The sequence below is a fragment of the Leuciscus leuciscus genome (genome assembly GCF_965113295.1).
Source record: "Leuciscus leuciscus genome assembly, chromosome: 13".
Lineage (NCBI taxonomy): Eukaryota > Metazoa > Chordata > Actinopteri > Cypriniformes > Leuciscidae > Leuciscus > Leuciscus leuciscus.
Genome location: NC_138737.1, coordinates 6,645,892 through 6,789,572, shown reverse-complemented (window position 1 = coordinate 6,789,572; position 143,681 = coordinate 6,645,892). Strand labels below are relative to the sequence as shown.

Here is a 143,681-nt window from a genome sequence, read left to right as displayed (position 1 = left end):
CTTTTACCAATTTCTGTCATATAGTGCCATTTACTCTAGAATTTCACCTTGTTCTTTTATTCTCTTTGCTCTCAGATGTTAATTGTATATTTTGACATATAATACAGAATGATTAGAACGATTTAGCCTAGATACAGAGACGTCAATCAGATTTTAAGCATGAGGTGTGATGGATTTTACTTAAAGGGCCTTTTGAATCATGGTGCTGCTGGTGTACACGCCAAATCTATGTGCCGCCTTCTGTGTCCTATATAGCATGACATATTTTAGCCCATGTTAAATAATGTCTTAAACCTTCCAGTGAAAGCTGTAAAAAAACATTTTTTTTTTTTTTTGGGGGGGGGTTGTAAGAGATCAGAGTAAGGTTTGTTGCTATGTTTATTTTCCATGCCTGAAGTCTCTTCTTGAGAGCCAATGAAGGTTTATCAAGAAGTTAAAACGATTCTTCGTGTTGACTATCATGTTATTTATATGGCATTTGTCTGAATCTGTGCCTGATTTCATCATCGGTGAAATCTGCAGTATTCGTACTGCCGTTGCGTCTGGCCTTCTGTCCTCACTTTAACAGAGGCAAAATACAAACTTAAGTTTGCCTTTACATTAACAATCCTTTCTTTTCCAACTATATCAAGACTTGATTGATGATGTATTTTGCAGTTTTAGCACAATTTATTAGTATCACAGACTTTCCTTAATCAGAAAATCATGTGAAAATGAACATTTCATGTCTTTTTTTGGGGGGGGCAGGGGGGAATATTCATGTGTAACAGATGTTTAATGTGCCTACCATATTACAACACGTTTTACCAGTAAATGAATTGGAAACTGAGCATATTGTGTGTAATTCTCCTACATGTGCATGGATGTTCGTGTGTGTGTGTACTTACATAATATCCTATTTTTCATGTGTGAGCTTGTCACTTGAATCTGTCTGTCTGTTAAAACTTAAAATAGAGTTGAACACACAGAACCTGGAGCGTCAAGCCCCTCATATCCAGTGCGGGTACACGGCTCTGGTTACACTGGGCAACCACTGCTTAATATTGCACGGTTGCTGTGTCCAACTGCACACTTCCCCGCAACCGAGGAGCAGTGTCGGACCGACCAGCTTTCTGCAGGAAGAGAGATAGTGTAAGAAACCTAAAGCCAACATGCCCAAAGTCGCTGTGCCCGGTGAGTGTCCATTCACCACCTGAATCCAACACACAAAGAGAAGATTTGGTTTGAACATTGCATTAATCTATTCAATTTGTTTTACACCACAGAAAACATTCAAATGAGCATATAATTGCTTAATAGATGTGTATGCAAAGTTAATTGAAGAATATTAAAATGTTGCAAAAGTTTGGACACCAACTGTGGTCTCTTGCAGAAACTGTAATCTAGGAATGGGAGTGTCTGAATAGTTATTTTTGCAGATCAAATCTTAGAAGTTTGTACAACAAATACAGTAGGCAAGAACAACTGCATTTGTTTTTTGATCAGGCAGTGGTGGTACATGGGAGTATTTTAGGAACTTTAATTCAAAGACAGCAACTGTAAGGCATTGCATTCTTCAGCTGTGTCAACACCCCTGACATTTTAATAAATGGAAGCAGAATTAAAATAGAGGTGTTAGTGTTTGATACTGCCTCATTAACTCCTGTGATGGATTGATCCACACGTTTAGATATAGACTGAAGTGCAATCTACATGCACTCTTGAAAATGGTGTCAGATAGGCCGTCTTATGTATGCATGCAGGAGTTCACACTGATTTTTTTTTTTTTTTTTTTTTTGCAGCTGTGGAAGACTCCATTAACGAGGTTGAGAACGCTTATGAGTTATGATTTACTAGTCACAACACATGGAGGCTTGCTTAAAAATGCAGGATAACCTTTTTCTAGTCAGCGGATTCTAGTGGCTCAAATGTCATACTGGTGCTTGACTCGCCATCACTCACCTGAAATGTATTTTTACATCATAAATGTTTGTCCACTGGGTCTTAGCGAGTTCAGTTGTGCTCATATATTTTCATACACCTGGCAGAATCTGCAAAATGTTAATAATTTTAGCTGAAGAGGTATCGTAAAAACAGCATGTTTTTACTCATATAGTACTCAATAGTAGCTACTCTTATTTTGTTACAATTATTTCCTTAAAAACAGATTCTGCAAGGTGTATATAAACTTATAACCACAAGTGTATGTGCACTGATTATGGGGGATAGTCCTGATTCTTTTCTTCTCAGTAAGATATTGGGTTGATTGGAGAGTTACATTTCTAGACATGTTGCTTTCCATGTGTAGGAATAATCTGAATTTGAATTTGCAGACTGTTATAGGATATCAGTCACTGATATCACCAAGTTTAAAAATAGAAACACTATCATTTCATGGCAGCAGGGAAGGCCACAAACTGGCTGAGCTTCAGAGAGAGAGAGTCTTCGAGCAGGCTGTTATAACACTCTGCTGATGAGTTCACACCCAAGTAAAAGACCATTGAGTCTAATACTCTGTTGAAGATTGTTTCTGATATTAAAATACTTATGTCTCTGCATATTAAGCTGGACAGGAGAAAGTCATTTGTAGTTGATGGTGTGAGTTTTGGCGGGACTATCTGTTTGCCCGACCAATGGCAGATAAGGGGGTGTTTCTGAAACCTTTCGCTATTCAGTTTAGTGACATATTCAAATAATTCAGAGTAAAATCCTCTTCCTGTCTTCATGTGATGATCTACTGTTTCTGTTGTGGTCAATGTGCGTTATTGTCCTTGAGAGTGACCGTAACTCTTGTTTGCCCCCTCACATGAATCCTGTCCCATGATGGGTACATATTACTAACCCAGCAGAGGAGAAGCGTAAGTATTGGAAGGAATCATAGGCGGATGATTGTTTGTGTGTTTGGAAAGAGGGGTGAGCATGACCTGGTAGATATGCGAATCTCAAAACCAAGGGATTTGCCATGAAACTCCAGGTGGATACAAGGTGTGATTTTTTTTTATTTTTTTTTAAGAACGTTTTAGAGTGTAGGAATGTGAATTAGGGGATGTTGAATATTATTTAGTATAAATAAGTTGTTTATTTGTCTAGTGTTCACGATCCATGACATTGACATTGGCTGCATCCGAAATCACATACTTCTACAGTAGGGGAAAAACATGTGACACAAATTCTCAGTTCTCATAGAGTAGGCTAAAAGTACCAAGATGACCTATTACTTCCGGCGAGATTCTGAAGTGAGCATACGATGGACACTTTCCCATAAGGCCATGGAAGAGGATTTGTGAAGTGAAGCGACGCAACTGACACTGGTAGGCCACGTGATCATGACAACATGGTGATCCAGATTATATTCATACTATAACATATACCTTTCAGTGGTCACAAAGTAATTATTTATTCAAAATAAGTGCCAACTAGTCTGCGCCAATAGCCTCGTGGGCAAGTGTGCTGACATGTAGCGCCGTTGTGCTTCGGGCGACCCGAGTTCGAATCCCGGCTCGTGGGCCTTTCCCGAGCCCGTCCCCCCTCTCTCTCTTACCTCACTTCCTGTCTAGCTACTGTCCTATCCTAATAAAAGGCAAAAATGACAAAAATAAATCTTAAAAAAAACAACAATTAAGTACCAACTTAAGAGAGTATATGATTTCGGACGCAACCCTTGTGGATTGTGGTCTGGGCCAATGGTGTGGGTGCTTGGGGCCTCTAACTGAGCTTTAGTTATTAAATATATGATGAAACAGGTATTGAAATTGTATTTGAATTAAACCAGTTTTAAATAAAAAAAAGTATGATCATGGAAAGTGAACAATAACAAATAAAAGTTTGCCTCTATGTGAAGAGAACAGATTGTGATACACTATTTGTGAAATGTCAAGCCTTGTTTGAGTTCTTTTGAAGGTGTCTGCAAACTTGGGATTGTGAAAAAAGTCATTGTGATATGACAATGAGCATGACTTGATGTTTTTTTACATAATTTTGCACTTTTCACTCTACCATCAGTCACTGCGATTTATATACAAAGGTTCATGTTGACACCTAAGTTTATTGTAAAATTCGGTTGCCTGCAATACAGAGAGATTGTATTTAATACTACAGAATTGTTTGTTATTCCGGTGGCACGTGTGATCCCTCAAATGTGAATAAAATGACAGTTCCAATGTGTTGCTTACTAACTCAGTCTAACCTCTAACCTCCTTTTTCTTTCCAATGTTTTGGATCTTCCTCACCCACTCTGGGGAAATGAATAATCAGCAGTCAGTAAGTATAAAGGAACCCGTCCGAGATCGACATGTTAAAAGCGCTTCAGTGCAACAAAATAATGGCAAAACGTCCATCTGGATATTTTATTCACTTGTTTGTTTAGGTGAAAATATACATTGGGGTCCAAAAGTCTGAGACTGTATTGAAAATCTGCCATTGATATAACACTTTATTTTATAGAGTCCTTGTTACACGTTACATGTAGTTATAGTAATTACTATAAATTGTGCATAATTACATGCAACTAACCCGAACTCTATATTAACTACATGTAATTAATTATTGTTAGTCATTACTCATTATAATACTAAATGTATTATTGCACTGTAACATGGACACCTGAAAATAAAGTGCAACCCTGTTTTGTTTTAGTAACATTTAAAACGTTATGCTATAATGTAAAACAAATAAGAAATATTTAAATTTGCATCACTGATGTTAACTTTTGAGCAGACGGACAGATTTTCTTGCTGGAGTGTCAGAGCAAAAAGGTATTTACTATATAATTTGTAATTAAAATGTGTATTCAGCTGAAAAAAATGTGCACCCCATTGTAGTTCATAAGCAAACAAATGACTAAATTGTGTAGCCTACGATTTCTGCGCATGTTTAATGTGATTCTTAAAAGCTTTTAGGATGAAGGCCTCATGTTTTCTTGTCTGTTTTCAATTAGACATTTCTAAGTTATGATTTGGGTTCTGCTGAATTGTGTGTTGTCTCAATGAATTTGTCATACTAGTTTTATCTCTGCATGGGAGATTTTGCTCATTCACTGCTAGCGATCACAGTGACTCAGTAGTTGAATCATTCTGAATTTTTTTTCCTTGTGCCAAAAGCATGCTCTGGTTTAAAAATTCAACAAAAGTTGATATTCTTATAGTTAAAAATATATAAAGGACAACCAGTCAGATGCTTTATATAAGTACTACAAGTTGGTTGTTCACTTATTGTGCCTTTATGGCGTTTACCATAGGCTAATCATTATTTTTATACTTAAGTTATGTCAAGACCATGACATCTCACTTGATGCATCTTAACCACTTTGGGGCTTTTTACTCTCGCTCGCTCCCTCTTTCTCTCTTTTTTTTTTTTTAAATGGTAGACCGCCGTCTCCTTAAATAATTATTTTACATTAAAACCAGTGTTGTGCTGCTTCTTCTTTTCTACCAGAAACGGACGATCGTGTGCGTGCGATCGCAGAGCGTGTGTTTGCATCAGAAACCAAAGAAGAAGATGTCCGTGAGGAGATCTCTCTGTTTGATGTGGCTGACGATTGCCCTATCCTCAACCAGGAGCTGGCCTATCATGTAGCCGAGGATGATGACATAGAGAAGCGGTCAGTGCCGTTACACAATTATACAACTCCTTTTTTAAATGAAGTAGCCTACATTGAAGTCGCAATGAAATGAATGTGGCGACAGATTTTTTTGAAGTGCAACTGAGTTGAACAGATTACTGAAAAAGAGGAAAATATGGTGACTTGGTTCTGTGCATTGGTTGTTGATATTGAGATGTGGGCGTTGCAGTCAAAATGAACACGAGGTTGAAGCAGATTGATTGGAGAAGTCCTGCATGCATCACCAAGGAGAAAAGTCAACTGTTTTCAAGATCAAACATTTTGATGGGGAAAAACATAAAAAAAAAAAAAGAGAAAATAATCTTAATCTGGAATGAAACATATACATGCATTTAGAAAATGATATCTTATTGAACATGTCTATCTCTTAAGTCTCATTTTCATTTGCAAAAAGACAAAAAAGTATGCCGTCTACTATGCCGTTTATAATATTTACATGTGGTCTCAACATGGCCGCCACCACCACCACCATGAAGGAGGGGAAGGGGGCTTTTCAGTAGAATAAACTTATTCTCATGTTACTGTGAGTGTACATCATGTAAACATATTTGTCAGAAGCACTATTTATTTGTTTGATTGCAAGCCATTTCTTAAATTTTATTTTAAAGGTTATTTATAAAGCAGCAGCAGTGATGGTGGCAAATAGCAACTTTTGTTGCAGCTTGAGTTGTTTAATATAGAAGAACAGATAATGTGTAGTCCGCAAGCCGAAATGGGTATGAGGAAATGCAACTCTATTTTTATTTTATTTTACCTGAGGGGGAGGGGTTCTAGCAGACCAATCACAGCACAGCGATTGCGGTCTGCGTAGAATTGACGCGTTGTTACATTTTACGGCGTAGTTACGATATAGGCTATGTGTAGCACGTGTAGCCTTTGAAAACTGCCTCCTAGTGGTCTGCATGTGTAATTGCACATTGACGCAGAAGTATAAATGAAAACCGACACGTAGCCTACGGCGTAGGTTCAACGCAGAAGTATAAATCAGCCTTAAGCTGTCGACTGTTTAAAATACGTTTTAAACAAAACATGTTGACAAACAAATACACAAAAATTTGATTTTGTGATATGTAATGATAATAGACGGACAAATAATGACAGTACTTGCGTTTTGTCGACTTGAGACATACCCATAATACTTGCTTTTCGAGTGCTGTCGGATCAGTATCGGACGCTACATCACATGAAAACGCGGCATACGCGACTTAATTTTGCGAGTGTCTTTTATTAATGCTTTGACAGAATTTTGAGGTTACTGAAATCTTTGTTGGAAAACGCTATCGAAGCTTTCATTATATACAATTATTTTTGTATATATTATATATTTAACAAGTTTTTTTTCTTGTAGCAGGCTATATCCTGCAAAAATCTTCTTTTTTTTCGAAAAAAGAAAGAGGGGCTTTCTTTGGTGGGTTCAGTCCTTAACTATTTGCACCCGGAAGTCGTGATTTAGTACAAAATGTACTCAAAACTAACCAACCTCATCTTTAACCAATCTCCACACAGAAAGAAGCTTCACAGCCGCACTCACCATGAGCTAGAGGATCAACCAACCTACTTGGAAGTGCCTCACTTTCAGAGAGTGTCCATCACTGGTGACTATGCTGCTGGGGTATGTTCCAATTTATAACTTCCTGTTACATCCAGGAACTGACTTGGACATTCCCATGTTATGTAAGTTTTGATTTTATATATTGCCGTTTACCAAGACCAGCAGAAATAGATCAGCCAAGGGGTCTCTCTATCTAAGCAGATGGAGCCCAGCCCTGGATTTGGTTTCTGAAATCTATATCTGACATTTAGAAGGGGGTTTTAAGTGGGGGTTTTAAGGAATTAATTTTCACCTGCAGTCATCAGTTCTTGCCTACCAAGAATCAAACTTAACTGCCCTGGCATTACATCAGGGACATGATCGCTTTTAAATATAGTTTCACTTAGTCACTGTAATGCTTTCTATGACTGTTCATAATACATTTGCTTGTATGTTAACTTATTGCTTTTTCATATTAAAAATATAGGCATTTCAAACATTACAATCAGGGCAAGCACTTGGCATTTCACACAATCCAAACTGTATTGCAGGTCACCATGGATGACTTTGAGTTGTCCTGTAAGGGTCTGTACCGTGCCCTGAACATCAGAGAGAAGTACATGAAGCTAGCTTTCCAGAGATTCCCCACCACTCCATCTCAGTTCTTACGCAAAATTGAAGGAGAGCAGTGGAAACTAGACGAAAGTGTGCTTCCAGGTAATAACTGTATACTAGAATACTATGATAAAAAATAAATTACAATAAGGTTCCATTTGTTAAAGTCGGCATGAAACAGAAGTTGCGATAGTCTTTTCTTTCCTATAGTGACATATATCCGAGCGAAACGGCTTCTCGAACAAGAAAAAAATGTTGGGTGGGACTTGTTTTTCTCCATTGGGAATTGATTGAATTGATGTGATTTGCTATTGCTGTAATCTCATGGGAGTGACAGGTTTTCCCTTCCTCACACTGAGAAACACTTATATTAATTAATTAAATATTAGTTCTGACATGACAACTCTCTGAGGGTTTGGCATAGTAATGAATAGGACAATGTTAATGTGTTAGTTTGGTCTTGCCGGAATAATTCTGCTACGCTGCTGCTGCTGTTGAGCAAGTATGGAACTTGCCACTGCCAATACACACATGACTATAGAATTTACGCGTTGTTACATTTTATGCCGTAGTTACGACATAGGCTGTGTGTAGCACGTGTAGCCTATGGACACTGCCTACTAGCGGTCTGCATGTGTAATTGCACGTCGACGCAGAAGTGTAAATGAGCCTTAAGCTGACTGTTCAAAATATGTTTTAAACATAACATGTTGACAAACAAATACACAAAAATGTTATTTTGTGATATGTAATGATAATAGACGGACAAATAATGACAGTACTTACGATTTGTCGACTTGAGACATAACCATAATGCTTGCTTTTCGAGCGCTGTCGGATCAGTATCGGACGGTACATCACTTGAAAACGCGTCATACGCGACTTAATTTTGCGAGTGTCTTTTATTAATATTTTGACAGAATTTTGAGATTACTGAAATCTTTGTTGGAAAACGCTATCGAAGCGTTCATTATATACAATTAGTTTAGTATATATTAAATATTGAACAAGTTTTTTTTTTTTTTCTTGTAGTATATCCTGCTTGTTTTGGCTTTCTTTGGTGGGTTCAGTCCTTAACTATTTGCACCCGGAAGTCGTGATTTAGTACAAAGTTTACTCAAAACTAACCAACCTCATCTTTAACCAATTTCCACACAGTAAGAAGCTTCTCAGCCGCACTCACCATGAGCTAGAGGATCAACCAACCTACTTGGAAGTACGGAACTTGCCACTGCCAATACACACATGACACACTGCCGTGAGCAAGCAAGACATACTGCTGCTGTACAATCACCCCGTAGCAGATCTATACAGGTGGAGCTGGGGAAGGTGAAGGGTTTCTGAACAGTGTTGCCAGATTGTGTCGACGATTTCCAGCCCTAGCGCTCAGCGAAACCTGCCCGCTCCAAGAAAAACCCACCCAAAACATTAACTGCCAAAATAATGAGATAGACATTTTATTGCCATGTCAATCAAGGTTGATGAGGCTCATTTTCATTCCCTGGAAAACTAATCAAAACAGGGCAAATACATTTAACATGTTAAAACGGCAGTGAATCAAGGAATTAACAGATGACTTTAATCCTCGGAAACTAACATAATATAATGATACATAATGATAACAGTCTCTGTTGTGTTGCAGTCTTTACCTCTCCTCCTAAGGATGGTGAGGATCCTTTCTGCACTAAGGACTTCCCACCTAGCCTCAGCTACGTTGCTCGCATGAAGGATGGTGTTATCTTTGTCTACAAAGACGCAGCATCTGCTGATAAACACCAGCCTCTGAACCACCCCGGTCCAGAACTTGCCACTTTCATCGATGACATGAACTTCCTCATCGCCTTGATTTCTCAGGGCCCAACGTACGCGTGCACGAAAGCCCTGCTTGATGCTTAATAACTGACCTCAACTTGTCTGTAATATATTCTCTCATTTTCCATTTCATGATTGGGCAAAAAACACAAAGAATTCAATGTGATAAAATGTCAATTGAAATCAGTGTTACATATTTCACTATTTGTTTATGATATACACTACTGTTCAAAACTTTGGGATCAGAAAGATTTTTTAAATGTTTTTGAAAAAAGTCTCATGCTCACCAAGGCTGGATTTATTTGATCAGAATTACAGTAAAAACAGTAATATATTATTATTTAAAATAACTATTTTAATTTATTGTAAAATGCAATGTATTCCTGTGATCAAAGCTGAATTTTCAGTGTCACATGATCCTTCAGAAATCATTCTAATATGCTGATTTGCTGCTCAAGAAACATTTTATTATGAATTAAATTATTTTATTTTATATAAAATTAAATTGATTCTTTTTAATAGAAATTATAATTGTTTTACAACTAAAAACAGTTGTGCTGCTTAATAATTTTGTGGAAACCGGTATACATTTTTTTTTTTTTAGGTTTCTTTGATGAAACTTCATTAGAACAGCGTTCATTTAAAATAGATTTCTTTTGTAACAATTTAAAAGTCTTTATTGTCACTTTATTGATCAATTTAATGCATGCTGGCTGATTAAAAATATAAATTTCCTTAAAGCAAATTAAAGTCTATTTCTAAATGGATGCTTGCGTTTTGTCCCTCAGAAAGACATACACTCATCGTCGTCTGAAGTTCCTCATGTCAAAATTCAATGTACATGAGATGTTAAATGAGATGGAGGAAATGAAAGAGCTGAAGAAAAATCCCCACAGAGACTTTTATAACTGTAGAAAGGTATGACTCAAAACAGCCAAATGTAATTTATACTTTAAAAAAAACGTATGTTATAACAGTTATGTTGTTGTTCCCTTCTCGCTGGTGTAGGTTGATACTCACATCCACGCTGCCGCCTGCATGAACCAGAAGCATCTCCTGCGCTTCATCAAGAGGTCCTACCGTGTGGATTCAGATCGGGTGGTTGCTGTTTTGAAGGGCAAGGAAGTGACCATGAAGGAGCTTTTTGCATCTCTTAACCTGCATCCCTATGATCTGACTGTAGATTCCCTGGATGTGCATGCTGTAGGTATCACACAACACATCATGCAAATCCTTCCATGCCTGCTTACCCAAACTTGGGAAGAATATGTATAGAGAATCACCACAGATGTTCAGGACTAAAAAAAACAATATGTCAAAGTATCCTTACAGCACTATGCACTGCTCCTTATGCAGTTGTCATGTGCTGTGTTTACTTTTAGATGATTACATGGGTTACAAAATCTTCCCGGTGTATCCTCAGCTGTTATGACAGTATTTTTAGCACTCCTAACTGCTTACGAAAACTGTTGTTTGTGATGACTGTGAAGTTATTTACAGTTATTCCTTGCTCGACTTCATGCAGGGCAGACAAACCTTCCAGCGTTTTGATAAATTCAATGCCAAGTACAACCCTGTGGGTGCCAGTGAGCTGCGTGATCTGTATATGAAGACTGAGAACCACATATCTGGAGAGTATTTTGCCACCATTATCAAGGTAAGACTTGGGTGAACCATGGCATTATTCATTTACACTTACGGGGAAACCAATCAAATCAGCCATAATCTCTGGAATCTCACAGGAAGTTGCCAGTGACCTGGAGGATGCCAGATACCAGTACGCGGAGCCCCGTCTGTCCATCTATGGCTGTAACCCTAATGAGTGGACTAAGCTTTCCAGCTGGTTCAACAAGCACAGGGTCTTTTCTCCTCACCTCAAGTGGATGATTCAAGTGCCCAGAATCTAGTACGTGAATCTGTTTCACTTCTCGCACTTAAGTCTCTTTGTGAAAACTGTACTAACAGTATAACTTTTATTTCTCCCTGTAGTGACATTTTCAGAGCCAAGAACTTTGTGCCACACTTTGGAAAGATGCTGGAAAACATCTTCCTACCTGTTTTCCAGGCCACCATTGACCCTAACTCTAACCCAGAGCTTAGTGTCTTCTTGAAGCATGTGAGTGAATCTGGCAAATATAATATTAGTGAATACATATGCAAAGAGACAAGTTCTATCTCATAAATACAGTATCCTAGTAATGTTCAAAAGTTTGGGGTCAGTAATACTTAATTCAGCAAGGATGCATTGAATTGATCTAAAGGGAAAAAATACATACAAAATACATTTATAATTTTACGAAAGATTTCTATTTTAAATAAATGCTGTTCTTTTGAACTATTCATAGTTTTAGTTTTTTAATTGTATCATGGTTTCCACATTAAGCAACACAACTGTTTTCAACATTGATAATAATAAGAAATGTTTCTTTAGCAGCAAATTGTAATACATGCTTTATTGACTCCAGCATCCTTTTGCTTGTTCTGAATCAGATCCGAAGTAACTATAACTCACTACTTGAGTAGTCTTTTCATTGGATACTTGATTACACTTACTATTTTAATAATAACATTATTAATTTTACTTCTACTTGAGTAATTATTTCTATAAGATTTTGGTTACTCTACCCACGTCTGCAAATCATCATATTAGAATGATTTCTGACACTGAAGACTGGAGAATTTAGCTTCGCTATTACTGCAATAAATTACATTTTAAAATACTATAAAACAGAACAATCATTTTAAATTGTAATAATATTTCACAATATTACTGTAGTCTGTTAACCCCTCCATCCGTGTGTTTTGTCCCTCTGCAGGTGACGGGCTTTGACAGTGTGGATGATGAATCCAAACACAGCGGTCACATGTTCTCCACAAAGAGCCCCAAGCCTGAGGAGTGGGACATTGTGAAGAGCCCCTCATACACTTACTGGATTTACTACATGTATGCAAACATCGCCCGACTCAACCAGCTGCGCAAGTGAGTATCTCAATAACACAAAAAGAAAAAAACTAGCTATAGGACATTTATAGACTGGATATATTTGTTGTACTTGATACTATTATGATTGCTTATAATTGAAGTTAGGGGTTTGTTTTAATCCCTGACCCTAAATAATTCAACTTTGGTGTATAGACCTTATTCACAGCTGCGCCATTTTTGATTTTTCTGTAAAGCCCAATTTATACTTCTGCATCGAACTCCTGCTGTAGCTACGTCGTAGGCTGTGTGTAGAAATTTCAGTAGACAAACAAACTCCAGACAATATGAGCTGTGGAAAATTATAAGTGACCTAGGAGCTTTATACAGCTTTTTACAGCAGATGCCATCAAAAACACAGCAAGTCTATCCCTCACAGCCTCACTTTCATACCTGTCATGGTGCTGCTCTGAATAAGGTCTATAATACATCCCACACTGTTTGTCCCATGGACATGAATAATACTTCAAGTTGTACAGCTTGCAAGAAGTGTGCTATAATTTTTTTTACTTGGGGACACTTAATATTCAGTAATTTACAGTTTCTGAACTGAATCAAAACTGAACTGACTTCAACTGAATAATGACACTATTGACTTTTTAGAGCTGCTTTTTTGTTTGTTTGCTTTCTGCTTGCATCATTGATCATTATTTTAAGCTGTTAAGCTGCTTTGAAACAATCTGTATTGTATTAAGCTCTTTATGCTGTAAATAAAGGCCAAAAAGAGTAAAAGAATTGAGCTAAAAATAATTATTTTGGACAATAATATTGGCACCAAAAAAATCATAGATTTACTTTTTTCTATGTAAAGTACTTAGTTTCTACTAAGTATCTTATGCCCACCTAGGCTGCATTTATTGGTTAAATATACAATAAATCTAAAAGTAATATTGTGAAATATTAATATTAATACAATTTTAACTGTTTTTTTATGTTAATATATTTTTAAATGTAATTTATTCCTGTGATGCAAAACTGAATTTTCAGCATCATCACTCCAGTCTTCACGATCCTTCAGAAATCATTCTAATATTCTGATTTGCTGCTCAAAAATCATTTCTTATTATCAATGTTGAAAACAGTTAAGCTGCTTAAAATTTTTGTGGAAACAAAAAGGACTCTTTGATGAATGAAAGTTAAAAAAGAATTTGTCTTTACAGTCACATTTGATTATTGTAATGCATACTTGCAGAATAAAAGCATTACTTATATTAAAGGTGTGTTTATATAGCCCAGAGTAACTGTATCTTGTGTTTTTGTGGCATCCAGGGAAAGAGGAATGAACACATTCCAGTTCAGACCTCACTGTGGGGAGGCTGGAGCTGTCACTCACTTGCTGGCCTGCTTTATGACTGCAGACAACATCTCTCACGGCCTCAACCTCAAGAAGGTTAATACACCATTTACCCTGACATTAGGGGGCATCCTTCACCTTACCACTTCATCTTACCCTCATGCTCTCTCTCGGTCTTCGAAAGAATCACAACTGTCTCCTCATGTTCCACAGAGCCCTGTCCTGCAGTACCTGTATTACCTGGCCCAGGTTCCCATTGCTATGTCTCCTCTCAGCAACAACAGTCTGTTCCTAGAGTACAACAAGAACCCTCTGCCGGAGTTCCACAAGAAGGGACTGGTGGTCTCCCTGTCCACCGACGACCCCATGCAGTTCCACTACACCAAGGTGTGAGGCTTCGCCCCTCTCCATATGTGCAAACTGCAAATCTTCTCTCTATTTCCTTTGATTTGATCATGTTTTTGAATTCATCTGAATTCCTGCATCAATAGGAGCCCCTGATGGAGGAGTATGCCATTGCAGCCCAGGTGTTCAAGCTCAGCACCTGTGACATGTGCGAGATTTCCAGGAACAGTGTCCTCCAGAGCGGCCTGTCTAATGAGGTGAGGTCACCTGATTAACACATCTCGCTTGGACTACAAAGCGATTTTTCCGGATCACAATGTTCCTCATTTAAATAATCCCCGCCCACGGAATACGCATAAAAAGGGGACGAGGCCTGGTTGAGCTGCATTAGAGAAGGCAGTGGTGTCGCTAAGTCATAGAGACACTGTTTCCAGAACTTATTTGTTTGACCTTCCTAAAACACTGATCCTGAACATTATAACCCCAACTTTTATCTGTGCACTGCACATTTTACGGAGAACAGCTTGTTTTCTGTTGCTTTTATAGGCTTTCGGTTCTGTAAGGCAGTTCACCGCTCCTTAGGAAAATTAACCATGTTTAGTGATCGATTACTGTTTGTATTACCTCAGTTTTCAGACAAATATCACGATTAAATGGTGGATAACATCGTATCTCTAATGTATAAGAAAATTACAAAAACATACCACTCAGAAACGTCCTGTGAAATTCGTGCTTGCAAAGTCCACGCATGAAATCCGTTCTACACGATCTTCTTGTTTGTTAACATTGTCAGGGTCTGAATCGGGCTCAAATTGGTTTGAAATTGACGCTATCCTCAATATTTACACTAGAGAAGAACTCACTTATTAAGGAGCGTGACATTCCCCAAACACGGGGCTAAGTCTGCCAATCACAACACACTGGGCCAGTGAAAACATAAACATAAACATAAATCAAGCATGAAAACATTAACGTAAAAGGGAATAATAGGACCCCTTTAACAGTAACAACACTGATTTTTTTAAACTTCAAAACAATTATTCTATATCTAATAATATGGAATTAACAATTCAAAATATTCACTCATATATTACATATCGTTAGCCTCATAGCATAATTGCCTAAGTCATTTTGTGTTTTTTCTTGGTTTCCAAAGACATTGAAATATGACTTAGGCAATTATGCTATATATATATTATATGTTATATATATTACACATCTGTAGTGGTCACCACCAGGGTTAAGCAATGTTTTTGTTGAAATTTGATGCCTAATAATTTATACCTTTCAGTTTTAATAATCACTCTGCAACATACATTTTTTCTGACACAAACAGGAAAAGGTTCATTTCCTTGGTGCCAACTACTTGAAGGACGGTCCAGAGGGCAACGACATCCGCAAAACCAACGTGGCTCAGATTCGCATGGCCTACCGCTACGAGACCCATTGCTATGAGCTGAACCTTATTAAAGAGGGCGTGATGGCTGACTAAAAAAACACACAGTGTGAAATTGACAATTTAAATTGAAAAACATGAAAGTGTAAATTGTCACTGACAACAGGATTTCGGCTAATATTATTGTGAAGCCCATGAGATAATTCCCATGAGACAGAGCTTATATCTTAAAGAGAAATAACACTCCAGAACCGAGTCTTCTTGTACACAGGTGTTTGTTGGCTTATGAAGTTTGTCTTATGTCTGATCTTAAGGTCTTACTGCTGTTTACAGTTTGCAGTTTACTAAGTTTACATCCCCTTTGTGCCTTATTGTATCTTTATCCTTATTGTTTAGTTTATTGTATCCTTGTTATGTTTTTTAGTGGTCATGCTTCGGAAAAAAAAGCCTGTTACAGTTGACTCAGTAAACAAAATCTATATTTAAAATATTTACTGTTTCGATTTTTGTTTTTATAGTTAACACAAAAGTGACAAATCTGCCATTATTTACTTCACTTTGTTTTTCCAAACCTGGTTAACTTTTTTTTCGGTGGAACACACACACACACAAAAATGTTTATACAGATGGTCATGCTGCCCATCTTCCATACATTGAGACCAAAGGCTGTCAAGTCTAAAAAGGACATCACAACCACCAACTTCTGTAATAACAATTCCAAGTCTTCTCATGTCATACAAAAGCAACAATTCACCTTCTCCTCCCCCTTTGAACCTCTCAAATGTCATTTGGACATCTGCATATTAAAACTTTTAGGAACCTGACATGGGTACATAATAGCAAGTGCTATTTGTTGGCATTAGTGCCAAACCAGGCACAACAACAGGTCATGCATCTTGATGTATGAAGTTTGGGGTACAGTTTGAGAGCTTCTCTGTATGGAAAGATTGTCGAATATCATTTAAATTAAAAATGTTGTTTCTCAAACCTATTGTATGACTACATAATGTGTATTATGAAATTGAATTAGCTATTTTAAACATGAATATATTATTATTATATAAAATCACACGATGGATTACAATACAATGTCATATTTTCTCTTCTTATGCATAATGCCCATAATTCATAATAATCAATAGTTCAATTCTTCAATGCTTTGTGGGCAAAACTGTTCCTGAAAATTTTTTGCCAATGCATTTTAACATACACTAAAGCACTTGTGCTAACATATATGTCCCTCAAGTTACTAAGCAGTTAAAACAATAGAATCAAAGTAGCATTTCCGTTTCAAGTAAGTCTTGCCTGAACGAGTCGCTTGTAGTAACCAGGAAGACACATTGGTCATTTTATGAAGACACTTTTATTGCAGCACCAGTTCGTGAGCTGATTCATCCACTCAGAGGAACCGAAGCTCAGAGGGGGAACTGACAGCACAGGAGGAGCAGGATTACACGAACACATCCATACACTCTTTAAGGAACACCGATAACAGTTTCTTTCGGGAATATAAACAACACTAGGCATTACATTGTTGGCAGGAATTATCTGTTACTTTGTGACCCGTTGTTTACTCGCTGTGAAAGTGAATGGATACAAAGTTTCTCTCGAGGAAGTATTTAGCCGACTGGCTAACCAGCCGTGAAATATGAAGACTTATGCTCCACAACAGAGTTACAGACTCAGTATTTACTCGAAATGAGCTCTCATGAGAACATTTATTTCGGTTTATTTCAGTCGAACATATGTGTTGTGCGGACAAGTTTGCGTAAGTAAGTTAATGTTTCTTCATAACAAAAGATCTGAACTGGCTGACAAGAAAGAGCTGGGTCGCTGCTTTTATTTAGGATATTTGTTTTATTATATTAAATTTAATACAATTTTAAAAAGTATTTATTGTTTTTATTTAATTTGAAACTTTATTTTCATTAATACATTTTATTTTACTTTATTATTTTCTTGTATTTTTATATTTTATTTTTCGTACCTGATTTTAGAGCCTTTAATAATAAATTCTGTTTTTTTCTTCCTTTGTTTAATTGATTATTTAAATGTACTTATAGACACCTTTTATTTACATTTATGCCGAAGTCTACCTTTCACGTAAATATGCTTATCAAAATTGTATTTATTCATGTTGGACAAAGTCGAAATCTTCTGCCTTTCTCTTTTCGCTTGGGTGAAAATATCTATAGTATTGACACCATAGTTGAGTTATTTATGAACTTCTATAACTCAATGAGTTGGGCAGTATTTGACAGAATGTTTTGTATTATAGACATGATTATGTTTAGTTTTGACAGTGATCTCGCTCACTTTCTCACCCTCTTAATAAACCCCACCCAGAAGCATGTCCCCTCATGCACAAGCACCTGGGGTGGTTGGACCACCTGTCAAAAGTAATATTATAGTTTATTTATGTCTTGATTGCCTACCATTTGAGGGCTGGGGTAATACTAGTGTCTGGTTGATGTTGGCATTGTAGGGGTGTTTTGTGTATGTCTGCGGTTGTTGATGACTCTTTTGATCACCAAACCCCAAATGCGGAGCTTCGTTGGCGTGCGGTGGCATATATGGAAGCAGGTGGCTTGGAAAAAAAGAGACTTTGTTGTTGTGGGTTTGGTGCTGGGAATGTCATGAGAAGTTCCTCCTAACATGCAGTCGGGAAGTTTTAAGTCTGGATGATTGGAGTTAAACTCCGCAAGTTGTAATTAACCATTAATGTAGGCCGTCCAAACCTACACAGACCATCTGCACCATTTCAGACTATGCGTCTGTGAACTTTGCCAGGTTATGTTTCATACCAGACCTCTTGAGTCACAAAAAAACTAGCATGGAAATACTACACCAGATTAAATGAGTAAAATCATCGTTATGGACATTCTGCTGATCCGATCTTCCTGTTAATCAGGAAACACGGGCCTTCCTGCACACGCTTGCAGACACAAGTGGGTCAGTAGATGTGATGATCCTGTAAGGGGGATGGGATCTGGCTCGAATCATGGAGAGATTCCAGTTCGTACGTTAGATGTAGGTCATCCAGAACAAAGGCATAATTTTTGGGCCCGGCTGATCAAATGTGGTCAATATACCAAATTATTATGTCGTTCAGTCCCAGTGCCAAGGAATTTCAGCATGTCCTCACTCTCAGCGTAATGTGCAACGTGTCCAAAACACTTTGGCCGCAGATGAGGGCTTGTGTTAAAGCTGCCAGATCCATCCCGGCTACAGTAGACGCAGGAAAGAGGAATTTCAAGTGGCCTCTTTTTATTGTCAATTTGGTGCATAGACACCAGCGTTTATTAACGTGCATGAAATTGTGCATATTTTCCTCATTGATGTGTTGACCACTTGTTCTTGTACCACAAAGAAGGCCCTTCTATTATGTGCACATGGATGTGGAAATACTTGGAATGCCTGTCCTTTTCGTGCCGTGGCTGAAAGAAGCTTTTGGAGAGGAGTGAAATTGAATTGCATTATGCTCAAGTGTGTTAATGCATGGCAGTGCTTTGGACGGGCCCAGCTGGAGAGGGTGGGAGTGGGGGTGGTGGGTGTTCCTGGGGATAGAGGCCTCTACAATGCTTTGTCTTCTCCCATGTTCCTGTCGTTGTCAGTCTCCTCTTTGTTAGGGTTTTTATTTTTGGTTTCAGTGCTGACCTTGACAGTGACTATCTTTGGTTTCCTGCATTTATGCAGCATGCAGAGACCATCACTTTTTGTGTTTGCAAAATGTGCTTGTCAGTTGAACTCACTTGTGTTTCCCCCCCCCCCCTTTGCAGTCTCTTAAGTGAAGGAAGAATGGCAGAGGAACTGAAGACATAGCTGTGCTACAGGAAAGAGGTTCTTCTGTGAACTTTATTAACTTATTTGCACCGCAAAGGAAGGGGTTCTTCCTTGATAGGCTTGCTGTTGCAATGCCAGACAGCCCTTCATTGTGACGGCATCCTCGTCGTCATGCTGGCTCCTAGAGTGGACCTTAGAAAAAGAGGGGGGAATGTCACCACAGGAGGACCAGGAGGGAAGACGGCGGCAACAGCAGCATGGCCACTCTCGCGAGAGCCTGGAGTCAACATCAAGCAGAAAATCTCCCAATGGGAGGGACTCAGTCAGCAGGAGGACGTCCGGAGTGGAAAAGTTCAGACCCAGCGGACTCTTGCTTCTCGTAGGCTTTCAGGGGACCTTCTTGGAAATGGACTTGAATGCAATGAAGGAGGTCGTAACAAAGTGACTGTATCAAAAAGCCTGGGTTTGGATTTCAGAGAAAACCATATGACTTTAAGACCGGTTACAAGTGAAATCCAGTCAGATTTCCCAAGAAATCACACGCATTTGGATAAATTTGTAACATCAACTCCTGCAACTAAGTCTTTAAGCACTGTAACCCAAGTTCAAGTGACTAAACCGAATGTTAAAAGCAATAATTTTAAGTCAAACCATTTCCCAGATGTCGAAATTTCATCTCTACCTCAGTGTGCAGATGATCCAGAGGCGTTGCTGCCTCCAGGGAACTTTTACACCTCCAGGGGTTTCTGGAAACGACTGGATGCAGATGAATCTTTCTGGGAGAGAGAGAAAGATTCCTCAATGGTGACTAAGTGTCTTGGTGAAATTGGACCTTCTTCCCCTCCACCTAAACCACAGCGCACATTCCAATACAAGGGTGCGAGCAGTCCACCCGGCCAATGGATTCAATTGGAGAACCAGACTCCAACAGTCGGCAAATCGGATCAAGTCCGGAAACATGACATCATATTAAAGCCACCCAGCTGTCCACCACCTCCTTGTCCAGTCAACACTTTCAACGGGTTTTCCAGAAACAGAAAGAACAGGTGAATATTTTTCCCGCAGTGCGGATCACATTACACAGTTAATCCCAAACATAAAAAAGGAAATGGAGTTTTTTATGTGCAGCACCCAACAATTGACAGTACTTTTAACTCAATTTCTTATTCATGAATATATCTTGTCAGATGTTGCATTTAATATATTTAGGTAATCACTTAGAAAAACATTACAATATTTAGAATATGTTCTAACTTCTAACAGTTCTTTTCATTGATGCTTTTATTGTTGTTTTTTGGGAAGGTTACTTGCAGGCATGTATACAACAAAGTAATCATAGAGGTTACAAGTTCCTAGTCACAGTTCCTTGCATATTACGTAAAGTATAAAGAAGAGGGAGGGAGGGTGACAAAAATGAAATACAAAAAAAGTGTAAGATCAAAATCATTGTTATGTGCATCCAGAACTCATCCCAAAGTCTCTAACACCATTTATTCTAACTGAGCATAGATTCATATGATTCTAATTCCAAACCAAGTCTAACTGAAGAATCATTTTTGAGTTTTGGTTTAGAAATTTCAGTTTTGGACAAGTATTTTAATTTTCGCTGTCATACCATCCAATGATTTGTTAAATAATTGGGTTAATAAAAAGTCAAATGCCAGAAACTAGATGACTGAACAACCCCCTTATGTAATTATATTGTACAAAACAGGTCGATAACCCCTTTATAAATAGCGTTTGGCTGGTTATCAAAACCTGTTAAACCTGGTCGCAAATGATATATCCTAACGAACAATAGGTGTTGGCCCAAACGTTCTCATACTGACATGCCTCAGTTTGATTGATAGCTCAAATCATGTGGAATGTTGAGAGAGGTGTGCTGTTTCTTTTCCAAGTAACCAGATTAAAAAAATCCCATAGATTTATATTGAAGGTCCCAAGCCAAAACGAAGCAACCACATAGCAACATGCTAAAAACCAGCAAAGTCCCTTTCGAGAAAATATTTGCAATGCCTCTTGGCAGCTATTTCGGTCATCTATTTGAATGGGCAAATCCTAAAATCTCAAAAAACACTTGCAATAGTCATATTTAAATAACTGACTTTAAAATCTGACATGAACTGTCACATAAATGTCGTTTCTTACGCTCAAATAGCATTAAACAATCTATTTCTGGCTGGACCAGCCAATGCGCATGTGCAGTCCTAAGCGTGAGTCTCAGAACACTGGCTGTTTCTATGGCAACTGGAGCGTCTGAAGGCAGCTGCAGTGAATTTACCGATTGGCTCTTTTATTAAGATGGTGGACTTACTCTACCTTATTGTCCATTGCGCTTTCTCCCATTCATAGTAATATGAGTGCACCATCTTGGTATATATAAAGTCTTTTGCTGCATCCCAATTCGTCTACTTATACTATGCCTTAAAAATATGTACTGTTTTTGTGAAGAAAAAGTTCATACTTTTTAGACTAGGCAAGCTTTGGGACAAACTACTGCGTCATCATGGCATCTTTAATGGACAGCACTGTTGCTTAGTTACATCCATCCTGTCACCATTTAAATTGTCCTGTCAATCATCTCGTCACAGTTAAAATCCTCAACATTCAATTTAATTTAATTTCCTACCTTTGCGAAGTGAAATATAGTAGCACGTTGATCTGCCAGTCGTGGGTCTTTCATGCAGAGACTCTATCTCATGTGTTTACAATTTGCATAATGATGCATTCGAAATAATGTGGATAATATTGAATAAATATATTTTCGTCCAATTAGATACTGATTATTAATCACTCAAAACCCCTTTATCTAATCCTCTTTACATAACCGTCTGACTCGCACATCCACCGTGTTTGTAGTTTTAATCGAATCTAACCGGAAAATGTAGACCACTGGGTTTCTTTGGAATACTCATTTCAACATATTATGATTTGGAACACACTTATTTTAATTTTGAATACTTTTTAGAACAGATAGAATGCGACTTGGGACACAGCATTTGAAACCATTTAGAACACATTAGCAATTGCATAGCAATGACATGGTAACCACTTACAACACTCTAGAATTATTCATGTGTAATCACTGCACAATTTCTAAAGAAAATGTAAAATTCTACTTCTTGTAATTGTTTATTTCATACTTTGAGTTGGACAGCTTTGTGTCAGAGGACAGTGAGGAGAGTTTAACTGTGAGTGGGTGATAGTTTAGCTGTCTGGCCTCGTCCCCAGCTGTGATGTCAGCTGTACTTTGGCAGAATCGCAGCCCATTGTCCACATTTGGCCTACTTCTGTTTCTGCAAAGATTGCAGTGGTCACGCAAGGGTTTTCTGAACACTCCTATGGTCATACTGTTGAGTTGACTCCTTCCTCTAATTGTTTTTTCTTCTTGATCATTTAGAACCATTCAAGCCATAATATATCACATCTATATCATGTCTATTTTAACTGTGATGTGCATTCTAGTGCATTCCTTTTTTGATTACTGGTTACCCTTTATGAAAGACCCAAAACCTGTTGTTAGATTACAGTACAGGGACTGTTCCTATCTTGATCCTCTTCTCCACAGGAAGTCGTTTGAGTTTGAGGATGTGGTACGGCTGTCAGCCCAACAGGCCTCTAGAGTGAAGGAGGGCCGCCGTTCGGGTCTTTTCCACGCCCTGTCTGAAGACAGCATCTATGAGGACATCATCTGTGAGTGATTCTGAGAATCCCAAGACACATGTCATTGATCAGATATTATTGTGAAGTACGATTGAAAAATATGTCTGCATGAAATGAAAATCTCATCTTGATATAGCCTAATAATTTTTTTCTCATACACTATTATTGGAAAGTTTGGGGTCTTTGGGGATGTTTTCTTTTGAAAGAAATTACATTGTATTCAGCTTTGCATCACAGGAAAAAAATTAATTTTAAAAGGTATAGAAAACAATTATATTCAATTGTAATAATTTTTCAATATATTACTGTTGTTACTGTATTTTTGATCAAATAAATGCAGCATTGTTGAGCATATAAGACTTCTTTCAGTTTAAAATAAAATAAAAATCTTACTGATCCCAAACTATAAAATGGAAGTGATATTGGTATTGTTCTATTTTTAGTGGTGAATCCCCTCTCAAAACTCTTGCAGCTTAAATTAATTTCCTTGAAAGCATCGCCACTACAGCCATACACAGTCAGTGGTCTTTTGCATCCCAGACAGCTGCATTGTCTTTGAAAGCAAGAAGGCTTCTTATGTATAGTAAACACCCCCTAAGAAACAAGCCTAATTATAGAGGGCTTCCTTAAGACAGACAACCCACAACTAGTTGATTTTAAAAACATGTTTGGCACATTCCTAATTGTATTGGAGCCAGCGTAGAGAACACAAAATGTTTTTTGCATTTTTTAAAATTATAATAGTAGTGTCTTTGGTTACACTTTATTTTGATGGTCCTTTTTAGACACTGTCCTAACTTTAAGTAACTTTACAACAACATGTTAACTTACTCTAGTAACCCGAACCCTAACCTAACAGTCTACTAAGAGGCTACTACAGTCTAGTAGTAGCCTGTTAGTAGACTGTTAGGTTAGGGTTCGGGTTACTAGAGTAAGTTAACATGTTGTTGTAAAGTTACTTAAAGTCAGTAGAATGTCTGTTGGGGGAGCATCAACATAAAGTGTCAGCAGATATTAAGCAGACAGTCTACTAATACTCTAATGACTGCTAGTTGACATGGAGTTACAAAGTTACTTATAGTTAGTTGAATGTCAAAAGTAGACCATTGAAATAAAGTGTTACTGTGTTGTTCCAACCAATCTTTTACAGCGGATATGCCGAAAGAGAACCCATATGAAGACATCAAACTTTCTCCCATGTGTTTACCTATAAGACGGCCACGAAACTACACAATTGGACAGAGAGAGAGTCCACACCTCAAGGTGACTGTCATTTTAAATGCAGAAATTGTTTTATCAGTTTCCACCAAAAACATTTTAGCTGCAAATCCGCATATTAGAATGATTTCTGAAGGATCATGTGACACTGAAGACTGGAGTAGTGATGCTGAAAATTCAGTTTTGCATCACAGTAATAAATTAATTTTAAAGCATATACAAACATTCTTTTAAATTGTAAAAATATCTCACAATATTAATCTTTTAATGTATTTTTCATCAAATAAATACAGCTTTGGTGGCCATAAAATACTTATTTCTCTAAGCTAATAGACATAGACTGAAAGCTGGCTATACATTTAAATAGAAAACCCCTATTCCCTATTTTCAACCTTGCTGCCATTTAGTCCCACTATTTATTTCAATAAGAATAAGAAATTTTACATAAAGGCCACTGGCTAATTGTGTAACTAAACTGTCTGTTTTCTAATCCACTGTCTGTTACCTTTATGCAGCTCTCACCGAAGCCCTTCACACTATTACCTAATGGCGACATGCTGCATAAAATGGGACGGGAACGCAAAGAATCCGTAACATCACCTACACGTACCTCTGCTACAAACACTCCTAAATCATCAGCAGCCAAACCTGCTACTGCATACAAGACAAACCAGCAACCCCCGGTAAACCCACACGCACAAACATGCGCCTCAGACGTCATTAAACATTGCGCAACGTGCCTGCCGTCACCTGTTTCTCTGATTGTATGCGTGTGAACTTTAACCACACTTTTACATGACATAATCAATTCTTTAGTGTTTTATAAACAGAAGAAGCAGGAGCTGCACCCAAACGCTGATAATTATTTGATAGATAAACCACATTTCTCTAGCCTGTTTTGTCCCAAATCTCAAAATAAAAAAATAGCTGTGAATATAAGAAGAAAGAACCAGACATGAAACATGTATGAAAAACAGTCTAGATAGAAATGTCAGCTTTGGTGCTTGAAGAAAGAAGAGGGAAAGAGAGGGAGGAAGTGGTAAGGAGATGGATGGATGGTGGCAGGAAACGCTTCCTTTTGGAGCACGAGAGGTTGAAGATTATCATGAAGTGCCTGTGCATCAGCTATATTCAGCTTTGTGCTAGTATGATCCATATTGTTATTTTGGAAAGGCCAAATTCAGCAGGCCAAGGAAGGCAGCGTAGATGATGCTCACGGAGGAATGTTGTTTTAATAATGAGAGCGGGCATTTCATTTTTACATTCTTCCAACTTGCTGCGGCCCCCCTGACGGCCCCCATTTTGAAAACCCCGGTCCTAGACAACAACAACAACGACTAATGTTAGCATTATATTCTCTTGAATTTTGATATGGCCGACACACGACCAAAGAGACGACGTTCCGATGAACAAATAGCAAAGAGTACTAAGGGAAAAGGAGAAGGAACGTGCGAAGTCCCGAATTGACTTCGGAAAAGCCTTCGACTCGTTCATGACTGTTTCAGGAAGCACGGAAGGGAGGGGGAGGGGACGGTATGAGGAGGTGTACAATACTATATTTTTTTATATTTTTGCTGAGGAGCTGTGGGGTCAATGTTTTAAAATGGTCTTTTTGTTTTACAAAGAGATGTTAATTGAGGCATATTTTTCATTCATTTAAAAATTCTTTACTGATACTTTCTCACCCTTTGTTGACATTTGATTTTTGTTTGGTATCCTTTTCTTCTAACTTATAATTGTCCACATTTGTATGTCACATGCGTATCTCACAAAAAAAAAAAAGCCCTTAAATAATGAAAAAAAAGCCCTACTTTGCCTGGTTGTTGTTAACAACCTTGAAATTAGACTGTATCCTGTGATCATGGTGATTCATGTCTTTGAACTGAAACAGTAAACCTTCATGAACCCTCTCTTTTTTTCTTTCTGTGATGAATCAAAGTCATAACTTTTTCAGTTCTGTGCTCAAATACATGATCATATTGTTCACTGTTTTATCTTGCATTCTGCTACCTAGCAACCTAAAATCATCCTTCCGTGACTCAATTTGAAACTCACGTGGACGTCAAAGCAGCACATGACGCTTGCTTTGAGTGGTGCTTAAAGGGATAGTTCACCCAAAAATGAAAACTCTGTCATTCATTACTCTCCCTCATGTCATTCCAAACCTGTACGACTTTCTTTCATCTTCGGATCACAAATGAATCTTTTTTTTTGATGAAATATGAGAGATTTCTATCCCTCCATTGACAGCTACGCAACTTTTGACGCTTCAAAAAGTTCATAAAGAGATAAAACTAATCCATATGAATTGAGTGGTTTAGTCCAAATTTTCTCGACTCGATCACTTTATACGATGAACAGATTGAATTTAGACTTTATTCACATTTAAACATTGATCAACGAACACCTCAGTTGTGGTAAACAGAAGCTCAAGCATGTTCGCTTGACATGTGAGAACCAATGAGGTTCATTCTCGTGTTACGCAGCACGTTTGAACTTCAGCAAAGAGGTTTAGTTAAAGGTATAGCGGAGGATGTTTTACTTCCTGGTGGGTAGTCTAAACTATTGGTCCTCCTAATTGTCAATCATTCTGGTGAATCAATCAAACTTTTCAAAAAGTGGAGAGGGCGGGTCTTATCTAAAATTTGGAAAGATCCTCCGCTATACCTTTAAGCTTCTGTTTATGATCAATGTTTATATGTGAATAAAAGCCTGAACCAAATCTGGTCAACCATATAAAGCTATCGAGTCTCTTCAGAAAATTTGGACTAAACCGCTCAATTCATATGGATGAGTTTTACGATCTCTTCATGAACTTTTTGAAGGTAGTTGCGTAGGCTGTCTATGGAGGGACAGAACATCCTTATGGGTTTGGAACGACATGAGTGTGAGTAATTAATGTCAGAATTTTCTATTCTATCTAATTTTCTAGAACTATCCATTTAAAAAGGCCTTTACCATCTCCACACATGGAGAGCATTATGTTTTTATCTGGGGGGAAGCACCACCACACTGTTTCCGCTCATCATGGGCAAATGCCACCACCATGTGCTGTCTCACTGTGTGATGTGGGCAGACCGCTGTGGTCTCCATGACTATGAATCATAATTAGCATGTCATGTTCTGCTGACCAAAAGAGAATTACAGGTCTGACATACACATGTAGACGCAGGTCATTGTGACACATCAAGTCACATGATAATGTTTAAGCATCTTAGTTATACTTTTGTATATTGTTTGCATGCGTTTAATATTTTAAACATTAATTTGCAGGGATTCCATTGTAATATAAAATGTTGTTTATGCACACTACTGTTCAAAAGTTTTGGAATTTTATTTATAATTATGGGATATTATAATGTTGCAAAAGATTTCAATTCGATTCAAACAGTTATTTAAAATTGTAACTATTTCACAATATTTCTGTTTTACTGTATTTTTGATCAAATAAATGCAGTCTTGGTGTACATAAGATACTTTCCTTCAAAATTTGACCCGAAAGCTTTGAACTGTAGTGTAACCTGCAATAGTGTGAACAAAATCCTGAGGGATTATTATTTGTGTGTTTCTCATGTAGCTCGTAAACAGGATCCAAGAGATATTTGAAGCCAAAAGAGGAAGGAAACGAGTATGGGTGACGGCAACCAGAGGTGAGAAAGGATGCATGTTTTATATTTACCTGGTTTATCAAGAGAAAAAGTGTAATCAACCTGTAAATGTATGTTTTATGGCAGATGAATTGAGTGGAACAGAGAGTGATCCTGAGGAGAGCTCTAAAGGTCAGTGTCTCCCTCAGGCCTCGGCACAGGGAACTCTTGTTTGTTCAACTTTAACTTGTATATCAAACCAGTGAAGCAGTTTTTATAAACCCATCAATGCTGTTTACAATTTTTTTTTTTTTTTTGTAGATCGCTCCCAGCGCACAGTGTATGTTCAATCAACCTTAAAACGGCGTCCGGGTTACCGCACTTTAGAGAGGGACTTGATTCAGCTTCAACAGCAGCAACTTTTCCAGCAATTTGTTGTGGTGTCGCTTAGAAAAGGTTCCCCTGGAAACACGTACATCCCTGAGATTACACAACAGTTCCCTACAAAGGTAAAGAGACCTGATGACAAAATGACGTAACATTTCACTTTTACAATAGGATGTTTTTTGTGGAATGTGTGTTTCACCATTTTCTTTTAAAATAATTATTTTTTTAAGTATTGTTTATACCTTTTTATATTTATATATTACAATTAACATGTATTTTATATAAAATAATAAAATATATTAGAATAAAATTATTTACATTATCATTTTAAATAAATGTTAATTATAATATATAGTTATATATATTTATATATTATAATTCAAATGTATTTATTTTTTCAATTTATAAAAAAAAAAATATCAATTGTAATTATAAAACAAATTGAATGTATAAAAATGCAATTATTAAATATTTGATTTATATAAAACATAATTTTTCTGTCTTTATTTTGCATTTAGTTTGAGAAGTCTTCTCGTCTGTCTCGTGAGGCCGAAGATAGATTAAGGGCGATTCCCAAGTTTTGTTTTCCTGACTGTCATGACTGGTGTCCCTCTTCGGACCACACCAGGTAACATGCTGATATTAAACAGTTTTATGTTAGTTGGCCAACTAATTCACTCTTCTAAGACGATCTTTGATTATCACCCACAGTGAAACGTTTTCTTTTGTCCTGACGGGGGAGGACGGGAGTCGTTTATTCGGATACTGCCGCAAAATCCTGGTAAGTTTGTAAATGTGGTCATATTAATTCAACAGAAAAACATAATCTCACGTGGTCACCTTAATTCTTTTTCCAAACATGCGCATTCATCATGTCATTCCAAACCTCACATAAGGGGCTTTGGAACCTTTTCATAGTTCCTAGAACTAATGGCACTTTTTGGTGTGTTCGTACTGCAGGAACTGGAAACAAATTTAGCTCTAGGTACGCCTTTTGGGGGAAACTGCCGCAAACTGTACATACTTCATGTTCTTTTGAAAATCCAGCATTTAATCCTGATAAGCATTCATTGTCACAGTTGTAAACACAATGGCGTTGTTCTTCCATGAAGAGGTTTGGCGTCATGGCATCTTTGTTTCCAGCCAGAGTGTTAAAGTATGCAACACACATGTCTACTGGAAATCCTGTAGAATTCAACCAATCAGATGGCGACTTCGAAACTCGTGAAGTGTTTCCAGTTTTGTGTGCCATATGCATCAGACGTTCAGCCAACGGTCCGTGGTTGTGACGTCTGAGGCTGAGCCCAATACGAACTACCAGTGACTTAAAGGTATAGTGGAGGATTTTCCCGAATTTTAGAAAAGAACCGCCCTCTCCACTTTTTGAAAAAATGCACATGCGCAACACTCTACCTGCTCCCGAAAGGGAACGCCTATTAAACGACGGCTAGCATCGCTAATCATAGCTTACGTTAACTTTTACTAGCAGTGATTTTAAATGGATTTCTCCAAATAGCATGACAAACTTTACCTGTCGAGTAGAAACTTTGCGACTGAGGCATCAGTGGGAAGCCCAACCTGTGCTTTTAGCGCACGCCAGCGTGTGAAATATTCTCCCAAAAACACTCTGGTCTTGTTTCTTTCTTCAGAGGCCTTTCTTTCTTGTCATACAATTCGTAGACACTTTTTCTCTTGCGACCCTCAGACATTTTGAAAAAACTCGGTGAGAACGGCGAGCTTCAATGAATGGCTGAAACCGTAGCTCACCGTAGCTCAACCGTAGACAATTAGGAGGACCAATAGTCTTGATGATCCACCCGGAAAAAGAAAATCCTCCACTATACCTTTAAGTGTACGTTGATTGGTCGAACACATGCCATACGAAACACCATTTTTAAAAAGCTGTGCATACGCACACAGTTTATTCCACGATGGACATAAACAAGACATAAACATACAGAAAGCTTATGTTGACAGCATTTACCTGTTGCCTTTGTCTGAAGCGTTGTTCTTTTTTCAGCCTGGATGAGATGTAGCACCGCAAGTTGTCGTAGGAGATTTAGTCTCTTAGCCCTCCTTTTTTGCTTTTTCCATCGCATTACTTATAAGTCGACATTCCATCTCCATCGACACACAACAAAAACACAGCTCTGATCACGGCATCCTTTATTCTCCAGTTGTTGGCGTTGTTGAATGCCGCGCTTAACGTCGCGGTCGGCCAGCTCACGTCACTTCAGAGTTCCTACTGGTGTTGCGAATGAAACTGGGAAAATGGCCTTAGGGGAACATTTAGTTCTCGGGGAACCACCCTAGTGGCTAGAGCCTATAACTAAGTTCCTATAACTGCCCGGTGCGAAAGCCCCTATAAATCATCATGGAGGTTTGGAACAACATGAAGGTGAATAAATAATATTCAGTGAGAGTATATTGTGTATTCTCAGTGGTAAATATGCTCTAACCTTGACCATTATCCTGTGTGTTCTGCAGCCTGGTGGGAAGGGGAAGAGACTGCCTGAAGTTCACTGCATCATCAGCAGACTGGGCTGCTTTAATCTGTTCTCAAAGGTCAGGGGCATTTCTGAGACCAGATATGAATTTCCTGTTTGATCAGCACTAAATCCTTTTAGATTGATGCTGAAATGTAACTGCCTGAAATGTTTGGGAGTAGATCTTGGAGGAGGTGGAGAGGAGGAGAGAGATTTCTCCTGCTTTGGTTCATCCTTTCATGCACAGTGTCATGGAAGCTCCCTTCCCCGCTCCTGGACGCACCATCACTGTCAAGAGCTTCCTGCCAGGCTCTGGCAATGAGGTAAGGTATTGTTTAACTCTGCAAAGAATAGATTTTTATACGTTTAGTTTGATTTTTCTCTGAAACATTCTCAGAAAATATAGACTTTTAAAAACTTTCAAAATGTTTTGAATTTAGTTTGGTTATTTTTATTCCATAAAATATGATTGTGATGTTCTTGACATTAGTACTAGTTATAAAGGACATTTTGACAACTTGTTTTTTTGTAATTCATTTATTTTACAAATTAAGAAATTGGTGTAACACCTGTTAAGAATTATCATTAAAAACTTGTTTTTATGATGGTATCAGTAACATTTGTTATATTTTGTACTGATGCTTAAAATATTAAATAATTATTTTAATAAAATATAATCAATACTGATAGATAATTATATTAATTAATTAATTTTTAATTAATACATGTTTTTATTTATAGTTAAAAATATCAAAAAAAAATATTTCTGCAAATTCCATCAAGGGTTTTTAGGCACTTGACACATTCAAATATTTTTTTGCTTCATAAAAATGTTACAAAAAACAATATAGAGTCAAGGCTAATTCATATTATTTTATAAATTGTTGTTGTTATAGAATTTAGCCTTTTACGTAGAATTTCTTGCCTATTTTAAACCTTTTTAATCACTCAAATGTCAAGGAACAGGTTTGTCACAATATTTGTAGAATCACGTGTGTGTCTGTCGTATACGTAGGTTCTGACTCTGTGCAGGCCGGTGGATTCTCGTTTGGAGCACGTGGACTTTGAGAGTTTGCTGCAGTGTCTCAGTGTGACCAGACTCCTGCAGGTCTTTGCTTCTCTGCTGCTGGAGAGGAGGGTGATCTTCATCGCAGACAAGCTCAGGTACAGACCGCTACCCATGCTGAGACCCAAATATACCATTCTGAATGCCAACTAGAATTAAATTCGAACCTAACTCTCTTTGTCTCTGGCCAGTGTGTTATCCCGATGTGCTCACTCCGCCTTGGCACTACTGTATCCCTTCACATGGCAGCACACGTTTGTACCAGTGCTCCCTGTCAGCATGCTGGACATATGCTGCTCTCCCACTCCTTTTGTAATGGGGGCGCTGTCTCCATCCCTGCCTCAGGTGCTGGATATGCCCATCGAGGAGGTCAGTTGCCATATTTAAAGGGATAGCTCACCTAAAGATTAAAATTCAGTCATCATTTACTCAGCCTCAAGTCATTCCAAACCTGTATGAATTTCTTTCTTCTGCTGAACACAGAAGAAGATATTTTGTAGAATGTCGGTAACCAAATAGTTGACGGGCCCCATTGACTTGTAGTATGGAAAAAAGATACTATGGAAGTCAATGGGGCCCGTCAACTATTTGGTTACCGACATTCTACAAAATATCTTACATTTACATTTAGTCATTTAAGTGAGTCATTATTTATAAAGCGAGTCATCTTCTTTTGTGTTCAGCTGAAGAAAGAAATTCATACAGGTTTGGAATGACTTGAGGGTGAGGTTGAGACTTGAGTTTTTTTGGCACCAAAAATGTGACATTTTTTTGTGATAATTTCAACCCTCTTTCTGAGCTATATAGTAAGGATCTTTATTTAAATGATCTGTTATGATTGGCTACACTTTTGAACACTGAATAAGTGTAGATGTGCAAATATTGTTGATAATGTGTTCAGGGTTGACATCACAACCATTGATTTCTAGCCATTTTCTCATATTAGTTTCAGTAATTTGACTGGGTTATGAACTTTAGAGTGTTTTACTTCAGAAGAATAAAAACATTCATGTTTTACATGAACTTTTGGAACACAGACTGCCAGAAGGGGATTTTTTAGGACGCTGTCATGGATCCCATATACGATGCATCTAAACAACAGTGGAGAGCTCTGAGATTTGATTATGACCACGGCCGGAGTTTAACTTAATAACTGTCATGCCTTGAATTGTTTCCATTGTTTAACAGCTTGAAATTCCCCATGCCGGCAATAAAGTACTATTTGGCAGAGGTATAAAGTATTAAATCATATCTATAAGATGCTCCAAGTTTAGTATACTCTTCGACTTGGTGACAAAGTAGTACTTGTTTAGCATTTAAGGTGCTAAAATATGTGTTCTAAATAAAAATCTTCATAACTTCAAACCTTTTTAGTGAACACAAGACTGCATTTGTCTTGTTTTAAGAACCTGATGAACTTTAGAAAATTATACAAGCTTGCCATCTGAGGTTCCTGTCTGGTCCATATAGTGACTTTTATGTGATTGAATGCATAGGAGTTTTTTTTTAATGCTTTCTGTTTTGAAAGAATATGAAAGACACATACGTTTAACTTTGTACTAATGGGTTCTTGCATTCTGTTATCATTATGACCTTCCATCCTTCTTTTTTCATTTTGTCTCATTCTTTCAGGTGCTTATTGTGGATTTGGGTGCTGACAAGTTTGTCGTTCAGGTGTGTATGCAGGTTTTAGTTTTCTAAAACTACAAGGGTGTGTCCTTTTGAAAGTGTGTTTGTGAGGGTTTGGTCTGAAACTCAAGTCAGGGCCTGAGTAGCTGAACTTAATTGTCAGTCAAAGACATACATGTGGTGGTTTTAAGTGATCTTTTTGGCCACATTTACACTGTTAACAAAATCAAGATTTTTCCCCTCATACACTACCATTCAAAAGTTTGGGGTTGATAAGATTTTTTTTAAATGTTTTTTAAAGAAGTCTCTTACGATCACCAAGGTTGCATTTATTTGATCAAAAATACGGTAATACTGTAATATTGTGAAATATCATTAAATTTTTAAATGACTGTTTTCTATTTCAATATGTTTTAAAATAGCAAAGCTGAATTTTAAGCAGCCATTACTTCAGTCTTCAGTGAGCATGTTTAAACGCACATTCTTAACCCAATTAACCTTAATAAGCCAACAATACATGTAGTCCCGTAAATGCGTTACCTGTTTTCCTTTATCGGAGGAAGGTCATAACCGGCTTAAGCATAAACCGATAGACACAGCTGGATTTTTGCACCTTACTCCGAATTCTCCCAGAAAGTAAACACATTAACCTGCTTTATGTGGGCTTATTCACTTTTTTTTTTTAATTCTCAAAAATTACTAGTAAATGTCACAAATAATTACAAAGAAATGGCAAGTAACACATTGAAATGAAATTTTGAAGTAGAAAGACTAAAATAACAATTTTCTTGTAAAATGTACTTCAATAATATTTTATTTAAATCTTAATGAAATGAAATATCTTTATTTTCAGTGTTGAAGTGCACATGTGTGATATGTTACAGGAAAGCATCCTGTGGATTTAAGCCCATCCAGTCAGAGCGAGCATTTCACAGCAGGGGAGAAAATATATAGCAAGACATTATTAAAATCTGTCTCAAGAAATTAACAAAAGATTTCTTATTATTATCAATGTTGAAAACTGTTGTGCTGCTAAATATTTTTGTGGAAACTAATGATTATTTTTCAGTACTCTTTAATGAATAGAAAGTTTAAAAGTACAGCATTTATTTGAAATAGAAATCTTTTTCAACATTATAAATGTCTTTACTGCCACTTTTAATCAATTTAATGCTTCCTTGCTGAATAAATGTATTCATTTCTTTAAAAAAAATATTACCGACCCCAAAACTTGAACGGCAGTGTAAATCAGACACAGATCACATCTTTATTGCTGCATGCAGTAATACTTGATTCATTATATTTGGCTTTTAATTTCCACTTTCAGTTTCTAATTGCTGACAAATTGTTTTGTGAAATGCAATCATGTGCGACTCATCCATCTGGTCTCTATATCAATATTTGTTTCTTTCCTAAATTTGCTCTTACATTAATCTTTTCTTCCCTTCTGTTGTCCTAGCTTGGAGATGAGGACTGTATCTTACCTAGAAAGCTGCAGGCAGCGCTTCAGGAGATACTGGAGAACAGGGAGGAGATACTAGAACAAAACACAAGGGACAGAAAAGGAGGTTAGACCCATCACACGTGCCGTTATTCCCTTCACAGCCAAACCCAATGTTCAGTTTTAAACTGGTTTCACTGTGTGAATGAAGGTTTGGTCTGTTGTCTTGTTGTGTCAAATTAGTTGTTCATCTTTTGAAATCTATTGTCTTTACATTCATGATGTGATGAGTAACCAACCGTTAAACTAGGCCAGTGAGGTCGGGAACATGCCAACTAGTATCAATTCAGATGTATGTTTTGTTAAGCTGGCCCAATGGTAAACGGTCACTTGCTGGTTATACTGAATATTAAAGGACCAATGCAATGGCTTGATGAGCACAGTTTTCTTTCCTGTGTTGACATATTTCCTCTTAAAACAGGAAGGTTTAGGTCTCTTTGTTAAATAGACAATCATTTTTGACATTCTCATTCTAGAGAGCATTTGATTGAAGAACATTTGAATATGAACCAAAAACCAATTTTGTTTTCCTAGAAGGGGCATATAAACGGCCTTAAAGTTAATAGAGATGGGCTAAATGCCTCAAAAAACTGATTTTAAGTGTCTGTTTAAAGGCATTCAATTTGTAACTTTCTTTAGTGTGTAATGTTGCTGTTTTAGCATGAAAATCGTCTGCAAAGTTACAAAACACAAGTCAGTCCAAAGGGAGTTATTATCTATATGAGTAAAAGGACTGTTTCTGAACTCCCTTAAACTCCTCGATTGTAGTCATGAGTTTTCTTCTGGAAACGTACATGTCACAATATTCCTCATTTAAATAATTCCCATCCAAGGCTTAAGCAAAAAAGGCAGATGCCTGGTTGAGTTGCGTCAGTGGCATGTTGAAACTCAGTTATGGTAAGGGGTGTGACATTTCTGAAACACACTGGAAGAGGTTGACCAATCACAACACACTGGTCCAGCCGACCAATCAGAGCACATTGCACTTTACGGAAAGAAGGGCTTCATAGGGTCAAACTAAACAGGGCTACGTTTCCCATTGTAGAACCATTGCTACTAATGGACTCTGATAAACTTAGCTCACGATGCTTTTTTAAAAATGCAGTTCAGAGCATTACTGACAGACTGGGAAGAGATTCTGGGAAGAGAAAATTAATGTTTTTTTTAAATATTCAAGCATGAAAACTTATTCTAGTAGAGCCCAAAAACAAAGACTTTGAAAAAGGGCATAATAGATCCCCTTAAATGTTTTTGTTTTTTTTACGCTGTGCATTATCTTTGTCACATTGCGGTTTTATTTTCCTAACAGAGAAGTCAGACCTGAGCACTTTGGTGTCAGAGGCGTTCGTGTGGTTCTTTGTTGAGATGGTCGGACATTATTCTCTCTATATGAGCGACGTGGGACCCGGTGGGACCCGAGAGCTGCAGAGAGACGCTTTCAGGAAATCTCATCCTTCCCGAGGAGTGCGGCAGTTTCTTCAGCTCTTCATGGACACGCAGATGTTTGCTGGTTTCATTCATGACCGAGAGCTCAGAAAGGGAGGTGTTAAAGGTGAGAGAAGGAATATTCCTGGTTAAAGCTGTCATTTTTTAGGATGAACTGTTCCTTTAAGTAATGAGAGGAAAATGTTGTTGTTGTTTAACAGGGTTGTTTGAAGTGAGAGCTGCAGATTATTTGGATTCATATCCTGAACCTGAACCCAGTGGAGTCAATAAATTTCTCAAGGGGCTTGGTAAATCTTTTCCTGCTTTTCCATTTGTCTTGAATAAAAAGATGAAGACAGACTTATTTTTTGTTTTTTTACTCACAAATTTTTTTGTTTGCAGGGAATAAAATGAAATTTCTGCAGAAGAAATAGAGAACGGTGTCAGACCACAAGTATGTGCGGCCACATTTTTTTTTTTTTTTTTTTTTTTTAAAGCATGTGATGACTCAACCAGCATGTCAGTTCCTCTCCCGTAGCGAACACTCGAGGGTGGAGATGAGGTCAAGACTGCAATCAGCTTGTTCTGCCCTGAAAATTCTCCGGATCGGATTTGCCGCCCTGACACAAAAGAGGAAAAGACTGGAAATGAGTTTATAAGCACAAGGAACAAAGACAACTAAATTAGAACAAAGAGGAAAGGGAGGAGTCTGTCATGTTATTGTCATTTTGATAGATAAGGAAAAAACTGACTATGAATGCATAATAACAAGGTTTGGGTTAATGTCCATTTCAGATGTCTTACATGATTTTGTCTTTAATGTATTTTTTATTAAACCAGACAATAAGGTAAGCTTAAGTTTTAACCTTAAACCTTTTCCAACTGGAAACTTAGTTTAAAAGAAAATATGATGAAGGATATTCCCCTTTAATAATTAATTTATGATTCTTCATATGTACAGAAATGTCAAACATTTATTTTTTTGCCACATTTGCTTTTTGCGAAATATCAATGCAGATGTTTCATTTTATCAGAGGCTTTTACATTTTGTACAGTTTTTTTTCTTTTCTTTTGTAGACAAACTAGACTTTTTGTAACATTTGAAAATAAAAACATCTTTTAGATGCAGAGGTGGGCAGGCAGTGTGAATCAAACAATGTGATCTTGTTGTGGAAATTAGAAATGTGAATGAATGTCCAGCGAATGAGAATATCCAGAATGCATTGGTTTAAAATATGTAGTATATATAAACTTATAATTAAAGTGCAGTGTATTATTAAAACTAGCAGTTATGTGAATTTGGGGGCTACAAACTAATAGTTTCAGCCATTTGTCTTTGACATTACATGACTGCATTTGTTATTTAATAGTTTTGATTACTTTTCTATTATTTTTATCCCTTTCATGCATAGAGGTGACTACAGTGGACAGCTATTCAAAAAGCAATTTCTTGCTTATGCTTGGTTTTAGATTGCATAGTTGCACATCAACCCAAGTGTCAACCAAGACAGCAAACACTAGTGCATCATCTTATACACTGCCATCAAGTGGCAAGCAGTTGTATGTGGATTTTTTTTCCTCCAAACCAAGATGGCGCCAGAAAATCCATCCATTCCTTCTATAGCCTACGAGGAGACTCTTGCAGGAAAAAAAAAATTTTTGTTACAACACAAAGTAACATCTCTAAAGAGTCATATTATTGTTACATTTTTCAAGTATTCATTTTAGTATTAGATGAAATTCTGATTAATCATCTCTCCACTAAATTGGACATCATCACTAGCTATAATTCAGCTACAATTCAGACGGTTGTTCTTGGAAATACTTCATCTGCAGTAACATTTTTGGTTGTAAATAAATGTATTGGTGTAATTATAAGGTATTAAGCAGTTACATTTAAAAAGTGATTGATTACACAATGCATGCTACTTGTAATGCGTTACATTACTCGTTACATCAAAAAAGTAATCTGATTACGTAAAGCGGCGTTACCCTCAACACATTTCAGATGAGATTGAAAACACCTGATCGCTAGTTTTTCCCAGTCTGAAAACAAATAGTTCAATGTAGATTTCAGTATGAGGTTTTCTCAGAGAGGAGAGCTATGGTAGAAATTTGGCCATTGCTATCAATAAGATAATTATCAACTAATAGCTAAGGGAGCTAGAGTGGAGGGAGCATGAGCATTTTCTACTTGGAGACTGAGTTGGGTTTCCAGAGTTGTACCACCATCGGATCTTTAATTGAATCACATCCTCATGTTCTGATATCAAAGACATGCAATGTTCTACTTGAATGAAGTTCTTCTCCGTCCGCTGGTCGAACAGGAACATTGAAGCTGTATTATATTTTTTTTGTATGTATTTTATAGTTTTCACATGATTTTATATCATTTTATACATTGGTTTGTTAAATACACACAGTATTACTGTGTTACTATCTCTTCAGTTAAAACCAACGTTACCTGTGTTACCATCTCTTCAGTTAAAACCAAAAACGCATACTATCAAGTGGACATCTGAAAATCTATGTAAAATATGTGTAAAAAAGTTCAGATTTTGTTTTTCATGCCGCAATAAAATGACTTAGGAAAAAATCCTGACTAAGGTTGTCATAATTATTGCATGAATGGGTTAAACATAAAATAATAAAAACACATTGCAGTTGCGTCAAACTTCCGAAGTATATCCTCCGGTACACAACGGGGCGCTGATGTTCAGAAGTCATTCCATCCATCCATTCATAACAGAAGCAGAGCGCGAAGCGTGTGTTTGTAAAGGAAAGGATGGCTGGACCGGCTTCAGTCGCTGGTGATGTTTTTGTTGATGCTCTGCCGTATTTCGACCAGGGTTATGATGCTCCAGGGGTCAGAGAAGCCGTAAGTATACTGAATATTTACTCATGTTCGTTCTGTCTATTTAAAACGACGATAAATAAGTATTTGACCTGCTGGCGCAAGGCAGATAGCTAACGGCTGCGTCTATAACTAACGTTACCTTTGGTATTTAAATGAGACAGTTTGGCTGTTTAACCTTCTATTTTTCTGGTTATAGAATTACATTTATCTTTATTATGGGGGATATTAATCGGTTTTGATCAATTTCAGGCAGCTGCTTTGGTGGAAGAAGAGACAAGACGATACAGACCAACCAAGAACTATTTGAGTTACCTGCCCACACCAGATTTCTCTGCCTTTGAGGTACAAGAAAAAAAACCTTTCTGCTTCTATTTTGCCATAATCTACATGTTAACACCATAATTTTAGTGTTGTGTTGTTCTCATTAGACGGAGATCATAAGGAATGAGTTTGAAAGACTGGCTGCTCGTCAACCCATGGAGCTGCTCAGTATGAAGAGGTAAGTTTACTGAGCAAAACTTCTGTTTCAGGTCGTGAACTGTTGTCTTTGTGTCCTTCTTAAAGCGATAGTTCACCCCCAAAAAAATGTCTCGCCCTCATGTCGTTCCAAACCCGTAAAACTTTTGTTCATCTTCGGAACACAAATGGAAATCTTTTTGATGAAATCTGGGAGATTTTTGTCCCTTCGTCGACAGCTACGCAACTACCAATTTGACGTTTTAAAAAGTTCATAGCGATCCATACGATTTGAGCAGTTTAGTCCAAAATTTTATGAAGATACACGATTGCTTTATATGATGAACAAATTGAATTTAGGCTTTTATTCACATATAAACAACAATCAACAGACACATCACAGATCTGGTAAACGGAAGCTCACGCATGTTCACTTGACGTACGAGAACCAATGAGGTTCATTCTCGTGTTACGCAGCACGTTTGAGCTTCAGTAAGAACCAATGAGGTTCATTCTCGTGTTACGCAGCACGTTTGAGCTTCTGCAAGAACCAATGAGGTTCATTCTCGTGTTACGCAGCACGTTTGAGCTTCAGTAAGAACCAATGAGGTTCATTCTCGTGTTACACAGCACGTTTGAGCTTCAGCAAGACCCAATGAGGTTCATTCTCGTGTTACGCAGCACGTTTGAGCTTCTGCAAGAACCAATGAGGTTCATTCTTGTGTTACACAGCACGTTTGAGCTTCTGCAAGAACCAATGAGGTTCATTCTCGTGTTACACAGCACGTTTGAGCTTCTGCAAGAACCAATGAGGTTCATTCTCGTGTTACGCAGCACGTTTGAGCTTCAGCAAGACCCAATGAGGTTCATTCTCGTGTTACGCAGCACGTTTGAGCTTCAGCAAGACCCAATGAGGTTCATTCTCGTGTTACACAGCACGTTTGAGCTTCTGCAAGAACCACTGAGGTTCATTCTCGTGTTACACAGCACGTTTGAGCTTCCGCAAGAGGTTTGTTCTTGCGCATCTAGCATGTTCGGTTGAGCTCCTGTATATGTTTGCTGATCAATGTATGTGGATTAAAGGCTAAATTAAATCTGTTCATCATTTAAAGCGATTGAGTCTCTTCAGAAAATATGGATGAAACTACTAAATTCATATGAATTAGTTTTATGATCTCTTTATGAACTTTTTGGGAGGAGAAACTGCAGTAATATTGAAAGATTGTTACAGATCTGGAAGTCATTATTTTTTTACCCCAACAGTTTCATTATAAAAGGCTATTGTTGATAGCCAATTTCCTAGTGAAATATTACACTATACATTACCCTGCTATTGTGATCTATTGCACACATGTAAATAATGGAACTAGCTTCATTGTTGACAGCATACAAGTGCAGTGCAGATAGTTTCGAGTTCCCATACAGTAAAGAGCTCATCCAAATATTCTTTAAAAAGTATGGTGCTTGCTGTTATATCTTACATGCTTGTGATTTGTCTTTCCTAGATATGAGCTTCCTGCTCCATCGTCTGGGCAGAAGAATGACATCACGGCATGGCAGGAGAGTGTCAACAACTCCATGGCCCAGCTGGAGCACCAGGCAGTGCGCATTGAGAACCTTGACCTCATGGCCCAGTATGGAACTAATGCATGGAAGGTGTCTAACGAGTAAGTAGAGAGCACTGAGTCAGTCTATTCATGATGTGAACTCTTTATCAGAAATCTGTGAGGGAATATGATAAATTCTTTGTTTGACGACCTGTCAAAAAGTTCTGCAGTCTGCACAGTTTGACATGTTTCATTGAGTTATCACAAATAACACAATTGATTCCAAATATAACTTCGCAATATGCTTACAAAATCTTTAACAAATTTTGAATAATATTTGAATAAAGGGTGAAGATGTAAATTTTCCAAGGTTGGACATCACTTTTGGCCACTACTATACATCTGTGTTATATTGTTGGGGTTAAAGTCAGTTTTGAATACCATTTGCAGGTTCTAGAGTTTAATTAAAAAAGCTATTTAATTATTTTCGGGTGTGATTTATTATTAGAAACTGAAAGCAATTGTGAGGTTTATTTGTGCATTTGCTGGATTTAATGTCGATCGTAATTGTTTGTTCTCTCTTTGAAACAGTAACTTGGCCTTAATGATTGAAAATGCACAAAAGGAACTGCAGAAGGTTAGGTAAGTTGTAGGTCAAGACAATTTACTTTACATATGGATGTTGTGTATTGTGTTTGTGCACAAACTATTTAATTAGCTTTTTTAATTAATCGTAGGCCCTATTTACACCTGGTATTAAGATGCGTTTTGGTCGATCAGATCACAAGTGGACAACGCTAAATACAGCTTGGCTTTCAGAACATGTAAATTGCACAAGCTTATTTTGTCAATTAGATCGAAAGATCTGGAAAAGCCAATACATTTACCTGGCCATAGACCCTCCCCTTGAAGAAATCAGGACTGAAGTGGTTGTAAGTGGACAACAGAGACGGATTAAAATACTAGGTGTAAATGGGAATGTGTGTCTACTTGTGATCCGATCGACCAAAATGCATCTTAATACCAGGTGTAAACAGGGCCTTAATATTAAGCTGTTGCCCATTAACAGGTTTATAGTAATTTTCCCCCCAATCTGCTTCTGTTCTCATTCCAGAAAGCAGATACAGGATCTGAACTGGCAGCGGAAAAATGACCAGCTGGCTGGAGGAGCAAAACTGCGAGAACTTGAGTCAAAGTCAGTACTTCATTTATGTTACAAAATATTTTATGAGCAAATCTAAATGCATTTAGTTGACGTTTCTGCTTGTATTTCTGCAGCTGGGTGTCCCTCGTTAGTAAGAACTATGAGATTGAGCGAGCCATCGTTCAGCTGGAGAATGAAGTGGCACAGATGAAACAGCAACAGGGCGATGAGAACAAAGAGAATATTCGACAGGACTTTTAAAAGATGAAAACAGTTTAACAGCATCTTGAAACTGTGCCGACTTTGCTAAAGCAAATGATCACCAAAGTGTGACATTGTGTTTTTTAATGATCACTTTGTTCTGTTTTCCTGATGAACAGGGGAAATAGTCTTTATAAAACACAAATGAGCAATAGTGTTGTGGTGCAAACAGGCTCTGCTGGTGTGTAGTTCATGATTTTGTACCAAAAGCAAAAAAGAAATAAATTTCAACTCTAGAGATGGGTAACTCACATTTGTGTTCACTATATACATAAAAATAGTTTTGCAATGCTCATGTGGCTGTATTGTCATTTATAATCTTTTTTTTGTTTTGTCTTATGTATGACTACCTGACGGACATTTAGTTGTCATGTTCTACTCTATTTGTAATATCTTTTTTTAAATACTCAATAAAATGCTGAAATAAGGCCTTGGATTGTTCATTTTCTCAGTCAACAAAACTCCTTGGGCTAAACGGCACACATTTGGTCTTGATTTGTCTTTTCATTCCTGTTTCATGTCATTCGAACAGACTGTAAAAGTAGTTGTAGGGACCTGTATTGGACAATGTAGTATAGTTAAAAAAATTTTTTTAATTTGGTGAAGTTTGGCTTATCTTTTGCTTTACCTAGAACATTTAACTTTTGTTTTGAGTTATTTCAATTTGTTCAAAGTAACTTTGTTGTAAACTTTTTATTTTATTTTTACATTTACATTGCAAGTTTGTTTACTTGCAATTAGTGGTCTGTTTGTGGGTCTTGAGGTATTTGTAATGTCTTGCTTAATTGGGTGTTTTTTCTTTGATCTTTTCCCAAAATACTGCACACAGCTTATTGGCTTGGCATGAAAAAATAATTTACTCTGAACTTTGGAGTCTAAAGTGATTAGAATGCAACTTGGTTGGTTACTAACTACTCCACCATCACGCTTTGGGACAATAATATTTTTATATTCCAATGTTTCTTCAGAATCTACAAAACTTTAACTTGACTAGCTCCTGAGCAAAGCTGGGGGCTGCTAAATAAAGTTACATCAAATTAAACTTTCAATTCTAATGTAGCCTATTAAAGTGATATTTCACCCAAAAATGAAAATCTGTCATTTACTCACCCTTATTTTTAAACCTGTATGAAATACTTCTGCTGAACACAAAAGAAGATATTTTGAAGAATATGGGTAATCATAGAATGGAGGGAAAAGACTATGGAAGTCAGTGGGGGCTATCAACTGTTTGATCACCGACATTCTCGGGGGTGAGTAAATGACAGAATTTAATTTTTTTGGGTGAACTGTCCCTTTAAGAAGACAAAGTATGGATTCTACTGTATGCGTTTGTCTGTGACTTGTGATTTATTATTTAGCATGGAAATGTATGCATTTAATGAGCTTTAAATAAAAAAATAGTTAGCAGATAGTTTATAATTTTCCGTACACTTATTTTTTTTTTAATCTGCAAAATACGTGATCACGTGATCTCAAAATATCTGCCTATGATCTGCCCCCATGAGGCGACCCGCACCATGTAAATATAGAAGAGCGTTTATTCGGTTACAGATGCAACTTCTCCTCTGAATGATCGGGTAAATAAAATAAATATACATTTCTCAAAAGTACTATTTAATTATTTATGTGAAACACTTTTTAACGACTGAGTGCAGCTTTAAAACGTACAAACATAGTGAAAGACGCAATTAATCGCCCACAAACAGCTCACTTTCGAAAGAGAACAGAGAAAGAGAAATTAATTTATTAAAATATTTTAAGTAGGCTAACCATGATTAATACAGAATAAAAATACAGGCACAGAATATGGATTTATAACGACATTTATAAAAACATTTGTTTTCTATTTTAAAAATAAAAAAGATTGTATTGTATTTACAATGTAAATGTATGTATATAAAATTAATCTATAATATTCTTTCATTAATGGATACTTTGTCTAATTGCTTATTCTCTGTGACGAACATGAGAGCGACGGCATGACGTCAAACTCATCGGATTTTCTGAGCGCGTTGAACGTCAGGCGGTTCAAAGAGGAGCAAAGATGGCGGACAACAAAGGCCAAGATTGTACGGAGAGCTCCGCAAATATGGAGGTAGAGGCTTCGGGAACAGAAGATAACGGAGATGGTGGAGCAAAGGACCCCGACAGTGTAATTTTAATCGACACAGAACCGAAAGAAGGAACAGACGAGCTCAAGTCTCAAGAGAACGTTCCCGAAGCGCTGACGACATCCAGCGACGGCGGAGCTAACGTTACAGACGGGACACCAAATGCCGAGAGCACTGAACCGCCACCGCCACCTCCGCCTCCGCCGTCGTCGTCCTCCACGGACAGCACCGCTGCTGGTCCATCACCCGCTCTCATTAACGAGATGTCGCCTCCTCCAGCAGCAGCAGCAGCATCATCCTCCTCCTCTTCAACCCCTGCCGCCCCGCTAAACCTACTGGATACGTGTGCTGTGTGTAAACAGAGCCTCCAGAACCGTGACTGTGAACCCAAACTCCTACCCTGCCTGCACTCCTTCTGCCTCAAGTGCATCCCGCAGCCCGAACGGAAGATCACCGTCCCGGTGCAAGGGCCCCATGGACAGGACACTCGTATTGGTAAGTTAGGAAAAGGGAAGTGAGCTTTTTCAGTTCTCCCCAACAATCCAGAAACCATCCATTGCTTAACTGTTTACACATGATGACATGTGCGATCATCAGCTTGTGTTTGGTGTTTAACTCATGCGGTTATACCGACTGATTGTAGTGTTTTAATACACGAGTAACTGTCAGAACTTATTTACTCTGTTAAGTACGACTCCGTTAGTTAAATATCAGCTGCGGTTTCTCTATGTGCCTATAGATTATTTTTTTGATTGCCAGATACCCCCAAATATGTGCAAGAGACTCCTGTCCTAACATTTAAAAGGCATTTATATACTTTTATGTGCAAAAAACAAATATACGGTGTAAAAATTAACATGATACATAATATTTATTTTCTATTACATTTTTATTTAAAAAAAAATTCTGCTCTCTACAGTACTATACTGTTAGATGTTTGTTTATTTATACTACATATCAAATCGCAATTGCATCATTGTTTATTTTGTTTCTCTCGCTCTCTCTTTCTACATAGCCTACATACACAAGTACATACATATACAAGTATATCCAACTCTATTCACGTACATACAGTATACTCATGTAAAGCACTATATAATATATAGCAAATCTCATCTCTGTGATTGTTTATATCATCTAAAAATATTATTGTCCAGCTCAAATTTGCTAAATGCAACTGTAAGGCATGAAGATATTACTAACATCAACATCATAATTTTCTGTAAAGCTGCTTTAAAACAACGTATTGTGAAAAACTGATAAAATGGACTTGAGTTTATCCTTTGTGACTCATTTTAAAAAACCCTGCACTAACCAGTCTTTACAATCTAATGATGGATTTTCTAATGAACTAACCTTTTAAAACGGTAAGCCTCGCCTAATTTTGTATTTTGATTAAAGTTATATTGAATGTATAGATGTTGCAGCTTCGTGCACACTCAGTCAAATCATGTGACGGGTGTCAGTCAGAGTGATGGGCTCTTTTTTTTATGCTCCGTGGACAAACGCAATTATTTGCTGATCCAGTTTATCAGACTATAGTCCTGATATTTTGACACATCATTGTCCATGTATTGATGATCAGATTCAGTGCTCTGCTGTCACTATATTCGTGCCGTAGGAGCCACCAGTGAACTAATGTGGTGGTCAAACACAAGGTAACTAGGATTAACCATCCAGAGTTATTGATAATGCAGGGGTCATGGCTTGTGACCCCAGATCATGTACTCATTCATGCACAATGGTTTTCTTTGACAATGCACACTATGCCATCCCCAAATGCTGCATTTTCTGCTGATAAACCAGACTAGAAGCGCTGCTGTGGTGATTGGTTTGTTTTAATTATGCATGCTTAGTTTTAGCATTGTTTTTTTGGAGCGTTTTCACTGTCTCTTGAATCTCATTATCGGTGCAGTGGAGATATGAGAATATTTTGGTCAATGCACTTGCTTTGCCATTGAGTCAGTGCATTGAGTGCAGTGTATTATAATTTCATTGTGCTTATGTTTCTTGTAATAAGTTAGCACCATGCATTGTAGTTAATAATATATGAACTAGATTCAGCATTAGCTGCAGCCTGTAAAGCTATTTTAATTGTTTTGTGTGGTTCTGGTTATTCACCCATATCAGCGATCACTGATGCATATTTACAAGCCCAAAGGCTGTCATTTCTCTTTAAATCTCTTCACTTTTCTCAGAATGCCACCAGATCAATAATCTCATATTAGATCAGCACACATAATACTGCAGAATATTTTGCCAGGCTATCAGATTGAAAAGTTCATTCCACTGACATTGAAGTATAAAAAATTGAAGCCAGGTTTCAGTGTAGTGATTTAAATGTACAACATTAATTTTTGCATCGTTAGGCTTGTTGAATAGGGTACACTTTGATGTCACATTCCTTTTTTTGATGCATTTATTGTTTTTATTTATTAACCAAACCAAGCAACATTTGTATTTATTAATTAAGCGAAAATAAGACAAGTAAATAATCTCAGTGTTTTTGCTCAGTCATTCAGCCATGTTCAAGTTATTGTATAGAAAATTATCAAAATAAATTCTGTAATTAATTTTGTGCATTTTTCTGTAAACTACTGAGTGTTAGTAATTTTCGATTTATTCTGCAACAATCATGTTATTTGCAACCCTTTTTCCATTGCTTTTTTTATACTTTTATTTATTTAAAGAAATCACACAAGTGATATTTTCAAGCTGTGCATTTCCCAAATGTTTATAGAGAGGCCAAATGTGCAGTCCTCCTCATATAAGAAAAGTAGAATAGATAAACTAATTATTTAAAGTTGCTGATCAGCATTTTCTGAAGATTAAGCAACTACGACATTTGCTGTTTTGTGAGAATTTTTAACTCTTATTTGGTGGTTTACTCCTCCTCTTTTTGCGATCTGTAATTGAAGGGTTTGTTCACTTGCCAGGTTTGTTTTGGGCTTGTCGTAGACGTTTAATTAAAGTTCAGGGGGAGGTTACCAGCGTGACTCATCAGAGTAACATGACTGAGAAAAGTATCTGTGACACACTCTGTGCTGCTAGTTGAATCTCAAGAAGCACTTTGTTGTATTCAAGCCTGTTGTCTAACTAGAGTTGTTAAACTGTTATTCTCAGCTTGACTGTAGCCGTGTGGTCTATTTTGCTTTGTTTTCAGACACTTTTCTTGGCGTTTTTGTAGACATAACACCATTTTTATTAACTTTAACAGCTCTTAGTTAGCTAATATTTCGATAGTGTGAACTAGTTTATGAGAATATTGTGAATTTTGCCAGACTGAATCTTAAAATGTCGGTTGTGTTGTAAAATGTAACAATCTTGGGTTTTGTAAGACTTCAAACATAATTTAACTGCATCATAATTATTAAAGAAAGTGGTTTATAACCCTCTGTTTGAATAATACAGGAATTTTAATTGCATTACAGGGCTCTGCATGTGACGTGTTGTAGAATAGATGTGCCTCAGGCAATGCATCACTGGCTCCAGTTAATATCAGTACAGAGTAACTCAACAGTGAGTTGCACTGTGCTTCAGTGCAGTGTTTCTCCAGCTGCTCTCAGCAGCCAATCATTAGCAGGGGTTTGCAGCTGGGTGCTTAAGGGAAACCGGCTGAAAGCAGTATGAGCCAGTGCAAACTGGCTCCAACCGGTTTGGACTAGTTCTAGCTGTAGCTTTGTGGGGGATTGATGGGCTGTCAGGGAAAAGAGGTGGGGGGGGGGGGGTTGTTGCATGTGATGGGTGGGGGAGGGGCATGTCCAATTTCTCAATATGTTTTCAAATTAAATTAAGATGAAATTAAATTAGTTTTATGAATAGATCATTATTTGTGGTGAAATGCTGCTGCATGATGCACACAAAGAGCAGACTATTTGTTATTGCAGGAGATGGCAATTATAGTTAATAAAACCTTATGAATTATTAATGAATCCTTTTTTGGATTTTAAATGCCGTGATTTTGCCGTTATTACTTTGTTTATTATGTATGCACCCTCAGTAAGAAATTCAACATTCCCTATAGGAAGGTTTTTTTCCATCCCATAATGCAATTTAAATGAAGACATTCTCCAGTTTTATGATATCCAGTTCTAAGACTGCACGTAGTTGTTCTAGGCTGCATAATTTGTGTGTGTGTGTATATATATATTCCATTAGTGTGTATCTTTGATCTTAGGCTGCGTGAGTTATTATAGGTAAAAACAACGATTTGGCAGAGAGAAATCACCCATTCACATTTTTAAATTTGGTCAGGGCAGTCAAGCTGCCGATTGCCATTACTGATCTTTTAAAAAAAAAATCGTGAATTTTTCCTGTGAGTTCTGTAAATACCAGTGCTTCTCAGTTGTAATTAGGGATGTGTAATTGTAGTCAACTAATATACTAGTCCAAGTAGTTCCAGTCTATATATAGTTTACTTTATAAAAAAAAAAATCTACATGTATTACATGGGGAATAGAATCTTGGTCTCCTCGCACAGCAAACAAAAACTGTAATGCTGGACCAACAGTTTTCATTTATATTATGAACCAAGTTGTTATTCAGTGTTTTTGTCTTTTTTTTTATTGATTTTTTTATTGTCCTGTCATGTCAGTTATTGTCCAGGCCCTCCAGGGCTTCAAGTGAGTGCTAATCATAAATGGATGCATGAATCACCTGTATCACTCCTCTGTTTGTTCCCAGGCTTTGTTAACATTTTTTTATTTTTTTATTATGTTTTTCTGCAGTGAATGTCATGCGTTGCTCGGTGTGCCATCAGGAGTACAAACAAATTGACATGGTGGACAATTACTTTGTCAAGGACACTTCAGAGGCCACAAGCACATCAGTGGAAAACTCCACACAGGTCAGTATCAGCTCTGTGATTTTGACTTAACTAGAGTATAACAATCTTTCCATCAGTACTAATAATTTTGCATTAGTGAGTAATTGATTTAAAATGCCTAATTAACGCTGTTATCCCATAAATGTATTTTAGAAAGTTACTGAATCGCATTGCTCTTCGTTTTGTCAAATGAAATTGAGCAAACATTTATTTAGAATCAAATTCATTCGTATTCACACCCCTAGATTAAACCTTGCTTTATTAGCTTGCATGCTATCATATATCAACTTTTGATTGTGAGCCAATGACTTCAGTCCTCTAGACATTATTTGAAAAGATGTCGTTATTTTATTTGCTCTGTAACAGGTTTGTACCAGCTGTGAAGATAATGCCAGCGCCATTGGATTCTGTATGGAATGTGGGGAGTGGCTCTGTAAAACCTGCATTGAAGCGCATCAAAGGGTCAAATTTACTAAGGACCATAAAATACGCAAAAAAGAGGAAGTATCTTCTGGTACGTGCTGTAGACTCATTTATTTCCATTATCAACCGCTTATATTTGCAAGGCAGTTGCGATATGATTGTTTTCATTATGCTGAAAGATGCTTTGGTCTTATGGTCTTGTAGTTTGGATGTTTCACTAACGGTGTGGAGCATCTGTTTTGCACGTTTAGCAGGCTGAGTCGTTGCTATGGCAACAGGCAGAGTTTTGAGTGAGTCGCTTGCTCTGCCTGTACTGTTTTCATTAGAGCTAACCCATTTAGTTTCCCTCTTTCGATTGAGTTTGGCAAGGCGCATATGAGAACATATGGCAGTCATAGACTTGAGAGAATAGAGGGTCAGGGGTGGAAATAAGCAGCAAAAGATGAATTTGACTATGGTTTTTCTGTTTTATAGAATCGGTTGGTACGTCAGGCCAGAGACCCGTCTTCTGTCCGGTGCACAAACAAGAGGCCCTCAAGCTCTTCTGCGAGACATGTGACACTTTAACCTGCAGAGACTGCCAGCTGCTTGAACACAAAGAACACAGGTCAGCCACACTGTTTACAGTAACCATGCACCATCTTCATATGAACTGTATTAAATCAGCTGGCAATATATGAAAGAGTTTTTAAACAAGACAATCAAATGAAGAGAGAATAAGTACCTTCACCAATAACATGGCATTAAAGGAATAGATCAGAATAGAACATATGTTTTTTTTTTTTGCAGGTACCAGTTTCTAGAAGAAGCCTTTCAAAACCAGAAAGGCATTATTGAGACATTCATGACTAAGTTGCTAGAGAAGAGGAACTTTGTGGAGTTCTCTGCATCTCAGGTGCAAAACAGGTAGGACTTCTGTTGCATCGGTTTAATAGTTGATGACGTTCAAATTTGATTGCCAAGTCTTCCTGATCTTGTTTTTTCAGTAAAGAAAAGTAGCTGGACATGATTGAAACTTTGGCAGAATTGTGTTGAATTATTGTTCAATGAACTACTGGGTCTTTTTAATGTCTTTTATTCCCTTTTTTCCTTTTAGAATCAAAGAAGTTGCAGAGACGCATAAGAAGGTGGAACATGAGATAAAGATAGCAGTCTTTACTCTCATCAATGAAATCAACAAGAAGGGCAAATCTCTACTGCAGCAGCTGGAGGTAAGCGTACTGGCATCAATAAAGCAAAAACTATTTGATTTCCTAAGGAAACAAGTTTGAAATTCCAATTGAAAGATGTTGGTACGGACAGCAGAGATGATCTTAACAAATAACTGAGTGGCCAGTTCTATGACAGCTTATTTCTGCAGACATAATCCATCAAGCATCATTGACAGAAGGAATCATGTGCATGTATGTTATAAGCAGTGTAAACTGGTGCTATCTCATCATAATGTGCTTGTGAACTGGATCAAATTACAAAGACAGATCTGCCCAACAACCTTTTCAATAAAACTCTAGGCTTGTTATGGCTTTGAAAAAAAAGATAAGCCCTTGATATCAACATGCAGGATTCTTCCTTTTAGGTGATTCTTATGGGGAGAGGGGCATTTTTTTTATAAACTTTTTTTTATAAATTACATTTATCTCATCTAAATGTTTGCTTGATCATTGTAGTTGTGTTTTTACAATGGGGAAATTTTGTTGCTCAAGAGTTTACACAACACAAGGAAGCTTGATTTCAATCTTGATTTAAAAATTAATTAGCACAAATAAATACATTAGAATAAAGATACAAATGGAGTTTTTTGGGTTGGTCTAACACTAGTATTCAGGTACAGAAATACTTAAACTTTAGGGATACTTCAGGATTTAGCATTAAGCTTTGTATCAGTAGAAAACCTGTAGTATTTTCGAATTACCATGCTCTCCACCCTCATATCCCCCTGAGATGAGAGATTTATGTAATTTTTATGCTAGCAGGCTCTTGTTCTGTGGAGAAAGCTGAGTAGTAGGGGTTACCATCCTCTTTTTCCCGGACATGTCCGGCCGTCGAGATCGTCCAAAATGTCCGGAATTCGGCTTTTGCTTTCTGTGGTCGCCATTCATTGTTTACATGCATGCACACCTTTTGTTTCAATCTAACTGAATTCATTCCGATTGGTGAATCTGAATGTAGTGTTTACATGAACGCTAAATAAGTGATCGGTTGATGTGCGTTTTAACATTGCTAAGAAAATTCCCGCTCCTCCGTGAGAGATACGAGACCGGCTCATCAGTAATCACGCCACTGGCCTCACGTCGTTCTCCCGCGGCCCTCAGCCTCGTCCTGCTCGCCACAGTAAACATAATGAATTGCGACTGTAGAACGCAAAAGCCGAATCCCAGACATTTTGGGCGATCTCGAAATCCCATGCAGACTCGTCACGGAGTCTCACTAGTAGCCTAGCCTTGTTTTCAACTGCACTCTCTTACCGGTAGGCGTGGCTTGGGAGTGGCCTCCTAGGGCAGCGAAGCAAGTGCATTCTGGGAGTTGTTGTCTTTCATCCACATAAGCCAAAAATACATTTTCTGGCTTTTCTCAGTCTAGAAAGCTCCAAATTCAAAAATAATTTCACATTTCTTGAAAAATTACCTATTTGAAATACACATTCATCTTTCCAGAGGTGAATTATCCCTTTAACACTGGATAGTCTTTTAGTCCTGTATAAATTAAATACATAGACTATTAATCCTGATTCCTTACAATTAAAGCAAACATTTCTTTCTCAACTGTTTTTTAAGACATAACTAACTGTGTTTGAGGATACACTTCAATACCTGAATTTTTACATAATTTTGTGTTTTTGACCGTTAAAGCGCTATAATCCGCAAAAAAGAACTCAGTTTTGTTACTCGTGAGCTGTTTGTGATGCAGCTTTATGTATGTGTGCGAGTACTGAATGGTTTAAAATTGCTTGAATGTTTAAATCGGTAAGACGTGCTTATGATAAACTTGAGTGACTATGCAAAACTGTCATACTCCCGAAACGCGAGAGTCTATCGCCGCCTGCAGTGCGCTTGATGCTTGACTTGTGCATATGCAATGTGGTGATGTTAAGCGCATTTTGAGAGAGAGAAGACACGGCACCGCTGAATCTCACACACTATTCGTGAAATTACGTCTTGCAGAAAGTTTTAAAATGAGTGATTTGATCTTATAATCTGTCTGGATTCATTACTCATACAACCTACATGCTAAAGTGAATAAATGTTTGCAGGAATTTCTCGCCTTATAACCTGCGGGTATGATTTTCATTAAATGCAATACCCGCATAGCCCTGATATTTAACATACAGTAAGTGATTCATGTATTGAGATGCAAAATCTGCTCACATATGCTCGCAGCAGATGCTTTGGAGCTGCATGTTAATTCTAGATTATTTTGACGGCGCGGCGGACCTTTATTTTGACGGCGCTGGGAACGCCAGAGTCTGAGCACACAGTGCTCGCATTCTCCGTGTTCATTAGTTTATGATCTGTCTAACAGTCCTGTCTTATACGTTATTAGATAGAAGTGTTATACATAGAAAGTAGACAGTATATGAAAAGGTATTAGCGTATGCCGTGTGGTTGATGTCCAGTGTTGCTGAGCAGAAATGCATACATAATCATGTTTTGCTTGGTCCCCTCAAAGTTGCATTGTATTTTCTCCTTAGCGTAAAGGTTAAGAGGCCCATCTATCACTGTTTGTTTGTAGAGTTAGTTTCTGGAGTAAATATATAGACTATAATCTGTGTGTTTACACAGCTTTTTTTTTAAATGGCGAGTGCTGGTGTTTCACATGCTTTTGGCCAATCAGTGTACACTTAGACATAGATAGTTCCTATAGTGCTGGTTTAGACCCTACTCTGAAGTAGGAGCTAAATTAGTTCCTCCAAAAAGAGTTACTAGAACTAAAATCGTTCCTAGTTCCTGCTGTGCGAACACGCCAAAATCTGGGTACTTCCACCAATAGTTCTTGGAATTATGAAAAGGTTCCTCCAGTACGAAAGCCCCTTTTGATGAGGTGGCTGTCACTTTTTAGGTTTTGTTTTAGATGGATGGGGAAAATGTAGCTGAAGGCACTGTGCAATGTGACGCATAGAAACAGGATGTCCATTTAAATGCACGTCATAGTACCACTTGTGTAGTCAAGTGTAAACCAGTGTGGTTTTGGAAACTAAAACTATTAAAAATATTCACGATAATTAAATTAAACTATAAATAGTAGATAACCTTAAACTTTAAAAAAACACCAAAATTAGAAAGATTGCATAGGCAACTAACTGAAATGTGGTGAAATTACTAAAACAAATTGAAATAAAAACAAATGAAAGCTGAATAGAAATGATTTAAGATAAAAAAAACATGTCAAAAGTGCAAAACAAAATTATTAAAACTTAAGCTAATTCAAAAAAATAAATACTTTTTTAATACTAAAAATAATTCTAAAATAATATTGTGTAAACTGATATTATTTTAAAATTGACTATATCTGGTTGCGTGTTATCTAGTTTTGCATTAAGGCCAGTTCACACCACACTGACAAACGCCAACAAACATGTTTCTTGGGTTTTGTCGAATCAGTGTGTTACCCCTGTTGGCATTTGTTGCCGTTGATTGTGCAACTGAACATGTTCAATCAGTGTTTGTTAGTTGGGCCAGTGTGAACATGAGTTATTCTTCATAAAATTCTAAATCCAACAGCCAACTTATTTGTTTGTGTTGGTTGCCATTTGTCTGTGTGGTGCGAATGGGCTTTTAGTATAAAAGGTCAAGTTTTGGTTCTGGAAACTTTACATGTGAGCACATTATCCTGTCCCTCAGCCTCTCACGTTTATGGTTTGACACTAGCATGTCCAGAATATGTTTCATTTCAGTCATTCCTAATATTCTTCTCTTCCCTCTTCATTCCCTCTATTACCGTATAAAGAGTGTGACCAAAGAGAGGAGTATAAAGCTGCTCAGCCAACAGAGGGACATCAGCATCCTGGCCCAGCAGATCATCCATGTGCTCAACTTCACCAACTGGGCCATCAGCAATGGAAGCAGTACAGCCCTGCTATACAGCAAGAGACTGGTCAGCCAAAATGCTTAATTCTCTCACAAAACACCTGTTTCCTTTTCTTTTAGGGTATTTTTGCAAACGTGTAATCTTTACTGGCATTACACCTTCCAACAATAACAGTTCTGTCTATTTTAAACAAAGCCACTTCTTTCATTTTCACAGGATGTGTACACTATATCAACATCAACTTAAATGACAAAAAGCATTGCTATTGTAGACTCTTCTCTCCTTTTGTGTCTTTCCTCATTTGCTTTTTTTTGTGCTTTTTCCCCTTAACTCTGTAGATCACATACCAGCTGCGTTTCATTATGAAGGCCCGTGTGGACCCAGTACCTCAAAATAATGGAGCAGTCCGCTTCTTCTGCGACCCCACCTTCTGGGCCAAGAATGTGGTTAACCTCGGTATTGACTCAACTTTAACTTAACTTGTGGCTGAAACCTGTTTTTATTTCACACAGAGAAACCATGTCCAAATTTCAGTGACAAACATGCAAACCAGATTTTAAAATGAAACTGAAACATCATACTATCGTTATTTTAATTTGAAATACACATTGTGTCTAAAATATATCACTGTGGGCATTTTTTTTATTTAATTGTATATTATTTAGATTTATTTTATTGTATCATTTGTGAAATTAAACATTTAGTCTGAAATCATAATGTGGTCAGTTATTTATTTATTTTATTTTAATTTAATTTGATAAAAACATATAACATGTTGTCCAAAATATCATACTACAGTATTTTAACTTTTAAGAGAGTGACACAAATTCAGATTTGGTGTGAACAGGCATTTACATGCTTCAAGATGCATTGACCCCTGCTCTCCTTTTTCGTTCAGGCAATCTTGTTATTGAAAAAGTGGCACATACTGCTCCTCCACCCAGCATGATGGTCAATCAGCAGATCTCTCCCAGTCACAACCACCCAGGTAAGCACTCAGGACAGATCAACCTGGCCCAGCTGAGGTTGCAGCACATGCAGCAGGCTGCGATCGCTCAGAAGCACCAGCACCAACACCAACACCAACACCAACAGCAGCAGCAGCAGCAGCAACAACAACAACAACAACAACAACAACATCATCAGCAACAAATTCAGCAGCAAATGCGCATCGCTTCACAGATGTCCCAGCATCCCAGACAAGGAGGTCCACCACAGATGATACAGCAACCGGTTAGTTAGAGATTAGATCTTTCCTGCTTTCCATGCATGTCTGGTTTATTCTGGTCTAACTGGTGGACCAGCATTGTCTATGGTAATGAAGTACATCTCTTCTTTAATTTTTCCTTTCTCAAGAAAGGAAAATTTGTTTTTGAATTAACCTTATGATTGATTGGTGAGCAGAATTATATTTGGTTTATTCTTATATTTGTTGATTTTGAAATTATCGGCATTTATAATTCCTGATTGTATGTTTTGTTCATGTAAGGACCAGGTTTTAATTTCTTCCACTTTCTCACTTTTCAGCCTCCGAGGCTCATTAGTATGCAGGCCCTCCAGAGGGGTGGAGTTAATGGCTCCTCCCACATGTATCCACCTAATCACATGCGCATGGTATCAGCGCAGAACCGCATGCCCTCGGCGCAACCCCGACTAAATGGCCAGCCGTATCCCATGATGCAACCTCAACTTCAGAGACAGGTCAGTGCAGAGACTCCTGCAGGTCACATGACAAAAACCCAAATGCTAAGACGTCACTCTCTTCTTCTTCACTGTTGTTGATTTCTACTTGAACAGAAGAAGTGAAAGCAAAATTTAAGCTGCTTAATCTAGCCTGCTTTTTTAGATCCGTTCTGGTCGAGTGTCAGCAATAATTATAATCAAGGAGAGTGAGCATTTCTGTTATTGACACCAGCAAAGCATGTGACAGGCTTCAGTAAATCACATGACATAACACAGTCAATCACTGGAGACAGCCAGGAAATAAAATTGCAGGTTTTTAATATTATCCTCTGTCCTGAGATGGGAAACTTTGCCTGTGACCAATGTTTAGTTATAAAAAAAAATATTTCTGCATATTAAATAGTGATTTATCTGTGGGTAGAAACAATAACAATTATATGGGACAGTGGGACTGATATTAAACTGATAAATTAAGTATGTTTTTATATTATATTTTTGTATTAAATTAATTATTCTTATATTTGAATATATTATATATTAATAATAAATATTAATATACAATATACATTTTCCTATAATAAACATGTCAAATTATTTATTAAAGTAATAAAAAAAAAAATATATATATATATATATATAATTATTATTATATAATAAAAAAAAAAAAATTTTTTAATTATAGTGTCATTATTTGAGTAAGTAGCTAGTAATATAAAATGTATTTCTCATTAGTATGTAATTATTTCTTGGAGCTGCTATCACATTTTTATTCATATTGTAATCATGTAGTGTGTTTAAAATGGAGACTGCAGTGTAAAATTCTTTTCAGTTGTCAGACTAGGTATCATATTTTTTCCTACATTTTTGCATGAGAAAACAAAATCAGTAAATTGTGTTGCATTTTCACCTAGGACTCATATACACACCATGTTCCACAATCAGAAATATGTAAATATACCTGCTGTATGAAAGCGTTTTTGCCATTTTCCAACACATTTCCCTTTTTCCCCCCTCATAGCACTCTAATCCTGGGCATGCTGGCCCCTTCCCTGTGGCGTCGCTACACAACATTAGTGCTGCCAACCCCACCAGTCCCACCAGTGCCAGCATGGCCAATGCCCATATTCACCGTGGCCCCACCAGTCCAATTGTCGGCCCCATAGAGCTCATACCGTCAGTCACCAACCCTGAAAACCTGCCCTGCCTGCCTGAAATCCCTCCTATTCAGGTAACTTTACTATTGCATTTTCTTAGACTGATTGTCCGATGATTAGGTACTGTGGTGAGATTTAGTGGTTATAGATCTGGCCTGGTAACCAAAAGGTTGTAAGTTCAGACCACAGAATGTGTGATCATGAGGGCACAAATCTAATAATTGTGTGGAAATGTAATAAAGGACCTAAATGTAATAACTTTTGAGTCTGAATGTAATAAAGCATTTAAATGTAATAACTTTTGGGCCCAAATGCAATAAAGATTCTAAACATAATTACGTTTAAGGCACCTAAGGCAATGAGACAAAGACAATCCCTATACTTGGATCTGCTATTATTGTTCTTCATATAACAAATGCTTCATAACCTAAGCGAAGACAAAGCTGAATTGTTTTAGAGTTCTTGTGTTGCAAAAAACGGACTGTTTTTATAATCACCAGCTTGAAGATGCCGGTTCGAGCACACTGGATAACCTTCTCAGTCGATATATTTCTGCTAGTTCATATCCTATTCTTGGCCCCACCAATCCCTCACCGGGACCTTCAACACATTCCCCAGGATCATCAGGTACTCTCGCATGTGGACATTTTTGCAATAGACCTTTGACATGAATTTTTGACACGCATTGTTTTGGGATTCAAATGTAAGTGTAGATTAGCATACATTTAAATAATGTCATGAAATATGAATGCAGATTAGTATTTTATATGTATAATATTTATATATTCCATACTCTTCGTGCCTTCAGTACCGTATGGCGGAAACTCCCATCCGACCATACGCGCCAACCCCGAGGGGCTAAGACTTTGCTGGCTCTGTTGGCACCATTAATGCATGCTCAGTGCCTCTGGGTCCGTATGGCATAATCTCCAGTGCAACCATATGCACCAACCCTGGGGCTAAGGCTGCATTAGCCCCCCCGCCATCGTTAATGTGCACCAAATGGTGTACTTCCTCACCACCACACAACCAATCTCACCAACAACTCCTAGCTAGCATATAAATGCTTTTCACCATTATTACATCATGGTTATTTGATTACCACGATTATTGTTATTTCAAAAAAGGAAATATTAAGCGTGTATAGAAAGGCAATAAAATGTGCAGTAGAGTTCTTACTGCTCCGAATGAGCTCATGTTTTAAACATTGTAAATATTTCAAATATTATTCATATAATTCTACCTCATGCATTTTTTTTTTAAACAAAGCCTGAAATGAAGTCATACATTTGTAAATTATTTGTATGATTCAAAGTGAATAAATAGCTAAAGGTCATAAATGCAATTTCTTAAAACACTTAATTGGCATCCGAAGTTTCATTGTCATGTCAGCAATAATCATCATCATATATTAAGTTTATTTTTTTTTATTGCAATTTTACAAAATTCTGATTTATTTTGCATTTTGTGGATATTTGAGATTTTAAGGAAGATTATGCATTATTAAAACGTAAATAAAATTCAGACTGGTGTTTGCCCTCAGATAGATCAATATCTGCTACCGTTTTAATTTTCTAAAGATTTTTTTATTTTAACATGCTCTTTCTGTGTCTCTCATTCACAAGGTTTATCTAATTCTCACACTCCAGCTCGTCCGTCCAGCACGTCAAGCACGGGCAGTCGGGGCAGGTCAGCATTCAATGTGTTTTTTTACCTCAGTCCTTTCATCTTTCATGTTTAAAATGATTTATTTCTATTTTTTTACCAGCTGTTGATTATAGCTTAGAACTGAACAAAGAGAATTATGTATTTGATTCCGAATATTGTTGAGACATTGCATGCTAAATTGTTAAGGTGTGCCTTTTGTTTGTTTGTGTGTTTAGTTGTGGGTCAGCCAGTAGACCTGGAACGGGGAATACGACAGTGGACCAGGTGAAAGTCAAACAGGAGCCGGGAGTTGAGGAAGAGTGTAGCTTTTCTGGAGCAAACATCAAAACAGAACGCTGTAAAGATGGCAGACGGAGTGCTTGCATGGTATTTACCTTGAGCTTGCAATTTACACTCGTGACTTAGTCCCAAATGTTTCCATTTGTTTCTTTTTTATAACCTCCTTGGACTCAAAAAAGTTTGTTTTTGTGAAGAGACCCCACATAGCACAGTTTATTTTAAGGTGTTCTTTTTTTACAGTGTATTTACACAGATAAATACTGAGTAATATTGATTAACAGAATGTACTTATAGGATTAGGGTAAGGGTTTATTTTAGGGTCAGTTGCATTAAATAATGCATAATATACTGTTATTACTATAGTAAGTACATGTAACAAGGACAAAGAGAAAGTTTAAGGTCAAAATGAGCTGAAACATTAAAAATTGTGAATGTAAAGCATGATTTTCACCTTGTACCTTCACGTTTAGTACAATAATAATAAATACAAATTAATATGTGATTTGTTTTATATGACCCAAAAACTATAATGATGTGGAAAAATATATATATATCGAAAAAGTTTTTTCCCCCTTTTGGTTCCCAAAATGCTAAACCTGTTCTTTCTGGTTTTGATACAGTTTGTTTCATTTTGCACAATGTCTTTCTTGTTCTTATTTCTGCTCAACCAGATGAGCAGCCCAGAAGGAAGTGTTACTCCCCCTCTTCCCATCCTCGGCTCTGTGTCCACCGGTTCAGTCCAGGACATTTTAAGAACACTAGGTGAAAATGTTAAATCTGAACCACAAAGTGATCATCTCTCATCTTGTACGAACCCAAACTTCAGTGCACCTCTAACCAATGGGACCACAGGGTCAAATGGAAGTCAGCGGGGAAGCACTGCAAACGCAAACAGCCAGACCACTGTAGGAAAGGAAGACGACCCGAATGAGGACTGGTGTGCGGTGTGTCAGAACGGTGGAGAACTGCTGTGCTGTGATCGCTGTCCTAAAGTCTTCCACATGACCTGCCATATCCCAACACTCAAATCTTCTCCCAGGTAAAGAATGTGGCTTTATTTACACAGACAATGCAACACATTTGGTGTCATCTGAGGCTTTTTTTGGCCAGAGGCTAGAGACTACAGCCAGTAGTAGGAGCTAGTTCTGCATGTTTTCAACCCGCCCATAGGGGGTGAGATCTCACGATAAAACAGCGTTTTTTCAGTTTCGAGTCAACTAGTAGCCTAGTTGTATCATTGCTTCCGATAATGCCCTCTGTAACCGGTAGGCGTGGCTTGGGAGGCCTCGTAGGGCAGTGAAGCAAGTGCATTCTGAAAGTTGTTGTCTTTCTTCCACATGAGCCAAAAATACATGTTCTGGCTTTTCTCAGTCTAGAAGGCACCAACTTCTAAAATAATTTCACATTTTTACTACATAAATGACCCAATTTAAATACACATTCATCTTTCCAGCGGTGAAATATCCCTTTAATGGTGTTACAATTTTTCATATTTAATCAAATCATAATGCATTTAGATTTCAATTCATAAATGACTCATTTTTTTATTTTTTTTATTTAGCATTTCTAATCATGAATGAATAGTTTGTTTTATTTTATTGTAGTTTGAGTTTTAACATGCCATATTATTATATTCATAAATCACTTTTGTTTTATTTAAAATGAAGATGCCATCAATAGCATTTTATTGTATGACATGACATATTGTTGTCATAAATTATTTTATTTTATGAAGTAAGGGTTGTACCACCAGCAACAAGTTATATAATTTTCTAAGGGCCTGTTTACACCTGGTCACTACATGCATTTTTACTGGTCGGGTGGCTTTTGTCCGACTATTACGTCATAACGTGACAAGATAAAAAAAATTAAATGAAGTTTCAATAAAAGCTGTTTTTTTTATTTATTTCTCAATTCCAGTTTAACTGCCGGTGAGGCTAGCCTTAACCTTCGGGTTGGCATGTACAGGGGTGCTTGTCTGGACAAACTTTTTTTAATTGTGGTGTTAATTATTTTGTTTGGCCTTACACTAACACTTAACCTGGGAAAAAAAGATGAGTACAGAAATAAATTACTGTAAATGTCATAGAAGTAGTATAACAGATGAAAGACTTTGTGAAATCTGTTCCCTTTAGGTTTTAAGGCTTTAATTCCTGATTTTTGTGTTAATCATGTGTTTGTACCCTCTTCTGCTGCAGTGGAGATTGGATGTGCACGTTCTGCAGAAGTCTCACAAATCCAGAGATGGTATACAACTCTGATGACGATTCACCCAGTAAGAAGGACAAAAGTGAGACGGCAATGAGTCCAGGGGACCAAAGAGTGAGTCACAGAGAAACATACAATACACACAACAATAGTCACATAACAGGGATCTCTTTTTACTTTACCCCGTATTGGTAGATTGGCCAAGTAAGATTCCTTTTTACGAGGAATCTCGTCATTAATTTATCCCAATACTTCACATGACACACTATATTATGTAATATAAAATACATACAGTATATTGAGAGATTGTTTGGCTCTAAAATATTTACTTTGCTAAAACATGAACCTGAGTGACCCAGTATGGTCTTTACATTTCTCATACCCCTTCGTTTGAAGTGTGGTCCCGAAAAATCTTCGTTTCAAGGGCTATCTGGCCCTTCCACTTACCCCTCCAACCAAAAGAGAATTGAGACAGCCCTACCCCTTCACGTGCACACGCAAAACGGAGGGGTAGGGCCAAGGGGTGAATTGGGATTGGGCCATAATCTATAAACCTTTTCCAACAAAGTTAATGTTTTTGCAGAATTGCAGATTCTTTAAGTTTCTTCTTGTGTTTTGTAGCGATGTGAGCGCGTGCTGCTGCATGTGTTCTGTCATGAGCTCAGTACGGAGTTTCAAGAGCCCGTTCCTGCATCGGTGAGTTTCCATCAAGACCACAATATCCTCATTTCCCATAAAAGCAGATATTTCTCATGAAGTGTTCTTAAAGGGCAAAGCTCAGATGTGTAATTGGACCATTGTTCAATATGATCTGTAGCATTTAATTGCTGCCTCTCTGCTTGGTCATTAACACTATTTTAATAAACAGCAGCATCGCTCACATGTATTTCTGTAGTGACTCCATTCATCTGTTTTCCAACATGTATTGAGCCTCCTGGCCATTTCCTGCTGTTATTTGTCATAGCGGGAATATGATTCTTGCGTAATTACGTTATTGAGTGAATGCAATAATGCATCCGGTTGACTGGTAATAATGTTGTCTTATATACCACTTCACTTTGTTCTTACATGACTACTGTACTTTCTGTAGTCCATAGTTCTGTTCTAAAACAGTGAGCGGTCCTGTTGTCTACTTAGCGATCTGCCTTCTAAGGCAACACAATTTATGATGTCATTGTTGTCAGATTTTATGCCTGATATAAAATGTAATTTAAAGGTTGCAATGACTACATTTACATGTGCACCAATAATGTGATTATTTCTAATTAATTGTTTACATGACTCGAGCAAACCTCTTTGCTTCTGTTTACTTGCAATTTTTATTATTCTGATTATTTTCTAAGATTTGTGGTTATTTATACCACCATTATTCGCATACCTCAATGCACAGTTCAAATGATGAACTCACATAGCCAAGTGTTGCTGGCCAAGCTCCTCCAGCGGACACGGATTTGTTTGGCGATTCTTTGGTATTGGGCCTCAGTCAGTTTTCCTGTGATGCATCTAAAACGTTTCAACCATCAATATACTGCATTATATTCATGTCATGCAGTGTTGTCAACACAGCACAGTTTCTTCAGCATGCCAAAAATGCACATGCGCACTTTGGTCAGAGTAGAATAGATGTGATTAAAATGTTTACATGCCTGTTTATTGCGATTTAAAATCAGCATACACCCCGTTTTACTAAGATTATCATTGCTAGGATTACGAGCGAAAGTGACGTGAAGGCCAAGTATGGTAACCCATACTCAGAATTTGTCCTCTGCATTTAACCCGTTTAAGTTAGTGCACACACATTAGAAGGAGTGACTAGTAAACACACTGCAAACTGTGGACAGACACACTCGAAATTGCTGTGGCGCCCGAGGAGAGATTGGGGGTTAGGTGTCTTTCTCAAGGGCACCTCAGTCATTTTCTGCAGGTATTGAGACTCGATCCCGACTGACTCTCTAACCATTAGAACAGGACTTTTAAACTTTACATGAGGGAAAGTTTAATCGCAATATTGCCTAAATCTCATTATAAACGCATTATGAAGGTGCATGTAAATGTAGTCATTGACAAACAGAACTCGGTCTTTCCCCATTTATAATATATATGAGCTGTACTTGCATGACTGGAGGGTGCTACTAAGATGCCAGCTGAGTAAATTGACTTTCCTTACAAGGGGTACTGTAGAAATTCTAGATATTAGGTGAAGATCCAAGCAGCAAAAACTTAACATTTTAATTAGATGGAACCTTTTTCTGTCTATATTCTTGAAATGTTTGTTTTTAATGACTATTTCCCTTCTTTCCCATTATTTATGTAGTATTATAGTATCTATTGATTACTATTTTGAAAGATCTTTTATTTTTATATTTTAATTTTAGCTTTAATAATAGTGCTTTTTCATTGGGATGCACATATCATACCTAAAAATGTCGAGTCGATGGGTAGATTATTTGGTGTTGGAAGAGAGCCGCATGTCTGCAACGTTATTGTTTTAATGCTGAAGCCTTGATTTCTCTCCAGGTACCAAATTACTATAAAATAATAAAGCATCCAATGGACTTGACCCTGGTAAAGCGGAAACTACAGCGAAAACATCCTCTGCATTACAAGAGCACTACAGAGTTTGTGTCCGACGTGCGCCTGGTCTTTAGCAATTGTGCCAAATTTAATGAGGTGAGTACGGGGAATGTCCTTAACCTGTGTGGGGGGTGTGATGGGATGTTGCATGTAAGAAACGAGTATTTGGAGAGTATGAAACACACTAAAGCCAACACAGCATGAACATGTGATGGATTGCATGCTTTTACTTCCTCATATGTTCACCAGTCCAGTACTAACAATTAAAGGAATGGTTTCAGCCGAGCTGAGCTTTAATCAGCGGCGCTGTTTTTCTTTTTGGATGTTGCACTAGTGTGTCAAAGGGCTAACACACTTTTTCACTCCGTTAAAGAGATGTTTATTACATTTTGTTTGAGACATTTGATTATTGTTCAGCACTTTTCTTTTGAACAATAAAAATTAAAATAACAATCAAATGCATGATGTAAATGTCAGTTTTGCAGTCGTTCATGCCTTCTGACATTCATTCAAGACCCCATGAAGAAAACTTGACGAGTGTAAGTTTATGCATTTCATATTAATACCGGAAGTTCGGGTGGGTCTTGACTTTTTGCCAATATGCTTTAATTGGGAGTTTTGCAAGTCGTAACGAGGAACTTACTCATTCTAGAGAGCGAGTGAATTCTGTCCGCTTTTTGGAGTAGACTAGTGTAATATTAATAACTTTAAAGCAAACATACATGGACTAAAAGCCACAACTCTCATTTCTATTTCATGGGGTCTTTAAAGTGTGTATGTAGAGTGTTTAGTGACTGTAAAATAAAAATAAATGGCACTGATGCTTTTAAAATCACATTATGTATACAACTGATTTGATTTAGTTTTATATCCCTTAGAAAGCCATGATTGTAGTTTACAGATGTAATTTTTGCCACTTGATGAGGTTTGTGTTATTGAAAGTAAAACTCAGTGGCAATACGTTAATAAAATGAAAGATGTGATTATTACGCACAAACGTTTTATAGGGATTGTTTGGCTTCTGTTTCACCAAAGGATGTGTACATTCCTTCATGTCCACTTTAGGTGATTTCAGTGGATGGATTTGATCTGTTTGAGGGTTTGGGTTCATCATCAGTGGCCTCAGAATGCTTGAAGTGCAGAAATACGTGTTTGTTGTGGAGGAAAATTACTTTTATCTATAGTCCTCCAAGACACCCATGTTAAATACTGTAGCACTTCACACTGTCATTGTGATACTTCAGTGAGGTTTCTGAAATGTTTATTTCTGTCTAAAAATAAACTGCAAAATGAGGGAGACATTTTCAAGTCTTCACAAGACTTGATGACTGGCATTCATGTCAAAGAAGCACGTTATTATTAACTATTTTTGAATTTTATGTAATTTTTCCCTCTATCTGTTGCATTTAGTTTGGGTCTGTCAGCATAACTGCAACTTGTTTTTTTGTTGTTGAATATTTTAAGGCAAATCCCCTTCTAGATTTCATGTTTATTTAGAGAGGCTGTTTGTTTATGCCTTATAACTGAAAGGCATTTATTATGAGCAAACCAAAAATTGTGCTCCTTGGACATTTTTAAATACAGATGAGGTTGTGACCTCACTGTGTTTATGGTATAAAATCTTTCTTCCCCCCCTTTCTTTTGTATTTTTTTTTTTGTGTGCTGTCGTTGCCCTTTTTAGATGTCTCGAATAATCCAGGTTTATGATGAGGAGAAACAGAGTAATGTTCAGGTAAGATGTTTTGTACACCACACCGATGGGTTCAGCAGTGCTGGCACCCAAAGCAGCCGAAACTGGAGTTTTAACCCTTTCTGTGATTCTCTTCTCCTCCTCACCCGTTCATTCCACCCACTTTCTCCTCCCCCTTTCCTCACATTTCCACACTCTTTCCCTTCTCCTCCCTCTCCTAGGCCGACTCGGAAGTGGCAGAGGCGGGCAAAGCTGTGAGTCAGCGCTTCGAGGAAAAACTGCTGGAGATTTTTCCCGACCAGACGTTCCCAGTAGTCGCGGAGAAGGAGACACGACCCGAGGCCGATAAAGAGGAATCGGAGGACTCCGACGAAGATGTGGTACAACCAAAACGCAAACGTTTAAAAGTGGATGCTGAGAAGCTGATGCACATCAAGTGAAGAAACAGGAAACGTCTGCAAGAAATAAACTGTCTTCCTCTCAAGTCTTATCCTGCTCTCTGAAGGGTGGGATAATTCTGGAACTGATGCGATTCAGATGCTTCATTTGTTTCATGTTGTCCCCCACCCCGACGATCCATTGTACATACTACGTGAGAACTTTCAAACTTGCATTGTGGCATTGTCTTCGGAGGACGAAGAATGAATCGTTGAGTGTCGATGAAGACACTTGTACAGATTTAAATAGTCTTGTTTTGGTCTGATTTAGTATATAACATTCTTTTTTTTTTTCTTTTTTTCTTAAACTATGACTTATTATTATTATATTTGTAAATCTATTGTGAATGATACTTTATAAATGATACACTCATCTCTCTCTCCCATTGTATGATAAAGTTTATCATATGGTCCACCTGCTTCCTTTGCATGTGTATTTTCTTATTCCTACAGTTTAAATCCCTTCAATAGGAGAACATTTGATCTTTATTTTCAATAAAATGGTGACCTCTGTATTGTTTTAAAGTTTAATCATAGACCCTTCAAAAGCTATAAAACATAGTAGATGTGTGTCTGTGGCACATACAAAAGTCCTTTCAACAAGCATTGCTTTTTATTCCAATAATACATAAACTACAGGAATGCCAGTGTTACATGTATAAGGGTTACAGTCTTAAATATTGAGGGAAGAATTTTAAAATATTAAATTAGTTTTTTATTAGAATAAATTAACGCAGTTTAATTTATGTTTTTAAAATGATAAAAACCCTTTTAAATTAGAATATATTTTGTGAAATGTATTCTTCAAACTAGAATTACTATCATATTTTCACCAAGTGATTGCACATTGACATACATTCAGACTATTCTACTATATAATGAAGGTAGATTTGAACTAAAAGGTTCAACTGTTTCATGCCAATGGAATTTTTTAGGTGTCAGATTGGGGACAGCTGTAAATACTAAATTTACTTTGTCACATTTCAGAATGGTTTGATATTCATGCAATGATATTTGATTTTTATGGAAACTTAATTCATTTAGACATGTTTCCACAAATGCAAAAACCTGTGTTCAGTCAGTGTGTTTTGTATTGTATCTTGTTTCCTGGGCAATAACAGTGAACAGCTTAATGTAGTCAAGACTTTAAGTTATGTCTATACAGATGATGGCTTAACAAACGAACCTACCTTTGAGAAATGCTCGATGGAGCAAAAATGGTGACAACTACAAATTTCACCTCTTCATTTTATACATTCTGCGCCCTATACACTCGTGTAAACAGACATGACTCCATTACTGTAGGTTTTATACTCGTAAGAAATCGTTTTTTGCGTCACGTTTTGCTGAATGGGCAGTTGTGAAGTCAGGCGTGATGATCAGCTGATATGAGCGGAGCTGTTTGAGTCTGGAGGTGACGGAGCGTTACTTTGACAAGGTAAAGAAACGATTAAACAAATTTTTTTTTCGTTAAGATCACCTATACTTTTTATTTAAACACGTGACTTATTTTAGTAAGAAATGTTCATTTACACGCGGCTCGAAGCTCTGGACGCAACAGTTAATCAACAGTGTACTGCTACAAAAAACAATTCATTTCACACCGTTTTGTGAAAATGTGAGACATGTTGATCACCATGTTAGTGCCTCTTTGTTTGACACTCCCCGACCAAAGCAGTGGGAAAATGACCTGTACATATATTGTTACAAAGCTTAAGCATCAGTAATATATATTGTTTATTAGATAAGAGGTTTTTAGCATCAAAGTACAATACATTGTTTATTAGATAACAGGTTTCTTAGCATCAAATCATAGTGAGACTTTAGTTTCTTTCCTTAATCGGTGATTGCGAAAATGACAAGCTACGACTTGCACACTGAAGGGTTTAAACTGCTGAACATTTCACATTTCACCGGTTCACAAAACTTATCTGAATGATTCATTCACGATTCTGAATCATTCGAGCGGTTCTTCAGCTACCTTAATATATCAGCAGTTGAAATTATAACAATGTTTGCCTCTTAATCACGAGTTTTATCAAAGCATGTAGAAACAATGTTTCTATATATTATAAAACGCAAAAAATACAAATAAAAAATCAAGCAAGATGGTGCTCATTTTTAGAACAATTATTATTGTTTAATGTAATTCAAGAAGTAACATATCATAATAGGCCTTTATCACAGTTGAACGCGGAAGTGTGATAAAGGCCTAACAGCTTTAATGGAACGTTTGTGTTTCATGAAACACGTGATGCATTTACGTCACGACGCAAAATAAAGCTGAATCGTTCTTTTAACAGAACTGTCAAACGAACTGTTCAAAATAAACTATTCGCAAAAACCAGTCGGACTTCCCATCACTAGAGCGATGTTAGTGGTTTGATCTTGTCTAAACCACTCCGGCGCTGCTTTCCTGTATGATGACGTCGCGCTTCAACCATCCAATCACAGCGCTAAGCGATGTCCTCATTGTTTTGACGACTTGTTTGTTTTCTTCTCTAGGTGACTGCGGCATAAGAGCCACATACTTCTACATTTCTACCTCAGCAGCTGAACATCTACACCACAGGTAATGCGCTAATGTATTTATTTGTAATGTCTTCTGCTTCAGCTATAACTGTTTTAACAGCACTGCACTCACTGTTAACGTTTGCCGTATCAACAACACATCAGTTTTCAGAAGAACATGCAAATTAGGTGGAATTTTACTTCTGTTATGTTTCATTACTGCTGTTTTTCAAGGGATGTCGGACGGGCTTGTGCTCGGTGGTGATGGAAACTTCAGCTCTCTCTGCCCACATGGGATCGAGTGGATTTGGTATGGACTTGGGGAATGTGCCCAGGGTTCCAGGGACGTTGCCAGTGTGGTTCTGGGACTGCTGTCGATAGTTTGCTTCATGGTGTCCTCACTACCGTAAGTACGCCAACTCTTATTGGAGGATGATGTTGCTCTGTGTATGCCTCAGTTTTGCCATATTAGTAATAAAATGTTCATTCAGGCACAGCTGTAATTTTGAACACTCATACACTGCTATACAAAAGTTTGGTGTCAGTAAGATTTTAATGAAAGTAATACTTTTATTCAGCAAGGATGTATTGAATTAATCAAAAGTGACAGTAAAGACCATTTCTATTTGGTACAAATGCTGTTCTTTTGAACCTTCTATTCATCAAAGAATCCTAAAAAAAGAAAAAAAAGATCATGGTTTCCACAGAAATATTAAGCAGCACAACTGTTTACAACATTCATAATAATAAGAAATCTTTCTTGAGCAGCAAATCAGGACATTAGATTGATTTTTGAAGGATCATGTGACACTGAAGACTGGAGTAATGATGCTGAAAATTCAGCTTTATCATCACAGGAATAAATTACATTTTAATTCAAACAGAAAACAGTTTTTAAACTGTGTAATAATATTTCACAAAATTAGTTTTTTATTGTATTTTTGTACCAAATAAATGTAGCCTTGGTGAGCATAAGAGACTAATTTCAAAAGCATTAAATTACATTTTACAGACCCCAAACTTTTGAACGGTAGTGTAAAAAAAACATTTTGCACATGATAAGATATAATGAGATCATACTGTCTGTTACTGTAGGCAATACTACAACTCCTGCAAGACAGGGAATATGGACAGCGCTCTGTCTATTTGGTTTCTGTTATTGTGGCTGGCAGGTGACTCGTGTAATCTTATTGGATCGTTCTTAGCTGATCAACTTCCACTACAGGTGAGGAACAATTGTCACATTTTTCATTTGTTGCTTTGGATAACATCTGTGCTAAATTAATTATGTAGATTCAAGAAAATCACCCTAATTGATTAATGATTGATCTTAATTTAGCTGTAGTTTAAAGTAAAGCCTGGTTATATTATTATTATTAATATTTTATATTCCTCAACCCCTTGTTTCTCCTTTAGAAATACACTGCAGTGTACTACGTCCTGGCAGACATGCTAATGCTGTTTATGTACATGTATTATAAACTAAAGAATAAAGCATCTAGGGGTGAGTTGGAAATCATGCCTGGCTTGAGACTTGTAATGTTGGTTGAATGTGTTTTGAGTAGGCTATATGTAATTGCTTTCAAGGACATGCCTTGCTTTCATTCATTTTTTATGTAATATTTATATTTTATTCGATTTCAGCTTCATTTCAATTCCCAGAACTTATTTTTAATAGCTTTAGTTAAGAATAACACTGCTCGAGAACGTCTCTACTGTATATTCCTCCCCGACCCTCGGCCTTCACGGTCTGGTATAAGATTGTGCTGATGCCTGAAACACTGATTCATGGAACTGTCTTTCTCCTCTGTAGAGAGTAACAGTGCATTGCTAAATGCAGTCAGTATGCTGTGTCTTCTGGGAATTACATCTTCCCTCCTTAGCCTCCCTCGCTCTGCCCTAGAGGATCAGATTCCCGCGGGGTTCAAGGGTCGGGCGCTGCTGGCCGTGGAGGGGGACAACGGTTCGGTGCAGGTAACTAGAGTTGCTTTTATCACTGAATCGAGTTGCACTTAATTCATTTACGTGGTTTCAGCATTGGTTTGGGACTTAATGTTTTCATGTTTTTCAGCCCTTCTCAACAAAGGAGATTATAGGCTTTTTCATCGGCTCTATATCTTCAGTACTCTATTTATGCTCCAGATTGCCACAGATGTACACTAATGTAAGTTTTACACTGATGTTGATTCTCACATAATCTATCAAGAACATGTCCAGGTCATATTTTACCCCATAATTAAAAGAAAGACATTTTAATTGATTTATAGTTTTCTTCTGTTTTAGCAAAATATATATAGTCTATTTTTTTAGGACTATTAAATCAGGGTGCACACTGTATGATTTTGGCCACGATTTGGCTGAGACAAATTTTGCGAATCCTAAGATTCCTCTGATCCTTGTCCAAAATCGGAAGACTTTGATCGCTAGTCAGACATGTTTACCGACAGCCGATTAATGACCATTGTGATTTAAAATTAACCTCTGACGAAATTCTGGCAGTGTTCTGTAGTGCGACTTCTACGACAACCGTCAAATCTAAAACCAATAGGAGCGCAGAACCTGATGACGCAATTAGAACGACAACAACAAACCACCACTTGCTTCACACACATCGTCTTCATTTTTTCTTTGCAAGATAAGCCATGGTCAAAATTAAATATAGAATAACTTATTATTTACATATTCATACAACAGAATATTCTGTGGGCCATGAAAGTTTTGTGAATATGATACAACATGGCTCATGCAGGCTGGCAACTTAAAAAAACACTGGCATCAAAAGTGTAATTTGATGTATGCTTTTAATACAGCTACAATTATTATTTCATACATATCTGAATGCATATGTAGCATGAATCTGGGAAATAAATATATACATATGTTGCTTCTGGGGCTACATTCACACTGCGAGCCTTATGGCGCTTTTCCACTGCATGGTACGGATCGGTTCGCTTTTCCACTGCGTGGTACGACTCGGCTCGGTACGGCACGGTTCGCTTTAGCTCGGTTGCTTTTCCACTGCAGTTAGTACCGCTTCAAAGTGGGTGGGACTGATCGTTATAGTTACCGTCTCTACTGCCATTACATCATCATATTAAATGCGAATTTTCCATTCCGTGTTTCCCCATCCACTCCTCGGCAACCAACGAGAAGAACGGCTGCACCTCGTCCACTGACCACGATTCAGCTTTTCTTTCTTCTTTTTTTTGAAGTTTATGCTTTTTTTTAAGCAAATACTTTTAAAACAGGCGCTACAGCGTTGGCTGTTGTCTACTGGCTATTTAAATCTAGCGGGTTTAGTGTCTCGTGTCGTAAATACAATGACGCTGGTATTGATGATTCTGTCTGACCAATCAGTGATCTGCAGTGTTTTCACGTCACATTTTAGTATCGGTACGGTACGCTTGGAACCTCAACAGAGGTGGTACCATTTAAAGCGAGCCGTACCGTACCGTACCATGCAGTGGAAATGCGCCATAAGTGAGCCGTACCGAACCGAGCCGTACCGTACCATGCAGTGGAAAAGCGCCAAAGCGTGCCGTGCCGAACCGAGCCGTACCGTACCATGCAGTGGAAAAGCGCCATTAGTGCTCAAATCCAATTTATTGCTCGGATCAGATTTTTATTTATTTTTTTGAATAGCTGTTCACATTGTGGTTTTAAATGTGGCCAGAATCAGTATCAGGCGAGGTCCTGAACTGACCAGCATGCTCAAAAGAACGATAAAAAGACTTCAAACAGCACACTGACATACGAAAGTAAACACGAAGAACATAAAGTAAACGATTACGCGCTTATAGTGTGATCTGCCGCAGAAGTCAGCGAATTTATGCACAGCCAATATAAAAAACAAAGAGAAGAGTGTGAAAAAAGAGCAGAATATTTAAACATTTATGATACAAGCCCACGTTTTGCTTGTATATTTGTCACTGTAATTATTTCAACTGACACCTTTCACAACAGTCTTGATAACTTTGGGTATGTGTGATACCTAAAGTGACTCTCGTGAACAGAATTGTGACGTATGTTGCTCTAGAGTGATGTAAAAGTCTCTTGAATTCCGATATGACTGTTCAGATTGAGGTCGCATTGCAAATCATCTGACGTGTATGGGATTTAGAACCACATTATGGAAGTGGCCCAAATCAGAATTGAAATCAGATTCCATGTGGACATCTCATATGAGCAAAAAAAACCATCAGATTTAGGCTACATTTACCTGCAGTCCGAACGTAGCTTTAGTGTAATGTAAATATATTTTGCTGTCTTGCAGTATCGAAGGAAGTCAACAGAGGGCGTATCTTTTTTCCTGTTTGCTCTGGTAATTCTGGGAAACACAACATATGGCATCAGTGTGATAATGAAGAACCCAGATCCAGGGCAGGGAGAGACCAGCTACCTCGTGCACCACCTCCCCTGGCTCATCGGCAGCCTGGGAACGCTCTCACTGGACCTTCTCGTATCCTTTTAAGCCACTGAGCTGGGAGAGGATTATTGAACACAGTCCTCATGGACCTACAGCCACAAAAAGATGTGAAATGGAATATGGAGGACTAAACGGGCTCATGAAATGTTGTGAGAAAAATTCCATACAAAAAGTCATAATGCTCTTAAAGCAGGATTTATTTTATTATCTTTTTATATATTTGAATATATAAAGGTTTTATTTTAATAATTGAATAATGGATTATTGTTTTATACAATGCATCAGGTTTAACTGTGTTGGGAAAAATGCACAAATTGATTAATTGACAAAAGTTTGTTATGAGAACATGCAGTCAAAGGTCACGTGACTGATATTCTAGACAACATTGCATAAATGTCTGAGTAATCGTGCGTTTGACATTCTGGATCACTTGAGGTCACGTATATTGACAAAACTCTGATCGTTGCCAAAGCATCCAACTACATATCTGAAGTCATGTGACTTCCTTTCATGTGAAGCACATTTGTCAGAGTCCCCTGAGCACTGAGCCTTGTTGTTTAAAGGGGTCATCGGATGCAAAATTAACTTATATGGTGTTTGCATATAAATGTATCTTTGCAGTGTGTGGACACAACCACCATTCAATGAAAAAAATCCATTCACTATCCTCAAAAAGCCTAAACACTCTCAATAATCAAGCCGTTTGGATTTTCTGAGAAATATGATGACGTATTGCTCATGCTTCGCCCACGACCACTGACGGACTGTCCCGTATTTGCATATTTCCGCCCTCAGCCATTTGTATACTGTCCACCAAGACAGGTTGCCATGGCAGCACTTTACTTGTCTTGTGTCACATGCAGTTGCTCATTATCATTTAAAGAGACAAGAGTTTTTGAGGAGGTAAAAAGGGAGTTGTTTTACACAACCAAAGTATGTTACAAACTTTACACGAAGACCCTAAAGAATCGTAGCACCTTGTGAAAAATGGGCAACCGATGACCCCTTTAAATTCATTCAGGATAGTTTGAAAATGTATCAGCTTTTTTGCCTTAACACTTTTCTTCAGATATCCGTGCAGTTCATGATGTACAGCAAATCTCCTCGGGTTTCTGCAGATGGAAATGAAGAGACTGCTGCACTCCTCCAAGACTGAACTATTCCCATTCCTGCTGTGATTGGATGAAATACTGGAGATATTTTTTGAGCATCACATTTCCACAGCCACAGCTGACAGACGTTTTTTTCTTTTTTCTAATAGTTAAAAACATTATTTTTTTTGACCAATGCATGAAATCATGTACATTTTCTTTTGTACAGTAGAATAAACGTTGCATTTGGCAGCTCTATCAGTCTTGACTGAGAAAGAACTGTGAAAATGAGCTGCTGTCAATCTGTGTACTGTAATGATAGGCTGTTTTCATGTAATCTATTATAGAAATGTTTTACTATTGTAAAGATGTTTTTAATCTTTATATTGTTGCCTTTGATTTGATTTTGCACTGCACCTTTCAGTCACTTGGTAACTTCTTTTATTGAAGTTCTTATTTTTAAGTCTTATTTTACTTTTTGTTGTTGTTGTTCTTTATCACAGCACAACATTCACTAAAGATTTATGTTTTTCTGAGGCCAAACTTGCTTGAACTGTTTCTTTATTTGGTGTGTGTGTGTGGTGTTTAGGTAAGCACTATGTTATGGCGACAAAATGTCAATATCCAAAATCCTTGTGGGGACGTTTTTTGGTCCCCATGTTGAAAATAGCTTATAAATCATACTAAATATTTTTTGAAAATGTGAAAAAGCAGAGAGATTTTGAGGTGGATAGGTTTAGGATTAGGGGATAGAATATAGAGTTTGCACAGCATAAAGCAATAACGAAATGCAGGCTGAGCTGAATGTGAGTTGACAGTGGATTGCCACATCACTGGTACCCATTGTAGAAGACGCATTTCGACTAGGAGGCCGAAGGTCAAGTTCATCCCCTGGAGAATCTTGATAAAGCTCAATGGTAATTCTTATTTCCAAATAAATTATCTATTGTAGGGTAGATTTAAGGTTATTAAAACGCGTGATTTTTACGTTCTCAGTACAGGTGCTTCAATGGTGTTTGTTATAAATAAAGGATCTGTTCAAAAACCTAGTAGGTTGCTCTACCGCCTTCTAAGGCAGTAAGTGAAATGGAAACTTAAACAATCTCCACGTCACGGTGGGTTGCAGGAAGGCAGACGGAGACGATATATTTTCAATTCGAAGGTTTAATTTAATTAAACACAGAACAGGTAGCAACACAAACTAAATATAACGGAGATCGGACAACGACTGACTGAACAGACGGAACTTAAATACAAACACAGATGACACTGATTAACAGAACACAGGTGATACAGATGACGATGATTGACTAGACAGGTGATACAACTGAACTGAAAATGACAGTAACCATAGAAACGAAGGAGTGGTGAGAAAAGAACAAAGGAAAACAGGAACCAATCACAACACAAACTGAAAGTCCAAACAAGCACTGACATGTGACACTCCATCAATGTTATTTTGGTATTATTCATATTCTACTATAGTAATTATTAGTACTTTGAATTTGCTTTTATTTCTACATTTTCAGATTTCATTGTAATTTTAGTCGTTTTTCTATGCGCTTTTGTCATTTTGAATATTTGATTCAGTTTTAGTCATTTTAGTACTTGAAAAAAGTTATTTTATTTCTGTTAGTTGCTAAAGCACGTTATTTTTTTTCATCTAATATTTTTTATTTTATTTCAGCTTTATTTAAATTTAATGAAAATGATTATTAATAGTTTTAGTTAATATAACAACACTGATCTCCAAACGTATGTATACTGTATAGAAAATTACACCGCAGCAAAAAAGTTTTTTAAAAATTGTTTTACACTTGGTTTATTTTTCCCCCCTGCAGGTTAAAGGTTTGACATATTGCATAAATTTGACTGAAATGCTTGTATTGAAATATTTTACATTCTACCAAAGATAAAACTGTGCTAGACGTTAAGTTTTGTGAAGAAGGGCCACTGGGATCCTTAATTTGAGCTGTGTTTATGATCATTACTTTACAGTGGTTTTCCGTTTGCATATCAGTGACTGTAAAATATGTATATTAGGTATGGGAGTGGCATATTTGGAGTTTTGATATTTGATATAAGGTCATTGGGCTATTTTTGAGTGGCAGTTAGGCTAGTTTTGTGACGTAGACCTGGCAACCCTGGATATGTGCAATGCTGCCTTTGAATTTGGCTGAAAGAAGTTTTTTTCTAAAGGCTGTGTTATTGTGCTGCCTACCTTTCGGAACAACCTTTGCGTGGCTTTTGTGCTAATGCTTCCTTAAAATACTACCTATTTACTCAACTCACTAGTTTTCAAAACTTGAATCTCTGACACATTTTTTTCATTTCAGGAAGAACCTTGGCTCCTCATTCTACCCCATGGTTCATATCAGCAGCCCTGTTGTTCCTGGAAAAACACATCTATGTTGTTTTTCCTCATTACAACAGTCGCTGTCATTAGTATCCTGTGAGTTAAGAGCATTAGGGATGGATCTGCAACCCGCAGAATGTCCCCTCTGCCCCCAGTTAAGGACATAAAGGGCCCACCCATGGAGCAGAAGAGAGTTTGGGGTCTCTCTCTCTCTGTGTGTGTGTGTGAGAGAGAGAGACAGATAAGGGGATCTTGAGTTGCGTGCGTCCAGCTGAATTGTGTAGTGACACGTGGGAGTTAGTCGGGGTGGTTGTGAAACCCGGGCTGAGCAAGTACGTTCTCTGAGCGGCAGGAAGAACGGAGAGATAGTGAGCGCTCATCCATCAGTTAGATGAACTAGGGCTGTTTATAAACACTGGGCTGCTGGGAATGTTCTAATGAGCCCACTGTTTCACGTAGTGCATGTCCAGAAATCACTCATTATATCACTTAAACAGCTCCTCGCTCCCATCACGGCCCTCTCAGATTTTGTTCAACAGGTTCAAACTTTTAGATATCCATTCCTAACTTTTACGCTGACAGTGAGGTTGATCTTCAAAGCTCTCGTTGCCCTCATCACGGTTGCAGGACAGTGTTAAACTGTCCTTTTTTTGTGTATTATCGACTTTGTGTGCCCCCGTCTTTAAACTCACACACATAGTGGTGTGTTTGAATTTATGGTTTGCGTTGGAGGGACGCACTGTTTGTTTTGCGCATGTGTGTTCCAGTGTGTGCTTGGCAAGTGCTGGACGTCAGGGGCTGAACTGCTGTCAACATCACAAATGCAAGAGGCACATCAAGCTGAGATCCAGCACACGCAACATCAGCACTGGTGAGTACACAAAATCTGATTTCTCTAGAAACTGTACCAGTCGAAAGGATCGTTAAATGCTTAAAATATCAATACTTCCATAGGAATTTCTGGTTACACTTTATTTTAAGGTGACGTAGTTATATTGTACTTACTCAAATAAGTGAGCAATATTAATTAACAACACGTACTTACTATAGAGTTATTGTTAGGGTTTGGTTAAGTTAAGTTTAGTAATTATGCATAATTTACCATTATTACTATAGTAAGTACATGTAGTAATGTGTAACTATGTCACCTTAAAATAAAGTGTTTCCGAATTTCTTCACAAGAATTAAAAAACAAAAACAAACTATATTTATAAAGGATTATTTGGACCGCATCGTAAAGGAAAAGCAGCCAGTAAGTGTCCAGCATACATGAAGTCTGCTTTGTTTAAAAAGCATCCTAGGATGCACCTCATGAAGTTGGTTCAAAATATATGAGTTTTTATTTGTTAAGTGTGACATTTTCTCATACTACCATTTCGTGTTCAATTCAGTGTCGATGACTTTCTATTTTTCTAAAATGTGGATATTAGTAATAATAAAACTATGAGTGAATGTGTGCATGCATCAGGCCTATATTGAGAGGAATAATTTTGATTAGTTAGTATATTAATATTTATTATGTAGTCTACCATTCAATTGTTTGGAGTATATAAGTTTTTTTTTAATAAAAATCTCTTATGCTCACTGAGGTTACATTTATTTGATCAAAAATACAGTGAAAACAGTAATATTGTAAAATATCAATACAGTTTAAAATAACTCTTTTCTATTTAAATATATATTTAAAAAAAAGTATTTTATTTCTGTGAAGCAAAGCTGAATTTTCAGCATCATTACTCCAGTCTTCAGTGTCACATGATCCTTCAGAAATAATTCTAATATGCTGATTTGCTGCTCAAGAAACATTTCTGATTATTATCAATGTTAAAAACCGTTGTGCTGCTTAATATTTTTGTGGAAACTGTGACCAATATTTTCCATGATTCTTTGATGAATAGAAAGTTCAAAAGAACAGTGTTTATTTGAAATAGAAACCTTATGTAACAATGTAAAAGTCTTTACTGTAATTTTTGGCCAATTAAATGTCTTTGTTGAAAAAAAATTATACATTTATTTTAAATTAAATATACTGACCCTAAACTTTTTAACAGTAGTGTATTTAGACTAAACATTCAACAATAACACAATGCATAAAATAACTCTTTAAGTGAGAAGGATATTTTGTTGAGTTGAACAAAGGTCCATGAATGTTTTGAAGTTTTGTAAATCACGTTATACCTTTCCAACTTCCTTTGCTAAGTAACTACTTTTTTTTTTTTTTTTTTTTTGTCTAGTTCACTCTCACACAACAAACATCATTATCTTTAGTTCTTGGGTTTGTTGGGTCAATGTGAACATGACAGTTCTGTTTCCCAACATTATAAATCCAACAGACAACTTAAGAATGTTTGAAATGTTGGCATTTGTTGAGCAGTCATTTAGACACAGAAGCTCCTTCACAGAAGTCAACACCACTGACAGAAGTCAAAGAGAAGTTGCCATTTGATCAATATACACTGTTTTTAATAGAATAGACTGCTTCAATTGTGTTATCTATGCAGATACCATTGAGATAGTTGAGTTGACCAGCCTTACGTCAGTCTGTCGTGATCACCTACATTCAAAACATTACAAGCACTTCTGGACTTTAGTCCAAAACCCCCCAAACTGTCCCTGCACAAGGCCGTCTAATCCAAGAGTCCTGTTTCCTGCTTAAATCTGTAAACACAGCCTGGCTACAAACAGATAGCTAACATCAAATAACATAACAGATGGATAAACGAAGATATGCTGGTAAAAATAGTGGATGCAGTGCTTTGTGGATGTTTCTAGATGTATAACATGATGGTTCACCATCTTCTAATGCAAACTGTTCTCTCACGCAAAACCTTCATTCAACACTCTTAAAAATAAAGGTTCTTTATAGGCATCAAAGGTCCCATGAAGAACCTTTAACATCCATGGAACCTTTCCATTCCACAAAAGGTGCTTTAAAGTGGAAAAAGGTTCTTCACACTAAGACAAAAAAGGGTTCTTTTGAGAACTGTTCACTAAAAAGGTTATTTTAGGAACCAAAAATGGTTCTTCTATTGCAGGGTTTTTTAAACTGGGGTCCGGGGATGCCAAGGGGACCGCAAGAGAGTGCTGGGGGTCCGTGAAAAATGTAGAGAAAAACATTATGAAAATTTATTATTTAGCTAATGCTTTTGATTTAAAAAATATATTTTTTAATTTAAATAATACACAATTTGATACAAAGCCCCTAAAGAGACAAAAATATGAGATGGGAGGAATTATATGTCAATGATTTTGCACTCTCTCGCAAAATGTTTGTGTTTCCCTGAGAAAACAATGTTTTGCGAGCAAACACATACTGCATTTTCTCAGGAAACGCAAAAGTTTTCACGAGTGAAACTCGTAGTTTCTCAGGGGAACGCAACGCAAAGTTTCTCAGGGGAATTCAAACGTTTTGCGAGCGAACGCACAGTTTCTCAGGGGAACGCTGACGTTTTGTGAGCAAACTCAAAGTTTCTCAGGGGAACGCAAAGTTTCTCAGGGGAATTCAAACGTTTCACGAGCGAACGCACAGTTTCTCAGGGGAACGCTAACGTTTTGTGAGCAAACTCAAAGTTTCTCAGGGGAACGCAACGCAAAGTTTCTCAGGGGAACGCAACGCAAAGTTTCTCAGGGGAACGCAAAGTTTTGCGAGCGAACGCACAGTTTCTCAGGGGAACGAAACGCAAAGTTTCTCAGGGGAATTCAAACGTTTTGCGAGCGAACTCAAAGTTTCTCAGGGGAACGCAACGCAAAGTTTTTCAGGGGAACACAAACGTTTTGAGAGCGAACGCACAGTTTCTCAGGGGAACGCAACGCAAAGTTTGTCAGGGGAACACAAACGTTTTGAGAGCGAACGCACAGTTTCTCAGGGGAACGCAAAGTTTGTCAGGGGAACACAAACGTTATGAGAGCGAACGCACAGTTTCTCAGGGGAACGCACAGTTTCTCAGGGGAACGCAAATGTTTTCCGAGCGAACGCAAAGTTTCTCAGGGGAACACAAACGTTTTGAGAGCGAACGCACAGTTTCTCAGGGGAACACAAACGTTTTCCGAGCGAACGCAAAGTTTCTCAGGGGAACACAAACGTTTTGCGAGCGAACTCAAAGTTTCTCAGGGGAACGCAACGCAAAGTTTATCAGGGGAACATAAATGTTTTGAGAGCGAACGCACAGTTTCTCAGGGGAACGCAAAGTTTGTCAGGGGAACGCAAACGTTTTGAGAGCGAACGCACAGTTTCTCAGGGGAACACAAACGTTTGTCAGGGGAACACAAACGTTTTGAGAGCGAACGCACAGTTTCTCATGGGAACGCACAGTTTCTCAGGGGAACGCAAACGTTTTGAGAGCGAACGCACAGTTTCTCAGGGGAACGCACAGTTTCTCAGGGGAACACAGACATTTTGAGAGCGAACGCACAGTTTCTCAGGGGAACACAAACGTTTTGAGAGTGAACGCACAGTTTCTCAGGGGAACACAAACGTTTTGAGAGCGAACGCACAGTTTCTCAGGGGAACGCAAACGTTTTCCGAGCGAACGCAAAGTTTCTCAGGGGAACACAAACGTTTTCCGAGCGAACGCAAAGTTTCTCAGGGGAACGCAAATGTTTTCCGAGCGAACGCACAGTTTCTCAGAGGAACGCAAACGTTTTGTGAGTGAACTCAAAGTTTCTCAAGGGAACGCAACGCAAAGTTTCTCAGGGGAATGCAAAGTTTTGCGAGCGAACGCACAGTTTCTCAGGGGAACGCAACGCAAAGTTTCTCAGGGGAACACAAACGTTTTGCGAGCGAACGCACAGTTTCTCAGGGGAACGCAAACGTTTTGTGAGCGAACTCAAAGTTTCTCAAGGGAACGCAACGCAAAATTTCTCAGGGGAATGCAAAGTTTTGCGAGCGAACTCAAAGTTTCTCAGGGGAACGCAACGCAAAGTTTCTCAGGGGAACACAAACGTTTTGAGAGCGAACGCACAGTTTCTCAGGGGAACGCAAACGTATTCCGAGCGAACGCAAAGTTTCTCAGGGGAACGCAAACGTTTTCCGAGCGAACGCAAAGTTTTTGGGTGAACACAAATGTTTTGCGAACGAATGCAAAGTTTGTCAGGGGAACGCAAAAGTTTTAAAATATATTTTTATTCCACCACCATATCCCTTTCTTTAGGGGCTCTGTAATTTGATAAATAAAAACGTTGATTTAAATAAATAAATAAATAGATAAAATAAGTACAATAATAATCTAAGTACAGTGTTTTAGTAAGTAGAAAAAAATTCATTGTCGTTGACAGAAACAGAAATATTTTCCAAATAAGTTTAGACGCTCATAGTATACATTTATATATGAAAATACATTCCTCACATGAGGATGATCATATTTTGGGGTCTGTGGTCTAAAAGATTGGAAACCCCTGTTAGCAACGCTGTGGAAATAAAACAACTTTTTGAAACCCTTATTTTTCTGAGTCAACAATTGTTATGATATACTAAAGGCATGTTTATTTATGTAGTTGCTATTTATACTCTTGGGAAAACTGTGAAAAATGAATGAGTGTTCAAACTCATTGGAGTTTTGCTCCCTCTAACCTCATCTGGGATGAAACCATCCATGGGGTTTAAAGAAGGTCGTTTTGTTAATCGTGCACATTTTTTTAAAGTAAAAAACCCAGTCATTGTGATGGATGGCATGGGAGTGATAGCAAAAATTTCCCTCCCTTGGGTCTCAGAGGCACTAATGATATCTAAATTTCGACACTGCGAAACCGAGGTCAGCCTCTTTGAGATGCTACCACAATAACGCCATAGAGGATGTTCTATGTCAGCGCAACAAGCAGGATACAAGAGGGTACGTGTGAGCATCCATGTCATAATTTAAGGGTTTTTCAGGAAAGCCCGCCCCCTTCAAGGGGTCTAAAGTATATCGGGTGGGAAGGTTAGAGTCCTGCAGTCCTCAATCTTTTCAATGTCAAAGATTAACTGCATGACAAACAGAGCCGTGGCAAACACTGCGTGTATAAACACTCCCTAAAGCTCTGGAGATGAGCTGGATGTCACTCTGTCATTCCTCTTGGGAAACAGAGAGCGACCCACATTGCCACAAAGAACACAAAGTCAAAGTGAATGAGAACAGAAGGAATAATAGTTCAGAGAACATAGGTGAATATTTGAAAGATATTGAATAGTGCATGATCAGTCATGTATTTTTTTTGTCCTCAGCATTAAAAATAATTTAGTATAAGGTTCTGGAAATTAAAATATTGAGCATTATAGAGAACTCATGGGTCATGCAGGTGATGTTTGAACTTTGGATGATTGTTCAAAGCATTAATAGATAAAAAGTGCTTCTGAAATCAGTTATTTTATATTGGAGTATTATTTCACAATATTAGTTTTTATTCAAATAAATGCTGCCTTGGTGAGCAAAAGAGACATCTTTTAAAACATTTAAAAAAATCTTACTCACAGCAAAAACTTTTGAAAAGTATATACATAATACATGTTTTCACTCATATATTTGCAGTATTGCAGCATGTAAGTAAAACCTGTGCTAAATATTACCGTATCTGCTATTTATTGTTGCAGACAAAAATCTGCATTGTTGTGAACATTGACTTAATTGACAATAAGTCTGATAACATAAACGAAACAAAAAATGTGTCACTTGATTTTTTTTTAACTAGTCTGTTCACACAGCCACCCATATTGCTTCCATGAACATGCAATTCTTGAAGAATTCAGAGTAAATCTCTAAATGATGACTGTGATTTTGTGTTTCTGATGTGTTCACAAATGCTACTTGTTGAAAGCTTTTAGAATTCTTATGTATCCTGCTAATACTAAAATGAGTAACTTGCATTTAACTATATTATAGCCTTTTTTTTTTTTTGCGAAAAACAAATGCATTTAACACTTCTGCTGTAGCATTTGTGCTATGGTACTGATGCAGCGTTGGATATTCAGAATGGTAGCACTTGTTTTATCCTTTGGATTAATTGCTTCTACTTCCATTAATTGCTTCTAAGTGTCTTCTGAATGAATAATTCAACGTAATCCTGCACCAGTTTCTGGGTAAGAAATTTGCTTCCAGTGGGTGTCAAGTAAAAAGCCAAAACAGTTAATTTAAAAACATTTGATACTAGTTTTGGATCCAGTATGGCTCTTTAAAGTGTGTTGCAGGTCTTTTTTTGAGTTACTGGTCAAAGGTACGAGTTTAGGTCAGCTACAGGCCAAACCTGTTGAGAGCGATTGGGACAGACTACTCTTTGTGAGGCCTTTTCTGTGAAACTCGTGCCAGAGCAGCTGTTCGGACACATGGGCCTCATCTCACGTTTTATTCTCACAGTCAATGCTCTTCAGATCCTCTCAAAACCCCAGAGGAGCACAGACTGAGATCTCTGCAGCCTTCACTGTGTTCTGTCATAACCTTTTCGTGACAGTGATGCCTAAAATAGCTCATATTTCTCTGGGGTTGGAGCGCTTGCTGAAGAAATGTTTGAAAGCAGTGGATTACGATCCTCAAGTAGGGTGAATGAAAGTTTTTGTGCTCTTTTATAGGTCCAGATATTCTCTGTGAAGAGCAAGAATCCAACTGATCCAATGAGAGAGGGCACAGATCCTGAGATAAGCATGTCAGTCGGAGGCTACCTTTCCGCATCAGACACGTTTGACATCACAGAGCCACCGCAGTACTACGGTAAGATTTCACTTTATTATAGAAATCAACATATTTATACACTGCCCGGACAAAAGAAAGTTGCTGTTTAGATTTAATTAGGCACATTCTTAAGAGTCTGTGATTGGATTATTCTGATTGCATCCTTCTGTCTCGAAAGACAATGTAATCTGCGTCTTTGGGTCTCTAGACATTTGAGTTACATCGCCTGCTGCGACTAGAGCCTGATTCGTGAAAGACATGTTCTGTTGCAATTACTGCAAGTGAAGATCCTGCCTGTCTCTGTGTATGTTGGGTCTGTTCTCTGTCGTCTGCGCTCTCTCCTCTCTACCCACTGGTGCTCTCTACTCTTTTCGCTAATTTCGATGCCTAGTTATACGGCGAGCCTCCATCCATCGCATTCTATGGCTGCTTCTTCCAAGTCGTCTGGATTGATGTTGCTCATCTTTAGGTCTTGTTTACACACATCTTTATAGCAGAGTACAGGCCTACCTACTGGCCTGGAGCCAGTGGCAGGTTCGCTGTACAGCAGGTCTTTAGGCATTCGGCCGGTGTTCATGCGGCTGACATGACCGAGCCAGCACAGACGTCTCTGGGTGAGTAAAGCAAACATACTAGGTAACGCCGCCTGTGCAGGAAACATTTTTGTTTGGAACGTGGTCCTGCCAGGAGATGCCCAAAATCCTTCTTAAATTATGTAGATGGAAGACATTGAGTCTGCGTTCTTGGTAGGAATATAGAGTCCATGTTTCGCTGCTGTAGAGCAGTGTAAGTATGCAGGCTTGATAAACCTTCATCTTGGTTGGTGTTGATTGCAAATGGCTAATAAAGTGAACTGAACTGATTGTTAACATGGAATTATCCCAGATCCTCTTTGCAAGGCGAGCCATTGATGTTGCAGCCTTTCAAATCTGTATGTTCAGCTCAGCTTCCAGAGAAAGATTGCTGGAAATAGTAGAGCCGAGGTACGTGTAATTCTCCACCACCTCAATGGTGAAGTCACCAGTAGAGATTCTGGAACATTATTGCAGTGATTATTATGTATCTAGCATGTTATATGTTTGGCAACCGTTCTTCTAACCCTAATTGGTTGAGTGTGTAGCTTGTCAATATAAGATATAGATGGAAATAACATCACAACATTTATTTCCATCAAGAGGTGCATCATTTTTTGGTCAATATCCTGTATTGACAATGCAAGAGTCAAGCCCTCTATAAAGTCTCCTCCAGCACATCCCAAAGACTTTCAATGAATTTAAGGTCAGGACTCATTCATGTGTGAAAATGATTCTTCATGCTCCCTCCCAACCATTCTTTCACAATTTGAGCCTGATGAATCTGGGCATTGTCATCCTGGAATATGGCCATGATGTGTCTTCCAACATGGTTGATTAAGAAAAGCTACACACTCAATTAGGGTTAGAAGAACTGTTGCCAAACATATCACCTGCTAGAAACATAAAAATCACTGCAATAATGATCCAATCATAGACTCTTAAGCTTTTGCCTATTTAAATCCAAACAGCAACTTTTTTATCTTGGCTGGGCAGTGTATAATATAATTTGTATAATTTATATAATTTGTTTAGGTAACTGAAATAACTCTTAAATGAAAGTTAAAAGCTGAACTAAAATAAAATAAATAACTTAAATAACTTAAAATATTACCAATATTGCCTTGTTAACTGAAGTTGAAGTACTTAAATGACTAAAACTGAATTATAGCTAGGTAGAATTATTTAAAGAAAACAAAAATGACAAAAGCACATTACTAAGAAAATTACTTAAACTAAAATTAAAATTGAAGATTCAAAAATAAAACGTATTTCAAAATATTAATAAATACTATAATAGAATAAAAATAATAGCCTACTATTTTTTATGCCACTATATCCGCAATTTAAAAAATAATACATGTGTAATATGTATCAAGCTTTCCAGGACACATGGAGCCTTCATTTATATAATGTTGCGTAGAAACATCCTACATTTGATCTTACGATCATTTCTCAAATGTGTAAGTGTGATTCAGTGAACGAACATACGCACAAAAAACCAAGCCTTGTAAACGCCACCTAATGAATGTCATCAACATATCACCAGTCAACATCCAAATCCTTTACTTGAGAATGGCGAGCAGCAAGAATTGCTTAGATTTCCAAATACCTGCAGTACTCCCAACTTTCTGCCACTTTCTGAAAACGTTCCACTTTAAAGACCATTTTATAAAAATGAACGTTGTTGTGGATTTTAGCATAAGCACAAAGTTCAAATCTGTATGTGCACGTTTTTAGTAGCATTTTTAGTGCTGTCCAAATAAAAAATAAAAAATTTCCTCTGACCACTCAGGACAATTTCCCAGCAAACACCAGGGTTTTCTGGTTAATTTGAACACTGATAAAAAGGATTTGTAAATTGCATGAAACACAAATGTTTTAGCTAACTTACTATTTAAAATAAACTACATGAATAATTACTTAAAACTGGATGCCATCACTGATGTTGTGTCGGTCATGTGACTGATCACGTATTCACAGTGGTTTGTCTCCGTCATTCCCATTCATTAAATGTCATCTGAAAGTCCAAAATTATTATTTCACAGACATCGCCTTGAGAAACAATTACTGTCCGAATTACTGTCCGAAAATTTTCAGTTTCGTTTTGTCATTTAATTCACTGTGGTGTCTCCAAAGCCAGTCAATGCTAGTATTTTAGCAAAGCTTCTCACCAACATGAATGTTTATGAAGAACTCCAGTGGTTTACAAACAGATACTAGCTCCGGAAAGTTATGCTGAAACGGGACATAAAACATCTGTGAGAAAAACAGAATTGAAGGCCAGTAAAGAGACCACCACACAGCAGAAGGATATTTATGAATGACATGGAAAAACAGATATGAATTCGCTGGAATTGGTTTGATAAAATGTGTTTTACTCAAATATAAAAAGAATTCTCATGTGAAATATTTTTTCTTGCTTATTGTCACAATTATTTCTGAAGTGTCCGTTAAAAATGGGGGAAAAATGTCTTGTGCAGATGTGCTTCAGAAATGCTGCCAACTGTGACGTGATTCCTCTATGGGGGAACTCAAATCTAAAATCCATCTTCATAACCTTCCCTCTGACAGAAAAAACACCAGGAAGGCTCAATTCTGTACGGTTATAAAACCTCCATAAGCTACAAAGCAAATAACAACCATAAACAAAACTTTAACTTCAGCTGCATCCTGTTTCCAGAGACAGAAAAGATTCAAAAGGTCTTGCTCTGTTTTTTTTTTTTTTATTACGTCCCAATGGCCTCATAAAAGTCATTAGGTAATTCAAGAATCATGTGAAAAAGAAACATTTCTTGTGAAACATTTTCAATCATTTCATTCATCAAGATGTTCTCCTATCCTTGCTGCAGATGTTCTCGTGGATCCACTGAGCTGCTCTTACCAAGAACCGGATCTACAAAGTCCTCTCTATGGGCAGCAGCCGTTCAGCCCCGTTAATGTGCAGTTCTCCATGTATGGAGCGCCAAACGTTCAAGCATGCAACCCGCCGTACCCCTACAGCCATCAGTGCTCTGAGTACATCTGTGAGCCCGAGATGGAGGTCCAAAGCCCAACAAGAGGCAGCATTATTGGTCTTCCAGTGCTGAAAAGGCCCAGGATGGGCCATGGAGCTCGAGTAAAAGGCCAGGATGAGCTGTGTGTGGTGTGTGGAGATAAAGCCTCGGGATATCACTACAATGCCCTCACCTGTGAGGGATGCAAAGGTTGGCTGCTCAAAAACTGCAGTACTGAATTTAAGGACAACATTAAAGGGATAGTTCACTTTGAAATTAATTTTTGGTATGTTTTAGCTTACCTCAAGGGCAACCAAGACGTAGGTGTCTTTTTTTCCGCAGTAGTTTCAATTTTGATATTTTTAGGTCAAACCGTTCTTGTCTGTCAGTCATAATGCAGGTCTATGGTCATTATCTCAAAACACAAGCATAGAGTCCAAATTAAAACAATTCCCCGTCGTCCAAATTAAACAATTCCCCATCGTAAGTACACATTGATGGCCTAAGACACGAAACGAGCGGTTTGTGTGAGAAAACGAACAGTATTTATATCGTTTTTACCTCTTATACACAGCCATGTCGAAGTGATCTGATCTGACGTGTGCGCAGACTGGTGCATAGATATATACACACTAGATGTCGCCTTGTCTACGGCAGTTCATTGGAACGAATGTCTTTAAGGCGACATCTAGTGTATATATCTATGCACCAGTCTGCGTACACGTCAGATCAGATCACTTCGACATGGCTGCGTATAAGAGGTAAAAACTATATAAATACTGTTCGTTTTCTCACACAAACTGCTCGTTTCGTGTCTTAGGCCATCAATGTGTACTTACGATGGGGAATTGTTTAATTTGGACGACGGGGAATTGTTTTAATTTGGACTCTGTGCTTGTGTTTTGAGATAATGACCATCGACCTGCATTATATAACTGACAGACAAGAACGGTTTGACCTAAAAATATCAAAATTGAAACTACTGCGGAAAAAAAGACACCTACATCTTGGATGCCCTTGATGTAAGCTAAAACATACCAAAAATTTATTTCAAAGTGAACTATCCCTTTAAAGATAGTTCACCCAAAAAAATATTTTGTTTTCATCTACATCAATTATTTAGTTAAAAAAGTAAAAAATATTAGAATTTAACCTGTAGTTTCGCTTTAGAAGAAATTGATTAATCCACTGGGTTTGTATGGATTACCGTCATGATCGCTGCGTCAACCAAGCGGCACCCATTCACTTGCATCAGATCCTGCATTCAATCCTGCATTTCAGGATTATTTTCCTGAAAATCTTAGTTTGTGTTTATCTTAAGAAAGAAAGTCTTAAACATCGGGGATGGAATGAGGGTGAGTAAATGATGAGAGAATTTTAATTATTGGGTGAATTATCCCTTTAATCCTTGATACATTTCTTGAATTTATTTACTAGTGTACAAAATCCGTATTTGAAAGATTCTGTGAAATGGCTTGACAAGCAGTTTTCTTTTGATGTGTTGACATATTTCCTTTTAAAACAGGAAATCGAGTGGGGTAATATCAAAGCGCTTGTCCCTTAAAAAGCCAATAACAATGAAACAAGATTTACTTGCTATTGATAGTTGCTTGGATATATCCAAGGCAAGTCTGTTTCCCTGGACAAGAAATTTTAAGTACATAAATTACCATTCAAAGGTTTGAGGTTAGTAATTTATTTATTTGGGAAATAAATGAATACTTTTGTTTAGCAAGGAGGCATTAAATTGATCAAAATACTGAAAAAATGCATAACTTTTTCCACAAAAATATTAAGCAGCACAACTGTTTTTAACATTATTATCAATAATAAATGTTTCTCTAGCAGCAAATCAGCATATTAGACTGATTTCTGAAGGATCATGTGACACTGAAGACTGGAGTAATGATGCTGAAAATTCAGCTTTGCTTCACAGGAATAAATTAAATTTTTAAATATATTAAAATAGAAAACTTCTTTTAAATTGTAAGTATTTTCCACAATTTTACTGTTTTTACTGTATTTTTTATCAAATAAATGCAGATAAGAGACTTCTTTCAAAACCACTGAAAACATTTTACTGACCCCAAACTTTTGAACAGTAGTGTATATCTCTCTTGGTTTAGGTTTCTTCAGACGCAGCGTGACTAAAAAGGCCGTGTACCGCTGCAAAAGTGGTGGAAGCTGCGAGATGGACATGTACATGCGGAGAAAGTGTCAGGACTGCAGACTACGCAAATGCAGAGCCGTCGGGATGCTGGCAGAGTGTGAGATTGACGTAAAACCTTCTAGACTGATTTAAATCTTTACGTGTTGCTTTGAGTCAGTCATTTCTGGGAATCTGAGACAGATGTTGCTTTGCAGAAAACAGTCTTATTGGATGTTGAGTTGATGTTACTGGTCCTTTTTGTCAGGTCTGCTTACAGAAGTGCAATGCCAGTCGAAGAGACTGAGGAAGGGCTACAAGAACAGAGGACACAACGGGTCAACAGGAAGAGCTGAAGATGACTACTCTGAAAACAGAAGCGTCTCGTCCACCAGCAGATTCACCACACGGGTAAAATCCTCTCGCGTTATTTAGCTTTTCCAAGCATGAAATTGGAGATTTAGCAAGATTTGAAGCCTGTGTTAGAAATTCAGAACAAGTTTCTTATCTTCAAAAATACTGTTAGCAGGTATCATCTAGTTTCTCCAGAGAGCAGAGATGCATTCTCAATAGAATTGTTGAGGCTTATCGTAGGTACATAATTCAAGACAACACGCACTGCCCGGTATGTCAAAGAAGTTTGTTTCTTTTTTTATTAACAATGCAATAGAAATACTGCCCATAATATAAGATATCATTCTATTTCTTTCCCCAGGTGCCTCTGTGGTCAAGTTTAACAAATACAGATATGACTCCTCCTCAGACGGAGAAGCTTTTGCAATTTTTGAGGAGTGTACCTGGTCAGTTTCCTTCCACTTCTCTCAGATCACACCCCACACATGTCTAAATAAAACTAATTTGTGGTCATCTGTTGTTTAGGGTTTGAGCTTTTGGATAGTTCTGACCAGAACACACTTCTGTCCAGCTCTTCAGTTGAAGTCATGTTCCTACTCTTAGCTCAGCAGTTCTCAGAGAACCCCACTAGTGTTAGCACTGGTAATGACATATATTATCACACAACCTGCTTGTTAAATCTGATGTCACGAGTCTCAGTTTTTGGGTCCAAATGCTCTATCAGATCCCAAAAGCAAACAACAAACTGTTCATAAATATGTTGCAAAAAAGGTTACAAAAGGGGGTTTTCGCAACAATGTCATAGAAAAACCATTTTGGGTTCCCCCAAAAAAACCTTTCGGTCAACAGGGCCAGTTGCATAAACGTAGTCCTGGGTTTCACAGACAGAGCTTAGATTAAAGCTGCCGTCGGCAACATTTTTTTGATCATATTCAGTGTAATCGACACTATAATCCGACAGAACAACATAAATAAGGTGGTTTTAGAAAAAAACCCGAGCTTCTAACTCCACCTGGAGCGTGTTATTTGTTTTGCAAAAATCCAGCGCTCCCGCTTCATCAGGTCCAATCAGCGCAGGGGGGTGTGAGATCTGACTGTCAATCACAGGTCGTGCACACGCCACAGATCCCCCCTCACTCGCGCACGTTAATATCACATGCACACGCCACGCCTGAAGTTCGCCTGGAGATTGTATGAAGCGTGATGGCGGAGAGAAAATCTACTAACAAGCTTCCAATTCCTCAGTTATTGCTATCTATGGATAGATTAGCCAGGGCAGCCTACCTCCGAGTCCATGGTGTTGATAGATGCTGACGAGACGGACGCGTTCACAGAAAATCAGGTACACACGCACAGTGACGCACTGACGAGCACGACCTCGATGGGAGGGTGCTCGCTGGTAGTGGGGAGGGGCATGAGAGTTGTAAACATTCAAAATTTTGGCTAATCGACCCAATCTGCCAGACTTGCCGACGGCAGCTTTAAGACAGAATTAGCCTTAGTTCAAATAGGACATTTCAGTAGGTTTTATAAACATGCCTTAGAATTTTTTATATTTTTTTTATATACATTATGTGCATCTAGAGACAAAACAATGGCACCTAGTCTTGGACTAGTCTTAAGCCTGGTCTGTGAAACCAGGGGTTAGTGCCTCAAGAACTAGTCTGACCATCTAGCAGTTAGACAAGGGTCTAAGTAGTCTTATTTTTCGATATCAAATTAGACCAATCTATCTATTTTTTTATTGAACAATCTTAAAGATTTTTTTTTTAAGAATAACTTGACTGTGTCTAAGCACTAAGCAGTTTATGCAACTGGCCCCAGTTCTTAAAAGATTTTTTTTCTCTGTGTAAAGAATATTTTTCTATATATATTCCACTATAAAAAGAAACTTTTGTGCAATGGAAAGGTTCAGTGGATGTAAAAAGTTCTTCATGGAATCATCAATGCCAGGAAAAAAAAGAACCTTTATTTTTAAGAGTGTATTCACTCATGATGTGCTGTAATACTACTGAAAAATTCTTACCATTATCTCCTTAGCAACTTTTCAATTGGACAGACACTGATTCATCTTTTACGAATGATTAAAATATTGGTGTCCGGAACAACTTGAGTGTTTAAAAGCTTAGTTTTGAAGTGTACAATGCACAATGAACGTCTGTTGAGTTAATATTATCAATTGAAACGGGGTAGAGGTTTGGACCCGGAAACAGTCTCAATTTAACAAGCGGATTAGATGCATTATTTTGTTCTCAACAACTCAAAACATTATGGATCATTTATGACTCACTGATGTTTTCTATCACCAGCTTTATACCCAGCAAATTCAAATAACTCAAATCCAGATTGGGCAAAAACTTTAGAGTCCAAGACTGGGAACAGCCACAGGATACTGACACACTCAGGTGATCTATGATGCAAAGCGATAATCATAGTAGGAAAATATCACATTACATGCAGTGACAAATCCAATGTGACAACAACTTTTTAAACAATATAATGATGATACATCAAATTTATTGTCTATGCTAGGCTAATGTTGTGATTTTTATCTCTGATCAGGGTTGAATGATGAGCTCTTGAGATCTGTGGTAAATTTCCTCCACAGTATGGTGACTATTGCGGTAACCGAGGCTGAATATGCACTTCTAACGGCGACGGCAGTGTTGTGCTCAGGTTTGTGCATTATGATTACCACAATTGTGACTCATTTCCATGTGAACTTCCACATGATGTAACTGTATTCAGAACATTCATTTATAGGTCGAAAAGCAAATGACATAACTTTCGTGCACCAACGGGCCTGGCTATTTGTAACTTGAATGTGCGAGGCTCCCGGTGTCATTATTTTACCTGTACAAAGACAGATGCTGTTTTATATTGCAAACTGATATTTGTTATCATATTATTTTAATTTATTATAGTAGTCAAAAACACACTGTTTGTTTGTAGAGAAAATAGCTAATGGCTAATGAATCCAAAGTCTCACACATTTAAAGAAAATATCTTACGTCCACTGTGGATGTTTCAAATGACTACCTTTTGTTTCCTGTTGCCAAGCAGACAGGCCATCTCTTCGTGCGGTGAGCTGTGTTGAGAACTTACAGGAGTTTGTTTTGGAGCTCCTGTCCCGGGCTTGCTGCTGCTATAGTCAGGGGACGGCACAGGACCCGCGACGCTTCGCCAGGCTCCTGGGACGACTGACGGAGCTGAGAACACTACGACACAACCACCTCACCCTTCTCCCACAGCAACCCTGGGACATGCAGTCCTGAGACAACCTTCAGAAAGAGAGATTTATGACATCTAATTTCTGTTGCAATACACTTTTAATTTTTGCCCAAAACAATATCCCAGGTCAATGTACTGTAGGTTACCCATGAACAAACATAGTTTAGTTTAAAAAAAAGAAAGAAGAAAAAAAGTAAGCCTCATGATGTGATGTTTTCTTATATGCATTAAATAAAAAAATTATTTTGTGTTTTTTTGCATTTCATTCATGGTATACATATCAACTTAATGTGGATCTGAAAATTACTAAATGAACAGAATATGTAATAATTTGCTCATGCCCATTTAGATTTTAAACCAAGTGAATTTTGATTTACCTTTGCTAATTGTGTTATACGATTTACTACGTTTTGAATCCAAAATGTAATTTACATTATCCGCGCAGGACCAAAGCAGTGCGTGGTTGGGGTTTATTTGTCAACAAAAAAAAAACACAAAATAGTTTTATCCTTTATAGATATATTATTAATGATATATCTATTCAAATAGAAGCCTTATATGAAATGACTTTTGCTCAGTCTATCACGTGAGTAAAGCAGCTCAGGTAATCTGCTTTGGTTTATGATTCAAAAGTAGTATACTGTAGTAAGTTAAGTTTTAGAATACATAATCTCTTGCAATTTTGCTTGGTTTATTGCAATATTCAGGACTTGAACCCAGGTCCTTTTGCTGTCACTGGTGCCCAAATAGGTGCATGACAAATAATCGTCTCACTTTATATTTAAGGCTGGAAATTAACCTTGGCTAATGTTTCAATATGTAACATTCTCGCCCAACCATTTAGAAGATACCGTTCCACAAACAGGAAAAGTCAACCATTCATTTGTAACCGTTTTTAATCTTTAAAGTCTGTCTGGCATCCTACCCTCAAGTTTTATCAGGCATTCAAATAAAGCCGGTGTTGGCAATCTGTCATACGAAAGCCATAGTAAGACCTGCCACTAATTTCCCTATGACCACAAATACAGAAGAAATATAATTTGAATGTTTGAATGAATGTTTAACTTTTCAAATTTTAAACTGAAACCGTTTGAACATTAGTCGGCTTGCCAAGTTACAGAGATACACGGCAACGGTTTTTCTTTTGCGTGGATCAGATCATCTTCCAGCCATTTAAAGGACCAGCAAGAATTGACAATGTATTCACCTTATTATGGAAGACAAATCATACTGAACATGTTCTTCAATCACAAATACTGACTCTCTGCTGCCCCCTACAAGTACACACACACAGAGAGAGAGAGAGAGAGAGAGAGAGAGAGAGAGAGAGAGAGAGAGAGAGAGAGAGAGAGAGAGAGAGAGAGAGAGAGAGATCACAAAATGTCAGTAAATCTTGAGGCACCAACAAAACTTTGCAATAAAATATAGCCTAATTTCGATTACTGGTCAACGTTTCTTATGTTCCTTAATTAAACATCTTCCAGCCATTTAAAGGACCAACAAGAATTTTGACAATGTATTCACCTTATTATGGAAGACAAATCATACTGAACATGTTCTTCAATAACCAATACTGACTCTCTGCTGCCCCCTACAAGTACACACACACACACACACACACACACACACACACACAGACAGAGAGAGAGAGAGATCACAACATTTCAGCAAATCTTGAGGCACCAACAAAACTTTGGAATAAAATATAGCCTAATTTCGATTACTGGTCAACGTTTCTAATGTTCCTTAATTAAACATCTACCTCGTGACCTCACACAAGATGCAAGTTTGAGCAGCTTAAATCATTTTCAAATAATTACACATTTATCACCTTACGTCATCTTGAAAATATAAAATGTGTCAATATTGCTGTTGAAAATAAAGACAAAAATATTAGAGCGGCATATGATTTTGGACCTTTTGCTGCCTTCACGTGTTATAGTAATTATCGTAAATACGAGTTTCCTAGTCGGAAACAGGCCCACTCATGTAACTAGTAAACTCGGAGATCATTTTGTTACCCGAGTTTCCGAGTTGAAAAAGTAACGTTAGAGCATATTTAAATTAATAGCCATTTGGAGCATATGTTTTATACACAATGGAATGTATTTGACCGAAGTTTCAGAATCCTCAGCAAGCTGACTAACGTTACCTAAATTGCACGGTGGTGTTTATATGGTTGTCAACGGACGAATGGGGCGCTACATTTAATTCAAAATTACATAATCCAATACATTTTGGCTTTCATAAGATTTCAACAAGAAATATGCAAGAATAACCTGGTGTCCTCCACGATTCCTATTCTTTCCGACAAAGCACTTGAACTCGACGAGCGACGAGGAAATTTCAAAATAGCGTGTGTACTTTCTGACTGTGACGTGAGCTGTTCAAAGATATCAGCCAACCCGATGCCGACAAATCCGCGCGCACACAAGATGGTTGACAGAAAGAGTGAGAGCGTTTCTGATTGGCTATTTTTAAACAAGCGCGAGCGCTTTTCTACGCTTTGATACATGGAAGGTAGTGGAGACATTTTATGTGGTTTTCCGCCATTTTGCCCTTCTGCTTCACCTTAACATGATACCAAACAAGGAGAATAATCATAAAAGTACATCGCTACACGTCTGTATAAAGGCTTGTTGTACTTGTTATATAGGAAATACGAGTTTCCTAATCGGACATTGGACATCAACGCCTGCTAAAGTTGTATTTTCTACTGGGAAACTCGTAATTTTGAGACCCGAGTTTCCGAGTTGGGCGTCATTAACATTAAGTTCAGCGGATGGGTGAAGGAATATTGCTGCTGTGACTGTTGTTTTTCTCCTCCAAAACAGCTACATCGCCATATCGTATATTAACCCTTGTGCATCAATTTAAAAAAGTTACTCTGAGGTCCGGAGAGGACAAAAATGGCCATGTCAAAAAACTGTTCTAGTTGAAGCTTTGGAGCACAGACTTAAGTTTGGTCAATTTTTTTTTAAAAGACCTTTTGCCGATTTTTGTTGAAGTAATAAACAAAAGTTAAAAAAGTGAAGCAAAAAAGTTAGAGGTTTAAGTTTATGAAAATTACTTATGAACATTATTTTATATAAAACATATTTAATAAAAACATGTTGAACTCAAAAACTGCTACAAAATCAAAGCCATAAATCTAAACGAGTTTTGTTCCAAATCTGAGGTTGATATCTCAAAAAAATTGCTTTCAGTAAGATGTTGTTTGGGCGCAGTACCAATTTGTCCCCATTAAATGCCACCAAGGCTCCACTGGTAAGACAGTGGTTGGATTTGTGATTTTCACACACATACAAACCAAACTCTGACATCCATACCAACACACACACACACACACACACACACACACACACACACACACACACACACACACACACACACACACACACACACACACACACACACACACACACACACACACACACAATTACAGCTGCATAATTTATCCAATAATATGCTGAAGCAGAAAACAGGAAAACAAGTATTTGCTTTATAGGCCAAACCTGAGAAAATAGCACGGTCTGGTATTTTTTTTTTTTACAAATAAATAAAATTTAAGCCTTGCCAACAGAATGAAAGCCTATAACAAAGACTGTATAATTTTAGACATTTTTTTTTTTTATTGCAGTTTTAATGGGTGTAAGTAACTATTTTGTATACCTACTATAGTGTAAAATACCGGTAGCTTTATTAAAGGAAATGGGGTTGAAATAGTAATATTCCAATAAAAATACATACTTGTATTTTGTCCATAAGGACACACAAGAGTTGAAAATAGCATGTAGCCAACCCGATGCCAACAAATCTGTGCGCACAATATGATTGACAGACAGAGAGCACTTTCTGATTGGCTATTTTTATAATCAGTTAAACAATCGTGGGGCGCTCTTCTATATGACACGTGATATACTGGTATGTCCGGTAGTAGGGATATTTTATGTGGTATTTAAAATAAAATAAAAAGTATATATATATATAGCTAGCACTTATAGGCGTATAGTATTTTCGTATGTACATATGTAACAAGGAATATATCCGAATATTTACATTAAATATACATTGATACATATACTATATAAAGCTGCTTGTTATATACTCAAATATGTAAAGCAAAACATTTATTTTGTTGACCTAAATACAATCATTATGGTCTTAAAATCATGTTAAAATCAAATTACAATGGCAACAGGCATAGTAGACTTCCAATAGAACATTTATTTTCCCACAAGAGAAAATACTGTTTGAGACAGGTTATTTGGTGGGTAGGTAAAATCTGCAGTTTATACAAGCTTAAAATTTCTTAGAGGTTCCATCTTATAAACAGTGAACAAAAGCTACACAACTTTCTACAATAAATACAAGTTTCTGTGCTTGATGGTGAAAAGGGACATTTACTGTCTAACAGCAAGTGTACAATATATAATCATTAACCTTCGAGCATTTCACTTTTAAATCTTAAAAAGAACTAAACCAGAATCTTAAAGCACATGTGAAGTAAGATCTTAAAAGCCTATGCAATAGTTTATTATCTTAAATAAGAGATCTGATTTCCATCTTGAACCAATATAATTTAATTCCTTTATCTCTTTACGTTCCATAAATAAATTACTTTTTTGTATCAAAAAATGAGAATATATATTTAACCATAGACAACTGTGAGTTGGTACATATACACATACATACATGATTGTATGCCGGTAATGTACATATATATGAACACACTCACACTATCCGATATCAAAGACAAGCAGGATACACTATGTAGAAAGTCGGTTCATCTGAAAATCTTTTTACACGTATATACACAACCTTCATTTCTTCATTCCTCCAGGCAATTTATTTCACAATAAACAAGAGAAAAAAGAAAAAAAACATTAAATTAGATACTATATGATAAAAAAACATACTTATATACACAAGTGTCTTTACAATATACAAGAAGTGGTTTGTAAAACTTTAAAAAGTAAAAAGCAATCTTAAGAAAATGGCAGTGATTCATTCAAATGTTTATATTCTTTAAGTTCATTGATTGAATCATTTAAAATATTAAATTATTCAGAAATGAATTGCTCTGAATGTACCCAAATGCTAAAACTATGGGTCTGGGTGCTTTAGACTCGTCATCACCATAAAGTGACACCTCATAAAAACACCAATCATCAATAGAAACCGTCGCCCTTTCGTGACCCCTGTCTTAGGAAACATCCTAAACCTGGAGAAATAAAAACAACTGGACAGAATCTGAAATGACTCCACTACTAAACCATTGCGGAGGGTTGTGTCCGGAACACATGGATAAACTAAACTAAACTGACTGATCAGGAGTCTAGTACCTGTTGCACTAGCCAAATGGCTCTGAACCTGCCTTAGAACGCCCATGTGAGTGGTACGTGAGGACAGATGTGGTTGGCGTTTCTGTTCTACATGAAGTTGGAGCCGACAAAACCATGATCTCCTCGAACTCGGCTCAGGTGCATCATAGCTCGGTCGTAGGCCACCTGCACAGACTTCCGGATACTGGTCTTCTTTCCCTCCATCATGCGCAGTTTATCAGCCGTGTCGTCAACGCCGAGAGGGATCACCTTATCTCGTGGCAGCCACTGCCTGCAGACACAGACATAAGAAGAGATAACTCCCTGACAGTTCTTTCTAAAATCCTCAAATCTTACAATGGATATTTGGAAAAGCAAAGTCTGGTGGATAAAGCTAAAGGAAAACTAAGTAAATCTCCAGTGCTGTGCTCACCAGGTGCGTTTGTTGTCGAAGAAGAGAACCAGGAAGAGTTTCTCGCCGGCGTCCTCCTGTCTCTGGTCCCCCAGGCGCAGTACGTCGAGCGGAGGCACAGGGATGGGCACGCCGTTATGCAGCAGACCCTCCTGAGGCATGTCTGGATCTATGATCTACGACATAAGAGCAATTTCAACCACTCATTTAACCTTTAAATGTCAGTGGTTTGCTATAACAATGCGTTAAACACTTCACATTTTGCTAAAAAAAAAAGGCGCTTTTTCAAACAACAGATCAAAAAGTTGAAAATAGGGATTAGTAATGTTATCATGTAAAAAAACTAATAAAATAAAAACAATAAATGTATAATAAATAATTAAAGCAATCAAAATAGAACACTTTAGAATTTTTTTATTATTATTTGTTCATCTACAGAACTGCAAGAGGTTTGTGAGTTGTTAAAAAAAGCTAATTAGTTCAATAATAATGTAAAATCAAAATAACTTTAATAAAATAAAAACATCAAAATATAATAAATAAATGCAATCAAAATAGAACACTTGTTTTTTTATTTGTTTACCAGCATTGTCATGTGATCGCTGAACAGAGAACCGTGAACATGTAAATGTGTTGTTAAATGATGATAGCATTATTAAATTACTGAAATATAAAATTATCAGGGGTGTTTTAGGTCAAACAGGTTCGGCAGGCAAAAATGTTCAGGAATTATTTATAAAATCATTTTTTATAAATTATTTATAATGAAACTGGGAATGTGTATTAATGACCTAAACAGGGTCCTTTATGTCAGGCTCATCTCATCATTATGGTGAAAGACTGATAAAATTCTCCCAAGCCAAAAATTGACTTTAATAACATGCTCTCATTTTTTAAAGTGACCTATTATTCCCCTTTTTACAAGATGTAATATAAGTCTCTGGTGTCCCCAAAATGTGTCTGAAGTTTCTGCTCAAAATCATAAATCTTTACCCCACAGATCATTTATTATACCATGTTGTAAATGCCCATTTTTTGAGTGGAAGCAAAAACATGTTTTCGTGCATGTATCTTTAAATGCAAAAGAGCTGCTGCTCCCCATCCCCCAATCCAGAATAGAGTGCAACAGTGGGTTCAAGAAGTAAAAACTCCATTCATTTTGTCCATAGGGAAATTGATTTTGAACAATAACTTATAAACCTTTAAAGACAGACCTACTGTGACCTAGGAGGTTGTTAATCGACGGAATTTGCTTCTGCTGAATCGACGGTATTTGCTTCTGTTGAAGAAACTTAAGTATATATATATCAGGTTTTATATATGATCTAAATTTGTACAAGAGTAGTTTCATGTTTCTCCATTTTTAATTTGATTATGCTGTTTGCAATGCTACATGGGATTGTAGTTCTTTCCCTCACTAAAGCCGTTAAGGACACAGCCTTGTACTTTTCAAATACTTTTTTGCTTCAAATCAAAGTTTGTAGTGTTGTGATTCACCTTGTAGCTGATTGTCTTGGTTCATGGCTTATAACACTTTAACAAATACATTTTTTTTAAATCCCTATGGGAAAAATTAATGGAAAAAATACTTCAGGAACCAGCGCCGCTGAAAAAGGGGGCGGACACTATTGCCAAATAGGACACTCAATCAAAACCAAACAGAAGTTTTGTTAGCTTTTGCCAATCATCTCTATTGCGGTCACGCTTACGTTACATTGCAGTTCTTTGTAATCATGAAAGGTTATTAGGTTACACATAATTATGTTCAAAAACAGTATGAAAATTAATTTAGCATAATAGGTCCCCTTTAAAAGATATTGACAGATATGCATGACTCCAAATAATGGACCAACATGCAGTATGAATGTAATGTGAGTGTAGAGCGCCCTCTCTCACCAGAGCAGGATAGGATGGATATCCTCTGCTTTTGGCCCACACCAAATCCAGAGGTTCAGGTTCAGCCGTGTCCCCGTTCGACAGCACATCTACAAAGAAAATGGAATGTAATATCCACTTGTGCACTCAAAAACAAATATATTGACATTTAATTGGGATTCATTTCTTACCAGTCCCAGTGTAGTCAGAGTCTCCGTTAACAGTTTCTAAGAATGGTACTTTGGACAAAGCAGGTTTCCCTCTGCTCTTTTTAGGGGGTGAGACACTAAAACCAACAGAAAAAAATGTGAGATAACTGCACAAAGGAGTTAACTGAGCTATATGATTTTAGTCCTTTTTTTTCTCTTACAGTTCTCTGATAGTTGGAGAGGAGCTGCATTCTGAGTCAGAGCCGCCATCTTTGTGCTTTCTGAATCCATTTGTTAGAGCTAAAATAAAATATGGAGAAAAGGGTTTTAGGAAAGGTTACATTAATAAAAATTAATTACCCATGCCACAATTTCAGTTGTCATGAAAACCAGGATTTTCCATGCTTTCTAAAATAATAATAATACAAATAATCCCACACATCTCCCTCCAGGCCTTCACCCATTTATGGAAACTGAGATACAAAATGAGTTTGTCATGGTTATGGTGTTGCAAGCATGAGCATATTTACATATTGTGGAAGGTCATTTATATATAACAGAAATAAAGGTGCAAGAAACCTTGACTAAGTGAACTTCAAGGAAAAAAAACAAAGACAATAAGATAAAAACATCCACTAAGATAACCATGTAAAATAACTTCTATCCCCCACTGTAACTGGCACAAGTAAATAAAGCTGCACATTTGAAAGCTTGATGGTTAAACATTTGAAAAAATAATTGAGACTGAGTTTTAAGAATTCATACAATGTACTGCTCATACAATATTAATATTGTACACGGAACACACAAAGACCTTAAAATTTTTTTGCCATTGCATTTTAAATCACAGAAGCAATTTTTATCAGAAAAATACCAATAACGTTTTCCCCCAAATCGTACAGCCATGCAAGTAAACGTCATAAGATCAGTTGTAAAGAGCAGTTGTTTTCTTTACCAGGTTCTAGAGTGAGTCGAGGCGGCGTTATCTCACGCTCTGGACTACAGCTGCGACTTCTTGCTCTCTGTTTGGGGAGGGTTGATATGGGCGGAGGTGTTGGAGGTTTTGGCTGGGCTGAAGTTTCAGTCTTGATGGTGGTGGTGCAATTTAGTGTGCGTGCAGGGTCTAGGTCAGTGCTGGCGACCTCCTCCCTGTTTCCATTCTGCATCTGATTGTCTCTCTCACGCTGGAGCTTTGCTCCATTCTTTGCTTTTTTGAAGAGGACGGACGTTCGCCGCCCGACCCCGCCCATAGTGGGCCGGGCCAGTGACTCGGTGGAGGACAGGCCATTGATCAGTTTGTGCTCAGGCGGGCAGACCTCGGGTTTGGTGCAGCTGTTCACAGGTGCAGCATCTGAATCGGCCTCTTGGCTCTCGCTGTTGAGTTTGAGGCGCTTGGGTTGGCATGGGAAGGTCCTAGGGTCAGATGTCATGGGTCGGAGAGTTGGTGGTTCTCGTGGGGTGTCTCCTGGTGGAGGGGACAAAGCCAGGCCTGTGGGCTCCAGCATGGGTGGCGGGGTTGATTTACAGTCATCTATATAAAAAGAGGGACAGCCAGACGTCAAGAAAATCTGGAATTAGACTGGCATTGTGGGGGGGAAAAAAGATCAATGGTTAAACGTTTGAAAATGAAGAAATTAAGACATAACTATTGCAATTTTACAGCTGGACTGTAAAACATTTTTCCTAAATACTCGTACAATAGTAATATTTCTTATTTTGCTTAACATATTTTGTATTAATAATCATTATTATTATTTTCAGTCGATTGAAAGAAAGGGGCGGGGTTTAAGCAGACCACATGATTGAACAAACTTCACCAAAGAGTAGTCTGTCAATTCACCGGCATATTATGCCATTTCTATTAAAAATTACAAGGACAATTTTGTTTAAATGAAATGTGCATGGATGAATTATTTACAATAAGATCAATAACGTGCATTTAGAAAATAGGGTGAACTTTACGTTTCTTTATGAACTTTATAAACTGAATGTTACGGAGAAAAAAAAAACAGAACCAGAATAATGGAATCATAACCGGAAAGAAAATGAATTCTGAATACCCATTTCTCAATTCCCAAACCTAGTCAAGTTTCACCTTTATCTGACGACGACGAAGACAGGTTATGTTCACCATCCATCTCTTTGTCTTCATCCTCCTCCTCGTCGTCTTCCTCTTTGAGGTCTCCATTGAGCATGTGCGAGTTCCGCCTATAGCGGACGTTGTTGATTTCTCGCCGCAGCAGGCGGATACGGCGTGTGCGTGCGCCGCTCGAGCGCATGGACGTCACCACGTCTAATTTATCTAGCAGCTCCCTCAACTGATTTTCCGTCGTCATGTGCAATCGATTATCAGGGTCTAGCAGCGTGTCGACTACACACACATACACAAACAAAACAAAACCATTAGTAACAAAAGGTAAACTTCTTGCTATTTGCTTTAAAGGTAGAAGCTAAATAATGTCACTATGAAAAAATTATTTACAGAATTTTTTTGGGACAAAACTAGAAGAAAAAGTGCCATGTCGTTGCTATGCAGCAACTAAGGTGTTGCTTCAAGAAATCACACCCAAATGTATGCAATTTACCACTGCCATCAAGTAACTTTATTTATATGATTTCTTGTGAACTACTCACCATCTTCCAAAGTGCAGCGGTAGTAGTCATTTTTGTGTGGCGATTCTGCCAGGTGCATGCCCGAGTCCAGGTCGAAGCCTGTGCTCTGGGCTTGTCTCTGAGCGTGCCTCAGGATAGCGCCCCCTAGGTCCCTCAGACGTATTGCAGCTTGGTAAAACACAGTCTCTTTAGCATTGTAAAGCAGGCAGTTGGAGATCATGAGGTTAAAATCAGCCTCCAGGTCAGTGACAGAGCGATATTTGTGAGCTTCCAATTTGGATTTTATTGTGGAGAAGTCCATGGGGTGCGCGATAAACTCCAGGTAATCTGGGACCTGAGAAGCCAAGAGCACAGTTTCTGTTTAAGGCTTGAAGCTTTCGTTAACATAAATAGGTATGAGAGAAGAAAATTAAGATGTTAGGATTTTAATATAAGAGTAGATTGTTATTTTAAAAATTGTTATATTACATCAATTTAATTCAGAACAACATTTATGAAATAAAACATTTCCATTTCAAATAAATGCTATTCTTTTATACTTTCTATTCTTCAAAGAATCCAGTTTTTTTTTTATCTCAGATTCCAAATATAAAATTCAGCAGCACAATGGATGTCAACATTGTTAATACTAAGAAATGTATATTGAGCAGCAAATCAGCATATTAGAATGATTTCTGAAGGATCATGTGATACTGAAGACTGGAGTAATAATGCTGAAAAATCAGCTTTGCATCACAGGGATCAATCAAATTTTAAAATATACTAAAACAGAAAAAACTTTTTAAAATTGTAATAATATTTTACAATATTACAGTTTATACTGTAAACTGTGAGCACTCATTAAACATTTACCAAACTTTTATCCAAAGCGACTTACATTGCATTATCCTACACATTTATACATAGGTATGTGCAATCCCCTGGGATCGAACCCACAACCTTGCGTTGTTAACGCAATGCTCTTACCACTGAGCTACAGGAAAGCTGTATTAAAACCCCCAAACATCAATGGTAGTGTGTATAAATGTATATAAATATAGACAGACCTCTTTCAAGTTGACAGGCTGTGCAAATATGTTTGCATTATCTTTCTCCTGAAGCTGGTCTAAAGTGGACCGCAGCAGTACCAGAACCGGAGTTAACTGATGCTCAGTCACAGCCTGATGAATCTTCACCTACAGAAGCAACACATGCTTATAGTGAGACACCTGGCTAATTTTTATATGGCCAAGGACAAGGTGACATAGAAACATGTCAGAGAGACAATCAGTAACAGGTCAGATTACTTCATGTCTGTCCAATAAAATGTTCTTTCCAAAGTGTACATCCCCCTTCCCCTAAATTATAATAATATTATAGTAGCAAATCATGGAGTTGTCAATGTGTGTTCAGTTGTAATAATGCTTGTAGATTATTTCCGTTTCCAACCAACAATTAATGCAAAGGATGTGGCTGAAATGTATTCACTTTAAAAATGTCTTAATCACTTTCATCTATTGTACAAGATGTCACATGTGGTTTTGCTGGACTGAAAAAGGCGCCAAGTCAAAGCTAAATCAACAGCCTGAGTCTTAGGGACGTTTTGCATTATCACTGCAGCGTAATGGTGATGGTTTCACAAAACATTCTGTGTTGCCACATTGAGTATTCTCTTTGATAACAGCTATATCTTCTGAAATGGTAATTGGGAGTGAGTACAAGATTGAACCTCATGAATTCTAATTTTCATGAAATTTAGTAATTTACATTAAACAAATTGTCGATATTAAAGGATGGCTTGAGGGTGAGTAAATGTTGGGATCATTTTCATTTTTGGGTGAACTAACCCGTAACCCTTTTACTGCTTTAATCGTCTGGATTCTGTAAGATTTACTGAAGAGAAAGTGTTTGTGCCACATGCACAAAGCGAAACACTTTGAAGCTTTTTTCATTCAATAATTGACTTCAGCGTTTTATGTTGCTTCATAAAAGCCTATTTTGCAAATGATCATTCACTGAGAGTTGAATGGTGTGTTTTCAATCAATTCGGCTTGCCTCATGGGGCAAAAATAGACTCAGCGCTGCTATTTCAGCAATGCATTTTCAGTTCTGGAAAATGTAAATATGAGTGCAGAAATAACTACACACAGGCCATAAAAACATGACTCAGGTTCAAATTAAGTGAGTTCAAATTAACAGTTTACATATCTGGTTGTCATGATTTATTCAAGATAAACAGACTCTGTAATGCAAGAATACGATCTAATAATCATACAGAAAATGATAGTATGTTACCTGCTCTCTCTTTAGTTTCTCTCTCTTGCGGATGAGCTCAATCAGAAGTCGCGCTCTCTCCAAATCATGACGAAGCTTCTGCCAGTATTTCAGCTCTTCTCTCACAGCATTCAGCTTTTCATCTGGCTCCGCCTATACGCAGTTTATAAGATCCAAAGATAAGCAAAAAGAGTGTTTAAGAGGTGTGGCTTATGGATACAACTAGGGCTGCACAATTAATCAGAGGTATTAATAATAGAGTTAATATAAGTAATAATGGAGCTTTATTATAAAGAAAGAAAGAAACTATTGCATTTTAAAAATCAAGATTTTTATCAGAATAAAAATACACAAATATAAATATAAAAATATAAATGTGCTTAAACACTGACCTGTTCTGCAGTCCTCTGGCCCTGCAGATGCGAATGTAAACGACGAATGAGAGGCACTCCGTTGCGGGACTGACGCTTAAGTAACCAATAATTGTGAAGTCTCTGCATGAACTGATTCTTCCTCTGTATGATGACATCTTTAGAAATTTTGTTCAATCTGTAAAAAACAACAACAAGTGTTAAAAATGTAAAGCTTATTTTTAAAATGTTTTTTAAAATATGCATACTTATAATATTTTTTTAATGTCAGCTAAATAAAAAATATATTTATGTATGTATTGTATGTCTGCTAAATAAAATTATATACACACACACACACACACACACCTGTGAGTCGGTATTTCTGGGACAGTGACCAATGGTGTTGCGACTTTTTTGGACACGTCTTCCTTCTTTCCTTTCTTTTGCTTAGAATCCAGTTTATTGCTTCGTCGCTGCTTCTTCAGCTGTGGCGTCTGCGTATAGGCACTGCGACCCCTATTAGCCCTACACCCCAAAACCCTCCCCCCGGTTTCCTCATCATCCGACCCGTCCTTCGCGGCCGGTGAGTGCGCCTCACAAAACGCAGTCTTTTTCACCGAAAACGTAGTCCCATTCACAGTAGTCTCTCGGATTGGCTCTATTTTCATAAAGAGTCCCGCCCTCTGCGCACAGGTCACATGGAAGGCCGTGTAGCAGTTGGCCTTGTGGCACTGGATGGATGCTCCACAACCTTTCTGCTTGCACAGGTAGCACGTTAGCTTCCACCTAGCCGGTGGAATGTTGTCCACGCCCTCAATGGGCTCAAGGAAGACCGTGTTGGCAAAACACACCTCTGGGATCCAAATAGCGCAGACCACGTGTGCCCATCGTCCGTCACTGGTCTGTTTAAAAGCTCCGCCCCGGTTCGGGCAAAGCACGCAGTCCACGGGCCGAGAGGGCGACTGCAAGCAACAGCGGCAGAGCCATTGGCCCTCTGGGATGTAGGGAACTCCGTAACACTCCTGGTGCACAGCCAGGTTGCAGATGTCACAGAACAGGATGACGTTACTGTTGAGACACTCGTCGTCGAGACAGACGCAACAGAAGGCGTCTTCGTCAATGACGCTCTGCGAGGGCGCTTGGCTTCGTGACTCCAAGAACGACTCTTTTTCCAGACGGTCTATCAAGAGTTCGAAAGTGTCGGGTGATACTTGTGGCTGGGCTTCTGATGCCCGTCTATCATTCACCAGCTCCAGCCAGGCCACGTCTTCCTCGTCCATGTCATACTCCGCATCCATGTCCGGCTCTTCACTGGACTTCTCAATGTAGCGGTAATATGCCGAAGGGCGAGGAGGCGCCTCCACCGGTTCATAAGACTCCTGTTCTCTGAAAGTAGGCTTGGGTAAAGCACTTTGGTGGCTGTTCACATTTGACTGCGTCTGAGATTGTCCGTGAGAGTTGGAGCAGTGGTTTTGCGATGAAGACGACGATAACTGCTTCACATCCTTCTTTTTACCCCTGTGGGCAGCCGATCGGCGCGGCGAGCTGACAATGGCTGTCACTGATGTCTGCTCACTGTTTTCTTTGTTGCTGTTACACTCCGCAATGTCCTGAGCAGTCATCTCATCTTCAGTGATCACAATCAAGGGGTCAAAGATGCTGATCCGATGCAGTCTTCCATCAAGGTCCACTTCCACAATTTTTTGTGCCTGGGCGTACGTTAGGGTTTCTCTGGTGGGTGAAACTTTCAGCCGGTTGGGAGAGGGTGAGCGTGGCTGTGATGCCCCCATGCCTGATGTACCCGTGTCCGCGGCATCGCTTTGGCCCCCGGACAGGCCTCCCCTCCGTCGTGGTTTTCTCATGGGCACTCACACCACACAGCCCCTTGTACCTTGACCTGTATATATAAAAAAAAGAAAAACAACAAACATAAGATTTCTTATTTACAAAGCATGACAATACCAATGTGCAATTTTCACTCCATGTCTTGCCATGCCAAAGAGTCAACAGTAAAAAAAACATTCACCCTTGGGCAAATGAGTTGTGAGTCTGTAAATACTGCATGCTCTCATTTCCTGGAAGTGGTCACAACCCGCATGACATGCTAATGATTTCTCATTTTTTACATGACTTCAAACAAAACTGTAATTGTTAAATATAATATTGATATATGAGCAGACCCTTTTTGTGTTTTTATCATAAAATCTTTTTATTTTTTACATCTTATTTCATTAATTGCACAATTTAAAAACATCAACATTCTGTACAAGCAGGTTTTGTACACATTTGTTTTATTATATATTGTGAGAGAACATTTCTAATTGTATTATGCTAATATGCATTTTTGCATTATGCATTACATTATGTAGCCTAATAATTTTGTTACATACAGCAAGTAACAATACTACATAATTAAACGAAAAACTCATTGTGACCCAGTATTCAGCAGAGCAAAAAAAACATTTCAATTCTTTAAAACAGCAATTTATATACAACATGTACAGAACTTTTATACAAAGTTCTGTCAACTATCATGTGTTATTCAAACCTATAAATCAATATATTTCTAAATGAAATCAATATATAGGTATGCAAATATATATATTGCTAGTTAAATTCAGCATACGACATTCGATTACACAAACTCATTGGAAGGATTAAGTTCAGGCTGGTCGCCAATTTAGTGTGTTTTTATTTTTGCTGTCCAATGGGCGGGACTTTTGATCTCAAGGCCTCTAGCAGTTCGCACTCTTTCTATAAACGCTAAAACCGCTTTAAAATTGCAATACAGGGTCACGTCGCCGTTATACACCCGTATAACAGCTGCCTCAAACACTTTAAGGGGAATATTACAAAACTTAAAGTGGAGTTTTGGGGAATTTGTCACTGAAGTGAGACGACCACCAGAGGCTGCGAAGTTTATCAACCCTACATACTTAGACAACCAATCACAGCCGTCCACCCTCTCCATCTAGCCAATCAGCGGCGAGAAAAAGTATAACACAAGCTAAGAGTTAGGTTGAGCGTTCTCGATTCTAGAACGAAACGTCAGCCATATTTACAGTCCAAACAGAACTTCAGATTCAGCTAAGTTTCACGAGAACCCCTTACACAAAAATAAACAATGACAACATCGTTACCACTTCAAATCATAAAACTGTTCCTCTGAGACAGCGTATATACGAATATGCTTTATGATTAACTCCGAGACGACCGAAACGCCGAGGTGGCTAAAGCTGGCGGGCTAGTTAGCCGTTCTAGCCCGGGTAATCAGCACAGTAACCCCGCGTGCGGTAACCAACCAGCCGGCTCACCTAAGCGACCGTTGACATTGACTTCACAAGTTGAATTGGAAACACACACAAAATACACCATAAAAAAAGACAAATTACCGTATTTTCCGACCACAACTTCCGCAGAGAAGCAGAAGCTTTTTGCGAAGGCTGTTTAAGCTGGGGGCTTGGCCGAAAAGCCGGTAAAAATTCACCGATAAAATGTCCCCCGTCTCTCAGTCTTCCATAATTTCCTCCTGCAGATGTCTTCTGCGCACTCATGAATTTGGATTCATTTCCAGCATTTTAACTTCTGATCGACTCTTGAGTTGGATTAGACGGGAGCAGCAAAGCTAGCTGGCTATTTTCAGCTTCGACTACTACAACCGTCGCTCGCTGCCTGGGTAGATAGTTAGAAGCTCGCCAGATACACAGGCACAACGGAGCGGAGCTTTCAGTCGAGATAGTAAGAACACGCCCCTTCGGAAAAGCAGGCCATCTACTATGTCAGCTATACGACTAATTTATTAAATCATAACGTTTAGTGTTTGTTAAACTCATAATAGGGGCTGGAAGTTTGTGACACTTGAGCGTGCTAAGGTGCAAGTGTGCTTCCCACACAGTTCATGCTATGGTCAGAGTTCATCACGACCTGTACATCTGTAAAGCATACAGCTCGATTGGTTGGAGAGATGCAGATATTAGGGCAGTGAGCAAAGAGGAGCTATATATTATTAGATTAACGACACAAGAGTATATGTCAACAAATATGATCAAGAACCCAGGCGAGTACAAACACAGTTTGCACGAGAGAGAGAGAGAGGGAGGGAGAATCTCATTTTCAGGAGAGAGAGGGGAAAAAAATGTCAAGAAGCTACTTAAGACATAGGTATATTTCAAGTACAGTTGATTAATGCATGCATTATCACATACAACAAACAATAACGACACAAAATCAAGAGAAAAATAAGTCAACAAGTCTTTGTCAGATCCCACATTTTATAACAACATCTCTATCTCTAACACCAATGTGCTACTCAATACCTTGATGGTGCCATTTGTCATTGCCAATCAATCACTTCCACAAGCTAAACATCCTGTCGCACCTTTCAAAGGATTTGAAAGTAGCACAAACAAGCCATAAAGTCAACATGAGATTAGAACTGACCCTATGTACTGTCTTAATACACATTCTTGGTCTTAATGTGAATAATTTGTCTGTAAATGTTAATCCAAATAAAAATGTCTCTGTAATCTTTCAATAAAATGCAATAACTGTACTTAACAGTCGCTCTTAATTCTAAATCTCTCCCCTTTAACCATCTGTCTTCATTATGGAATGTAACTTTAACACCCACTATTTTACTATTCTTAATTCCCATCGGATAAAAATCTCGCTAGAAAAACAGGCAATGCCAGAAAACTATTTACTAGTAGCATATCCCGTTTCACTCAGAAAATATACCAGATTATCAAAGTAAATGGGTCGTAATTGCCATTTCATGTTGACTTTAAGTAGGTAAACATTTCACAATACTAAAGCTTTCTTTAAGTGTTTAATTGAAGTCAGTAACAGTGGTTACAGTATATATATATATAAACATTTTCTTTCTTTTTTTTATATATACACTATCATTCAAAAGTTTAGAGTTGGTAAGATTTTTGTTTAAAGGTTTGACATAAGTCTCATGCTCACCAAGGCTGCATTTATCTGACCAAAAAAACTGTAATATTGTGAAATATCACAATTTAATATATTTTAAAATGCAATTTATTCCTGTGATGCAAAACTGAATTTTCAGCATCATTACTTCCGTTTTCAGTGTCACATGATCCTTCAGAAATCATTCTAATATGATTTGCTGCTCAAGAATCATTTCTTATTATTATTATCAATGTTATTTAGCATCATTGATAAATAAAAGTATTAATTTCTTTAAAAAATAAAAATCTTACTAACCCCAAAATTTGAATGGTATACAGATTGTGAAATACTTTAATAATAAGCCCCCATAACACAAAAATACATGAAATTGTATATGGCTGTCCTTTTATAGAGCATTGTAACCTAATAGCACACAGGAGATAGTTTAATAAAAAATAAAAAATAAAATTATTTTTTGTGGAAAGAATAAGAACATTTAGCAGAATGAAGATTTTAGTTTGTTTTGCTCCCCACACAAAGCTATCATACAACTTTACTTTACATTACCACAGTTGTCACTAAAAATAAAAAGCTCATTCACCAGAAGCCCAGATATCCCACTGTCCAAAAGGAGTTGCTTATTGTACAAAATACTGCCATTCATATATATATTTTAAGGAGTGAATAAACATTCTAAATTGTTTCAAGGCGGAGACTAAATTGCATAATTGCAATACAGTACAGCATTAATGTCAGACCCACTAACACTGTGAGGACATTGTGAGTGTGTTTCTTCTCTTTGAATCTCTTCTTGGGAAAGGAACAAAGCTCCTCACTTCTTTAAATGATAAACCTGTGAAAAAAATAGTCATGTTACATTTGCATACACAATTTATGTCACTATAAAATACAGCGACCATAACTATCCGTGTAATATCTGTTGCTCACGTTTCCACTCTTCTAAGGGCATTGTGGCATTGTCGTAGCTGTCATCGTACGATGTGGGCTCTGGCCAGTCCTCTGGGTCCCTCAGGCCATCAAAATAACTGTGAGTCAAGGCACCATCAGCAGTGAGACGAGCGTCAGCATCTAGCACCAGCATCTTCTCAAGCATCTCTACCGCTGGGGTTAGTTACAGTGGCAAATGTGGGACACAATGTGTCAGAAACAAAGTGACAGCATTAGAATAGCAAGAGCTGATACATGTATTATTATGTGAGCATTATTGTATTAGTACAGGGCAGGCTGAGCTATTGTTTGACAATAAAGTGCATTAGTGCCCGTCCACTTTTTCAACGGCGTTTGGTGTTCCGGAAGTATTTTGTCTATTCATTTCTTCCATAGGGATTTCAAAAAAGTCTTTGTTAAAGCGTGTTAAGCCATGAACCAAGCCAACCAGCTACGAGGTGAATTATAACATTACAAGCTTTGCTTTGAAGCTTAAAGGTATTTGAAAATCGGGACAAAAATACAAAAGGTACAAAACTCAGTACGTAAAGGATTAACTTCAGAATAAACATTTTCTGATAATTTACTCACCCCCACGTCATCCAAGATGTTCATGTCTGTCTTTTAAGTTTTTTGAGGAAAACATTGCAGGATTTTTCTCCATATAGTGGGCTTTAATGGGGTTCAACGGCTTGAAGGTCCAAATTACAGTTTCAATGCATTTTCAAAGGGCTCTACACGATCCCAGCCGAGGAATAAGGGTCTTATCTAGCGAAACGATCGGTCATTTAAAAAAAAAAAAAGACAAAAAATAATTATATATATATATATATACTTTTTAACCACAAATACTCATGCACGAGCACTGCAATGCGCCACACATTATGTAATCACGTTGAAAGGTCACGAATGTTCCGGTTCAAAAAGATAGGGCAAAAAACTCAAAATCGTACAACATCGTTGTTTTACCTTTTATTTATACCTTTTTTTGTAAATGGCGTTTGACTTAGTCTTAGTTGCACGTTCACTTTGTAAACAGTTGGTCCGCCTACGTCACGGGTGACCTTTCAATGTGATTACGTAATGCGTGGCGCATCGCAGAGCTAGTGCAAGACGAGCATTTGAGGTTAAAAAGTATATAAATGCTTATTGTTTTTATAGAAAATGACAGATCGTTTCGCTAGATAAGACCCTTATTCCTCGGCTGGGATCGTGTAGAGCCTTTGAAGCTGCATTGAAACTGCAATTTGGACCTTCAAACCATTGTACCCCATTGAAGTCCACTATATGGAGAAAAATCCTGAATTTTTTTCCTCAAAAACCGTAATTCTTTTAGACTGAAGAAAGAAAGACATGAACATCTTGGATGATGTGGGGGTGAGTAAATTATCAGGAAATTTGATTTCTTAAGTGAACTAATCCTTTAATGGCTTTAGCAAATAGTGATTGTTACGACTCACTGATTGGTGGAATTTTCTGTATTATGGGTATTGTATTAATGTAGATTAAGAACCTCATAGTTCACAGTAAGTCTGTCTTTAAAGGTTAATAAGTTATCAATAAAAATCTATTTCCCTATGGAGTAACCGAATGGAGTTTTTACTTCTGAAACTCGACAGTTGCACTCTATAGTTATTTTGTCATTTTTTTTATCCTTTATTAGGGCTAGTCGGGTCTAATTAAGCTTGGTTTAAGGTACTAGAATATGCCAGTATAACATTAGAGTCAAGTTTTAAAACACATCATGGTCATCATTAGTTCATAATACCCAATGCATTAACTAATGTTAACTAATTGTAAGGTGTTACCAAATCTATAAATATCTGCAGAGCTAACAAAGCTTGTTACATAAAACGAAACATTGAATAATGTCATTAAATTGTTTGGCTGACATTTCATATTTTGTTTGGGATGCCTATTAAATTCCAAGTTGCAATATATAATAACTAATCTTGAAGTTTCCGCTGCAGTGAAATAGTGCAGAATATGTGTGGCCATATATTCCGGTGACATTGTACCTGAAGTTTGGTATAAAAATGTAAAAACTTGCTTAAATTGCCCTGTTGCAATTGCTCCAGCATCTTGTCATTTTTGTCAGAAATAATGATGCATCACATTGACAGGTAGTAACTATGCAGTCAAACTAAATCATAAGTTTTACACTGAAATAAGTATCTTGCTAAGCATTAAATGTGACAACATGACAAAGGAGTAATTTTATTGGGGTATTACTTACCTTTTTTACTGGCTCTGGGAAACAATGTAGAGAAATCTTTGCGTGGGTAGTGGGGAAGGGATCTGATATAGCTCTTAGCCTATTTAACAGCAGTGAAGAGATATTGACATTTATCAAGATCGGGGATGACAGCTGAGCACAGTAGCTACAGCAACTGTCACACAATATGATTCAAATTGAAAATTTCCCCCAAAATATTCAAGACCATCTTATTTCGCATCGCATTAGCAATTCATTTCCGAGTTGCATCAGTCACACATTTAATCAAGATCCAGACACACCACGTATTAAATATACTATCTTTGGTTGCATTGAAAATGTCTTACCTCTGGGCTTTCCAGTTTCTCAATAAATTCTGGACCTGGTGTTCCTGTTACTTTCATTATCTGAGTCAACTGATCCATGTCTGAATGTCAAAAGTTAAAGGCAATGCACAGCATGTCATTTCCAACTCCAAGTTATTTCTGTTCTTGACAAGCAAGACAAAAGGGAATGCAGTGAGCACAGCATTTCTTAATGCAATCACAATTAACTAAATAACAGTGCCTGTTTGTCAGTGAAATTTAAGAATCAGAATGTTAAAAGGATAGTTCATCCAAAAATGAAAATGATTTCAAACCTGTATGCTGCTGTTATTTTAAAATATTCTATAAAGTAGAATATTTGAAGAGGAACACAATGATTGTTTTTTTATATATATATATAAAAATGCAACAACATATAGGTTTGGAAGGACATGACATGAGTAAATAATGTCAGAACTTAATTTATGGATGAACTATTCCTTTAAATTTCTTTAATCTAGCCCTCAGAATGTGGTCATTTAGTAAAATATTAGGCAAAGTGAATGCTGAAGGATACAGTCTTTTCCTTTAAAGAGTGTTTTTCCATTGAACATTTCACCCATGATGCACCCAACAGACCAGATGTCCACTAGAAAGGAGGAAAAAGGCAACAATCACAAATATTGAACTATGATAATGATTACAACCAGTCCTTAAAAGAATGCAAACCATTTGTCATACTATACATTCACGCAGCAATACTGAACTCAGCAATATAGTATTGACCTTAGTAATAAAATAATCTGAGCACATTCAGACTAACTGGCAATTAAAGACTGATATCTAGATTATCTATTATCCTTATTTAGAAAACATAACTATACATATTTTAGCACAGTAAATATGAATGTTATCCCATTAATATTCATGTGAAAAAGAGAATACTCGGAGTTCTAAACTAACGGTTAGGAGGAACTTGTTTATCGAGTTCTGTCAGTCCCAACATAAGAGCACATATATGTGTAGTAATATCACAGGTGACTGAGTTCAGTACTTTGACAACAATCCCACAGCCAGCAAATGCAGAAATATTTGAATTTTTATTAATTACAATTCATTACCATATGTAAAATACATTTAATGGCATTTTAATTCATCAATTTTTTTTGTAAATGGTAAATACAAGAAAAAAGATGATTGGTAAAGATTTACATATGTAAATTTGTTAGAAATAAATTCTATGCATTTAACTGGAAGGTGTCCATATGTCTATCCAAACAATTCTGTGTTAGAACTACAGTAGTGGCCAAAAGTATGGAGGGGATATTTGTTATAATGATCCTACAAGTTTGATTCAACTATTAAAATATGGGGAAACATTTGATATTTTTAAAATATTTTAAACATAAGGAAATGACAAAACACTAAACTTGGTTAAGGTATTCATCTGAAAATTATTTGGCAAAAAAGGCAAACTAAAGATAGAGGTTTTATTTTATTTTGGGGAAAAAATCCATAGAAAAACAAAAAGCTCACAAGAAAAGCATATATTGACTACAAATATAATCACTTATTAACATTTGGATGGTTACCTCTCGTTTAAGCATGCGTTCATAATTTCTTTGTATGATAGCCTTGCCAAAAATTGTCCACACAATTTGGCATGTTTCATTGCGTTATCACAACAACAAAACAAACACTGACTCCCAGCACAACTATGCAATATGCTTACAAATGCTTGGAATAAAGGATGTAAATGTCAATTTGCCTAGGCTGGAGATCACTTCTGGCCACTATTGTATACCTATGAATCCTAATGAGAGAATGCTATAAATGCTCATATAGACCAATAGAGGTGCTATTGGACAGCTTTCAAGAAACTAACTGGACTATAACAGATGACTGAATCAATAATTAATTATTTACCTCATATTTTATGAAAATCTTTTTTTCTTTTGAGTAACTCTTGTTAATAATTTGAGTAGCAATATACATCTTAAAGAATGACAAACATCTTGCCTGTCTGCGTGTAGTGCATCCAGTTTAGAATGACCTCAGGGGCCCGGTACCACCGCGTCACAACATAACCTGTCATCTCCGCTTCCGCGTGACGCGCCAGGCCAAAATCCAATATCTGCAGCCAGAGCAAAGGAACGTGTTACTATCAAATGTCTTTTCTCTTTTATGGTAAAAGAATGGTGGCACAGACCTTCAGCTCACAGTCTTGGTTCACAGCCAGGTTTCCTGGTTTGAGGTCCTGCAATGCAGAAAGGTGTTAATCTTCCTACAAAGACATTGTTCTTAAACAATCACAAAAGATCATAGTGGGTTTCTTAACAAATCTTTAATCTGAATTACACAAGCTGTATTTTTCACATTCAAAGTGAGCTGGGTGGATTCAAACAGTTCTAAGCATGTACAGACACTGCCTCACTTAACAGGAAACCACCGTGATTAACTCGTAGGACAATGCACAATAGGAAAGCTCACCCAAAGCAAAAAGCCTTGAACTCACTGATATGAATAGAATTAGAGACACAATAAAGTACATTTCTAGCCTGGAAATCCAGACCTAAATCTGAAAGATTAAAGGTCTGGCATCGGCTAATGAAAATCGGCCAGCTTGAGGGGCGGCATCAAGCATGCATTTAAAAATCTCACTGCACGCAATTGGATAACACTACGACCAATCACAACAATAAACCCCATACGCCTAGCTACCAGCGGAGCTAACTGGTAGATTAGACTTTTGCCGTATCCGGTTGGCAAAACAGCAAAAACGCCCTTCTTGCAAAGGAACGATTCGAGTGCCGTCTTCTGTTCCTCTTTTAGATAAAAAGCCAAGTCTAGCTCGTTCATTGTAGCGGCTAGGGCTGTCACTTTTGTAAAAAAATCCTGTTCGATTTTTGAGACATAAGTGTTCATTGAATCGATTGTAAAATCGATTTTCCATGTCTAAAGACGTTTCCATTTTAAACGCCAAATATAGGCGAATCCACGGACAACTAACACGCATTAGGTCGAACGTAAAGAGGGCGCTTGAGACGCGCAAAAGTCAGCAATATTCCTGATGATTTATTGGCGTGAAGTTTCGTACACAATGACAAACAGGAGTGCAACGTTCTCGAAAAACAATAAGCAGAGTGGACTGCCATAACATCAATGAAAAACATTACTGCAGTCTTCAACATAGCTGTGTTTACGATTAGAAATGTCAAACAAATTTCGCCTACGTAGGCGATTGTAGACCGTAGCCGAATCTGTATGCACGAGACTGTCTGAATACCGGCAGAATTCACATTTTTGTAGTAAAAAGAGACACATTATGCAGAAGTCGTGTATCGTGACGAACTGGACGCACTCCGAGAAAAGGCCGTTAAAATCGATTCCCTATTTTCGTTTTCGAAACTTGTGTTGGTTGGTCCGATCGATTGTGCAATCGATTTTCGAACGTAAAGTGACAGCCCTAGTGTTACGTTTTGGGTTTGTTCATGTCATGGTTCCATGTCTGTCATGTGATTCCCTGTTTGTCATGTGATCCTTCCATGTGTCTTGTCATTGGTTAATTGTCTGATCATTGTTCACAGGTGTCCCTTGTCTTGTCATTAAGTCTGTATTTAAGCCCTCATGTTTGCCATGTGTCTAGGTCAAGTATTGTTTCCTGTAACCACTGTTGTGAGTCTGTTCATGTCTTGTTTTAAGTTTTTATGCCACGCCATGTTTTTGTTTCGTGTTTGGTTTTGTTGATAATAAACTGCACTTGGGTTCTCATTTACACTTGCCTCCAGTGGATCTATTACACCTAGTAGCGGCCAAAGCAGTTTTAAACAACTGGTGTTCATCCATTGCCATCTTGCAATGTTTACTAATGACTTCGTCACAGCGCTGTCGTCTTCTGTTTAGCTCGCCTCTGGCCCGCCTATATCAGATATCCCGATGTGATTGGTGCAGCTCAGATCGAGGGGCATATTTAATGAGCATCATTACTCGACACCAGAGTAACTCGCTGAGCAAATTCAACTTGTGCTCTCGCGAGAACTCTGGATTTCCAGGGTAGTACATTTCAGAACTCGCATGTAGAAAAACATTACATTATTAACTGGAGTTTGCGAAGGAACTGCAGGGGGTTCGTAACTTGAAGAAAAGGTCATAATTAATTAATTCATAAAAATGTAACATTTTAAAACAATCGAAAAACAACACAAAAAAGATTAAATATTTTATTTGTTATGCTGTATGGCCTCTGACTTATGTATATTCAGAAAGTCTTATAGTATTGGGGAATTGCACAAGCAATAGGCTGTTCTTGAAATGATAGAAAAGAAGAATAAGTGAGAATCAATAAATTATGAATAAATTACTGCCATTTTGTGAATATCAAGCAATCATGTAATCAATAAAAATGCAACAGTAGTCTGATTATGCGTATTTTAAAATGTAATGTAATCCAATTACAAGGAAATTATTACATATAATCAGTTGCTATCCAGCGCTGTTCACTGTTTATTTCTGTAACCAAATACCTTGTTGTCTTGGTGAGCATAAGAACCTTCTTTCAAAAACATTTTAAAAAGTCTGAACAGTAGGGTTATATGCCAATTTTATGAATCCAGTTAATTAAACGTTTTACAAAAAAAAGTTCACTCCGGAACCTTTTTTATTGGATCCGGCACCTCCTATGTCACTATGGAAAATTAATCGCCTAAATAAAAAATAAAAAATTAACATTTGTGTAGTGTTCAATGTTGTTATCGATAGAGATACGCGGATGGGGTATTATTTCATCCGCAACCGCATCACAAAACTCATCATCCACACCAACGTTTTTTGACTAAATTTCAAAGCCGCACCCGCCCGCCATCCGCTGATTGTTTTGCGGTCTATGGACGATGCAATGCTCTGCTGATGCAAGCCGCAAGAAAGCCCTTGTCTGTTCTAGAAAGGATGCAGCAAAACTCATTTACGATGAGATGCGCTCTAGTTCACAATGCAATGCAAGTAAACGTGGCGCACCGGCGCCTCCATGTCACGGTTATTATATTGTCTGCTATATTTGCTTTTTATTTATTAAATACATGCAATTGGTTGATGAAACATTTATTAAAATTAACATACAATTTGTACAAAACGAAATTCGCTTTAAAGAAAGGTTTTCTACAAAACAAAACTTCATTAAGTGGTAAAAACCATGTCTCCCGATATATTGCGGATCTTATGATCCTATCTTTTATTACAATTGTTTTTGAGCTAAAATGTAATACACATCATATAGGCTATATACACACTGTATATGTTTCTTTTATCAAACATGTTTGGGGCCAGTCAAGGGGTAATTAAACAGCACAATAAGTTATCGGTAATGATACGTTGTTTATTATTGCAAATGTTTATTGCTAATGTTTATTATTGCAAATGTTTTTCATTTGTTTAATAAATCTCATAATGATGGCACATCACTATATCATAGTCATAGCTTTTATTTCTATCTCAAATGATTGGCGGTCGGTCAGGGGGTACTTGGCAAAGAATCAAATACAGCTGGAAACGACGTAGACCATTAATAACACAGACTGTTAACAATTGTTTTTAATTCGTATTTAAACATTCTCTATGATAAAATTTTGTTGTAAAAAATATTTTAATAACACGGTTTTGCCGGTTATAGAGTTCTAATGACGGTGTTCAACTATAACCGTCGGTCTCACGGTTATATAATAACCGTCACACACCCCTACTCACAACAGCAATACATTATATTAAAACTATCAGGATGAGACATGACTGAAGCTGTTGTAAAATAGTTATTAACAAATATAAATTATATTTATTACTCTTCAAATGAGAGGGATCTTCTCAGATTCGAGGAGGTGTAGTTAATGGCTGTTGGTAGTCCACTGATCAATACATATTAGCGAATTAGCTGCAAGTAAATGTAATTCATGGAGATGAACTCCCCCATGGAGCGAAGAGCTACAACGATCCCAAGAGATGCCATGTGCCTTTAATTCAGCAATGTGTGGAAATGATAATTATGAGCAGATGCTGTTTATTCACTGCCAGTCTCACTTACTCTGTGAATGATGCCAGCACCATGAATGTACTGTGGAGTGGAGAAAAGCAGAGGGACAGAGAGAAAAAAGAAATCAGTATTATGAAATTTTTCACAGTGTTATGTTTTAGTATTTGATTACACTAATAGGATTGATCAGAAAGACTGTACTAACATTCCCTCTGGCAACGATCCTAAACCCAAAGTATACTTCTGTTTTTACACATACATACAATTCACTGAGCACAAGCAGAACAATTTTTCCTAACCAAGCATGCAATGTACACTTTGTTCACACACACTATCATATCAAGTGTACTTTGAAAGGCTATGCATTTGACTCTATGCATACGCTGAACGTTGGCATCAAAACTGACGTTTACTATGGTGTTAAGTGCATGTCTGGTTTTCTGCAGTATTACTGCTTTGCATTAATTAAAGCGTTTGCAGGTAGATACGTTTCTTTTCTGACCTATTGAATGCCTGATGTGATTTACAAGTGCCAAATATTTGGTCTTTTTTCTCAAACATTCAGTTACTTTACTATTGTGAGACATTTAGTCAACAGGAAACTGCATTCGCAACAATTTTTTACTTCCATAATGTGATTCTTGCTAAAAGGAAAATGAAAGAAGCAAAACTGTTTTAATCATCAGGAATTTAAAGGATTGTGGTTGTTTTGGAGGGGGAGCAATTTCTCTTTTTAGAGTAAAGTTCACTGATAAATTATGCACAGTAAATCCACAAACACGTTTGGGGTTGGTAAGATTTTTTTTAAAATGATTTTAGAAGTCTCTTATTCTCACCATTTATTTGATCAAAAATACAGTAAAATCTGTAATATTGTGAAATATTATTACAATATATTTTAAAAAGTAATTCATGATGAAAAAGCTGAATCAGCAGCCACATGATCTATCAGAAAGCATTCTAATAGGATGATTTGGTGCTTAATAAACATTTCATAGTATTGTCAACACTAAAAACAGTTGTGCTGCTTGCTTAATATCTTTGTGAAACCATGATAAAAAATAAGTAAAATCAGGATTCACTAATGAATAAAGTTCAAAAGAAAATAATTTGAAATAGAAATCTTTTGTAACATTATAAATCTCTTTACTGTCTCTTTTGATCAATTTAATGGATTCTTGCTGAATAAAAGTATAGATTTCTTTAAAAGAAATCTTACTGACCCCAAACCTTTGAACGGAATTGTATTAACACGCCATTTTCATTTTCCATGCGAGGAGAAACTATTGGAAACTTGTTGCATCATGCCTGGTTAGGAAAATTTGGCCTCTCTATGTGAGATGGTATTTCGTTTTAACCTTTAGCCCGCACAGCATCTGATAGACCAGGAACTGGATCCGATCTTCTGTAAGGACGCCCTTGACTTTAGAGAGATCTGTGTACATGTACGGCATCACCAGGTAGCTAAAACAGAAAGGAACTGCTTATTTCTCTTTTTATTTAAGGAACAGTTCACCCAAAAAATAAATCCTCTCATTATATAATGACCACCATGTTGTCTCAAACCCATAAGCAGTTATTCTCTCCATTAGAAAAGAATCTTCATGCAGCTCTTTTACATCAGACTGAAATTAAAGTCACTATGAACTATCGTTTTATTTAAAAAAGAGATAAAGGTTGAGTAAATAAAGACAGAACTTTTATTTATGGCTGAACTATTTCTTTAAATCGGTCTCAGGACATATGGCTAACAGACAGATTTCACATACACAGGCCTCATTAAGGACTTACAAGTCTTGGAAGTTGTCCATTCTGGAGGCAGGAGTGAAGACGTCTAGCAGGCCTATTACCTTGGGTTGGACAGCAAAAAGGCAAGATGTGAGTCACCGTCTTTTCAAGACATTATAATGGTGTTAGATGGTCTGAATAAGGCTGCCTGGGTTTCAGTGTTCTGTGTATCTTTTAGATACTATTAATACACAGTTTATGACACTGCAACCAATCATCATTGTCTCCAGGCGCCACAAGTATCCTGTACTGTGCACACACACACACACACTCAGCACGCTAAGCTAAACATTTTGATACTCGCACCATTCTCAATGAAAACAATGAGTATGGTGTGATACAAGTCTTTTGTGCCTTGTAAAAGCCACTCAAGCCATTGAAACGTCTTTCTGGTTGAGCTGAAATCTAGCACTAACAATGAAAGCAACAAGATCTGACCTCGAGGCATGTCAGGCATAGACAACACTTACATTTTCATGTTTCATATGCTTGAGTAGCCTCAGTTCACGATAGGCTCTCTTTGCGAAGATCTCCGACTGAAAGGGTCGGTGCAGCTTCTTGATGGCCACCTTCTCTTTGGTTTTATTGTTGATGGCCGAGCTAAGATAGGGAGAACAATCACTATAATGCCCAAACATTATGAACTGAGGTTAAAGTTTCAAGAAGCAACAGTAGCTAACAGATTCAGGAACTGATACAGAAAGTGCAATATTGAAATAAGAAACTACACAAGCACGTTTTCTGATACAATCCACACACACTGCTTTGCTGCAAGGGCTAAGTTGTCAGAGCATGTGGGTTTCATAGTCGCCCACTTTCACCAGAGTTTGATCTAACAGCAGTTGTGAAGGTTTTGTGGCATCAAACAGGAAATGTCAATGCTGCTGGGATAGATCATATCATGACTAATTTTAGCAATAATATGAATGCCATAGTACATGCACAATACAGTAGCACAGATGAATTAGGCGGGATTTTCCTCAGAAAATTAGGAATGCATGATACATTGGTGACATCAGTAGGAATGTCAGCTCATTTGCACATTACCGGATGTTGAAAATTTCCAACTAGAGTCAAAAAAATTTTTTTTTAAACTTCAAAACATCCAGTTTCATTCATCTTTTCAACATTTGACACCTGGCTTCCACCTGAAACATGTGATTTCACGTAAATCACGTTTAAAAACAGTCTAAAAAAATGGAGTTCTACCATATCAGTTTTCATTCATAACAGAATTATAATTGGCTATCATATCAGGCCAATGTTTGATTTCAGACTGCCCCTACATATGTGTATTATATAACTCCACACAATATTTTATAAGTTGATCAATTAGAATTTAAGCTACAACCAGGTTATAGGAAGGAAGTTCTGCACACAAATTACAGTACCAGGATTGCTTTTGCTAGTAAACATTCACTAGATACTATGGTAGTACTTATTATTAACTATTTAGTAATGAGTAACTAAAGATGACGCATGAAATACTTTTCAGTATTAGGATATAGTGACTAGTAGCAAGTACTAATGACGAATAGAATTAATAATGGTCACTATGAATGCTAACAAAATAGCAGTTCGTTGAGAGCAATGAATGCTAATGCGGCTTGCCATTCTTCATGCATGTGATAACCTGTTGAGATGCAGTTCATGTGCGGCTACCTGTCTGCCAGGAACTTACTCACCACACGCTGCCATAAGCTCCAGTTCCGATCTGCTTCAAGCAAATGTACTTTTGCGGAACTTCCCATACCGTACTGTTGATCTCCTCTCGATTGAATTCCACCCGTGACTCCATTTAGCTGTGAAGGAAAACAGGCAGAAATCAAACGTTCACCGCGCACACAGCGACTCCTACGCGATATTCTGCATTCGAGCTCCGAAAGGTCACTGCGTAGGAACGATTCTGTTTCACGCCAAAATAAAACGGCCGTTTATCTGGTTCTATGTAGTGCGGAGCGGCCGCAGGATCGACGTTTTAAAGCACGATCCATCGAAACTTTGAAAAGCTCGCTGTAATCGAACGCGCTGAGATCTGTCTGACGTTGACGTCATGATCCCCGCACACGCCCACTTTCGAATTCAAGCAACTGCAGCTTTGATTGGCACACTGCTGCTCACCTTCATGTAAACACATATCTGGGTTGTTCAGTTGCTTAACACCATAAGGTAAGCAGCACGTGTTAGCTAAACTTTGAATGTTAAAAAAATCGCAAATTCTTAAAATATAAATAAATAAATGACATTTGTTATCCTCAAACTGTCCCTCTGCTCTATGATTGACATTGATGATTGATAATACAACGTTAATCATATAAACTCTTTTGAAGTATCTCCCGTGTTCTCTGAAAAAATTCTTTGTAATAAAATATGAACATAAAACCGAATTAAAAGTATGATTTAAAAAAAAATTAACTAAATTAATAAATATGATTTTTTTTTTACAACAGAAATGAATCAACTCTGAACTTACGTAAAGGGATAGTTCACCCAAAAATGAAAATTAGCCCATGATTTACTCACCCTCAAGTAATCCTAGGTGTATCTGACATTCTTCTTTCAGACGAATACAATCAGAGTTATATATAAAAAAATATATCATGGCTCCTCCAAGCTTTATAATGGCAGTGAATGGCCGTTTCTGTTTTGAAGTCCATAAAAGTGCATCTATCCATCATAAAAGTAATCCTCACGGCTCTGGGGGGTTATTAAAGGCCTTCTGAAGCGATGCGTTTGTGTAAGAAAAATATCCATATTTAACACTTTATAAAGTAAAATAACTCACTTCCGACCAAACGAAGATACGGATAATACGTCGCATTACTCCACTTACACCTGCAAGTAATGCGACGTACTTCTGATATTTACCGCTACGCTACTTCCGACGTTACAAGTTGCTTAAGTTGTGGTTTAGGCGTAAGTGGAATCCGTATGTTCGTTTGGCCGGAGCTAGTTATTTTACTTTATAAAGTTTTTAATATGAATGTCATATAGGCCTACACCTAGGATGACTTGAGGTGAGTAAATCAAGGGCTAACGCGAGAAATTGACAACGAAAGCCGAGGAGACTTAATGAGTTGATTTATCCGCATTTTAATATGCTCTCGTTCATAGAGATTTTTAGGCTTTTTAGGTTGGGTAGAATCTGCAATCTCTGACCCAGTTTGTTTGCTGCAATAGCTGCAATACGCTGTGTTTCCTGCCAACTGGCATCCTGGGGTGTCGAAATACTATTGGTTGAGCTGGCAGTGGGCGAGATCACACAAACAAAAACAAAAACAGACATTCCAACACGGAACTCACGTTTCAAAGTAAAATAACTGGCTGTAGAAGTGTTTTTCAGAGAAATTAGTATGTGATCTCAGCACGTTTCCTAAATATCTGCAAACATATTATGGTATTTTTATGCTTTAGTAGAGTGAAAAAGTTACATACAGCACCTTTAAGCTGGACAATGACACTATTTTCTTCTATAGCTACTGTACAGCCAAAACTAACTTTGTTGCATTATTTTCCTGTTGTCACTGTAAAGCTGCTTTGAAACAATCTTGTAAGAAGCACTATGTATAAATAAAGGTGACTTGACTTGCTTTTTAGGCTCTTAAAAAAAGAGCAAAGCATGCTTTCCTTTACAGTTTTATAAATGCATTTGAGGGGAAACTAAAAAGTAATATTTGAGAAATTCAGCAAAAAAAATAAAAATAAAAAAATAAATACAATTAATCAGTTAAAAACTATTCAAAATTAAGTGCTAGGCCCATAAATGTATAAAAAATATATTCACACTTCACAATAAGAGATACTACTCCCAGATTAGTATCTCTGGGAGATACTAGACCTGGTTATGTTTTAAAGTACACAGTATAGAACACAACTGTCAAAATTAAGACAAACACTCTGGAAAAACATGAGTGACATGTGTACATAGTTAAAAGTGAAATGGTTAAAATTATGTTTTGATATGTTTTCTAAGAAGAAATGCATAATATTCATTCAAAAGCAAATCTGTGAGGCTCAAATTCACTCGTGGGACATCAGCAGATATTCGGCCTGGCTGTAATGGAAACTGACATGTCCTATTGGTTTATCAGGACAGTTATACCAATGTGATTGATAGTACAGTAAAGGTTATAGTGAGCCATCACAAAATTAAATGCAGTAGAGAATCTGGGAGTAGTATCTCTTGGATGTTCCCTCTGGGGCATATACATCTCTCTACCAGTTTTACAGGCACTGAACCACTCAATTATTGGAAGGCTATAACTGTGAAAGACAAAAATAAATTCTTACAGGCTCTCCACTGGCCCATAAATGAAAGCTCATTTATTTAAACATTTGCTATCCACCAGATGGCACTGTCAGACAGTCATAATGTGAGCAGCATCACAGCAGCCAGTGTAACATTAGTCATAACGCCATCATCACAAATATAAGAGTGATAAATTACCCAACTTTACTGCATTTCCCATCTTTTAGGTTGTAAAACCCATGAAAACTTATAAGGTCACGAAGTTTAATAAATTAATATTAATATGCGTTGGTATAGAAGTAATATAAAAGCATTAAAAACTAGGCTTGTCTAATAAGCCCTTATACCCGTCTAACATTTTCAGTGTCAGAGAGCTGGCTGACATGCTCTTGTAAAAATGATGAATAAAAAAGAAGTCACTCTTTTACGGCCACGACTTCCTGTGTTGCAGTGCAGAGATAATTGGCTCATTAGCAGCAGACTGCGTTGTGGTGGGCTCTTCCTTCCTGAACTAACGGTTGTGGGAGGGGAGGGGGGGTGGGGGGCTTTGGCTCTTTATCCCCGATCTGAATAATCACACTGGATCTAAATGTCAGTAGTGTCACTCTAATATGTATTCATAACACGGGGGGTTTTATTTATTAAAAGATCTGGGTGGTGATGAAAACCCTAGCTAAAATAAACATTTAAACCTGGATTGACACATCTGCAAATCATTTCAAATGAATACATTTAGGCATTTTCTATCTTGTTTCTTGGAAAGCCTTAATACTGCACTATAATAATGCATTCAGAAGTCTTAATAAAACATTCAGTGTAGGTTTTAAAGGGTTTAAATCTTGCAGACTGTTTTGAATATTTTACATATAGACAACAAATGTTGTCATAGCTTCAAATTAGAATGAATTACACCTCAGTTGAATGGAAACTGACATGTCCTATTGGTATATCAATGTGATTGATAGTACAGTAAAGGTTATAGTGAGCCATCACAAAATTAAATGCAGTATGAATCTGGGAGTATCTCTTGGATGTTCCCATGTCGCTTATCTTCTTTTTACCTTCACTGTAAAAAAATAAAAAATAAAATCATATGATCAATAAGTTATGACAACATATGTTTTTACTTTGCTTTAACTCATCAAAATAAGTTAAGCAACTTGTTTAAAAGTTACACAAGATTCAACTCATTTTGAAGTCAGTTTAATAATTTAAAGGGTTAGTTCACCCACAAATGAAAATGATTCTATAATTTACTCACCCTCAAGCCATGGGTGTATATGACTTTCTTCTTTCAGCCAAACTAGCTTCCGGTAACGTCCATCCACGCGACTTTAAATTTAAAGCCAGTGATTTAATAAAGTTGTAAATATGGATATTTTTCTTGCAAAAATGCTTTGCTTCGCTTCAGAAGGCCTTTATTAACCCCCTGGAGCTGTATGGATTATTTTTTATTAATATAACTCTAATTGCCAATTGGCTGAAAGAAGAAAGTCATACACCTATGGCTTGAGGGTGAGTATGGGATCATTTTCATTTTTGGGTGAACAAACCGTTTAAGTTGAAATTACTTAAATTTTTAAGTTCAATCGATTTGGATGTTTAAGGCAGAAACTTTGTTTACAGTGTTCTGACATCCACAATAATAATAATAATAATAATAATAATATATAAATTTTTTATAGCGCCTTTCAAGAACCCAAGGTCGCTTCACAAAAATAATACAAACAGTTGACAGACAAAGAGATAAGCAATCTGCTTATTATAACAATCAAACAAGCAGGAAAGCAGATGGAGACAACCAATAACTACAAATAATTAACATGAGAAGTTATACAGTATAATCAAAGAAAACATCAATTTCGATAAAGTAAGCATGCAACATAAAAAATTCAAAAGTGGAAGACAGAGAAATAGAGAGGAAAATATTTTTTTACTGAGCATGGTGAAGATATGAGTTTTAAGTTGAGATTTAAAGGTCTGGAGGTTATCTTTTGTTACAACAAAAGATACGAGTAGTGTTTTTGCTTCCCTTTTAAAAGCCTTTTTATTTATTCTGCAATCCTTACTATGTATTATATAGTTGCATTTAATTAGTACCCTATCAGAACAGATATGCAACACATTTTTGTGTCACGAACCAGTAAGGGACAATTTAATGTTCTGAAATTAAACTGCAGTGTATTCACCATATATTACATTTTTATACTGTATCAAATCTTTGTCTTTTCTTCGAACAACCCAATTTACTCCACTTTCCCTCTAAAGAGAGTTCAGAGAATGGAAGAAGTGTGTCAGGTTAGTTTGCCTCTCAACTCATGAATAATTTAAATAGCATGAGATTTCAAATTAGTGCATATTTAGACATTTTCCGTATTCTGTCTTAAAAGAAGGACATTGAAGATGACTGGCCGCCTGTCTATGGGGAACTGCAGTCATATAGAGGGGTTAGAACAAACAAACAAATCATTCATTATTTTCACTTGTTAAAATCCCACTTGTAATCAGATCAACAGTTCGTTCTGCGTCTAGAAAATTACACCGCTTGACTGGCATTTCTGATCCTTTTTTCAGGTCTTGCGTATTTAGATGTGATGTGAGAGAGAGTTCATTCAAAGGAAAAGCTGAGAGATGCAGAAAACAAGTAGAGGTTATGTTGGAGTGCGTTTCAATCACCTGAAAATGCCCTGCGATGTGGACTTCAGATGCTATTCGGTCTAGTGAGATTCCAAATCCAAGGGAGTTTATATGCTCAGTCTGAAAGACACAGCAAACGGCATATGGAACAAGTGTATCGAAAGTAACAGGATATGAAAGAGGGAAATGTACCCATCAGTCAGTGCGCTCATTAGGCTACTACATGAAATGTGGCTAAACCCCTAAATGACAACTGGTTACATAACAGTTAAGACGCATACATAAAATTAAACATTGCAACTTGAATATGCAAGGCTTCCGGTGTCAAAAACAGTCCGTTATGCTGCTTGATGTAGTTTTGTTATCATTTTATTTTGATTTATCATAGTAATAAAACTGGTTTGTAGTGCAGATTGTTTCACCAATTACTGCATGTTGTTATTGTAGTTGTTTACCAAATACGGCTAATGAATCGGAAGGCTCGCAGATTTTGAAATTGATTACTTGCACGTGAATGTCCTGAATGAATCAGAGGCTGCATCCAAAATCGCATACTTCCCTACTATATAGTAGGCGAAAAACAAATACTTCAAATGCGGCCTCCAATTGGGTCCCTCGTTTCCTGGGCAATGAAGGATTAAAAAAGGTGGACCTTCGTAGCCTTGTCTTCCCTAAAATTCATTGCGTGCCAGTGACAATAGGATTTTTATTTTGAGAGAAATTGCCAAATTACACTTTTAAACATAACTAAGTATAGGTTTCACCTTACTCAAATATCTAATGATATAAATAAAAACTTTAAAGCAGTTCAAATGTTGACTTATATCTTACTAAGATGCAATTACATAGTTTATACTCTTTATTATATACAGAAATGGACAATGGTGAACATATTTAGACAGTTTGTGAACCCCGTTTTGTTTTCACACAGTTTAATATAACTTGCAAAAAAGTCGAGTACAAACGTTACTGTCACACTCATCAACAGCAGCTGTCAGAGTTGATAGGTGACAAGAACAGTCCTCTGTAGGCTAGACCGTCCCATTTAACAGCGCTCAGTCTGACCTTCATGGCCTTCGAAGGATGCAGCCTCTGAATTGGGACACAGCTAATGTCTCACTCATAAAGGCAATTTGCTTCTATTGTTGCTGAATGAATCAGTGCTGTTGAACAAATCGGTTGCATAAAAGAGTCAATGACTGGCTCATAAAGACAGTGGCTGCATCCAAAATCGAATTTTCTCTTGAATAGGTACTTATTTTAGAGCTATTTTAGAGGTACATTGCGAGAGCTAAAAAAGTATGTTCTATATACTGTAGTATGAATGCAAACAAGATGTACTGCATTCGCCATGTTGTCATTATCATGTGTCCTACCAGCATCAGTTGTGTTGCTTCACTGCCGTTCACCAATCCTCTCCTGTGGCCTCATGGGATAGTAAAGTGTCCATCGTATGCACACTTCAGAATCCCGCTGGAAGAAGTAGGTCATTTGGCTTCTTTTTGCCTACTCTTTTATGAGGACTGTGAATTCGGACATGCCACTCTTGTCTCATCGTTTTTCGCCTACTATACAGTATAAGTATGCGATTTCGCCTAAATAACACACAAATCAAGTGAAACTAGACATCTCCTGATTGGCTTGTAGGAAACCTTGAACACTGCTCAGGGACCCTATGAAGTAGAACACAGCTTATCACAAGGAAGACATTCATCCTTTCTCATGAGTCCTGGTTGCCATGTGACCATCCAGGCAGTGATTAGAAACAAATTAAAGATGTGATTTCACAAGTTCCACCTGCTTTACCGAGGAATTAATCACTGGCCTCAATCAATGATGCTATCTGGGACTGGCGGTAAAAAGACTGTGGCATGATTAATGGCGACGACCTTCTCCGTGACCCAGACTCCTCTTCTCAAATCTCTTCCATTTAGTTGTGACCTCAGGACAGGAATTTTGTAAGGAGCCCACAGCATGCTAATGCTACCAACAATCCACAAGAGATCGAGCAACAGCACGCCATGGCTCACTAACTGCGCTGCTCAGTGCTGTCGGATCTCAGCATGTCCTTTTTAAGACGACAAGGCACCTTGGGAATGATGTTTCAAACATGTGAACGAGTTACTGCATCTTCATGATTCAGAGATCACGTGGAACGTTCTGTGATCCAAACCGTTCCGCTTAGCAACAGGTTTCTTGTTTAATTCGCCTCATTTACGAGCTGATTTGCTCTGCTTTGGCGGTGTGACCTGCATGGTAAAGGCTATGTAAATGACATTTGCCAAGTTCAGATTTCTCTTGCCTCTCGCTCTTCATTTCCTCTCATTTCACCTCAACTTCCTCCTCTGCTGGTGTTTAGTCAGTGGCAATAAAAAGGCTCCTTTTAGGGCCGAGGATAGAGATAATGAAAAGTCCCTGGTCTTGTGAATGTTTCATTTGTTTTAAAGAGATTGAAATTGGATGGCAGATGGGTAATAAGCTTTCTTTCTATTCCCCCACAGACACATGGACAGTGCACAGATCCACACAATCACTCTTTCTTTTCTCTTTGCAAACATACACAGACATTTTTAATTACACTTGACAGTGCCGGCGGCCCTGCTCTGTGTTACCGGTCAATGTACATTCGGGCAACAGTAAGCACTGTCATTACCATCCATTACATTAAGAGATGGGCCTGACGAGTCCTTTTTACCACACCGTTGCCAGGGTCTCTCTCTCTCTCTCTCTCTCTCTCTCTCTTTCTCATTGTATCATTGTTATAAACTCTTAATGAGACACTGTTGTGCCGCAGAGGCTGCTGCGCTGGTCATTTATGTATCTCAATTATTTATGCATGGGTTTATTTGCTCATTAATTTGCATTCATTGGGAAATTAAACACATGAGACATTTCTGGTCCTCCATTATTCGACTACAGCACTTACCCCTTTCTCTGACAGAGAATATGAAACACTCTACAAAACAAACAAAGCTATAATGAGCCAAAACTGAGAAATACAGAGGGCTGAATTTCATCCAAGATCATATATGAAATGATCTGTTTTGCTCAGCCAAGCTTATAAACTTGTATCAGACTGGTTTCAAAATAGTGGTTTCAAAGAGGTTTCCCTGAATTCTTAATTGGTCAAACTAACTCACACCATTGGTTAAGCCAATGACAGGCTAGTGAAGATGCTCAGATTAGCGGTGGAAAACCTGAAGCTTTTCGAAACGCTGAAGCAATATAACCAATTGCTTTGCAAAATGATTCACTGATTCGAACACTCATAACCAGACACGCTGACGGTACCTGCTGGTCAAAATGGTGTAAATGCAACAGGAACTCTACCCAAGCATACGTATAGACACCTTTTACAAACCAAATGGTTCTTCATGAAAGTGTAATCTATTAAATGTAATCTACAAATCATTACATTTGAAGTGTATAATTTGTGATCTTTTAATTCTTTAACTTATTTTATGTGTTTTTAGGCAGGACATGGCTATTTAGGTCACTGTCCCCTTAACAGGCATGTTTATTATCAAATTCATTAAAACTGTACCTACATTATAAAACTGACCCGATATCAGTCAAAACCATATGTTAAACACAGATTCACGAATTCACCTGATCTATGGCCTCTAGCTGCGGACCATCAGAATTCGAACGTTTTGAAACCAAGGTTCGAAACAGTTTGGCTGCATCCGAAATATATACAGTAGGCAAAAAACAGTATGTGACAAAAGAAGTATATCCGAATTCACAGTATACTCATAAAAGAGTAGGCAAAAAGTACCCAGAAGACCTACTACAGCGATATTCTGAAGTGTGCATATGACAGATCCCATGAGGCCACAGGAGAGGATTTGTGAAAAGGTGTGTTCGACTTGAAGTGGCTCTGAAAATTTACTCATTACTAGCTCAGAGCTCAGTTTTACAGTGCAGGAGTCATGGTTTTTACACTTTTTAGGGGAATTAGCCAACAAATTTATAGTTAACTATAAATCTTTTTAATAAATCAGCTGATCCAGTTTTTGAAATCAGTCTGAATGATTCAGTCAGGAATCACTCTGATCCAGTTCTCAAGTTCGAACTCTTTGACTCAATCAAGGATCTGGTCACTTGAGAAGACTTGGGAAGTAAAATTGCCTGTGTTTGCATCCATTTTGCAGCTTGAAATTTGGATGGACTATTCATGCATGGGGAAAAATGATAAGCAGTAGAAAGTAAGTTATATGTGTTTGAAAAACATGAGGGTGAGTAAATAGCGACAGAATTTCTATTGGCTGGGATAATATATATATGAAGAGTTCAGATGCAAAAGCCTCTAAATGCCATCTGAAATTTTCTCATAGAATGATCATTTTTATCAAGCTTGTATATTTAAATTCAATAATTTCACTCAAATGGCAATGAAGATTACCTATTAATTGTAATTTAAGTGAAATTACTGAACTTAAATATACAAGCTTGATAAAAATGATCATTCTATGAGAAAATTTCAGATGGCATTTAGAGGCTTTTGCATCTGAACTCTTCATATATATATTTTAAATTGCCATTGTTCTCCTCTAATCAGATAATTTAATAAACACCCTATAAAACACACACACACTGACATTATGCAGATATGAGAAGACCAGTCAGATATGACATACGTGTGTCCATCAGATGTTTGCAAATATTTGTCTGTACCTAAATAGAATGCATATGTGCGTTTTTATTTCCGGATGGGCATTCAGATGTCTATGTTTCTGATTGAGTGAATGTGGGCGCCGCATGTCACTATATATTAAAGTCAGTAAAAAAATATAATGTGTTACTCACGCCTGTCATCCCCCAGCCGGCTACAGACCATTAAGTGACAGTGATGTTCCATGCCTAAAACTGGGGCCCAGGAGGCCAGCACCTGTAAGAGAGAGACAGGGACAGAGATGGAAAGAGACCCTTCCTGTCGTCCGTCCCAATCGTCAGGTCCTTGACTTCATGCCTCACATCTGACCTGGGAGAAGGTACATTTGACCTACAAGTAGGGTTATAGCTAAAATTCAAGTTGACTTTGATGCAAACTTGATATTCTCAGTGTCTCATCCCATTTTGTTAAAAAATGTATGCACTGAATCAGTATTGCTAAAATGCTTTGGGACAGGTCACTTTCAGTGAGTTTTCATGCAAGTAAATGATCAGTAATCAAATAAGTAGCCAACCTGGACAAGTTTAATGCCGAGCCGTGCTTTTTGATTGTGCTCAAAGTGCTTTTAACTGCCAGTGCAAATACAAAACCTAATGGTTCTGTGATTCTTCTAAATAGCACTACTATTGATTACTTTCTTCTCAGCTACTTCCCGTCTGACTCACTCAGTTCTTATATATATATATATATCTATACACACACACACACACACACACACACACACACACACACACACACACACACACACACACACACACACACACATACAGTACTGGTCAAAAGTTTGGAAACATTACCATTTTTTATGTTTTTGAAAGAAGTCTCTCATGCTCATCAAGCCTGCATTTATTTGTTCAAAAATACAGAAAAAAACTGTAATATTATTAAATATTATTACAACTTAAAAAAAGGTTTTCTATTTTAATATACTTTATAATATAATGAGCAACAGTATAAAGTGATGCAAAGCTGAATTTTCAGCATCATTACTCACATGAACCTTCAGAAATCATTCTAATATGCTGATTTATTATCAATGTTGGAAACAGTTGTGCTGCTTATCACTCCATATAAACTATAAACCGGCACTGCATGTTTTATGTACAGTATATAAAATACATATATAATATATAAATATATAATGATGCATGCTAAAATGTATTTAGTCAATACCTCTTTTTTTCTATATAAAGATGTTTATGAGTTTATGGAAATAATTGCTATGTAACAGTATAATAAAAATGTACTGACCTAGAAGTCACAATAAAATATTTAAATTAAATACATAAATATATAAAAGGGTTCACTTGGACTTGTTTCATATGACACCTGGCTTAGGCATATGACATATGATAAAAATATATAAAAGGGGTCACCTGGACTTGGTGTTTATGACACCTGACTTAGGCATATGACATATGACATTAGGCAAGCATATTACAAGCATATGCTGTTTTTGCAACATGTTTTTAAAAAAAGCAACTGGCAGTAACAGAAATTCGAATATACATATGAATAAAAGATTACCGGTGAATGTTGGAACTTTAAAACTGTGACGTGGGAGGGAAGGTGATGTTTTCCTTAATGAGAGAAACGCTGATTGCTATGTGTTAAAAAAGAAATGAAGAACAAAGACTTTGCTTGTGTTTTATAGTTCACAGTTTTTTCTGTTTGTCACGTTTGGGGTGCAAATTAGCACTCACAACCCTGTTTAATGTCACACCTATAACAAAGTGCCTGCATTATGTACACACAAACACACACACACACACACACACACACACACACACACACACACACACACACACACACACACACACACACACACACACACACACACACACACACACACACACACACACACACACACACACACACACACAAATGGAGGAAGAGAGAATTACAATAATGTGGTTCTTGCACATTACTCTTGAGTTACTGGCTTCTGCAATACGTTTAATGTGACATATTACGTTGTCAAGGCAGACTCTTAAAAGCATTTCCTAATACTGCTAGCATTATAGAACCTATTCTAAGAACTAAGAATTCTAAGAAAAAAGGGCTTGTTTTTGCTTTAATACCAGCACAATACTGACATCATTTGACATATACAGAGCAGACCAGAGTAAAGGAATGAGTACTGAAATGTAAAGATATGGGTTTATATATCTCAAACGAATAAATGTCACTTTAAGGTGCAATCACCCTAAGGAAATGCCAAAGTGATTAAATACTGAAAACTTGTTGACCATTTGCTGTCATGGTTCAAAAACATAGTGACAAATGTTACCATATCACTATTGTCCCTGTATTTACACTATATCGCTATAGCCAGCCGTGGGCATTTTTTGTTCCTTTATATTAATATGATTTTTAATCAAATCAAGGTTTTTACACAGATGATGATGATGATATATATATATATATATATATATATATATATATATATATATATATATATATATATATATATATATATATATATATATATATATAATTACTTATACTTATATATTTGCTCATTAATTTGTAATTTCCTGTAATTTTCCGAACAGTATAGTCACAAATATTTTTTTTATCAAACTATCATAACAGTGTCATTTTTATTACTTCATCTGTCGACATGATGCCGGTGAATTGCAGAGCTTGTGCAAACATATCCGCATTGCTATGATCAGATGCTTTCTTACCACTGTAACTTTTGTTGTGTGTTTATCTTGTTATTGAGAGGAAAGCACGCAGCACATATTTACATATTCATCTAAACGTCGCTCTCAGCAGTGTGGACGGCATCTGGATGTTTGTTAACAGTATAAGCAAAGAACTAAAAAAAAAACGTAGCCGAGAGAATATTGGGGCATTGAATAACGTTCAGTCTTCTGTACGCTATACGTGTGCACGTCTGCATGAGCGCGAGCGCGAGCACGAGCAGTGAGTTGTTGGCAGTAGTGTACTTTAAGGCCACCTGTGTTGCTAACAACAAAGGTTTCTAAATTCTCCATTTAGCCCCTTCAAGCACTCAAAATCAAAATGAGTTATATTCAGATCTTGCCATGTAAAACCTCTCTGTTTCAACCATCATGTTGAATGAATAAAACTGTATTGGGGTTGCAATTCTACATTGACTGTAGTCGTTATACTGATTTGAAATGTCCTTAGGGGACTAGTTTTCTTTAGTTCTCTCTCTGTTGGTTAGTTCTGAACAGCTCAGGCCTGGACTTGAAACAGAAAATGATTATTATAGAATCAGGGCACGCCTGCAGGATGATGACAATTTTTTTCCCCATTGTTTCTCGCACTTTGTCTACATGTCGACGGCATTTCCCCCGAGGTACAAAGTGTACAGAACGGTCTGAATCATTAGACTAATACCTCTATGTGTGCCAGCATGACTCAAAACTTGTTAAGAATGATCCAGTCCATCATTATTAATTATACAAGTTCCAAAATTTTGGTTTCACCTTAGTATTTCACATTATTTTGGGATCATAGGCATGCCAAAGTGTATAGCAAATATGGCTTGTGCATGATAAAGTTGCCAAATTTTAGTACCTATATCCAAAGGGAGTCATACTTCAACACAGCAGTCTGTACAACTGAAAGCCAAAACTATCAACGGCACATACTAATAATTCACCTTGCTTGTCTTAGAGAGTTAGTACAGGCTTCTGAAGTAAGAAGGCAAAGTCTCTGGGTTTGGGTTCTTTAATCCAAAGTAATTTCACAATTTGTTTAATGGTTAAATGGGATACTTATAACTTTATAAAAACAAGTTTTAAATACACCTTACTTTTAATGAAGGAGTGCATTGCCGCTGCCATCTTTGGTGTCATACGTTTCCAGATCTTTTAGCCTTTTCTATCTGTTATACTGCTTGATGTTGTAAACTGGTACTTGTTTTCATATTATTTTAATTTATTATCATAATCATGTATTACATTTACATTACATTACATTTAGTCATTTTAGCAGACGCCTTTGTCCAAAGCGACTTACAAATTAGGACAAAATTCAGCGAGTCATCATAAAGAGGCAAAAGCAACAACAACGCAAGAAGTGCTCAAAATACGAAGTTCAGGTATTATTCAGAGTAGCATAAGCCTGATAAGTGATGTTTCAAAGGGAAAGGAATTTTTTTTTTCTTTTTTTTTTCTTTTTTTTTTCTATAAGGTTAAGTGCTCACGGAAGAGATTAATTTTCAGCTGTCTTTTGAATGTTGTCAGGGATTCTGCATTCCGGATGAGGGTGGGGAGAGCGTTCCACCAGCATGGAACTGTGAATGAGAATGTTCTGGAAAGTGATTTTGTGGCTTTCTGTGATGGAACCACGAGACGTCGCTCGTTGACCGATCGTAGGTGTCTGGTAGGGATGTAGACTCGTAGGAGTGAGTGAAAGTAGGAGGGAGCTGAGCCTGTGATAGTTCTGTAAGCAAGCGTCAGTGCCTTGAACTTGATGCGAGCAGAGAGAGGTAGCCAGTGCAGAGAGATGAACAGAGGAGTGACGTGGGCCCTCTTGGGCTCGTTGAAGACAAGACGAGCTGCAGCATTCTGGATCATCTGTAGGGGTTTGGTTGCACATGCTGGAAGTCCAGCCAGAAGAGCATTGCAGTAGTCAAGCCTAGAGATGACCAGGGCCTGGACGATAAGTTGTGTTGCATGCTCAGTTAGGAAAGGCCTGATTTTCCTGATGTTGTGCAGTGCAAACCTGCATGGTCTTTGAAATGTGATCTGTGAAGGTCAGCTGGTCATCAAACGTTACTCCAAGATTTCTGACCGATCTTGATGGGGTGATTAATGATGACTCTAGCTGGATGGTGAAGTCGGGCTGTAGAGATGGATTGGCAGGGAGGACGAGAAGCTCAGTCTTTGCCAGGTTGAGCTGCAGGTGATGTTCCTTCATCCATGTGGAGATGTCCGCCAGACAGCTTGAGACCCGTGCAGCTACTGTGGGATCATCTGGTTGAAAGGAGAGGAAGAGCTGCGTGTCATCAGCATAGCAGTGGTAGGAAAAACCATGTGCCTGTATGATGTGTCCCAGTGATGTGGTGTAGATGGAGAAGAGGAGGGGACCAAGAACTGAACCCTGGGGAACACCTGTGGTCAGCTGATGTGCTCTGGATACCTCACCTCTCCATGCGACCTTGAAGAACCTACCTGTGAGATAGGACTCAAACCAGTGGAGTGAAGTTCCTGTGATGCCCAGTGATGCGAGGGTGGACATAAGGATCTGATGATTCACCGTGTCGAAGGCAGCAGACAGATCCAGGAGAATGAGGACTGAAGATTTAGAAGCAGCTTTTGCGATCCGTAGGGCTTCTGTGACTGACAGTAATGCAGTCTCAGTTGAATGTCCTTTCTTGAAGCCAGATTGGTTGACATCCAGCTGGTTGTTTAGAGACAAGAAGGATGTTAGTTGGTTGAAGACAGCTCTTTCAAGTGTCTTCGCAATGAATGGTAGGAGAGAGATAGGTCTGTATGATTATGATTATGATTATGATTATGATAATAAATTAAAATAAAAAATATATTTTATATTATAAAAGTAAAATAAAAATATATTTTAAAATTGCATCAAAAAAAAAAAGTAACAAAATGCAGTAATAAGCATATATCAGGTGTCTTTTATTTGTTACTTCTTGACTTTTACTAATAATTACCAATAGTCACCTTTTTATATTCAGTATTGGAGAAATTTGCTTTTAAAAGTAATGCAGTACAATATTGCGTTACTCCCTAAAAAGTAATGTTACATTACTTTTGCGTTACTTTTTCTCACCAGGGCTGGGTTTGCTTGTTTTTTAATAACAAAAAAAGTTATATTTTTGGCAAGGCCCTTTCACACAGGGCCAGATTTACTAAACAGCGTGAGCGCGCAATTCCAAAAAAGCGCTGATGGGAGTTTCATGCATTACTTATTTTCATGAAATTCAGACACCTTTGGCCATGGGCATGTGCAAAAGTACTGGTGTCCGATTAGTGGACTTAAAGTGCGTTTAGTGCAACCCCTTCACCGTTATTTTACGAGCGTTTATGGACATGATTGGCATTATCGCACTGACAGAGTAATCAGCCAATCATAGCGATGTAAAGGCGTTGCTTCCTCCTCCTCACATGACTCCTCCACATCCATCAGTCTCAGTAGCCATCTAATGAAAACCGCACCTTTGCCCAGGCCTGTACTTATATCTCTATCAGTGCACTAACATGTGCAAAGCATCCCATCCAGATTTTCTGCTGATCTGCGTTGCACATGCCCATGAATGACAAACAGTATTTTTATTATGTGGAATTGAAGGCATTCTAGTCACAGCCTCTTTATTACTTTTTTCTTTCTTTTTTCACTGCTATTAAAGTGCTGCATCATTAAGCTGGATAATGCCATTTTTAAAAAGGCTGACAGTCCCGGGGTTTTTATGAGCGGCAGCGGAGACTGCCGGAATAGTGATGAAACCATATGGGGAGAACCGGTGTAAATGACTTCTTAGTGGCGCAGTGGTTCGTGAAGGACATGTTGACGGGCGGCTGGCAGGAAACTAATGATCTACACACTTCGCACCACCCTAAACACGGGGTCTGGAGGAAAACAGTAGTAATTAGAAAACACTACATAGAGAAAAAAAAAAACCTCTCAGTGATTGTCACGGCTTCTATCGTGTCTGGCCTTATAGCACAGCGCAGTGAGCTTTAAAGTGTGTCGGACCCTTGGGACCTGTCAGGGAATCACATGTGTGGGATTTGTGTGCTTGTTTGCCAGGGACTGCAGTGCAGACGACCATAATAAAATGGAGAATGTTCATATGACTTTATGAATGTTCATATTCCTCTGGGAATTGTACTGGATTCATGTTCCTATATAGTGTGGTCCCTGGTGTAAAAGCAATGGCACTGCCTGTCAGAAGTTTCTTTGTGAATGTCTCTGGTTGTCTCTTGTTTACATCACATACAAAGGACAAGTCTCAGTAATAGAAGCTGACAGTTGAACTAAATTTTAGCTGTCATGGCCTAATTTAGAGACACGTTTGCTTGATAGATAAACAGCCTCGTTGACAGGAAAATATCATTGCATAACCTACAAAGGAAAGCTGTGCTCTCTGTATATAGCAGCATCTTTGACCCTAACCAATAGACAGATTTGATAACGACGGTCTGTAATTAGTGTTCTTTCCTTTGTTTGTGTCTCATTCCTCCGAATAATTAGGATGCCGTGTTTATTTTCCTCGCTAATTAGTGTATGCTAATGATGTAGAGGTCGCAATGTGTGATCTCGGCCAACCATGTGTATCACCTGGCACTGGCGCTACACAGAAAATGGAACTTCAGACTCAGAGGAAACCGTCTCTTTGACTTCAGACCACAGATATTGAGTCCTTGTGCCAAAACGTATCGCTCCCTCGTCCTGTGGAATAGGTTCATAAAATATATTTCCAAGCAAACACTTCAATCCAAACTGCTTTATTATGGCAGCTGCCAGCTAATACACTGATGTCCAATAACAGTTACAGTAGCGTTAATGTACCATCGAACTCACAGTTTGACGTAAAGAAGCATATCATTTGATAAAGTGTAGCCTATGTTTTTTTATATTCTTTACTGTAAAAGTTTACATGCTTAATGGTGTTTTTAAAAATTTCACATGGTTTTAAAAACAATTACTATTGCTACAAGAATATTTGGTATATCTTCAAGTCATTATTACACACTGCTGATCAGCTATTATGATTTATGTCACTTTCTTTTCAGATCATTGGGTTAACCTCATCAAGAGGTGGTCACATTTATCCCAAAAATCAGCAAAAAATAATATTTTAATTATTATATTAAGAATGGACAACAATGTTCAGGTCACATTTCACCCCAGGACCAAATAGGGAATAAATAAGCATTTTGCATAAAGAAAATGATCTTGTAAATTTGTTTGTTGCATTATTTTTGCATTATGACCCCCAGTTGTCATCAGTGTAATGTTACTGTTTTGCTATCAGTTTTACAATTCAATATTTTTTATTAAAGGCAGCATACTACAATGGATTTATATATGAATACCTCAAAAATTTACACTTGTATTTAAATTTATATTTTTTATGAATTTTATATTAATGTAAATTGAGGGGTAAATGTGCTTAATTAATAAAATGTGTCGACGATTCATGTCAGAAAGAAAATTATAAAACATTTTATTTATGCAAAATAAATGTACACTATTTTCTTAATATAATCATATTATATTATTAATATCATTTTCTTTATATAATTATATATCTTAGTGTATATATAACATTATATGAAATGATATTAATAATATCATGTAAGTATTTAAAATCATTAAGTATTAATATCATTGTAGTATTTGTACTACCTTTAATAAAAAAAATATTGAATTATAAAACATAGCAAAACAGTAAAAAAAAAAAGTGACTATTATAATATTATAATCCTCATTAAAAATAATGACAAAGACATAACAGACACATTACACTAATGAGGACTGGGGGTCAAATGCACCTAATTGTCTGAAAAATAATGCAATAAACAAATTTACAAGATTATTTTCTTCATACAAAATGCTTATTTATTCCCCATTTGGTTCTGGGGGTGAAATGTGACCTGAACTTAATGCTGTCCAGATAGGAGAAATGTTTACTTTTTAATTAGTAGCGTTCAGCTCTCACATTGATGCCACTGCCATCTCAATGAAATATAGTGAGCTCAAAGGAGGCAAAAGAGATGCTGCTGAATATTCATTACTGCTGGATACAGTTGCCTTTTAAAAAAATAGTGATTTATACATTATTTGATCTCCTATTTGATGATTTTTGTTTTGTTTTATTTCTGTACTGTGGATTATTTTCTCATCCAAATCTTTTTAGAAGAGGCACTGCCTCCGTTGCTTAGAGAACACGTTCCTGCAATGCATTTAATAAACAACACAAAAGACCAAAGACATAGATATTGGCTACATTTATTGCTG

General features: G+C 37.4%; 9 protein-coding genes and 3 long non-coding RNA genes across 16 annotated transcripts in view; 8 read left to right on the top strand and 4 right to left on the bottom strand.

Moving 5' to 3' along the window:
• The window catches only part of nras (NRAS proto-oncogene, GTPase), a 6,424-nt gene extending 5,595 nt beyond the window's left edge, over window positions 1–829 (top strand). Inside the window, exon 5 of the mRNA XM_082189186.1 lies at window positions 1–829. This exon is cut by the window's left edge and continues 1,286 nt beyond it. The gene's annotated coding sequence lies outside the window, so the exon portion shown is untranslated.
• Window positions 830–962: 133 nt separating this feature from the next.
• ampd1 (adenosine monophosphate deaminase 1 (isoform M)) lies at window positions 963–16,062 on the top strand. The gene is made up of 15 exons (XM_082189147.1): window positions 963–1,173; window positions 5,413–5,578; window positions 7,106–7,211; window positions 7,682–7,847; window positions 9,388–9,607; window positions 10,346–10,475; window positions 10,566–10,760; window positions 11,083–11,214; window positions 11,300–11,463; window positions 11,547–11,673; window positions 12,374–12,537; window positions 13,807–13,927; window positions 14,045–14,218; window positions 14,323–14,433; window positions 15,513–16,062. The coding sequence occupies exons 1-15, from the start codon at window positions 1,152–1,154 to the stop codon at window positions 15,666–15,668; spliced, it is 2,154 nt and encodes a 717-aa protein (XP_082045273.1). The 5' UTR covers window positions 963–1,151; the 3' UTR covers window positions 15,669–16,062.
• On the top strand, window positions 1,186–3,734 carry LOC309513388. Its single transcript, XR_014211432.1, has 2 exons — window positions 1,186–1,343; window positions 1,387–3,734. It is a non-coding gene; the product is annotated as an uncharacterized lncRNA (long non-coding RNA).
• An 882-nt stretch (window positions 16,063–16,944) lies between the features above and the next one.
• dennd2c (DENN/MADD domain containing 2C) lies at window positions 16,945–37,459 on the top strand. Of its 2 annotated transcripts, none has more exons than XM_082189140.1 (19): window positions 16,945–17,340; window positions 19,352–20,401; window positions 22,924–23,048; window positions 24,169–24,281; window positions 24,752–24,919; window positions 27,814–27,886; window positions 27,971–28,015; window positions 28,145–28,332; window positions 28,729–28,838; window positions 28,922–28,991; window positions 30,698–30,775; window positions 30,879–31,019; window positions 31,712–31,860; window positions 31,954–32,131; window positions 33,395–33,436; window positions 34,851–34,959; window positions 36,202–36,444; window positions 36,539–36,625; window positions 36,720–37,459. In XM_082189140.1, the coding sequence occupies exons 2-19, from the start codon at window positions 19,527–19,529 to the stop codon at window positions 36,749–36,751; spliced, it is 2,826 nt and encodes a 941-aa protein (XP_082045266.1). In that variant the 5' UTR covers window positions 16,945–17,340; window positions 19,352–19,526; the 3' UTR covers window positions 36,752–37,459. The 2 variants fall into 2 exon arrangements, with proteins under 2 accessions (XP_082045266.1, XP_082045265.1); XM_082189139.1 differs by having other exon boundaries at window positions 16,945–17,344.
• A 514-nt stretch (window positions 37,460–37,973) lies between these two features.
• On the bottom strand, window positions 37,974–38,903 carry LOC309513387. The gene is made up of 2 exons (XR_014211431.1): window positions 38,782–38,903; window positions 37,974–38,745 (listed from the first exon to the last, which is right to left on the bottom strand). It is a non-coding gene; the product is annotated as an uncharacterized lncRNA (long non-coding RNA).
• A 135-nt stretch (window positions 38,904–39,038) lies between these two features.
• bcas2 (BCAS2 pre-mRNA processing factor) lies at window positions 39,039–43,010 on the top strand. Its single transcript, XM_082189184.1, has 7 exons — window positions 39,039–39,195; window positions 39,424–39,516; window positions 39,603–39,673; window positions 41,136–41,297; window positions 41,769–41,819; window positions 42,292–42,372; window positions 42,456–43,010. The coding sequence occupies exons 1-7, from the start codon at window positions 39,103–39,105 to the stop codon at window positions 42,580–42,582; spliced, it is 678 nt and encodes a 225-aa protein (XP_082045310.1). The 5' UTR covers window positions 39,039–39,102; the 3' UTR covers window positions 42,583–43,010.
• A 1,498-nt stretch (window positions 43,011–44,508) lies between these two features.
• On the top strand, window positions 44,509–67,082 carry trim33 (tripartite motif containing 33). 3 transcript variants are annotated; one of them, XM_082189138.1, is made up of 21 exons: window positions 44,509–45,191; window positions 49,424–49,542; window positions 49,888–50,035; window positions 50,419–50,551; window positions 50,734–50,850; window positions 51,041–51,155; window positions 54,889–55,035; window positions 55,308–55,425; window positions 55,868–56,202; window positions 56,497–56,670; window positions 57,671–57,880; window positions 58,307–58,433; window positions 59,432–59,495; window positions 59,690–59,840; window positions 60,425–60,515; window positions 60,606–60,792; window positions 61,952–62,075; window positions 62,583–62,657; window positions 64,479–64,631; window positions 66,217–66,267; window positions 66,447–67,082. In XM_082189138.1, the coding sequence occupies exons 1-21, from the start codon at window positions 44,630–44,632 to the stop codon at window positions 66,663–66,665; spliced, it is 3,420 nt and encodes a 1,139-aa protein (XP_082045264.1). In that variant the 5' UTR covers window positions 44,509–44,629; the 3' UTR covers window positions 66,666–67,082. The 3 variants fall into 3 exon arrangements, with proteins under 3 accessions (XP_082045264.1, XP_082045263.1, XP_082045262.1); XM_082189136.1 differs by having other exon boundaries at window positions 44,512–45,191; window positions 60,425–60,792; XM_082189137.1 differs by lacking the exon at window positions 66,217–66,267 and having other exon boundaries at window positions 44,510–45,191; window positions 60,425–60,792.
• LOC309513397 lies at window positions 66,943–68,011 on the bottom strand. Its single transcript, XR_014211441.1, has 2 exons — window positions 67,888–68,011; window positions 66,943–67,848 (listed from the first exon to the last, which is right to left on the bottom strand). It is a non-coding gene; the product is annotated as an uncharacterized lncRNA (long non-coding RNA).
• slc66a1 (solute carrier family 66 member 1) lies at window positions 67,972–75,233 on the top strand. The gene is made up of 9 exons (XM_082189179.1): window positions 67,972–68,100; window positions 69,168–69,234; window positions 69,408–69,579; window positions 70,269–70,398; window positions 70,590–70,677; window positions 70,987–71,147; window positions 71,245–71,337; window positions 73,447–73,632; window positions 74,669–75,233. The coding sequence occupies exons 3-9, from the start codon at window positions 69,410–69,412 to the stop codon at window positions 74,753–74,755; spliced, it is 915 nt and encodes a 304-aa protein (XP_082045305.1). The 5' UTR covers window positions 67,972–68,100; window positions 69,168–69,234; window positions 69,408–69,409; the 3' UTR covers window positions 74,756–75,233.
• Window positions 75,234–77,352: 2,119 nt separating this feature from the next.
• nr1h5 (nuclear receptor subfamily 1, group H, member 5) lies at window positions 77,353–94,234 on the top strand. Of its 2 annotated transcripts, none has more exons than XM_082188590.1 (11): window positions 77,353–77,917; window positions 84,584–84,722; window positions 88,108–88,461; window positions 90,378–90,518; window positions 90,666–90,808; window positions 90,924–91,022; window positions 91,113–91,197; window positions 91,277–91,393; window positions 93,061–93,156; window positions 93,314–93,427; window positions 93,815–94,234. In XM_082188590.1, exons 2-11 carry the CDS (start codon window positions 84,626–84,628, stop codon window positions 94,024–94,026), a joined length of 1,458 nt encoding a protein of 485 aa, XP_082044716.1. In that variant the 5' UTR covers window positions 77,353–77,917; window positions 84,584–84,625; the 3' UTR covers window positions 94,027–94,234. The 2 variants fall into 2 exon arrangements, with proteins under 2 accessions (XP_082044716.1, XP_082044717.1); XM_082188591.1 differs by having other exon boundaries at window positions 77,354–77,917; window positions 90,927–91,022.
• A 3,863-nt stretch (window positions 94,235–98,097) lies between these two features.
• Window positions 98,098–110,956, bottom strand: brpf3b (bromodomain and PHD finger containing, 3b). The gene is made up of 13 exons (XM_082189130.1): window positions 110,354–110,956; window positions 107,328–108,858; window positions 107,001–107,157; window positions 106,630–106,761; window positions 105,402–105,530; window positions 104,377–104,689; window positions 103,838–104,113; window positions 102,698–103,273; window positions 101,964–102,042; window positions 101,785–101,879; window positions 101,615–101,703; window positions 99,740–99,894; window positions 98,098–99,598 (listed from the first exon to the last, which is right to left on the bottom strand). Exons 2-13 carry the CDS (start codon window positions 108,821–108,823, stop codon window positions 99,415–99,417), a joined length of 3,681 nt encoding a protein of 1,226 aa, XP_082045256.1. The 5' UTR covers window positions 108,824–108,858; window positions 110,354–110,956; the 3' UTR covers window positions 98,098–99,414.
• A 152-nt stretch (window positions 110,957–111,108) lies between these two features.
• Window positions 111,109–125,228, bottom strand: mapk13 (mitogen-activated protein kinase 13). The gene is made up of 12 exons (XM_082189173.1): window positions 124,839–125,228; window positions 123,624–123,753; window positions 123,157–123,215; window positions 122,724–122,829; window positions 121,417–121,446; window positions 117,556–117,603; window positions 117,366–117,480; window positions 115,924–115,995; window positions 115,389–115,468; window positions 115,063–115,141; window positions 112,827–113,000; window positions 111,109–112,731 (listed from the first exon to the last, which is right to left on the bottom strand). Exons 1-12 carry the CDS (start codon window positions 124,949–124,951, stop codon window positions 112,640–112,642), a joined length of 1,098 nt encoding a protein of 365 aa, XP_082045299.1. The 5' UTR covers window positions 124,952–125,228; the 3' UTR covers window positions 111,109–112,639.
• Between the last annotated feature and the right edge of the window lie 18,453 nt (window positions 125,229–143,681).

Bases quoted from the DNA above. Each gene is read 5' to 3' on its own strand.
- ampd1 (XM_082189147.1), top strand. From the start codon at position 1,152: ATGCCCAAAGTCGCTGTGCCCG. The intron at 11,674-12,373 runs GTGAGTGAATCT...GTCCCTCTGCAG, and splicing joins TTAGTGTCTTCTTGAAGCAT to GTGACGGGCTTTGACAGTGT. The intron at 14,219-14,322 runs GTGTGAGGCTTC...CTGCATCAATAG, and splicing joins TGCAGTTCCACTACACCAAG to GAGCCCCTGATGGAGGAGTA.
- dennd2c (XM_082189140.1), top strand. From the start codon at position 19,527: ATGCTGGCTCCTAGAGTGGACCTTAGAAAAAGAGGGGGGAATGTCACC. The intron at 23,049-24,168 runs GTGAGTGATTCT...AATCTTTTACAG, and splicing joins CATCTATGAGGACATCATCT to CGGATATGCCGAAAGAGAAC. The intron at 36,445-36,538 runs GTGAGAGAAGGA...GTTGTTTAACAG, and splicing joins CAGAAAGGGAGGTGTTAAAG to GGTTGTTTGAAGTGAGAGCT.
- bcas2 (XM_082189184.1), top strand. From the start codon at position 39,103: ATGGCTGGACCGGCTTCAGTCGCTGGTGATGTTTTTGTTGATGCTCTG. The intron at 39,196-39,423 runs GTAAGTATACTG...GATCAATTTCAG, and splicing joins CTCCAGGGGTCAGAGAAGCC to GCAGCTGCTTTGGTGGAAGA. The intron at 39,517-39,602 runs GTACAAGAAAAA...TGTTCTCATTAG, and splicing joins CAGATTTCTCTGCCTTTGAG to ACGGAGATCATAAGGAATGA.
- trim33 (XM_082189136.1), top strand. From the start codon at position 44,630: ATGGCGGACAACAAAGGCCAAGATTGTACGGAGAGCTCCGCAAATATG. The intron at 55,426-55,867 runs GTATTGACTCAA...TTTTTCGTTCAG, and splicing joins CAAGAATGTGGTTAACCTCG to GCAATCTTGTTATTGAAAAA. The intron at 62,076-62,582 runs GTGAGTCACAGA...TGTGTTTTGTAG, and splicing joins TGAGTCCAGGGGACCAAAGA to CGATGTGAGCGCGTGCTGCT.
- slc66a1 (XM_082189179.1), top strand. From the start codon at position 69,410: ATGTCGGACGGGCTTGTGCTCGGTGGTGATGGAAACTTCAGCTCTCTC. The intron at 71,148-71,244 runs GTAACTAGAGTT...CATGTTTTTCAG, and splicing joins GGGACAACGGTTCGGTGCAG to CCCTTCTCAACAAAGGAGAT. The intron at 71,338-73,446 runs GTAAGTTTTACA...GCTGTCTTGCAG, and splicing joins TGCCACAGATGTACACTAAT to TATCGAAGGAAGTCAACAGA.
- nr1h5 (XM_082188590.1), top strand. From the start codon at position 84,626: ATGAGAGAGGGCACAGATCCTGAGATAAGCATGTCAGTCGGAGGCTAC. The intron at 91,023-91,112 runs GTATGTCAAAGA...TTCTTTCCCCAG, and splicing joins AAGACAACACGCACTGCCCG to GTGCCTCTGTGGTCAAGTTT. The intron at 91,394-93,060 runs GTAATGACATAT...TTCTATCACCAG, and splicing joins CCCCACTAGTGTTAGCACTG to CTTTATACCCAGCAAATTCA.
- brpf3b (XM_082189130.1), bottom strand. From the start codon at position 108,823: ATGAGAAAACCACGACGGAGGGGAGGCCTGTCCGGGGGCCAAAGCGAT. The intron at 101,880-101,963 runs GTAAGAGAAAAA...TGTTGGTTTTAG, and splicing joins TCTCCAACTATCAGAGAACT to TGTCTCACCCCCTAAAAAGA. The intron at 99,895-101,614 runs GTGAGAGAGGGC...CTTATGTCGTAG, and splicing joins ATCCATCCTATCCTGCTCTG to ATCATAGATCCAGACATGCC.
- mapk13 (XM_082189173.1), bottom strand. From the start codon at position 124,951: ATGGAGTCACGGGTGGAATTCAATCGAGAGGAGATCAACAGTACGGTA. The intron at 117,604-121,416 runs GTAAGTGAGACT...TCTGCATTGCAG, and splicing joins GTGCTGGCATCATTCACAGA to GACCTCAAACCAGGAAACCT. The intron at 113,001-115,062 runs GTAAGTAATACC...AACTAACCCCAG, and splicing joins TCCCAGAGCCAGTAAAAAAG to CGGTAGAGATGCTTGAGAAG.